Source organism: Coffea eugenioides, chromosome 2 (genome assembly GCF_003713205.1).
Source record: "Coffea eugenioides isolate CCC68of chromosome 2, Ceug_1.0, whole genome shotgun sequence".
Classification (NCBI taxonomy): domain Eukaryota; kingdom Viridiplantae; phylum Streptophyta; class Magnoliopsida; order Gentianales; family Rubiaceae; genus Coffea; species Coffea eugenioides.
The window spans coordinates 17,957,115-18,084,117 of record NC_040036.1 but is presented as its reverse complement, the minus strand read 5'-3'; the positions used below and the strand labels follow the sequence as shown (position 1 = coordinate 18,084,117).

The window sequence follows — 127,003 nt, the reverse complement described above, 5'->3', positions numbered from 1 at the left end:
AACGAAAAGGGAAATATGGCTGGTTTGTTAATGAGTATGAAAAAGCAGTTGCTATGTTGTTGCTACCATCACCAATTAGTGCAGCCACGTTAATATAGTCCTTTTTTATTCTTGAACTTTCAACTACCAAAAAGTAGGACCGAATTTATTGGAGGAGAAGGGCAGCTGAATAAGTACTTTCTGATCTATATGTATATGGGAGACATATGAGTTTTCTCATTCTGATCCTTTTCAGTTTTCAAGAGTAGCGTTCTAGCTAAGCCAAAAGTATATGAACTAGCCATGGAGAACGCTTTTCCGAAAGGTTTGGTGTGCTGAACTTGAAGATGCTTTCCTGACGAATTAAAACTATAACAACAATCAGTTCATAGAAGTATCACCAAAGCAAATTGAACCCAATGACGGCCAAGATGATCAATCGTCAAGTGGTGCAAGAGCAAACAACAATAGTAAATGCATGCCCCCTTATTCATATGTGTGTTGAAAGTTGGAAACTCATTGCCCACTTGTGGCCAGACTACTTCAATTGAATGTGTCAAATTGTGACAAATAAGGGATCATTGATGACAGAAAGTTGGAATACATACTATTATTGATTATAAAAATTCCATACCTATTGCTGAACCCATCAATGGGTATCTAGATCCTATTTTGCAAGACTTTTCTTGGAATAGTTTATAACAGGCACTGAAAATCACTGCAACTAATACTCCTTAGTCAAGGAAGCATGTGCTTGTAGCACACCTTTTCTGAATTTTCTATGCTCCCCACTTTATAGTTACCGTATTACTGAAAAGATAAAGACGTAAAGCAAATATAATCGCTAATGAAAAACATAGAGGAGAAGTAACTAAAATGCACTAGTGAATCGTGGACAAATAAATTCTGAGCCACTTCAAGCACGAGAAATCAAATTGTAGGGTTTGTATCACCTGTCACTTGTGAATAATGTATGTTCCACGCTTCTTGCTACAATTATTTTTAAGTGACATTAATATTGAGTATTGACAGCTTTGTAAAGCAAGTCCTCATGGATAGCCTCTATGCCATTAGACAGTGGGCTTTGCTAGAAGTTGACTTGGTCGCTATAAATAGCGCAACAGGCTCAATTATAAGTTACAAACTAGCAAAAGAAACATATGTGTTAGAAGCAAATTTCTGATAGCTGATTGAGTAGATGGCTGCAGATGCTGGAAATGTATACGTTAACATGGAAGAAGAAAGCCATGCTGCCGGAAATAGAATACAACCTATGTCTATTGCTCCCGCGTAAGTATCTCATAACTTCACCACCACTGCTACTTGCACTTAAATAATTTGTCTGTTCTCCATTTTTAGTCTTTGTCAGTTTTATTGAAAATCTCCTGACTTCTTGCACGAATTTGCAACATACTTTTTTGCAGACCAGCACAGTGGACTGCTGATGAAAAGAAACAATCATCTTTCAGCATAAGCGAAAGGCTAGGCTTGGACGAGTTTCTCTCCTTAAATGTTAGTGATAATCTTTCAACGGACTGACCCGTTTTGCAGTTCAAGCTGCGTTCATTCGGATTGGAATTGTGTAACACAAGGCTTTATTTCTTTTGCTCGTATCTTGATCAAATTTCACGTTGGGTTGATATATAACTTTGATGCAGGTCTGGAGAGCATCTGTAGGGGAACTTCTTGGCTCAGCCGTTTTGGTCTTCATGATTGACACCATAGTCATATCAACCATCGAGACAGATGTGAAAATGCCAAACCTGATTTTGTCAATTCTCGTGGCCATTATCATCGCGATTCTTCTACTAGCCGTGCATCCAGTTTCTGGAGGCCACATAAACCCCATCATCTCATTCTCCGCGGCATTAGTCGGGCTTATCTCAATGTCGCGCGCCATAATCTACATCATCGCTCAATGTGCGGGCGGCGTGCTAGGGGCACTAGCACTTAAAGCGGTGGTTAGCAGTAACATCGAAAGAACCTTCTCACTGGGAGGTTGCACCCTCACCGTAATAGCGCCGGGTCCCCAAGGGCCAGTGATAATAGGCCTGGAGACTGCCCAGGCGTTTTGGCTCGAGGTCTTTTGTAGCTTCGTGTTCTTGTTCGCTTCAGTCTGGATGGCATACGACCATCGTCAGAGAAACTCCATTGGCCTGATTCCTGTTTTCTCAATCATCGGAATCGTGCTGGGTCTTCTGGTGTTTGTATCGACGACAGTCACTGCTACTAAGGGTTATGCGGGCGCGGGGATGAACCCTGCTAGGTGTTTCGGCGCAGCAGTTGTTAGAGGAGGCCACCTGTGGGAGGAGCACTGGATATTCTGGGCAGGGCCTGCTGTAGCTTGTTTTGCATTCTACGTTTACACGCTGATCATTCCTAATAATCATTTTCATGCAGAAGGGTTCAAGCATGATTTCTTTGGCATCCTAAGGACTATTAGCAGGCTGGAACGTTAAACATGGTAGAAATTTACCAGGATGGAGTTGTTGCCTTAGCCTATAGCTAAAAAGGGGAAGACGATGTATGATACTTTCCTATATATATGTGATTGTGATCGGTGATCATATTCGTACTAACAAGCTAAACTTTCTGTATTTCGATGGAGAATTTCTTCTATGATAGTAAACCCTTGTATGGTATTTACTTCCAATCGTGTCAAGTGTAAACGGATGCTGTTCCCAAGGGAACAGATTATGAATGTCAAACTTCCTATGGTGTCGGGTGTAAACTGATGCTGTTCCCAAGAGATTGAGCTGTGGATGTAAATGGTGCCATGCCATGTCCCAACTAAAAAGATATTTTGCCTGCCGAAATTGTTGAGCATTAAGTTCAAAATTTTTAATACGCGACCGCTGGCGCCTCAATAATTAGTTGCATGTCTGATGTCTAAATTTCATCTTCTTGTTAACGATCGCCCTTGCATTTTGCCTTCACCTTTTTCGTCTTTCGGGTTGAGAAGAAAGAAATCAGTAAGGTTCCAAGGCCCACAAGAATAGAATACAATATCACAGATCTTCTGCATGCAAATGAGAATAGGCCGTCTGAATAATCGGACCGACTCATTCATCAACACTTCCAAGTGGCCTTTTTGACGTGCAAGTCAATTTGGGAATTTATATATATTCAACAATCGCATTTATGAGTTTACCAATTAGGAAAATCAGAAATACAAAGTTTATCGTATTTGGAAATTGAGAATTTCAACTTGCATGAGTTTATCCTTTCAAAAAATTTCAAAATTTAACACGTACTAATTTTCGTTAAATGTTACGAAACCCAACCCCTTTAATAACCGGGACATTAACCAAATAGCTTTAAGATCCCCGATTTAACAAACCAATACATTTAATATATATATGATAAAAAGGTGATTGAAAAATATATTTACGAAAAATATAAAAAAAAATTTTGGATAAAAATTACATTCCAAATAAGGTCCAGCGTTGCGGTTGGCGTCTGCTCTAGCTCACCATCCATCACCATAATTGCAGGGGGCCCGGAGGGCCTTTCGGGTTGAAAGTTGAAACACTTTTGAGGTCCTTTATATCGTTAACTCCTTGTCGATATTGCTTCGTGTTTAAGCTGCGTCTTACCCTCGTCTAGGGGAATCCCAAAGTGCCAAGTCATTAATTGATTGCTTAATCATCAATTATTCAGCTGTGCTATGCGTCCTTGTATTTGTATCAACCACAGTCGACTCACAATCACAATCGAAAGGCGCAACGGATCTTGTATATTACTCAGTTAATAATTATTGAATTTTTAAAAAAATAAAAAATTAAATTATGATATTTATAAAGGAGAAATAACGATATAATAAAAAATGAGATAGAAAATGGCACAATGAGTGGGACAGAATATCTATTGTGATAAAAAAGAGAAGGGGGTATACAATAAGTGGGAGGTATTTATAAGTTTAGGAACTTAAATGTCCCATTTTGAAGTTTAGGGACTGAAGTGGGTAATCGTCCAAAGTTTGGGGGGACAAAGTGGTATTAACCCTTGATTTTTCTCAAAAGAATTCTATGCCCTGAAACAAACATCCAAAGGAATAAAAGAAAAAGGGAAAAAAATAAATGATTCCAAAATCAATCAAAATTATAATAAGCATTATCCCTTTTATTTATTATACATCGATTAAACTCTTTTCTCAAAAAAAATAAAATTGATGACCTCTGCAAATGAATATTGTAAACAAATTATAGTCTCTCATATTTGGGTTGTAATTTGCTCAATAAAATTACTTAATTAACTCATAAAATAATATTTTTTGTATGCATATAAAAATGAAAAATAAAAAAAAATATATATGCAAGGCACGTCCAGTGCCCAAGCTTTAACCTGTGGATTCTTGAACCTTTGGCCTAATGGTTCTATATATAAGCTTATAACAGCATTCCGATCCTCTTTTGATTCGGTCAAAAGATTATCCTAATCTTTAGAAATGGATTGGTATGGAGTCCACTATCAATGGGTTGACAGATTTTTTGCCCACTTCTAGTAAATATAGTGTAATAACGGCATACCCTAACCTAATCGGTAAAATTGGTTTAATAACACCATAAGAGCCCATTCAACCGTTCTAAAGTTCAAAGTCTTTCAACACACACACACACACACACACACACAAAAAGGCCTGCGCACACAAAACAAGAATAAATAGCATGACAATGACCCAACCAAAAAATGGAAAAGAGGAATGAAATGAAATGCTCTTCAAATTTTCTAAATTCTTTCTTATTGGATAATGAGCCGTTACTAGAATATTTCTTCTCATGACGATCGAATATTTCAATTCTGGTCATAGGGTCGGACTAGAACATCAAATCTCTGAAGAGAAAGATTGTCATATTGTAGTAGGCCTGGAAACAAGAACAACTTGTTTTGGCTTTGTAAATTTGCACCTCATCCATATTCTGTATCCAGAACGAAATCATCTACGTAGCTTAAAAGTCATCTGTGTTCAATTTTAGTCGTTAAAAGTTACAAGGCCTAATATTCCTGCTTTCTTCATAATTCAACGGGTCATATTTGTCAACAGCATTATGAAGAAGGAGCTTCCAAAAGCGTGGAGGAGGACGCAAGCGGCACATGCACGGCAGAGTTTGTGGTCCTTTTGGTGGAAACAGATATTGGATTGCCTTCCAGTTGCAGCATGGTACTCCCAAGTATTTCAGTCAGAAGCTTCTTAAACTCATCTTCTTTAACCAACTTCCTGTCATCCGCATCTAACTTCTTGAAAGCTTCATTTATGATTTTGTCGATCTGCAGAGATTAGCTAAAGCGTTTGGTAAGATGAGCTTAAGACCGGAGAGCCTCTAATCAGCCTGAAAAGTACCCAGTTGGAGGTGAAACTGCACCAAGCTTGAAGACTGTTCCTTTTACACATTAAGCCAAACACAGATTCTATAAATAGGTCAAAAAGCTAATCGATTAACTTGTACATAGCTATTTCTTCAATTATCCCTTACTATGATTTCCCAATTGGAACGGCAAATCTCATCTCATAATAAGTAGTAAAAATGAGCTAACCTCGAAGAGAAATTTCTAAAATTATGATGAATTTTAAAAAAATTCTACAAAGGGGGCATTTTGAGTGTGGGGTTCTGTCCAAGGGATCTTCGCATTCAGCAAATGCGAGCTCCTCAACTCGCATTTGCTGAATGCGAAGTCTCTTGAATTTTCCTCCAACGAAATCCAAAAAAAAAAAAGAAAAAAGAAAACCAGACCTCGCATTTATGAAATGCGAGGTCAGTTACCTCGCATCTCTTAAATGCGAGGTCACTGTGCTCAGACCGCAGACCGCAGAATGCGATCTCATCTCAAAGCTCAGACCGCAGAATTCTGGCGTGATGCCAGGAATACCGGAGATGGCACGGGCGTGTTACTAGTGCTGCTTACACCTCCCATGTCCTTGGTCTTGTGGAGAAGGAATGTTCCAGACAGGATAGTCACAAAGCCACATACTTCAGAGACAATTTGAGATGCACAGCCACGAATTTGAAAGCCATTTGCGAAGGGAAAAGAAAATGTGCAGCGCAAAGGGTCACAAAATTGGTTGGGGATGACTGCTGAGGCAGAAATGGCAGCTGGTTGGGGTGCAAATGGCGTCTGGTGGAAGCTCAACAATGGCGGACAACAACCGACGAGAAAGAAAGAGATTGAGGGAGTTTGGGCAATTTTCTCTTGGAAGCTTGGACTGCTGTCTAGTTACGCAAAAGACGAGAGAGTGAGCTGGGTGTGCAAAGTTTCGTTCCAATTTCTGCCCCTCTGCTTATGGATTTGAATGCCGAATGTTTGACGTAAAGAACGGAGCTCTGTTTTTGGGTTTAGGTGAAAGAGACAGAGAAATGCGAGGTACCTTTTTTTTTTTTTTTTTTAAATGTATCCTAGCTCGCATTTGCCGAATGCGAGCTAAGTAAGTTCGCATTCAACAAATGCGAACAACCTCATTTTAGAAACGCCTCCACCAATAGCCTTACTTGTAGAAACTCTTTTTTTTTCATCATAATTCAAGAATTTACTCTAACCTCGAAAGACTGATCGATTACCTGATCAACAGCACCCAGTGGGCCTAAGCCAGATGATGGGACCAGAACATCCAGAGCAACACGCAGATATTGTTTTGACAATTTTGCACTGCGATCTCTTGGAATCAAGGGCTTGCCATATCGGCTGCAACAACTTGGCCGAGTCATAACGGGTTAACAATATGATACCGTTACCCGCATCGCCTCTGAAACCAAGTCGGACACATATCGCCGAGAACTCTCCGATATGCAATAATATGATACAGAATCGTCGAATAGTGGCGAGAACTTGGCGATATCTACTGTTATGAATCGGAAACAAGAGAAAGGAAAATTTCAAGACACAAACCTATAGCTAAATACTAAAGCTTTCCCACCCCTGTGACATGAAACAAAACAAAATGAAATGTCACGCAAAAGGACGTTCATAGAGCTTCTGGAAAGTTTTTATTCCTGCAACTTCAGCCGATGAATGCATCACATTTCACGTACATATCAATCAAGGAAGTCCCTAAATGTATATGAAAATCTAAACCAGTTCTGGTGCTCATCCGATGAACGCACTTTCCCAGCCAAAACATGATAACTCTGCATGCACAAGACTAAGAAAAGAAAACAAACAGTATCCAAAGCAAATTTGATAGGTATGTAAAAAGAATAAAAATATGTTCTTACTATATTTGATAGAATTCAAAAGTTATACATAATTTATGAATTTTAATATTTTCGTGACATTTATTATTGTTGTTTTTTTATTTTAGAAAATTGAGATCAATCACCTAGGCACTTCTGTTGATCAATGTAGGTGAAAATGCTTATTGAGAATATGGTGAAAATGCTTGCTTCTTTATGTCTTTATATTTTATAACATTATTTGATAGGTATTTGTTTCTTTTGCTCGATTGAAGTAAACACTGCTACTTTCTTTATGTATTGGGATTCCTATTGTGTTATTTAAGATATGATGATTTTACTCTTATATTTAATTTTTGATGTCATATAAAATAGGATTAGAAGACACACTTGATGCTAAAATCTTTTACTACTAATGCTATAGGTTTATGGTAATGGCAGCATTACTTTATTTAAATAATTAGTAACTATATATGATAATGTAGATATTTAGTAAACTTAATTTGATAATTGTGTTTGTTATCCTAGTTTCTATTTTTAGTAATTTTTTTCAGAGTTTTTTAAAACTTTTATATACTATAATTGGCATATCACTCATACGCTGCGACGAATGTGAAACAATCACGACCGCGAGGTGATCATGATGGGCGACAGGGAACCATGCTTGGAATAGTTTGTAAAGAAGTATCCAGAGCCTGTTGAGGAACAAATTGGTGCACCTCAATGTCCAAGCACAATGTATGAAATCATTTCAACACTTTCAAAAGACTTGCCATATAATTTATTTCTTCTTAGATAAGTTGGACAAACTTGAGACGAAGATGATAAAGATACCAATATTTGCACGGGCCCATAGCTAAATTAGAATCCACTAGAAAAGAGTTATCACTAATAACGTGCACAGAAGACAACATAAGTTGGATGCCACTGTTCTTAATTTACCACCAGCAGAAATTATTGGTGTGTTTGGGCAAGAGATTATTTGTCCAAATATATTTATTTACATTATTATTACAATTTTCAATACACATTTTTATCTCACATACATCACATCACAAAAAGTGCTGCAGTAAAAATATCTCAATATTAATATTAATGTTACTTTACCAACCTTATCCAGCTCAAATTTGTTGGATAGCAATCTTCTTATTCCGCTCCTATCAAATGTATTCTCAGTATGTGCAACAATTACGGACTGCTCTTTCAGAAGTTTTGCAACAGTCCCTGCGACATTCTTGAACTCACCAAGAATGTAGTCAAATGAGACAGAAAACACCTAGATGAGCTATATCACCGAGGTACCGGATTTTCTATAAATGCTGTCTAGATAAGTCCATCACTTGATCTCATCCTTTACGTAACTCTAATTTTTCTATTGGGTACTCAACGGCACTCGTTAGAAGGATCCATCGTTTAAAATGGAAAATAGCCCCTCTGTGACGAGTACCCATTACAAACAGGCAAAGTAATGTCAAGTTAAATTCCATACCATCAACGTAGATTCCCTCTGTGACGAGACTTCCCACGAAGTGGCATAAGACTAAAGTATGGAGGATGTCACCAGCAGAAGACTTTACATAATTCTAGTATTAGAGTACGCTATACTCTTGGTGCTGTTACTTGTACTATTTTTTTTTTCAACAATGCTTGAAAATCAACTCACTGAAAGGGAGACTCACTAAACTCCACTATTCAGGCAATTGCTGACTAGAAGGGAGCCCAGAGGACTTTAAGGGGGGAATCTCTCACACTCTTGAACCGATGTGGGAAAGGGGAGAGGGAAACACTGAGAAACTGACGCCTAGCTATTAACCCTCGCCGTCATTCTTGTATTTTTTTCAACAATGCTTGAAAATCAACTCTCTGAAAGGGAGACCCACTAAATTTCACTATCCAGGCAATTGCTGACAGTAAGAGAGCGCAGAGGTGCTATTACTTGTACTAGGTGAGAAAAATTAGTCAAAAGTTGAAACTGTTTCTTCTTTAAACATCGTTTGAATTTTTAAGCTGTACACAGGAAGTATGTATGACAAGACTTTTTTTACTCAAACGTATCTTGAATCTTGATTTTTTGTTTCTGTTAGGAAATTGGCTTAATTTCTTTTAGTTAAGATTCTTATTTGGTGTGGGAAGTAACTAGTTTCCTAATTGGATTTAGTTACTTGAAGTAGTAGTCAAGTAAAATCCTATTTAGCAGGAATTAGATGCTATTTCCTACTTTATATGAGTTTAGGAAATAATATTGATTTTCAATTGTTATTGGATTTTTTGGCGGTAATGTTCTTTATAAATAGGTAGGTTGGCATACTACAAAGACACACAAGAAAGGAGTGAGAGAGTTCTTAGTGGGTGAGAGGGTTATACAAAAGTTGGGGTTTGGGAATCAAGTTGTAATCTTGTGGTATTTTTCCTCTCATAGTAAGAACAAATTTTTTCTCTTCGTGGACGTAGGTTTGGTGATTAAGCCGAACCACGTTAATTCTTGTGCGTTGCTCATCGTTCGTGCTAGATATTATTTTCTATTAAATTGTTGGTCTTTTTCTTTTCAAATAATTGGCCTGATACCCTAACAAGTGGTATCATAGCCAGGTTGGGGTTTTGGTTAATTATTTGAAATTGAGTGGGTGGTTGTATACCATGGGGTTTAGAATTATATAGTTTCCAATTCAACCGTTTAATGGAACTACAATTTCACTCTTTGGGAAAGAAGAATGAAGGATGTTCTAGTTCAACAAGGTTTGGCAAAAGTGTTGAATGGAAAGAACAAGAAGCCAGAGAGCATGAATGATGATGAGTTTGAGGAGTTGGACGCAAGATGTGCGAGCACGATTCGGCTCTATGTGGCAGACAACATCATAAATAATGTGATAGATGAGGAAGATTCTGCAGTAGACTTCTGGAAAAAATTGGAAAAGCTTTATCTGGTTAAAAGCTTATCCAATAAGTTGCATCTAAAGCGGCAACTTTATGCACTAAAGATGGTGGAAGGTGGCAGTCTCATGGATCACATGAATACGTTCAACGGAATTTTGGATCAACTCCAAAAGGTTGGCGTGGATATTGAGGAAGAAGATAAGACCCTTTTACTTCTTACCTCAGTCTCTGATTCTTACAAAAGTGTCGTAACGACCCTGTTATATGGGAAGGACACTTTGGAGTTCGAGAATGTGCAGTCTTCTTTGTTGGATCATAAAAAACAAAGGAAGACAAACCAAGATATGACACAAGAAGCTGCTTTAATTGCTCGAGGTGAGAATAAAAGAGAAAAATAATTTGACGGTAAATTTAAGACAGGTGGTTCAAAGGCCAAGAGAAAGGGTGGAATCCAGTGTTTTGGTTGTCATGAGTTTGGCCATATCAAAAGATATTGCCCTCATCGAAAGAAAAATGATGAGAATGACTATAATAATGTTATTGGATATGCATCGGGTGGAGATATTCTCACAATCTCCAAAGGTAATAATACTTCTTCTCGTGATGATTGGATTTTAGATTCTGGATGTGTTTCACATGTTTGTTCCAAGTTAGACTATTTTGATACTCTCCAAAGAATGAATGCAGGTTTTATATCCTTAGATGATGGATCTACTTGTCAAATCAAAGGTGTTGGAGTGGTGAAAATCAAAATGTTGAATGGAGAGATTCGTTCTTTGGGTGGTGTGGCTTATGTCCCAAAGTTACGAAAGAATCTAATTTCTTTGAGCCAGTTAGACTCCGAGAGTTACTATTTTTCCGCTGTAGGTGGAGTCTTGAAAATCACACATGACGAGACGGTTTTGTTGATGGGGAAGAAGTATGGTAATTTGCACCATTTGAATAACTCAATGGATTGGGTGCGGAAGGAGATCCAGGAATGCTCTCAAATTACAAATGGTTGTGAGAGAAAAATTCTGCTATGGGAGAGGGTGAATTGAGGCCCCTCTCGCGAGTCAACTAGATGTTGGACTCGGTTAGCTACACACGTTCATTTGCCGATTGAATCAATTGAAAATAAAACCGTATTGATTCGAGTGTGTAGTTAGGCACCAAAGTACTTGGTGGGAAAAGACAAATGGAGTTTTTTGGATGATTTGCTGTGTTTGCTAAAAGAAATATTCGCCAAGGTGGAGATTTGTTAGGAAATTGGCTTAATTTCTTTTAGTTATGATTCTTATTTGGTGTGGGAAGTAACTAGTTTCCTAATTGGATTTAGTTATTTGAAGTAGTAGTCAAGTAAAGCCCTATTTAGCAGGAATTAAATGCTATTTCCTACTCTATATGAGTTTATGAAATAATATTGATTGGAGTGTTTGGATAGGCCATTTTTTGGGTTATTTCAAATAATGGTACATAAAAGTGTTTGGATACTACTTCAAATAATGCAAATAATTGAGGTTCTCTCGCATGACTTCTGCGCACACGTGGAGTCCTCTTTTCAACGCTGGTGCTGAAGTGCATCTACGTGGAAATTCCTTGGGCCCCCTGGCTGGCCCACGCACGTGGTCTTCAGTATGCAAAAGACGGGAATTCTGAGAACACTGTGCATTTTTTACCGTTGGTGCTATTGAAGGAGAAGAGTAAAGGTAAAGCTGCGATTAAAGCTTCCAAACCTGCACAGAATTTATTCTCTTAGCTTTGCTCCTCCATTTCATAGCTCACTGTCTTCTCCCTTCCAATAGTTATCAGATAGGACTGCCTTTATCTTTTCCCACGGCCAGATAGCTCGCAAATTCATCACTTGGATTCGATTCGCAAGCTGACAATCTATACTGAAAGTGGGCAAGTAACTTTCTGAATCACGGGTTTGAAAGCTCGCTAACACGATACAGTAGCTCTGTGTAAACGTACTTTTCTTACGAAGACCGAGCTGCAGCTACCGTGTTGGTACAATAAAGCTGGTGCCGGGTTGCGGCTTGCAAATCACCTCAATCTTCAGCAATTTTTCCGGATCATCAGCGGCATTCGACCCTGAGCACATAGTGTACATGAAGTCCTGTTTGGAAAGGAGCTGTGAGAAATTGAATTCGGTAAGAACGCATCCTCCTTACCGAGTGCAATTTCTGTTTGAGGTGTCTTTCTATTTGGAAGTCTGGACAGGTTATTGCATGTTGTAATTAAAATTTTTCTGTTGATGGAGCTCGTTTCTGATGAATTTTAATTCGACTGTTCTAGGGTTTTGTCGATTTGTTCGTTGGTGCATTTCCTTGAAATTATCTTCTGGGTCGCATATTTTTCAAGTTCAGTGACTGATTATAAGCACCCCTACTCGTTTGCCTTGTTCAATATTCTTGCAATTAGTCCTCCCTATACCCACTAAGCAAATATTCCTGCAAATGCCTTGAAGGTGTTAGGCTTTGTGAGGTGGCTTGCGTGGCCTGATACTCGTCTTCAAAAATATAATGTGCATGTTGTTCAATAAATTGTTGTTTTGCCTCTTCATTTGTTCAATACAGAATGGTTTGATCTATGAGAATGTTGCATTGTGAAGTCTTTCCTCACCTGATTGTGCTCTAGATATAGACCAGTCAACTGTAGACAATCCAGTATAACTGTAAATACTGCAGGATATAATTTTAGCATAAACTGGCTTTTTGATGAAATACCTTGCCATACAATAAGATGTTAAAATAAACACGTTTTTCGCATCCTTGTGAACGAGCTTACTGTTATCGTGGTTGCCCAAAAATTAAAGGCTGCCAAAATAATCCTTCACCCCATCGAGGCTTTGTTTGTATCTGGTAGTTGGAGGAATCCATTGAAGGCTCTTATCCAAGTAGGAGAGTGCTTTATTCCAGTGTAGGCATTTCTTCAGTCATTAGGTTTAAGAATGTACACCTGATATATCGAGTTTCCTTGCTTGTACTTTCATCTCGCCAAGCTGTTTTCTTATATATTGATAGGCTCTGAGACTTTGATTTCTTTGAGTTTTGTCAAAGCAGCTGTCTTGTCTTCAAGTGGTTTTATGGGTACTAAACTGGAGGTTGCTAAAGTTGCGTTTACTCTTTCTTGATTTTATCATAGATGCCCCATTCATGTGATTCTTTTCAATAAAAAGCTGAAAATGGTTGGAAGAACTCAACCTAGAATTGAATTGGACAAGTCAGCACTTCTGGGTTAAAAGGATCCTCTGTGTGGCCTACAGATTTGTATGGTAACCAAACTTTGTGGCCTTTCAATATGGGTAAGAGCTAAAGGGTAGAGTTATCAAGTGATTCATGGCATTGAAATTTTACCAGATACATAACAAGTGGTATTGAGTTGTCTTCTATCCAATGTCCAGGAAGCAAAATGTACATCCATGTTGTATCAGATGTTCAGCTTGAAAGTAAAGTGGTATAAAATCCAGTCCATTCTTTAGGATTTAAAAGCCAATTCTGAAGGCCATGCATTCTATGCATTCTTTGGTGTTCAAGTGGTTTTTTTTCAACATATTCAGATTCAATAACACAATACATAACTATATGTTGTATCGATGAACATTCATTACTTATATATAAGGTGTAAAAGTATACGAAAAAAACTGGATGACTTTGCACTCCTTTGGTGATGAGGTTCCGGATTAGTGGGTTGGGCGTCTTAACTTTATATAACTACAACAGGTTCCCAGGAAATTTGAACAACTATAACATAGACCTTACTGTATAGAATTGATTAATTGCTTGTTTTCAATTATAAACCTTAGTTCAGCACTAGAATCCCAGAAAATTGTTTGATCTACTGTTCCTGTTTGTTCTGCCTTGAGATCATGTTCTATTCTTGTTTGACCATCTTCACGTGTTTCTGTCAGGCAGCTTGCTTATTTTCCTTCGAATTATGATATATGTCACAATTTTTTCAGAGCTGAAACTACAAAGGTAGTGGAAATTCAACTCAAACGGACGTGTTAATGCCAACTGTAAAAAGGATAAAATTAAGTTCAAGTCCAGGTAAGCCATGCATTGTGACTTAACCATCCTTAACTGTATTTATCTTCCGTTTAGAAGCTCTGTAGTTAACTCTTCTTAAATGCTTGTTCCGTTCCTTATTTCCCTAGAATCCCTCTCAAGTTTGACTAGTTCGGTCAGTGCACAGTCTTGTTGCGACTCAAACGACTTTGAAGAAAGCCTAATCAACTATTTTGAGGTATGCCCATAAATTCTCGCCTGCCCTGAATACTGAAAATAACAGCTACGTTGTTGTTTCCTCTTTATTTTGCATCGAAACCTGCTATTGAGTTTCCTTTTCTTGTTTTTAATCATAGATGTCTGAAAAGAAGCACTGGAAAGACTGGGAAACTGAGCTATACATCCGAACGTATGTTGAATGGCATAAGGATGGAAGGTGGGAGGCAACTCGGACTACTTTCGCAAACCACACTGCAATGGCTGCCTATTTGACTCAAGAAGTGGGGGTTATTTGCACTGGAGCTCAATCCCAGTCCAAGTTCTATCGTGTGGTCGATAAGTGGAGACTTTTCACACACCTACGAGGTGATTCTGCCAAGCCAGAGACCGGGATAGGATGGGATGAGGAACGCAGATGCTTTTTAGCCGGAAAAGAGCAATGGGCATATTTGTACAACGTATGTTGTTCGAGCTCTAGATTCCACTATATTTGCTGCTTAAATTTGTTCCTTTATGCTTTGAAAGAGCTGAAATGCCTTACTTGCATACACACAAAATCCAGTTGAAGTGTTAAACAGTTCGTGATTTTGTTCATATCAGATTAAGGTTGCTGGTCCTGTCTTAATGGTTCTTGTGTCATTAACACTGAGCAATTGTGGAGAGTGTGTATGTGGTTCGAAATACTACGCCGTTTGTCGTACTATGGTCTTATCCTTCGAGTGATCTGTCATACTATGGGCTTTTCTACAATCCTCTGTGCTTGGGAACCACTACATAGTTTAATTTCCTTTAGGTGTTTGTGGACTGCTGTTTGCTTATGTTAAGAGTGCAGTGTGTGAAGGCATTCTAATAAACTGTCTTTTCTTTCTTGTGTGCCTAATAGCTGGACAAAAGCTATACAGACTTCCAGCACCCAAATAGTGCTGATTTGATGATTCTATGGGATGAGGTGATGGACGGCAAACATGCCACAGGCACCCGTGCTCAATCTTCGGCCCAACACCCACCCCAATTTGTGCCTCCTCGTGCCCGTAGACGTAGGGGTGATTCGATCCTCAAAGGCAAAGGAGTTGCTTCTAGTTCTGTCATTAACCCAGCAGATTCTAAGGGAACTTCGGATGATGATGGCAGCCCAAGTATGAGAAATCCCGGCAAGCGACCGTTGGGCAGTGCTCCACACAGTTCGGACTCAAAAGAGGGCTCAAGAGGAACCAAGTCCCGAAGGTCGGGTGCGGAGAACTACCAAGAGGCATTGAGCAACTTCAATAGATATTCCTCAATTGTTTGTAGCGAGAGAGAAGCGCAGGAGCAGTATTCAATTGAGGTTGCCAAACAAGCAGTTCTCGCGCTGAAGTTGGAGAAAACTGTACGCATGTATCTCTTGAAAGAATTGTTGGACAAGGAATTTCGGGCTTTATTTCTTAGCTTGGATGAGAGTGAGCAGATGGCATGGATTGAGTTGTTCATCGTACCAAATATCGTCGTGAAGGAGGGGACCTCAAGGGCCTAACTGTTACTCTGATTTAGTGCTGTTGTTTCTCTGTAATTGCTAATTCCGGATAGCTTGTTTCCCTGTGTAATTTGATTATATGTTGCTGTAACAAGTGGTGAAATTTTTATGCTCATCTTTTACCACCAGAATATTTAAGTGGCCATTTGTGTCATTTCGATTGACTGCTCCCAGGTGTTGTACCTTAAGTACTTGTCTTATATTCAGGATGTATGAGATGCCCCTTTTTCTTAACTGTTGTTAGCAGCTTAAAATCAATCATAATACATACACATCCAATCATCATGCATATGGAGGTTATGGGGAAGAGGGTTAACAGGCTAAGGCATGGCATCTTCTCTGTAGGGTCTGAATTTTTTATTAAATGGGGTGATTTCCTTTTACTGCATTTGAAAATCGAGGCAGTTTGAAAGGTGAATACGACAGGCCCTTGTTTGTTTCTTTGATCAAGGAAATTTGATTTGCTTGTTCCATTTGGCCGTTTTTAACAAAGGAAAATCAATTTGAAAAAGAGTTAAACAAAGCAAAGAAAAAGAGGTTGCTTCATGCAAGGACACCAGATCATGCTTGGGTACTAAAGTCACGCGTGCTATCTCAACATCTATACACACAAAATCCAAAATAAAAAAAGTAGATGCCTTGGGTCCTACTACACACATAGTCCTACGTTTGTCGAATTATAAAATAGCATGAGAGGTTCTCACGTCCGTTGGCCATTCGATATTAGGATGATTTTACCTCATGCATGTATATGCAGTAATAAAGACAACCGTTGTCTCAAATCACAGAAATGTAGCGAATCCCACTAACATGCCTGAAATGATTTTCGCAGAAGGAAATAGTTAGAGCAAATATACAGGGGAATCCAAGAAAGGCACATGCATGAACAGCTTAGGCATCTCTTTCTCTAGGACAACGTCACAGCACCGTGAAAAGTGGATGCAGGCATCCTATAAAATTCCTCAACGTCAGCTAACTCAACCCTATATATATAACCTAACACTAGCCCATATATTTTGTACATGCATGAACAGATTAAGTATCTTTTTCTCTGTTCGACATGTGAAACTAGTACAACGTTACGGCACCGTTTTAGTGGATTAAACCAATTCATTCCAAATTCCCCAACATCAGCTAACTCAACCCCATATATATATATAGCCTACTAGTCCATATATTCACGCCACCTTTAGTTCTCAACATCAACGGCAAAACCTTGGGAATTTGTCTTCTTTGTTATTTTCTACCTTTTCTTCATAAATGCAGAAGCATTGACGACCACCGGCACCGAAACCACATAAGGATTGGCTCCATCAGCTTTTGCCTTCCCCATCAAACTTCCAACTTCTGCTACTACAGCTACCATAAAGCTTTGTCCTGGAGAGACGCTCCCCCTCCCACCGTCCGCCCCTTGGTTTCATCTTTCATTCATATGCTCTAGCACCACAGTCCTGCTACTTTTAAGACTTCACTCTCCATTTAATTAACAATTACTTTATTTTACCATTGCAGGCTTCTAGCTATTTCCCATTCATGGCAAACTTCAATCCGTACTTCGCTTCCTCCTCTTCTGCCTCACGCTCTGAAGAAGATGAAGAGATTATTCTCAATGCTGTAGCGATGCTTCTTTTTTCACCGGAAGCAGAACGTTACGATGGGTCTCTAATAAAAATACCTTGCCGCAATTCTGACATGCCTGGTTGGAAGTGGGTTCAAGAACTAATAACAGGTCACCCACTACGTATTTTGGAGAATTGCCGAATCACTGTAGATAATTTTTTGCGGCTTTGTGAAGTTCTAGTAGGCAATAACTACGTACCTCAGAATCCACACAAGCATGTCTCGATCGAGGAATCGCTAGCCATGACTTTAGTTATGCTAAGCGATAGCACGCGAACTCGTGTTGTAGCCGAAAGATTTCAACGGAAACCATCCATAGAAATGTAGCAGAAGTGCTGTTGGGGTTATGTCGTTTTGCACAAAGAATTATTAAACCAAAACAAAATGACGAAGTGCATCCAAAAATAAGATATAGCACCAAGTATTATCCTTGGTTCAAGGTAGGGAAATTTTTTTCTTGTCGTATAACTTTTTTTCTTGTCGAAAGCAAAGGATATTTTTGGAAATATCCAACGTCATTTTTAGGGCAAATGCTAAGTCTGGAAAAAGAGTCTTGCAAATTTCAAGTAAATTCATCATTCAAACCCATGTTTCAGCATTTTCCATTGATTGAGGTAAAGCGAGGACTCAAAAGAAGAAACTCCCATTAGTTCCTCTTGGTGCAACCCCACATCAGATGCTATGATGATTCAAGGCATCTTCTTAATAGTGGTGTCCCAACTAATTTATTGGTTACCTCTTTTGGAACCTACTGGATTTAACATTCATTTGATGAAACTTTGACATTTCATTGCAGGATTGTATAGGTGCTTTGGACGGCACACATATCCCAGCTACAGTTCCGGCACACGAGCAGATGGCCTACACAAATAGGCATGGGACTCAAAGCCAGAACGTGTTAGCTGTATGTGACCATGATATGCGGTTCATTTATGTCTATGCCGGATGGGAAGGCAGCGCACATGATGCACGGGTGTTAGAACATGCAATGAGAATGCACACCGATTTTCCATTTCCCTCCCAAGGTTATTCATAATTTGGCTATTAAAAATAAGATGGCAAAATTCAACATATATAATCGGGTTTGACTCCCTAAGTGACAAACATTTTTTTTTTAAGCGGAGAATTATTTGCTCAATAGTTGGGTACTAAACTTCTTTTCTTGAACATAGGCAAGTTCTATCTCGTTGACGCAGCTTATAAGATGGTGCCGGATTTTTTAGCACCGTTCAAGGGAGGACGTAACGTAAGAGTTGGACAAGGACGTGGTCGAGGACAAGGGCCGAAAGAGCTATTTAATACTCGTCACTCCCAACTTCGTAATGTAATTGAACGATCCTTTGGTGTCCTGAAACAACGATTTGCCTATTTAAGGGGTCCGGTTCCATATTCATATATGCAAACGCAAATCAATGTCGTTATTGCATGTTGTGCACTTCACAATTTTCTTAGGGAAACTCAGCCTTCGGATGATCACTTCATGATGTACGAGCAAGAGGACATGCAATTCGAAGGCGAATGTGGAGCTCTTCCGTATCCACAAATTCAACCATTGAGGTCCCCGCAAGAAATAGAAGAATGGAAGGGAATGAGAGATGAAATGGCTAATCAAATGCATGCCGCATCACGAAGGCGGAGACATTAGGTGAGTGAGAATAAAAAAATCTAATACCCACAGTGGTATTAGACGATGTGAGGGTACGTCTGTATGGAAAACTTCAATAACAAGGCCCTCTGTGGAAATAAACTATTGAATGCGTGCTACTTTTAACTCTTTGTAATCACATGGTGATAATTAGTACAAGTACTATGCAAGTCTTCCTATCTCTTGTGAAGCTCCTCTTTGCAATTAATGAAATTTTCAGTTGAGAATTGAGGACTTAAATTGGCATTTATAAACACATTCATTTGGAATAAAGCTCCTGTTTACAGAACTTAAATTGCAATAAAGCTCCTGTTTACAAAACATATAAACTAAAATGAAGCTTCTGGAATAAAGCTCCTGTTCGGACAACTTAAATAGGCAATTATAAGCAAATTCCAGAAGTCATGTGCAATAACAGATAGCCATGTTCAGCTTGCAAATTTGGAGACATCTCAGATTACTTTATGGTACAATCCCACGTTAGTGTTTATTTCTCCCTGCAGGACTATTCGGTAAGAACGCAAATTTTAGGAATCCCAGCCTTTATAAACGATACAATCGAAGTTCACAGCGGGTTGCTTCACGAGAGAATAGCTGAAAGTTCATTCGGGTCATCTCACGTGGCAGCCGGAATTCCTCCCTAGTCGTGAGCAAAATGTCCTCGTCAGCAATTCTCACCTGGCCCACGCTGAATAGGATTATTTCATGGTCCAAACAATTATTTCAGCTATGTCTCCTAATTTGACAGAAAGGCCAATATTATTTGAAATATTATTCCAAATATCACCTATCACCTATGATTTACAATTGTTATTTGATTTTTTGACAGTAATGTTCTTTATAAATAGGTAGGTTGACATACTACAAAGATACACAAGAAAGGAGTGAGAGAGTTCTTAGTGGGTGAGAGGATTATACAAGAGTTGGGGTTTGGGAATCAAGTTGTGATCTTGTAGTGTTTTTCCTCTCATAGTAAGAACAAGTTTTTTCTCTCCGTGGACGTAGGCTTGGTGATTAAGCCGAACCACGTTAATTCTTGTGTGTTGCTCATCGTTCGTACTAGATATTATTTTCTATTAAATTGTTGGTCTTTTTCTTTTCAAATAATTGGCCTGATACCCTAACAGTTTCACGGCTTCTGAAATATCCTATAATGAAAAGGAATCCCCCTAAGAATATTTCTCGGAATCAAAAGATTAGAAAAAAAAATTGTAGAACGCTGGCAAACGAATTTAAAATCAGACAAGTTCATTCTTTCTATCAAGATTGGTAATTACGTAGTTACATGAATAAGCCAAAACCATATGCTGCCTCTAGGCATTTCGCCTGTTCCCGAACTGGGATCAATCAGTTTTTGAGGTCGCAAATTAATCATGATTTTTACTTAGAAGTCAAAAAAAAATTACACGAGTTAAATAATGTAGTTTACGTGAAGGGTGAAATGCATCGAAAAAGATTAGCATTTTAATAATCGAAGGTAAGGTTGCAAATGTAAGCCAGTTTTTTGACATTAATCAATTATGATTCACTTATAGTCTCTCGTGAATCATGATGAGTAAGAAAAATCGTAGAAGAACCACAATTTGATTTCTATATCATTGAGTTCATAGCCAGGAAATTCGTAATTCATCAATTGCGCAGTTATATCCCTCCTCCAGGAGAATACGAAAAGAAAAAGAAGAAAAATATTTGTTCCCCTGCTAATTTCTTATACAACAGGGTATCTTTCAGGTTTAAAAAAAATTGTTACCTTCAAAATCTTTTTCTCTAATGCGATCCTAGATAGATAATTTAGAAAGATGCAGTTGTCTGAAAGCTTAATTTTGTCATGTTAGAGACAGCACTTAGATGTAATTAATAATCTGCAGCTCCATTGACATGAAAACACAACGAAACTGAAATTGAGGAAAATCCCAAGACGTTGGTTAGGTACTTAGTTTTAATTTTCTTACACTTTCCCCATCTCATTCGGGATAATTAAAGCTTGAAACGCATATTTTGACTCACTCTTTTTTCGTATTATTGAAATTTCACATTCACTTCTTTTTCCTCCTCCTCCTCTGCCTCTTCCTCTTCTTCTTATTCTTTCTCTTCTCCTTCTCTCTATCTCTCTTTTTTTCTACTCCCTTCCCAAAACAGCAGCATGTGTTATATAACTTGAACCAAATATACACTCAGTTGACAATTGCCATAATTTCATTCTGTACCTTCGATTCAAGTCACAAAAGGAGAGTATTCTTGACCTAATGGCGCTATGCATGTTAGTGATAAATCTTGCCAAGTTACCCTAACATCATCCCCCTTGCTTCTAGTAAAAAAGGTGAGGTCCTTGTATCCTCATGCGAAATGTCCAATAGTTAACATTTCTTGACCGTGTAATTAAACGTACTCTTCATATGTGTGGTTAAATCGAACTGATTTATGCTGGCGAAGTAAAAGTAGTGACATCCTGCATTAGCAATATTTACAATAAAACTGTCACTAATGTTTGAGACCTCAATCGTCACGCATGCACCTCCCCCCTAGGAAAAACTAGCAAGCACAAAGTACCAAAGAAGAATAGAAGATAGAAGAAAAGGCAAAAACTATTAGCAGTTCTACCATTGCATATCATCACAAGCTATTTAATTCTGACGATCTGGCTCCACTTTTTGAGATTAATCATCCCCATTCATACTTATTTACAGTTGGGAAGGAGACGGATCTACAACAACATATTAATTACATATCCTCTACTTATCGCTACAGTTGTGGTCTGTCAAGTTGACACTTTTTTCACTTTTATTAAGGAGTAGCTTTTAACTCATTACTTATTCTTTTTCAATTGAGTTCTTATTAACGCTAAAACTGAGTGATATTGGAGATAAACACTAGCATACCAATACATTTTTCTTTGAAAAAAGAATGAATCAAGTTAGTAAATGCAACCAAGCTTGAGTACTATTTCGCAGTGATTGGCAAAAGATTAACACTCAACTTCAAAAATGTCCTAATACTGTCTTTTTAATTCTAGATTTGGTCTCACGCTATTTCTTTTAGGTATATACACTCATCCCTTGCCTCAGCCACCAAAAAGTAGGATCGAATTTATTGGAGGAGAAGGGCCACTGAATCTGTGTTTTAAACTCAGACCGGACTGACCAGTCGAACTGGTAACCTGCCAAGTGTCCAGTCCGAGTTACTCTAAAAAATCGGGTGTATAAAAACTCGGTCAAACCTGGCAAAAAATCGGGTTTGACTGGCAAACCGGATGAACCGGTTTGATGTCAAGCTTTTTTTTTTTTGAAAAGCTCAAAGCATTTCAATATTATGTTTTGCCTCCTAGGTTGTTAGAAATTATTAGTATATCTCAAATATTTCATACTTTATAAATGTTGTCCTAAAGTTTGGTGTTATTTTTCAATCAAATCCATAATTTTAATTCTAAACTTGTTAATGTCCATTTAATAATATAAATTGCTACTTGATCATTCTAATTTCTTTGTATTTTCTTATTATATATATTTGAAACATTAAATATCTATGAATATACATTTATTAATATTAAAATGCTCTTAAGTATTTTACATATAATATTTTAATTTTTAAATAATTTTTATTTATGACGTCATCCGGTTCAACCCCGATCGAACCCAATCGACCCCATTGACCCCTGACTCCTGACCCTTGAGCTTGACCGAGTTGATGCTCGGTCCGAGTATGAAAACGTAGCACTGAATAAGTGCTTTCAGTGCCATGGTTGTAAAACCCGGCCCGACTCAGCCACAGATGTGGTTGGGCTGCTAATTAAATCAGTTGAGTAACAAATTCGTTGACCAATCAATGATCCAACAGTTCAATTAATAAATAAAAAAAATCGCCGGTTAAACCACTAACTTAAACATTTTACTATTTTTATAATTTAAAATATATTATTATATTATATAATATAATTATTGTGCAACCTACGATTGAACCAATGATTTGATCACCTCTTCAAATTGAGATTGGGATTGGGTTTAATGACTATGTTCAGATCTATATATTTATATGGGAGACATATGAGTTTTCTCATTCCGATTCCTTTCAGCTTTCAAGAGTAGCGTTCTAGCTAAGCCAAAAGTATGTGAACTAGCACTAGACATTACTTTTCCGAAAGGTTTGGTATGCTGAACTTGAACATGCACCCTGACGAATTACAACTATAACAACAGTTAGCTCATGAAAGTATCAGCAAAGCAGATTGAACCCAATGGCGGTCAAGATGATCAATCGTCAGTTGGTGCAAGAGCAAACAAACGGTAAAGGCGTGCCCCCTTATTCTTATGTGTGTTGAAAGTTGAAATCATTGCCCACTTGTGGCCAAATTACTTCATGTGTCAAATATTTGCAATTAGGGAATCATAGACAACAGAAAGTTGGAATACATATTATTGTTGACTATAGAAATTCCATACCTATTGCTGGACCACTCAATGGGTATCTTGATCCGATTATGCAAGACTTTTCTTGGAATTATAACAAGCACTGAAAATTACAACTAATACTCCTTAGTCAAGGAGCATGCATGCAGCATACCTTTTCTGAATTTTCTATGCTCCCCACTTAATGGTTACTGATGTATTACTGAAAAGATAAAGACGTACAACAAATATAAATATTAATGAAAAACATAGAGACGTAATTAAACTGCACTAAAAAAAAACTGCACTAATGAATCGTGGACAAATAAATTCTGAGCCACTCAAGCACGAGAAATCAAATTGTAGGGTTTGGATTACCTGTCACTTGTGAATAATGTATGTTCCACGATTCTGTGCTAGTACAATTATTTTTAACTAACATCATTGTTGAGTATTGACAGCTTTGTAAATTTAAGCAAGTCCTCATGGATAACCTCTATGCCACTAGACAGTGGACTTGGTTGTTATAAATAGCGCAACAAGCTCAATTATAAGTTACCAACTAGCAAATGAAACATATATGCTAGTAGCAAATTTCTGATAGCTGATTGAGTAGATGGCTGCAGATGCTGGAAATGTATACGTTAACATGGAAGAAGAAAGCCAAGCTGCTGGAAATAGAATGCAACCTATGTCTACTACTCCCGTGTAAGTATCTCTTAACTTCCACTTCTACTACCACTTGCACTTAATTAATTTGTCTGGTCTCCATGTTTAGTCTTTATCAGTTTTAATCAAAAACTTCCTGGCTGGCTTCTTGCACGAATTTGCGTCATATTTTTTGCAGACCAGCACAGTGGACTGCTGATGAAAAGAAGCAAACAGCTTTCAGCCTGAGTGAAAGGCTAGGCTTGGACGAGTTTCTATCCTTAAATGTTAGTGATACTCTTTCAACGGACTGACCCGTTTTTCAGTTCAAGACTACAAGCTCTGTTCTGTTTCTTCACGAGAATAAGGATTGGAATTGTATGCTACGGAGGAAACATAACTCAAATGCTATGGCATACAATTCCAGTTCTCTCATAAAGAACCAAACACAAGACATTATTATTTCTTTTGCTGGTGTGATCGATCAAATTTCACGTTGGGTTGATATATAACTTGGTGCAGGTCTGGAGAGCAGCTCTAGGGGAACTTCTTGGCACAGCAGTTTTGGTCTTCATGTTTGACACCATTGTCATATCAACCCTCGAGACCGATGTGAAAATGCCAAACCTGATTTTGTCAATTCTCCTGGCCATTATCATCGCAATTCTTCTACTAGCCGTGGATCCAGTCTCTGGAGGCCACATAAACCCCATCGTCTCATTCTCTGCGGCATTGATCGGTCTTATCTCAATGTCGCGCGCCATAATCTATATCATCGCTCAATGTGCGGGCGGGGTGCTGGGAGCACTAGCACTGAAAGCGGTGGTTAGCAGTAACATCGAAAGAACCTTCTCACTGGCAGGTTGCACCCTTACCGTAATTGCACCAGGACCCCAAGGGCCAGTCACAAAAGGCCTGGAGGCCGCCCAGGCGTTTTGGCTGGAGGCCTTTTGTAGCTTCGTGTTCTTGTTCGCTTCAATCTGGATTTTATTCGACCGTCGTCAGAGAAACTCCATTGGCATGATTCGTGTTTTCTCAATCATCGGAATCGTGCTGGGTCTTCTGGTGTTTGTATCGACGACGGTCACTGCCACTAAGGGTTATGCGGGCGCGGGGATGAACCCTGCCAGGTGTTTTGGTGCAGCAGTTGTTAGAGGAGGCCACCTGTGGGAAGGGCACTGGATATTCTGGGCAGGGCCTGCCGTAGCTTGTCTTGCGTTCTACGTTTACACGCTAATCATTCCTGATGACCATTTTCATGCAGAAGGGTACAAACATGATTTCTTTGGCATCCTAAGGACCATTAGCGGACTGGAAAGTTAAACATAGGAGCAATTTACAAGGATAGAGTTGTTGCCTATCTAATAAGGGGATGACGATGTATGATAGTGTCATATGTAATATATAATATAAGTGGACTTTCTTTTTCTGATCGGAGAATTTCTTCTATGGAGTATACCCTTGCATGGTATCTGCTTCCTGTCGTGTCGGGTGTAAACTGATGTTGTTTCCATGAGAACAGGTTATAAATATCAACTATTGAGGTTTGGATGTAAAGGGTTCCATGCCATGTCCCAAATAAAAAGATATTTTGCCTGCCGAAATTGTTGATCATTAAGTTCATAATTTGTAGTTGCATATCTAATGTCTAAATTTCTTCTTGTTGCTAACGATCGCCCTTGCATTTTTTCCTTCAACTTTTCGTCTTTCGGGTTGAGAACAAATCAGGAAGGTTCCAAGGCCCACAAGAATAGAATATCACGAATCTTCAACATGGAAATGAGAATATACCTTACAATTGGTAAAAGCCGCCGACCCACTCATTCATCAGCACTTTTAAGCTGGAGAAATCATTCCACACTTCCTTTATCATATTTTGTCAAATGAATTTTTTTTTTCACTTTTAAAATAATAAATTTACGTCCGTTGTAAAATCAAGTTGATAAATTTTAGTCCCAACTTGGATTTTCTATCATTTTTTACCTTAAATTCATCACATGACCTATATATAGTTTTTTTTTTAACCACAAAAATGTTAGATTCCATTTGTAGTTAAATATATGATCTAATCTATATTCACTTCTATCTCTAAAAAGTAGGATTTGGTCTGAGTCAAATTTATTTTTTCTCCTAAAAAGTTGGGAGCTAAACTAATCTATGTTCATTTTTGCCACAGGATCACATATTTTTGTATACTAAAAATAACTGCACCTTTTTGTGTTCTAAAAATAAATGCATGTGGGTCACGTTGTAATTTTAGATTAAAAAGTGGTAGAAAACTTAGATTGTGACCGAATTTTATTAATTAAAATTTTTAAGAGTCTTAAAATTAACATTTTAAAAGTGACGAATGAAAAAAATTCATTTAATGAAATGATATGGATGTTTTCACAAATTTCCCTTTAAGTGGCCTTTTTGTGTGCAAGTCAATTTGGAAATTTATAAATTCAACAATCACATCGTGAGTTTATTAATTTGGAAAATCAGGAATTCAACAAGTGTAAGTTTATTATATTGGAAATTGAGAAATTCAACACGTATGGTATGAGTTTATCTTCTCGAAAATTCAGAAATTTAACATGTATGGATTTTTCACTATATGTGTTAAAACCCAAATCATTTAACTGTAGCATTAACCAAGTAACCATGAAAGTCCTGATTTAACTTTCAACCCTTCGACTTTTCTCCGGCCCCACCACCGGCCCCCATTTCCCTGCTCCTTCTTCCCCGGGGTTTGAATCTCCATCAGGAAAAAGTTCGAAACAACGGGGACCACTTACCAAGGTTCGTCGCAGTTGACGTCTGGCTCACCATCACCGTAACTGCACCTGGCCCACAGGGACCACTTACCATGACTCTTGAAACAAGCCAGGACCTCCGGCTCGAAACATTTTGAGGTCCTGAATCGTTACAAATTCCCTGTCGGTTGTTTCGCGTTTAGGTTGCATATAAACGTCGTCTAAAGAAATCCCCAAAGCCTTTTCTTTCTTTCTTTTTTTTTTATTCAAAAGGTCATCATTTTATGTATTGAGTAAGTAGCTTCAAAAATATTTACTTATTGCTGGCAAATGTCAAACAATCACTTTGAACTTCTCTCATAAGCCACACAGGAAAGCATGACTTTCACCTGGTACCATCAATGAGGTTAATGGTAAATTTCGTCAAACCATGACTAGTGCGATTACGTTCCCTCGCAACAAAAGCACTTACTCAAGTGTAGAATATCATCTACCAAGACATCAGTCATGCGATTACGTTCCCTCGCAATAAAAGCACTTACTCAAGTGTAGAATATCCTCTACCAAGACATCTAACCGAGAGATTTCTTTGTATCCCATAGTATTGATTCTGTCCACTAGCAAATTTTTACGATCAGAGTGAATTAAGATTTGTCCAGTGCTCTTCCAATGCCTTCATCAGTGCAGTCCTTATTGCCCCTGCTTTTAGGATAGCAACTTCTTTTTTGCGCCTTGTTGGAATAGCCCACGAAGTGACAAGGCTACCATTCTCATCTTTGACCGCAATACCTACTCCCCTCTGTCCCTGGTCCAATCCATGGCTGCATCAGCGAAAATGAAGGTGGCATGTTGGTTCTGGAATTCTTTGACTCTTGCATTCATTGCCACTAAGGCTGAAAACGAACCGAGCCGAGTCGAGTTTTTAGCTAATCGAGCGAGTCTCGACTGAATTTTACCAAGCTCGAGCTCTCGAGCTCGAAAAAAATAAAAAATAATTATTTTATTTTTTAAAAAATTAATAAAATAATATTTTTTTCTTAATAAATAATAAAATATTAAGGATATATACGTAATTTTACTATGAAAAAAAAATAAAAAAAATATATATAATATACGTAATTTTATTATTAAATAAAAATAAAAATAAAAAATATATACGAGCTTAATATTCTGAGCTCGAGTTCGAGTTCGAGTTTGACTCGAGCCGGCTCGAGCTCGACTCGAGCGGCTCGATTCGTTTGCAACCCTAATTGCCACCCGTGACTCCTTGCTTTCCTTGCATCCCCAAAGTCAAGACATCGGTTTCTCGATTATTCAGTTGTGCTAATGGCTATGCGCCCCTGCACTTGTATCCACCACAGTCGCAGCCACAATGGAACATTCGGGTATTTGGATTATACACTCATCCTTAATTACAATAAATCAAAATACTCACCTTAATTTTATGGATTAATCTTTCCTACACTTAAAGTGTATACACTATCAGCGTTGGATGAATGATAACTATGTAAAATTTGAATTTGAAATTCAATTTTTACACATGTGTCATGAATCCAATAGTGATAATGTATGCACTATCAGTGTATATAAGATTTACTCTAATTTTATTACCCAAAAAAAGGAGAGAGAGAGAGAGAGAGAGAGAGAAAGAGAGAGAGAGAGAGAAGAAAAGAAAAGAAGTGATCATCTTAATTATATTGGACAACTAAGCTTTGTTTGTCCTACCAGGGTAGAAATATTAAGACAATTTTATCACAAGCTGTTTTAATTTTTGAGATTTATTGATATTCAAAACATATATGAATAGACTGTTTCAAAAGAAAAAAAAGAAGGTAAATATTTTATGCATTAACAGTATACATATTAGCGGGTTTAAATGTATGTTACATATATAAAATTTGATATTTAAATTCAAATTTAGATAATGTATCATTTATTATCCCGTCAACGTATTAACAGTGTAGGAAAGATTAGTTAAAAAAAAACACGAATAGACAATCAATGGTCAGGATCGTCTCACTGTTCTACCAAGTCCGACCAAGTAGACCGGTGCATTAACTGGATTTCCTATGGATTCAGGAGCCCATCCATCCAACCCACCGTCCATAGACGGATCTGTCGGCTGTTTAAACATTAGGAGTAATGGCAACTAGACGGGCCTGGGAAAAATGTGTTCCGTCATACAAATTGATCTTATTTTACACGTCCCCTTATAATCACATCTCAATTTTTTTTGAGGGTTCACTATTTTGTATTCAAATATGGCATGACTGTCTCAAGGCCCAGCTTAATTGGTAAAATTAGTTATTAAGACCTGGCACAATTGGTAAATAAATTGGGGTGAGAACAGGGCAAGTAACTGTGCCGCCAGTGACTAAATTGTACTTTCCGAGTGAGTCATTTTTTTAATCATTACTCACCTTGCATATTAGCATACTGAAGGAGATCGCAAACTCGTCCCGGTCCCGCCCCTTTCATCATTTTTTAAATAATTTATATTAATTTATTTTTGTATTTCACATGTTTATTTTAAATTCAACATAGATTTTACCCCCAAAAAATTTCATGCCCAGAAACAAACATCTGAAGAGAATGGAAGAAAAGGGCAAAAAAAATAAATGAATAAAAATTGTAATAATCATTACTCCTTTTTGTAATTAAATATCAATTAATCTCTTTTCCTAAAAAAAAATCTCGATCTCTATAAATGAATGTTGTAAATATATTATAATCTCTCATATCTGAGTTGTAATTTGGTCAATAAAATTACTCAGTCAGCTCTAAAATAATATTTTCTATACATATTAAAAATTATATATGTATATATATATATATATGCGCCGCCCACGTCGAGTAATCGCGAGTTTTTAAAAATTGACCGAATTCACTTTGTATATAAACAAATACCCAACGCTCTTATGATCCGAATAGAAAACGCTCAATCAGTATCGCAATATTTCTTCTCATCACAATCAAATACTTTCAATTCTGGTCATAGGGTCGGACTAGAACGTCAAATCTGTGAGAGGAAGATTGTCATATCGTAGCAGGCCTGGAAACACGGAAGTACCACTTTGTTTCAGCAGTGTAAATTTGCACCTCATCCATATTCTGTATCCAGAACGAAATCACGTACGCAGCATAAAAGTCATCTGTGTTCGAGTGTATAAGCACTCCAACAGCACCACCAAGAGAACTGGATATCAGTGTAACTTTCTTGCCAGTATTGTTTTATAGTCGTCAAAATTTACAAGACCTATTATTCCTGCTTTCTTCATAATTCAGCAGGTCATATTTGTCAACAGCATTACGAAGGAGGAGCATCCAAAAGCGTGGAGGAGGAGGCAAGTGGCTCATGCACGACAGAGTTTGTGGAAACAGATATTGGATTGCCCTCCAGTTGCAGCATGATACTCCCAAGTATTTCGGTCAGAAGCTTCTTAAACTCATCTTCTTTAACCAACTTCCCGTCATCCGCATCTAACATCTTGAAAGCTTCATTTATGATATTGTCGATCTGCAGAGATTAGATAAAGCGTTTGGTAAGATGAGCTTAAGACCGGAGAACCTCTAATCAGCCTGAGAAGTACCCAGTTCGAGGTGAAACTGCACCAAGCTTGAAGACTGTTCCTTTTACACATTAAGCCAAATACAGATTCTATAAATAGGTCAAAAAGCTAATCGATTAACTTGTACATAGCTATTTCTTCAACTATCCCTTACTCTGAATTCCCAATTGGAAAGGCAAATCTCATGTCATAATTAGTAGTAAAAATGACCTAACCTCGAAAGACTGATTACCTTTTCAACACCACCCACTGGAGGTAAGCCAGATGATGGGGCCAGAATATCAAGAGCAACACGCAGATATTGTTTTGACAATTTTCCACTGCGATCTCTTGGAATACTTTGTAAAGAAGTATCCAGAGCCTGTAGAAGGATACCATATGTCGAGTTAATATGCAGAACACCAAAGCTATAGCCTGAACTATGATTTTGAAGAACAAATTGATGCACATCAATGTCCATGCACAATGTCTGAAATCATGCACATCAAAGTCCAAGCACTATGTCTGAAATCATTTCAACACTTTCAAAAGGCTTGCTGTATAATTTATCTTTTCTTAAATCAGTTGGACGAACTCGAGATGAAAATGATGAAGATACCAATATTTGCACAGGCCTATAGCTAAACTAGAATCCACTAGAAAAGAGATATCACTAATAAAGTGCTCAGAAGACAACATAAGTTGGATGCAACTGCTCTTAATTTACCACCAGCAGAAATTATGTCACTTTACCAACCTTATCCAGCTCAAATTTGTTGGATAGCAATCTTCTTATACCACTTCCATCAAATGTATTCTCAGTATGCGCAACAATCACAGGCTGGTCTTTCAGAAGTTTTGCAACAGTCCCTGCAACATTCTTGAGCTCACCAAGAAATGTGTCTTGTGAAACAGGGTGATCAGGGACACCACCATAAGATTGCAGCGCTGGTTCTATGATGTTGCTTCTAACCTACAGAAGTAAAGACCTCTGTTAATCTGATAAATAACATAGTTACAGGTTCCAACTTGGAGGCAGTTAACTTGAACAATCGACTATATTAAAACCATCATGAGATAGTAACCATCACATTGCAAGAAACTGAAAAAGGTAACTTTGAGATTGGCTATGTGTCGCACATCACAATGCTCACAAATGTTTTGCATGGTGTACAGCAGTAGAAATGGTCAAGATACTTAAAAGAAGAAGAATTAACACTGGCTAGGCATGGTTCCTTTAATACAGGAAATTCATAAGGAAAAACTATAACAGGACTAGATTGACTTCTTACCCAGGAATCTGAAGCAGGTGGCACTCCTTGTTCAACTGTAAGTTTCTCAAGAGCCTTAATGATGTAATCTTGGACAGATGCATTAGGTAGTTCTATCTCAGAGAAAATGGAAAGGACCTCTGACTCAAAACTGGGGCTCTTAAGAAACTCAAGGAGGTCTTCACCATCGATACGAAGAATTACAATAGGATCTCGTTTTAAGCCAGCTGCCATCCCTAGTAAAATGTCCGAAAGAACCTCTTTAAAATCTTTCTTGCTTACTTTCTCTTGTTTTCCGTGGGTGAACTCATTAAGAACCTAGATCAAAATAAACAAGTTAATTAAAGCAACCTATGAGACAATAACGAAGCAAATAACAGAGAGCATGAAGTAATAGGTGCCATATACTATATTCCCCTGAAATAAGATCTATAACCTTCCAAGGTGGCATCAACATTCCTCTTTTAAAATATTATGCTTTATTTGTCGTACATGGCAACGTGATTCAAGGAATGACACAATATTCCCGTCTAAATAGACTTCCGATGAAAGATTAAGAAGCTATCTTCATCCCTAATCTCAATTGACTAAAAAACATTTACTCCTGCTTGAAGAAAATAAATTCAACCAAACTGAATGCATGAGATTGCCAAACAAGCATTAAACATAGTAAAATCCAGTATTTTCAATGTCTAGGAAACTCTTACAAGACGGGATGCACATGTTAAAACGGTGCAAGTTTACCACACAGGCTGCCAAGTGGCGCTGCAGTTTTTGAAGCACGTCCCGCATGCATTAATATTTTGAGCATCCTAAAAGGAACCAGATAAATCGATGTACAGTGTAAGGTTTGATATCCAGTCCATTAGATCCTCAACAACGTTCAACCATCAGGCTTTAGTTCAACTTGCAATTAAAGAAAACAGTAAGCCCAAGATAATATAGGATGCCCTAGTCCAAGTGCAACCGTAGTACCACAAAGGTCCTGTATTCTATCTACAGGCAAGTAAACAGTGCTGCTTCCTCATGTCTCGTGTATAAAAGTTCAGAAAAAATCCAGTAAAAGAGACTTTTTGCGCAAGACATCTAAACAAAAGGTTGGATTCGTGTGTGCAAGGTCACATCATTAGCAAACGGCTCCACCAGTGAACCATGCTCAAGTTATCTTAATTCTAGATATTACAAGTTACAATATAATAATACTCCTAATTCCGATTTCTTCAACAAGACACTTAGATGAACAGAAAAGGCCAAAAATTGACAGGATTTTTTTTTTTTTTGGGGGAAAGAAAAGAAGGGGGGGGGGGGGGGGAGGGGGAGTCTAATGAAATTGACTAACAGTGCTGTGTCACTCAGTTACACTATTCTCCAGCTACAAAGAATTGGATAGCCTCTATCCCCATATTTTAAGGACAAAAACAATAAAGGACATGCGATCCACATTTTGGCACACTATTCGCCCCAAAAAAGAACGAAATTAAATCAAGAAATAAAGAAAACAAGTCATGAAGTCGTATACCATACAATCATATCATTTTACATAAACTCATAATCAAGGATAATGCAAATCATTAATCTCGAAATGTAATAAGGATAATCTACTAGAGGGTTCCAAAGAGTACTAAAGGAACTAAGTTTATACACGTAATTTGAGAGCGCCCACTCTAGACGCTTCAACCATAATTTAATTAAGTGATGAAACTTGACAATACAAATTAGACCACACAAAACAAAGCAGAAGAGAGAAATGCCAGTTGACCTTGTTTGTTGGAAAATATTAGTCATAATAAGGCGTCCAAGAAATGTACTAAATTTTCTGCCCTAAATCCATATATGTCGCATAAAAACAAGAGCTACAGCTTTCGGAATATAGAAGTGTGCAAAAACAAGTAGCAAAGAGTTAACCAGAAAGTGACAGACAAGATTGTGCCACCAGCCGAAATACATACATATATATATATATATATATATAAAAGAACCCAACAGGGGACCCAAAAAAACCCAACAAAACAGGAAAAAAGAAGAGTTTATCTTCAACAGAAGCCATACCATTTTTCTATAGGGGAGAGGGCTACTCCTTAAACAGCTTTAAACGGAACTGGAAAACCCCAAGGGAAAAAAAAAAGAAGATAAAATGAAAAAAAAAAAAAGAAGACAAGACTTATGAAATGAAAAAGAAGAGTTTATCTTCAACAGAAGCCATACCATTTTTCTATAGGGGAGAGGGCTACTCCTTAAACAGCTTTAAACGGAACTGGAAAACCCCAAGGGAAAAAAAAAAGAAGATAAAATGAAAAAAAAAAAAAGAAGACAAGACTTATGCTGGCAAGAAATCGCGAACCCTCAGCAAATTCTTGACCCTGTTGAGCCCAAAATCTTGAATGTTGATGAGTGAATTAAAAAGTTAAGGGAGATGCAGTCTTGGCATACAAAAGATAGCTTAGTAAAAAAGTAACTCTAGTTGAAAATGGCGAAAGAAAGAGAGAAAGAAGAGAAAAAAAGGGGGTAGAGAAACCTCGGAATAAATGTGATCAGAGTCAGGAGAAGATCCCCGAGCGGGTAATCCAAGGGCAGCACCTATGTCAGCCACAGCCGGTTGCAACTCTTTGACAGAAAGTTTACCGTCACAATCCTTGTCCAGTTCTTGAAACTTATGATCCACAAAGTTACTAAAAACCTGCTCATTTCCAACCAACTCCATTATATCTGAACCGTCCATTACCTCCTGACTCCCACTTTTCTTCTTCATCACATTATCGCAGATTTCCTCCATCATCCTCCGTCCTACTTTTGATTAACACCACACCACTAAAGCCCCTAGCCACTCCTTTTCTCTTTTTCTGCTGCCTTTATTTTTTTTTTTCTGTTTATCTTTTTGGTGCGACTCCCGTGAGCCTCCTCTTCTTGGTTCTGTCAGCTTAAATACTAGTGGTAGCAGAAATAGTACTACTTGTTGCGGCACATACAACTGGACTCTGATTGCGCTTCTTCTCCAATTGCACCACCCGCAGGAGTTACCAGTAGAAACCTACCTCCTTTTTGGCTTTCTTTACTTTTTCTTTTTGCTTTTTCAAGTTAAGTTTGTGGTATGGACACCTGGGGCGGTTGTCGAAGGAAGGAAGAATATCAATACTGGAAAAGTCGTACTAGTGCTTTTTGGCCTTTTCTGGGGTACTCTGCTGACGCGTGTCCAAAGGACGCTGATTTTCTTGGGTTTCGTATGATGCACGAGACTGGGTACGTGGCAGAAGGTGATGAAAAGGAGAGGCCGTGTCAAATTGTATGGGCTGGGTGGAATGGTGGGCTGTCTTTAGCCTGACGATTGGTCAGAAGTTGACTTTGAATGGTAGGTGTTTCTTGGGGCCTTTTGTTGGGCTATGGGCCGTCGGGCTCACGATGATTGCCTCTGCTAATTGTTTGTTGTCTTCCTTTCTACTACTACCACCTAACTTTTTGGCCGCTAGGCAAATTCTTGTTTTCTACGTATCCCTCGGCATGGAATCTTCGGTCTCGTGTCACTCATAAAATCATCAGTGTAATATCTAATTTTAACCGGACACTTGACATTGTATAAAAGAGTGATACTAAGTTATGACTGATTAAGCGGCACAAGGACATGATTTGCTTCCCGACTTCCTGCCTTAAGTCTTGGTTGCGTTTTGTGCTTGTACGAGTATATTTTCATTTGCGTTTCAAATTGGCGGAGTATCAAATACCAATTGTCAACAAGCTGCACGCAAGCAGGGAATAATTATACGATGCTCCATACATCAAAAACAGCTGGCTGCTAATATCCTATGTTGTCAGAGATTAATTGAATACAAGCGCAACGTCCCAAGTCAGTGTAACATATCTACTTTGTGAACAAATTCGTTTAGCATCCAATCTAGGTTTGTAGTAAAAGAATTCGGTCTGTTACTGAATATAGGAAGGCAAATTAAGTCCTGAATTACAAATAAATATACACATCTAACAAGTTCCGATTAGTTTTCCTTCCCCCTGGAATTATGAGCGGTATGTGGTCGAGACCTTGACCCTGGCTGAGAAGAAGCAAACTGCAAAATCTCAAAGAATTTAGTCTGTCCATAACACGCAGCCTTCTGCCAAAGCAACATCCCTAGCATCATCAACCTATTTTTCATGCGTAGCAGATTGCTATCAATCTCCTTCTCATGCTTGGCGATACATGGCTTGAGAAAACAACTGTACACATTTGTTGTTCCCTGAAACAATTCGAGATTAAAATGAAATGCAGCTAATTGTTAGTAACATGAAATGTGTAAACTTAAAAAGAGATTTGAGTCAAATTAGTGCGTACTCTTGTTCCAGGATACCACAGGTAGACGCACAATGCAAACTTAGCTTCACCATACAGGGGTAACCTTCAACAACAAATCCATCATCAACAATAAAATTAATGATTAAAAACAAAAAAGCCCCCTCTCCGGTGATTTCAAAATATACAAAACGATACCTCATATTTTGAACTAAATTATAAACTAACAGAATTCATTAAACTTAACGAAAATGACGGTCTCGGCTGTTAAACTTACCGTATTCTGTTAAGTTTATCGTTAATTTTACCGGATTCTGTTAAATTTTTTGTTAAATTTATCGGATTCCGTTAAGTTTAACGAATTCTGTTAGTTTACAATTTAGTTCAAAACATGAGATGTCATTTTGTATGTTTTGAAATCATTAGGGGCTTTTTTTGTGTATTAGGCATACCATAGAGAGTTTTTTTGTTTTTAACCCTAAAATTAATGAGGTTTAAGTATGTTACTATTATTATTGTTTTCTCCTCGTAAATGGTTTACACCAAGAAAAAATAGCGGGAATTCTTACCATGACATAAACAGGTCTCCAACTCTTTCAAATACTGTGAGGGCTGCAAGTAAAATCCTAAGGGGAAAAGCGAAAAAATAAAAATAAAAATAAAAAAACAAAGGGATTTCATTAGCATATTATAGTATTATACTAGGAGTACTTGCTAACATGTAGAAGAAAAATGCAAGAGTAGATGGACTAGCAATTCATATACCAGTATTGACACCAAAACAGAAGCTGATCGATGTCTGGCTCATCTTTTTCCAGCGTCTTAAAGCATTCATATGCTGGATAAACATATCCGAAAACCATCCTGTACAGTTCAAAACTTGGCTATTTAAGTATTTCCTTGAACGACTTAAAAAAAAAAGTTAGCACGAGTACTGAAAGAGTGACTAAAGCGTACAATAGTGGTCTCGTAAGCAAAGAACCCATCATCTTTAATCTCTCGTTCTTGAATCTCAGATGTCAACCCTGTTCATTCGATTTAGATTCAAAACAAAAGGCACTAGTAATTCAATCAAATTAAGTAGTAACAGGATAACGCATGGTGAGATTAATTATGTACAAGTCTTGAACCGTTCTTTTTATCTATATCTTGATGCTCGGTCACTCTACGTTACATCAATGTTCTAAAAAGTTTTTAGAGAAAAAACAAAAAAAAAAGAGAATGAATAGGTATACTTGCTGATTGTTTGGGCTTCAATTTGTTTCGAATTAGGTAAGTGGAACGACGTTGCAAGTGAACAGGAGGCAATTGATATTCTAACTCTCATACGGGTATAAATGATTATGTGTTTTATTGAGTATGCATAAAAAAAATACAAAATCAACATGTAATGCAGGACTGAGCAAATCATTATTTAGGAATAAAAGTAACAGTGCAAACTACAAGGCAAAAGAAACACAGACAGAGACAGTATATATGATCATCTAAGCAAAGAGGCAAAACTGGATTAACCGAAAATGAAAATCACTCACATACTTCGACTCCCAAAGCCAAGAATCCACCGCAGAAATTGAATTTCACTCTTTTTCTTGAGCGAGGGAGAGGAGTGAGTTTGGATTACTGCAGTTAATCAAATCGTCGCGTATTCTTGGTTGGAAAAGATTTTTGAGACGGCAGCGGTGAAGCGTCACTACTCTCGGGATGGCTGGGGCCTTTAAGCTTGAACAATCCTCTGGGACTTTGCAAAGACGCCGGGAGTCCGGGGCAGGACTCGCCTCGCATTGGTCGAGTCGGCAACTTGACACCAATTGCCAAGTAAGCGTCCTTTCGCAAGAGTCGTTGGTGCATGGGCTTCTTGCTCCTGGTCACCGGAACCGGATATTCATCTTTGCCGTTTCCATCCATGCGCTATTTTTCCTCTTGCGCAGGCCATATATATCTTATGAATTAATATTTTCAACACTGTCCACTTATATAATGACGGGTTGAATGTATATCACATCATTTTAATTTAAATTTGAATATCAAATTATATATATATGACATATATCTATACTTATTAATGTATACAGTGTCTGTTTATTATGTCTGTTTAAATTTGAATATCAAATTATATATATATGACATATATCTATACTTATTAATGTATACAGTGTCTATTTATTATGTCTGTTCACTTTTCTGAGAATCCCGTCTTAAAATCTTTTCTTTTTTTTATGTGTCATATCAATAGTATTAGTAAGTGGAATTACGTTGTTTTGCATTGAACAGAAAAGTGGACAGACATAATGGACAGAGGATCTCGTCTATACTTTATTGGCTTCCATGATTTATGACATGGTTCATGAATGTCGTGGAACTAGGGGATATAGAATTTGTTTTGCTCCACGGATACGAGTGGATTGGACTTGATTTCCCAGCCTATCGTACATTAAAAATAATTGGGTATACTTCATTTCATACACCAACGCATTTTAAATGCGTAAGATACAAATATTAATCCATGTAGCACAACTAATAAGTTCCTCTACGGTGAAGCCTGACGGGCTCTAAATTTTTTGTTACGTCAACATGGAGATTAGTGAATAGAGATCAAATTGTGCTTAAAAATTCAAAAATTTTAATTTACAAGGGATAAATAGGTAATAGAAAATAGTGAAAATTGGGGGATTATAAAGGAGCTAGAAACACATTTCCGTGCCATCCGTTTGATTCCAGTTCAAGAATCAAGAGTTGTGAGCAAGGAGAAAGTAGGCTTGGTCCCAAATTACCAGCAGCCTCGCTTCACAGCTGCCAGCCAGACCAATGCTATGACCGTCGGGCCACAACTCACAAGCTCACGCTGAAAAAGCTTGGCGGATACTCCTTCTTTTTTTTTTTTCCTTTTATAAAAGGAAAATTTTATTACTCAGGAAATTGTTCGACACAATTTGCGTCACAAAAATAAAAAGAGAATTTCAGAGAGATTCAGTAAAATCAGAAGATTTGGCAATGAACGCCAGCTCATGTGCGACTTTGCTTGACACGTGTATTGGCAGACACTTGGTAATTTTTGATTGCAAGGAAAAATGTGAGAAAGTGTAATAAGCATGCACAAAAGAAAACATAAAGGAAAAAAAAAGACATTTATCCTCTTTCACAAGTTATTGTAGTAAAATACTCATTATGCATATTGCCTATCAAAAATTTTTACATTGGAAACTTGGGTAACGTACATTGCCCTTAATAAGAGGGGATGCCATTTAGATAAAATCACTTGTTTTGAGACCACAAATAATATTTGAAGACCAAAATAAGAAAAGCTAAAAGAGCATAAGATATTTGAGTATGAGATGACAAAACTAAATAAAGTGCTATGTATATCACTACAAATAGGTTAAAAATTTTTCATCTCCGTCTAGTTCCTAAACTTTATGAACTGAACGAGTTGCCACATTTTTACACATATGTTTCAGTAATATCTTCGATGATTAATATTATAATTAAAAAATTTTACATATTGATCTGATATAAGTCAATTAAATCATCAACCAAAAGTTCATCCGATTCACTCACCGTTTGAAATCTCCCCTTTTTTTTTTTTAAGAAAGTCAATTTTCATGTGGACTTCATTATTTTTTTAAAGAAAAGAAGGTACATTTGACATTAAATGCATTCTAAAAAATTGAATCTTTATAACTAAAAATTAAAAAATCAAATGGGCCTTAGATGGAGAAGAGAGGCCTAATATCACATGCTCGTAGAGCCAAGAATGTTTCCCATGGAAGGCCGTGGATCGATCCAAAAGGGAAAAGCCGAAAGGAGAGAGGGATAATCTTCAAGGCTAAAGAGAAAGTCACGCCACGTCAGCGCACCCCCCGGCAGGGGGTGGTGGGGAATTTGCACCTCACCCCTCCTGTATTTTGCGCTCGTCTTATCCACAACAACGAAACTTTATTCGCTGGAGCAACAGGTTAACACTCCCATTTACTTGATCGTTTCCAATCAGTCTATCACTCCTCTCCTTCAAGTTTTAAATGAATCTTTTCGTTCCCAAATCGATGTTGCCGCAGCCGCAGTATCAATAATGGAACTGAGCTTGTCGTCCTCGATCTCCTCTTGGACTCCATTCTCTTCGTTCCGCTCCCCTCGCTGCCACTGTGCTCCATTGCTTCGCAAGGAGTTCCTCGGCAGTGGCCACAATCTGAGGCCTCCAGGCCTCCGCTTTCGACGACAATGCAGGAAGCTAGGGTTTCGATTTCATTTCCACTCCAGGAATTTTCTACTGAGAGCTTCACTCGACTCGCACTCCGTCGTTCTTGTCGTCGCTGTCACCGCGGTGGCTGTCTCTGCCTTCATCCTTGTCTTTCACAATTATTCCAAAAGAAGGAATAATGCTCAGGACAAACAGGTACTTTCCGGCTCTTACAAGCTTCACTGCAGTGTGTGGTCTTGCACTCTGTTTCATTCTTCGTGTATCATGGTTTTGCTGAAAATGATCTTCCATTTGTGATACGATGTTGTTCTGTCATTTAGTTTTTGATGAATGTTGATGCGCTCAAGAATGCATCCTTTAGTAGGTGTTCTAGCCTTAGGATATTCTCATTAATTTTGTGCATGCGAGTTTTTTAAATTATATCGTGCACAGTGTGAGTAACATTAGGATTTCTATGACACGCATAGCAAGTTTACTTGAATTCTAGTTTGAACATTTTCGAGGATGTTCGTCTGCCATCACTGGAAGTCTGGAACTCTTTTTTTTTTTTCTTTTGAGTTATATTATTTTATTTGCTTGTAGCTCCTTCCCTCTCCACTCTCACAGCAGGGCTGGCAGGCTGATAAAGTTAAAAAGGGAAAGAAATAAAAAGAACCGTTCCTTCCCATTTTGATACTTGTCCGCACATGTGATATACTCTTTCTTTGCTTGTGGCTCCTGGATTCTATGTTCACTCTGTAGGGTAAATGGTTCTGAGAAGTTTAGCTCCTTGTGTCAGTCATTTCAGTGGTTTAGTATTTTTAGATGGATTTAGTGAAATTAGCATCTGATGGATAATTTGATTCGAGATTATTTGTCACTAACTGATCATAGATACAGGTTTCCTAATTTTGCATTCTGGTCATAGATGGAGATCATAAGAAACCTTGCTCCCCGACTCGGTCTCACCTGTTTTTGTGTTGTACAATGAGTTAAGATTTCTCTTAAGTCCTTTCTACTGCCTTGCTGATAGTGATGAAATTTATTCTTTTGAACATGGTTGTGCTTTTGGTGAACCTGTGCAAGTCAATTTTGAATTTGCTTTAGTTCTATTCTGGCCTAGCTTTCTTATTCATTTTGAAACTTTTCAGATGTCAGGGAGGCTGACACATCCCCTATTTCAACATATCAAAAGTAGGATGGACAGCTTGTCTATGGAAGAGTTTATACTTCTAAATAGGAACATTCCTATTGATAAAAAAGTAGACCTACCAATTGAAATGAGCAACAATACTTTTCATCATGACGACGTTGTGGCTGAGATGCATCTTGATGAAATCAATGTGATGAATGGAGCTACTATTGCTACAAACACATCTGAGTTGTCTATTTGTGAAATGACTGCTTCTGTTGTCAATGATTCTCTGCACACAAGAGAATCTGAAGGTTTGTCTGTATCCTCTCTCCCATTATTGCCATCAGAACCAGAAGTCGCAGGATCTACTCTTAATATAGAGCCAAGTGAAATGCAATTGGAGAGGTGTGAACATGAAAGTGGAAGTGACAGTAAAGAGACCAAGCTACTTCTTGAAAAAAAGCCACATATTGCTTCATTTTTTCCAGTTAATGTACAAAGTGGAGTTACTCAATTTGGAAGACTAGACCATGAAATTTTGACAGAAGGTCAACAAATAAAGCCTGACCTTAGTCACCGTGAAGACCTCTACACATTTTATGAGGCACCTATGGCTAAATTGAATGGTCTTGGAGCACTATCCTCTGGTATTTCTCTGCACAAGAATGGTAACTCATCACTCTTCAAGGCTTCCGTTGTAGACGGAGAACAATTTCTTAGACGACAGCTCTCTCACCGCGCAGGTTATGCCCTGGCGCTTCTTCCCTAAACCAGCATGATTTTCATGGCTTGTTCTTTTCACAAGTTGCTGAAAATTTAATTGTCTGAACTAGTCTGAGTTGAAGTATGCTTATTCTTTCAGAGGAAACTGAAGGCCATGAAAAAAGACACGTTTCATATTATAACAATGGCTCATCCCATTGGAAAGAAGACATGGGAAAGAGAAAAGAGTCTCCTGCTTATAAGGACAATGCAAAACTTCACGAGAATAGATCGAAGAGTTTGTCTCCAACCCATAATTTGAAAGGGAAGCACGTGCATGACAGAAATCGTTCACCACAGCTGTTCGGTGGTTACAGTAAACTTTTAAGAGATGGACGGTAACCATTTTGTTTCATATTTTTTCTCAAGAGTTTCATGCCTGAGATATTTGCTTCACAGAAAATGAAAGTCTAATTGGGCATTTCAATACGTAACCATCCTGTTTGTTCGCTTCTTGGCTTGTTGCTTCTTAATTTTTAAATTCTCTAGGTGTCCTGTTCTAATTGGAGGGACACATTTTCACTTGTAAACCAGATTTCCTTATTTTCACACTAGAGAAGTTTTAACAAATAAAGAAATAAGAGATACATAGCTGATGTAGAAGCTGCCAAAACGGCTAGTCAATATCTGAAAATAAACAAACTGAAACAGAGCATCAATTGTGATCTTTTTGCATTGTCTTAAGGCACTTTCCTCTGTTGCTGTCTCTTTTAGGTTAAATGATTGCATTGAGATGCTTGAAGACATGGAAAGCAAGGGTTTGTTGGATATGGATAAAGTACGACTTTTCTGAGCATTTTTCCACGTTCTATTTTAGTGCACATTCCTCTGTGCTGATATCCAATAAATACTGTTTGTCTCAGGTTTATCATGCAGGGTTTTTTAAAGCCTGCAAAACTCAAAAGGCTGTCAAGGAAGCTTTTCATTTCACAAAGCTTATCCCAAATCCAACTCTAAGCACATTCAATATGCTTATGTCTGTCTGTGCAAGCGCTCAAGATTCAGAGGGTAAAACGCTCTCATGTTTCCCCCTGCTTGGTGATCTCAAGTTTATGAATTACCTCAGTATCGTAATGTAATTTTACTGTCACAACTTAAGTTCCTAATTTTATAGTCAATAAATGTAGGAGCTTTTGAAGTGTTGCAACTTGTCCAGGAGGCCAGATTGAAAGCAGACTGCAAACTGTACACTACCCTCATTTCTACTTGTGCTAGAGCTGGGAAAGTTGATACAATGTTCAAGGTGCTTCCTGTTGCTGTCAGTCCTTGTAGTTTGCTACTCAGACCTCCTTGCTAGTGTCTTCATCTTTGACTTCTTTTTATCACCTCTAGTAAAGTAATTGCTTCAATTTTTTGTCTGATTCTTCGAAAGTTATTATTATGCATTGCCACTCTATGCATCTAGTTCATTCAAAATAATAACACTGAAATTTGCAGTAGCTTTTGCTTTTCCTCTTTTTGTAATATGAGAAAAATGCTATTTGCAGGAGAAATAAGTAGGCAGTTTTTAGATACTCTTGTCATAGGTCTTTTTCGTGATCAGATGTTATTTCTCCCGATAGACTTCTATTGATGTAAATATGTATCTTGGGATTCTGTTGGTATGGATGTTTTTGAGGTGCCCATTCACTTACTACAAGTATGCGTCAATGTCGTTTATGAGGTATATCAAACTATATTGGATATTTACACTCTGGGGACTGCTAACCAAGTGGATAAAGGCGGTGAATAGCCAATCCACATGGAAGCGTTAAGGTCTTTCTATATTCATCCCTATGGTTTAGTATTCTGTCTGTCCAAGAATGTATCCACACAAATGGCAAGCTGCCAGTATCAGATAGTATTTCAGGAAAATAGTCCATAACTATGTGATGGTTTTCTATCATATGGTACTTGACTTGTGAACAAAAAATGCTGTCTCTTATCCACACTGTAATTAGATTGTAACTAAAGTGAGTTTGCATACTTGAAATGTATTTCATAATTATGTTGCTTAATAATGGTGGAGGCTCACTGTGAATGGAAAGTGCTTTTGATATTATTTTTTAATGAAAGTGGTTCCCAAAGCAATTGGATGTTTCTTTAAGCTGTCTATCACAGTTTATATTATAATTTTATTTGGACTTTTCTTTGGTTTTAATTTTCGGCCCTGAGGTGTTCACCTGAAGTGTAAGCTGTTTTTCTTCTAACTTTAGGATCCTAGTACAAAATGCCATTTTTGGTGTGGTCAGCTTGTTAGCAAGCAAACTTAATCCTGAATTTTGTTGCATCATTCAGATGATGATACAGGGAAGATAGTAGAATATAGACATACAACTGACAACAAATAATTTCTGTGAATTAGTGGCTGAATGTCACCTTGATTGTTGGTTATATTCTTTTGGCATAAGTAGATATTGGTGAATGCATTCCTAGAACATGTTGAATGCTACAATTTCTGATTATTAAGTATTGGATTCTGTTTCTTTTTGTACTCTTTATTTGTTCTCCTATGGTTATTATGTAGTCATTGAAATTGCGCAACATTCTAGGTTTTCCATGAAATGGTCAATGCTGGAGTGGAACCAAATGTTCATACATATGGTGCACTTATTGATGGTTGTGCCAAAGCTGGGCAAGTTGCAAAGGCCTTTGGTGCTTATGGAATTATGCAGTCAAAGGTATGATTGCTGTTGCTTATTGGAGTTTTATGAATAGCATATGGTGACTCTTAAATATGCTTTCCAGTTACTTTTGTTAGTTGTTGCTTCCATTTGATTCATTTTCAGTTTTTATCAAATATAGTTGACTCTCAAGAAGTCTTCATATGTATTGCACTTTGTATGCAGTAGAATGTCAAGCCAGACCGGGTTGTCTTCAATGCACTTATCACTGCATGTGGCGAATCAGGAGCAGTGGATCGTGCATTTGATGTCTTGGCAGAAATGAGGTCAGAGATACGCCCCATAGACCCTGATCACATTACTGTTGGTGCCTTGATAAAAGCATGCATTAGATCTGGTCAGGTAAGGAGGTCTGTCAGTCTATTCTGGAAAGAACTTACCGAATTTATGATTGTAGAGTTATTTTATGGTCCAACCTCTTCACTGGTTCCGTGATTCATCTAGGTCAATGAATTCCTTTAGATTTGGTTCCTTTGATTAATTTATAGATTGATCGGGCGCGAGAGGTGTACAAAATGCTTGATGAATATAATATCAAGGGAACTCCGGAGGTTTACACCATTGCTGTTAATAGCCAAAATGGTGATTGGGAGTTTGCTTGTGCTGTCTATAGTGACATGACAATAAGAGGTGTTGCCCCTGATGAGGTACTGTTTTTAAATTCACAGCATTTAAATATGGTGCATGCTGTTGTTTCTCTTTTTATGACTTTCTGGTGATGTTTTACTTGAATCTGTTTCTTCTATTCCCTCAGAGAGTGCTTATTGCCTGAATCAGAGTTGAGAGAATGGAGACCTATATTGTCATTGTGGTCGGCATTCTTTTACTTGCCTGTATTATCATTGCAAGTTTCTTAGAGATCTCTGACATTGCCATCAAGATGGTAATTGGTGGCATAGAGGATCATTTATTGACTAGAATATGGTTATCATCCATTTTGATAAAGGGATAATTTCAGAAACCTCCCCTGAGGTTTTTAACTATTTCACTTAGTTCCTTTGAAGTTTAAAAAATTACACTTACCTCCCTTGATTTGACACTTTGGTAACAAACCTTAAAATAGGGTAAAAAATTTAATGAATACCCTAAAATGCTCTTATCTTATAAAGTTTAATTTGTTCTTCCAAACAATTGTAAAGTAATTTGGCACAATTATAAAAGAAAAAGAATCTCAAGTTTTTCATGCCAATATTTGTTATTTGATAATCAACTATAACAATAAATCTTTTGCTATAATAGGCTATTTTTTAATGTGCTTTATTGGGGATATAGATTCTTTTTAAGATAGAGAAGAAAGTGCTATCTTGTTTTTTCTTTTAAAGTTTATGGACTATTTTTTTTAATAAAAGTTTATGGACTAGTTTAGTGATGGAACTACCATAGTTTGGTAGTGATTTTCGGACCATTTGTTTTTAATTATTGTTGATTTATTCTTGATTTTGATACCAAGACAAAAAGAGCTAAAAAAATTGTATGATATTAAAAGTTATCAAAAAAATATTACTACTTTAACATTTGATTTGGATAGATACGAGGGATAACATTGATAGTTCTTTTATACTTCTAATGAAATATTAGAGAAATGAATGAGAAGGAGAAAGGAAAAAAATTAAAATCCATCCTTTGTATAAACATGGCAACAAGGGAGTTTTATTAAAATATTAAAGTCAGTATTGTCATTTTAAATAGGCAGGGGAGGTAGTTGTAATTTTTGAAACTTTAAGGGAGCCAAGTGAAATTATCAGAAACCCCTGGGGAGATTTCTGAAATTATCCCTATTTAGTATTGGTTTCCCACTATGAGATTCAATTGTGAGAGTTCTCTAACATAAAAAAAGAAATGATGAATTGTAGAACAATTAATGAAATGCTTCTGTTTAAGAATGATGATTTGGTTTTACGGTTGTCAAATGCCTAGAGATCGATGAAGTGAAAGAGAAATGAGTGCTTGGAAAATATGACAGCCTTTTATTATCCTTCTGATTAAGGAAAGATCAAGTCCTATGTCAATGTGGTTATGAATGATGGTATTGCTACATCATTCATTGGGTATATTTTGTTGTTGAAGTATGACTGGCTTCTAAGTTGTCATGTTGAGGCTGCAATCTTGGAGCTTACTAATTAAACTTTCTGGTTTCATGATTTTTTTAAAAAAAAATTTTACCTATCATTTTGTTTGTAATCATAAAAAGCTATATGTCTCTATCTTGCTTTGAATTCATGGATTGCCAGGTATATGCCACAACATCTAACCTTAAAGATGGAGCCTTATTAAGTAATCATCTTTTGTTTATAACTACTGGTATATTTACTGCATAACTTGAACTCTCAAAGGAAACGTGTGGAATTGGTAAGGACACTACAACAACATAGTTGTTCCATGGTGTGCTTTTTTCATGTTTTAGTCTTGCAGCTAGATAGAGAGCTTACCTTTGTAAAGTAGTCAATCTAAAGGTTTCCCCAGTCTGTTGGAAGTCACATGACTTGATCATTTCACTTAATTCAGTTTTCTTTTTGGTAGATGTTTATCAGTGCATTGATAGATGTTGCCGGACATGCTGGAAATCTGGATGCTGCATTTGAAATTCTAAAGGTAGCAAGAGCTAACGGAATACCTTCTGGAAGCATATCATATAGCTCATTGATGGGAGCCTGCAGCAATGTATGTATAGTCAAGTGATTTAGCAAAATATAGTCTTCTTGGTGCTGTTACATATGAGCCCAATTTGAGTATGATATTAAAATACCAGATTCATGTGTTTTGCTAGAGGGGTTAGGTGTAAGTACCTATATTCTTCAATGTATTAAGAATTTTTCATGCAAAAAGAGGTCACAACTATGGCAAGAAAACTTGGCTGAATTTCAACAACATTAAGATGTTCAATATCATCTTTCAGAGTCCTTTCTTTATGTAAAGAGGAAATTTTTGCATGACATGTTTTTATTTGGTATAGGCTAATGCACTAAGAATAAGATGCATTGCAGGATTGAGAATCTATAATGAGTATAAATTGACAGTCTCATGACCAAAGGATAGAAAAGATGTAAAATCTTAGGTGTCAGGATTGCTTCCTATTTCTGTCTGTTGAAGTTTTATGAAGCATAAATTTAGCCATGTCAAGTTTAAATAGTCATTCTTTGAGTTTAGTTCTTGACAGCAAAACAATGAACTTGTGGATGCACATATATCCCTCTGCTGCTTTTAGGGTTCTCTGTGTTTTGATTTTAGTTTAAAAGTTAGACCATTTAATGCATTAGAATAACCTGCTTTTCATGAAGGTGCTTCCCCTTCCCAAATATCAATCGTCAAAATGTGTCAATTGTGAAGGGAATATGTCACTTGGATAAAAATAATTGCTCTAGACAAAGAAATCTAACAAGAAAAAAAAGAAAAAGAAAACCTCCCTTTTAACCTTTTTTTCCCCACAAATCTTGTCATTTTCATGATGAAATTCTCACTACATGATGTGAAGAAGACCAGGACAGGAGAAAATGCATTTAAGGCAATTTTAGCAAAGAGATTTTTACATCAATTTTAATCACTGCTTTAGATGGGCTTATGAGCATAGAGAAACCCTAACCTGCAAGTGCACTATCATCGTGATGTTACTGGTTTATGCAAGCCAGTTTATCCTTCTTAAGTGGATGGTGATTTTGGTTCACAATAATGTTCAACATCTTTAACATTCATATGCTTGTTTAACATTTCTCTGGTAACAACGTGCTTGTTCAATACATCTTTAGGCAAAAGACTGGCAGAAGGCACTGCAGCTATATGAAGATATTAAGGACATCAACTTGAAACCAACAGTTTCCATGATGAATGCCCTGGTGACTGCCTTATGTAAGTCTATTTGCTTCCTCAGGTCATCTCAGTTTAGACAAAATAAATTCAATTTCACTTTGATATATTCAAGCATTGCGGTTTCCAGTCACTTGAATTACTTCGCTAGGCGATATATAATCCATCCACTCATAGATGCAGAATTAGACAACTAAAACAGGTTATAGTTTTCTTCAAGCATGTAAGAGATGGTTGGTCTTTCCAATCAGAGTCAATTTCATTCTACCTGGTTACTAGTTTATAAGGTTCATTCTCCAAGAATATGCACTTGCTTACTGAAAAGCCTCAGAATTGTTGTGATACTGACCACACAGCACCAAAAAAAAAAGAAGAAGAAGAAGAAGGAAACCAAAAAAAGATCGTTAGGTTGAAAGGGAGAAAAACAACAAAATCTAACCATTAGGAGGTTGGTTATTGCATAGCTGTCAAAATTTGGATGCAAAGCTATTCTATCACATGGTTGGGTGAAATAAATAGCTTCTAAATGTTAAAAGGAAAATACTTTGGCTCGGGTTTTAGCCTTCTTGGCCTATTTTAATACGACTCTTTGTTAGTAAATGATATTTATTTTAGTTGGCTAGGTTTTAAAATGTTTCATCTCTTGGTTCATACTTTTTTAAAAGCTATATCATCAGAAACATTTTCTTTCAGTTGGTGCTCTTCGAGCTCTTTGGAAAAGCTGCTATTAAAATTGGAGGGAATAAAGAAAGAAAAATGATACTATGTAGGATTCAGGCTAGATGTCTAACCGGTTTACTGCTGTCATCTACTTAACTCTTCCTCCACCCTCAACACCTGCACCAAAAGAAAAGGTGTTGTTCCAACCTTCATTTATCTTTCTCTGCTCTCAGCTTTTCAACGAGATACTTGAGTAACAGAAACAACCTCATTTTCCTTCTGATGGGATGCATGGTTTCTTATAGCTTCAGAATCTTATTTTTTGATTTATTTGGGACTCGTGTATAAGATCAAACTATCTTACAGGTGAAGCAGATCAACTACAGAAGGCTACAGAAGTCCTATTTGAAATGAAGATGCGGGGTTTATGCCCAAACACCATAACATACTCGATTTTACTAGTTGCAAGTGAAAAGTAAGAGCTCTCGTCTTGAATAGTCTTTTTACTACCACTGAAAAATCAAGGATTTCCTGGTGAAATCTGCAGCTGTATAATTTATATGGTATGATCTTATTGTAGAAAGGATGACCTGGAAGTTGGCCTAATGCTCTTTTCTCAAGCCAAGAAGGATGGTGTTGCCCCTAACCTTGTTATGTGCAGGTGTCTAATTGGTATGATCAAGGGTTGCTATCAGATCTTTCTGACAATTTTCCTTAAAAATTTCAGAAAATGATTCTTGTGGTTATTTTCTCTAGTTTTGATTTGTGTCCGCAAGTATGTTAAATTTGTTATATTGGGTGCTAAAAGTTTAAGAGTCATAAAAGTGGCACCGTATTCTGACAACTTTTGAATCTCAATCACGTTTTGCTGTCTTTTAGTATCTGGGAGTATTGCTTCTTCATACGACGAAGTCAAGTTATTTGTCATTGTTGTCTAATCAATTGTAAGGTTTCAGTTAGCAACTTTTCTCATACTAGAAAATAATTCTATTTCTCTGGAAACTTGAAGTTTGTAAAAGTTTTTGAATGGAAGTAAAGCTAAATGTAGACCTTTGAAGCATGCTTCCTCGTTCAAACTTCTTGAGAAAGATGCTACTGAACTGATGGAAAACTCTTGCATTTTTGTGGAAGTGGTTAAATTGATAACTAATTCTATTTTTCCACAGAACATGTGTGATTCAGTAAACTGATGGTTCTGTACTGTCATCCTGCCTTATTATGAGATGTCATTGAACTTTGTGATTTACTTGTTTTTGGCACCTAATACTGTTTGCAAATTAGATAGTTGGTTCCTTTCATGGCACTTATTGATCTATTGTCAGGAAATTAAGAGTTGGCAGATTGGGCTTTGTTATTGGGCCCATTCCTGTGTTAGGCTCTTCATTTTGCACAAGAAAATTCGTGTCCATGGGACTCCTATCCCCAAGTATGAGTAACATAGGACCTTGGCGCAACAATCTGATTAGTGTCAGCCCTGATAAAATAGTACTGTTGTCACCTTGATTTTTTTTCCTTTTGTGTGGCATATATATGTGTCATGCATGTTAGCACAAGATTCAAAATGCTGACATTTACGGAAAACTCTTTCATAAATTAATTCTGCAATTTTTTTAAAATTATTTAAGCCTCATAATTATTTAGTTGATTTGTTTTCTTGAAGGTATGTGCTTAAGGAGATTCCAGCAAGCTTGTGCACTTGGTGAGCCGGTCTTTTCCCTTAAGTCTGGCTATCTACAGCTTGACAGTAAATGGTTGGTTCCTGTTCTTTCCTAATTAGCTTATCTGTCTCAGAAGCTTTGTTCAAGTATTAAAAATTGTAAGAAACATGAAGTGGTCAGTTTGGGAGTCATTTCGTATGGCACTTTTTTTTTGGTGTTAAGTTTTTGAAGCGAGTATCCTTTCTTTGGATTTTTATAGGGAACAAGTTGGCTCCAGTACTAGGTTATTAACTTGTCCAGGCACCATGACACTGGAAGTATTCGTTTCTTTATGAAAGAATAGTTGATCAGCTGACGAATTATGTTTTGACCCCATCTTAGAATGTTCTTTTTGTAATTAATTGGATTTTCCTTCAAGACTTGCTTGAGATAAATGTTATAGGCAATTGCTTTCACTTTTTGATGGAGGTTCCAGTAACTTTTAGGTTTTCTAGGCAACTCAGTATTAAGTTTTTGGAGTCTGGTATATTTGTCCAATATCAGAGAGATGGTCTGAGACCTCAAATATGCTGACCTGAATCTATTTATGATTGATATTTTGATTTGCATGTTTTACCAGAGACTTAACTTTAAGCATGTATGTGGTGTGGTCATAAGCATCTTTGCCTTTCGTTTTCCTGGAGATACTCTCTGCTTGGTTGAAACTTTAGCTCATTGTTTCCACATTTGATACGTCACTAAGACCTTTATCCTCTGCCTGCAGTATGCGAGTTGTTGATATATGTTTCTTTTTTGTGTTGTTCTGCTGTGTGTATAAGGGTATGAATTTACCCAGTTTACTGTTGCAACAACTTATATTGGTCCACGGTTCTTGGAACCAGCAAAGGTCAAGCTGACACTGTTGATATTTTCTGATTGTTACCTCTATAAATGCCACCTAATACTCCGTATATTATACTTGTCCACTCAACCTGATAAAAAGAATAAAGATTTTCTGAATTAATTGGGCTGTTGGCATGACATTGCTGTCCAAAGAGACAGCAGAGAAGAACATGGTCGTTAATAAAAAATAAATTCTCTGCAGGACATCACTGGCCTTAATGGTTTACAGAGAAGCAGTTGTAGCTGGTGTGGCTCCTACTGTGGATGAACTTTCACAAGTTTTGGGATGCTTGCAACTTCCTCATGATGTATCCCTTAGGAACAGACTCATTGAGAATCTGGGTGTTAGTACTGATACATCGAAAGGCTCAAAACTCTTCTCATTGGTTGATGGATTTGGGGAATATGATCCACGTGCATTTTCACTTGTTGAGGTTTGTGAAAAGATAATAATGTTTCTTCACTTTAACCTGAGGTCACATTTCCTGAAACCTTTTCTGTGTTGGAAGGAGGCTGCTTCACTTGGGATTGTACCTGCTGTCTCTTTAAAACGAAGCCCGATTATTGTCGATGTGAGGAATTTGCCTATCCATGCAGCTGAGGTGAGCATGTTTCTTAATTGCTTTCTGGTAGTCCTGCAACTGGAATAAGGTTAAACTTCTCTTTGTTTCCTAGTGTTAAGCATCTTTCCCTTCCTCAAGTTGTTTCTTCAAATTTGTATTCCCCTCTTTTCATATGCATGAAACATTTTCATGGGATGAAGCTTATTTTCTTTTGCCTTTTCATTTAGGTGTTGGGCAAGATGGGTGGGTTGTTTGACATGCTTCTTCAGTTAAATTCACATATAACACTTGTTTCTACTTACCCAAATGAAAAAATAAGAGTATTTTGTGAAATTTGATCAGGTATATATCTTGACGGTACTGAAGGGTCTCAAGCACCGTCTCGCAGCTGGTACCACAACACATTTTTTTGCTATTACTGCTTCTGCTTAGACTATTTAGAGTTGAGTCCAAAGATTATGATCAAATTCTTTGATGCGTGTGTGTGCGTCTGTGTATGTCTATTTGTTTCCTAGTATCTGATTGCAGCACTTTAGAGATTAAACTGGTTTTGAACATATCAAAAGCCACAAGCATCAAAGAAGTTCTTAAAAAAAAAAAAATTAAAGTAACTGTAACTTCAATTGGAAATAGTGATAACTTGATTCCTGTATGAACAAATATCATCACAGTAAGTATAATGGATTTCCAAAACACCTCCAAATTCAATGCCCTAAGACAGAAACAAGGTAACCTCAAGTGATTCATGGATTCTTAGTACTTGACGAAGATGAAAATATCGGAGATTAGAACTTTGTACAAATTTGAAGTATCGCTAAAAAGGGAAATGAAAGGCACTAAACAAGAATACAAAAGAATAACCATAATATCCTTCATTACATAAGCTGCCCCATATATCCCACTCTTATAAGGCAGATAGAATTGGAGATGAAGAATACTTGTCCATGTAAAACTTGGCAGCCATGTAGCTGCTCCTTAATGCGACAAAAAATGCAGTCCTACTGCAACAGCCAACAATTGAAGCTTATAGCCAGCATTACCAGATTATCTATTTGATGGAGCATGGTTTAAGCAAAAGAGCTAATAAGTCTTATAAAGTCCAAGTTTGTATGTTGCCAAATTACGACTTTTTCTTTGGGCGTCAAGTTTTACCTTCTCTTGTTGTATATCTCAAATCTTAAAATTTTCTCGTTTGAATCATTTACTCTATGTAAATCGTAATATGGCTTGTGTTTGGGAAAAAAACGTTGAAGGTACAAGGAGAAAATTGAAGGAAATGTCAAGTGCAAAGTGAAATTAATTTATATGCTAGCTTAAGCAACTGTTGCTTTTGTATCCTTTACGTGCACTCATTCTTGTAGGTGTAAAGTTGCCGAACTTGTCTATTCTACTGCCACTGGAGAAGACACAAATTCAAACTCCATCAGGGGAGAAAACTATTAAAGTTGCTGGAAGGTATCGGTTCTCTTTTATGGGAAATTTCTGACTTTTGTGTTTATTTACTTCATGATACTTTTGCATATTCATACTTTTAAAGCAGTTATAGGATTAGTGCTGCGCATGCAGATTGCTTTATTTTGGTGCAGTAAATATTACGTCATGTTGCATTATGTATCTTAATTTGGTGTCTTAATTTGCTTCAACCATACTGGTTTATACTTTTTATTACTTGCGTAAAGGGCATGGCATCTTCAATCTAAATTAGAAAAACAATTTCCTCTTTTTGTTTTTATTGTTTTGGTTTGAAAATTCACTTAAAAAGCATTTAATCTCCTCTAAAAATTTCAAAATACTGAACTTCTTTTAAGTATGAAATATCAGATATGGGTGTTGTACTATGGTGCTGTAAAGATAATTGTTGAAGGAACTAAAGACATTATGACATGAAATGAACTGCTGCATCTGACTTCCCATTGGCGGGTCTGTAGACCAGCATGGATGAGTTGTTTCTGATTAAGGTTTTATTAGCTCAAATATGTTAAATTATTCTCACTGAATCAAATATAAAAGTTGGAAGGAAGATGGTGTTCCCAATTCTCATTGAGTACTTATGTCATGGCCAACTGCTAAATACCACCAATAGGCATCTATTCCATGTATTTTTGGCTAGTTCATCTTTTTCCCTTTTTCTTCTGTGTGGAGAAATGGTGCAAACCTGATTCTATGATGTGTAAAAACTATATGTAATGCACTATTTTGGTTGACAGGATTAGCCAAGCAGTTGCAGCATTGCTGAGGAGGCTTGGACTACATTTTGTAGGGAATGAATCCCATGGGAAAGTAAGAATTAATGGTGGTGCTGTGAAAAAATGGTTCCAGCCAAAGCTTGATTCTCCTTTTAGTGGAAAGCCTACGGATCGGAGCTCATTCCAAAGGCGTTTGGGTAAAGGAATCATGTATCAACAGAGAAACATTAGAACAGGTGATTTGTCTTTAGACTAGTCAGTCTGTGTATGGTCCAAGGCAATGCATGAGGCTTAGCTTATTCACTGCCCTGTTAGTTAGCATTGCCGGGCAGTTGGAGTGGAAAGGTTTATGGGATGATCACTTCTAACTACTTTTTACTGTAAGTTCAAGCAAGGTTAAGATGTTATTATCAGGAAAATAGTAGAGATAGTCCTTGGTTTTAGCATCGTAACATCTCCTAAACGAGTTGAGATGCGTGTAGCCTCTTAAAAATAGTATATATGCTCCTTGGACGTTATGAAGACACGAAGTCTTCAGAGAATTTTGTATAAACTTAAGAAGGAGATATATTATTCATTTATTGTTAGTATAGGTTGTAGAAATTCGTCTACTGTCTGTCAATATAGTTATACATAAATATTTACTTTAGGCTGTATTACTAGTTGATTTCCAGGCATCTCAGAGCGTACGGAGTTACATTGAAGACAAAGGAACAAACACATTGAAGAACAAGGCAGGTAAAAGGCTGAAGTTTTAATTCATGTATCAGGCGTCAGTTATGTCAAAGGCAAGTTATGCACGGCACCTGATGCTGTTGCCACAAATTGGGCTGCTTTTTTTTTTGTTGGGAGTTTTGGTTAACATACTTAATTCTACACCTAAGTTTTCATATTAATGCACACACTCACATTTATTATACTATTTGCATTTAGATACCTTTTCAAATTAACTGTTCTTTTGCAACAAAATTAAACACCTCAAGAGTCTTTTAACAAGGGCACTTGTTAGCCCTTTTTCTTTTTTCTTTTTTTTTTAAAAAAAATTTTGGGACTTGGCATTTCAAGCTAAATTGAATCAATTGCTCGAAGTGGATTGTGAAATTCCTTTTTAAGGTCACGTATTACCTATTTGTGTGCTCTCCCTTAAGGAATGGATTTTCAGAATGTGCATTTAAGTATTTAGGAAGGTTCCTTAAAAAAAAAAAAAAGTTATTTAGGAAGGTATCATTATGTCAAATATAAGTAACAGGATGAATAGTAAGCAAGCCGTCGAATTTAACAGGATGACAAGTATTTAACTATTACTCAGGTGCCGGAAGGATTGAAGAAAGATCCAAATTTCTACTTGTCCCAGAAAATAATCGACATAACACAATTTTTTTTTTGTGTTAAAAAAAGCTAAAAATGCTGATGATTGGCCAAAATCTTTCGCCGCCTTCTTTACGTGCTGATGAACTGCTCCAGTGCTTTTTAAAGGAAATTGCGGACTCAAAATGAGTAATTGAAATGATATAATAATTCATGGATCCAAGCTTATAAACTAAACTTCCGTTACTTTCCGAACGCATGTAGACCTTGGAATGTCAGGGATTAGGATCTTTTCCATTGAATTTCTTTTCATAGTTTCCTCCATTTATTCGCATCTATTATTTTATCTCTATAAATCATCTAATTGTGTTATTATTTTTCTTTTAATTTTTAGATCAACATACTAAAAATTGATATTCTTTTAAGAATATTTTGACATTTAATTTACACGAAACATTTAAACGGTGGAAAATGAGTCAAAGTAATGATTAATCAGAGGGTAAAATTTAGTCAATTATATATGAAATTTTGTGTATAGCTAACACAACTGATGAAATATACTATGAATAGTGTTAATTTTCAAACATATTTTTTAAATTAATTTTATTGGGTGTAAGGTGGAGAAATCCTTTCCAATGCGACGAAGAGAAGCTTTGGTACGGAATAAGAGCTGAAGCTGTGATCCTTAAATGCTCCGAGTACTAACAGAGGATGTGTGAGAGACAACTGGACATGGTTACCCTCCTCGTTGACTGCGTATATGTAGACATAGTCCAAATGTTGAAAAACCTAAAAGATTGAATTTTTGTCTGGTGCCTGATTGCAGTAGAGTTCCAGCAACTAAATCGGCGAAATTGCTCTGATCGACAATGATCACAAACTGTCACAAGGCTTTGCTTGTGAAACTCTAGCAAATTTTTGAAGCATCAATAACAGCCCCGTAGTTGATTCCTTCTACTTGTTTGTTGGATTTCTTGTCTGCAATTAGCGAAGGTGTTGTAGGAAAGCCATTGGATTAGGACCTACTTCATTACTGATCAGATGGTTCTGCTAATGAACCTATCATTCCACCTTGTTTCATTCACCTCACTAACCTATGGTGCTTTGACCCCACATGTTCCTTGTCCTTGTCCATATGATTGCTTACTGTCTTCTGTTGCAGCGAGTGCATTAATATTTGGATACTAACTATACAAGTTGAGGATAAATCAATGCTTCTACTTTATTTTGCTAGATGAAAAAGGGTGGAGATTTTCACCAGTAAATTAAAGGGAAAATATACGTTTAAGATCGTCACTTGACTTGGTTAAATACTTGCATCCCAGCCAGACGGTAAATGTGTTTGCCAGAAAAAGAGAAGGCCCCGGAGGGAGAGGAGGGGGTAGATAGGAAGTAGACTCCTGCAATCTTTCGTCTATAATGCGTGCTTCATATCCTCATTATCGTTGGCAATTCTTGGGTTCAAAAAATTTGTAGTCCATCCTCCATTATCACTTAGTATGCGTCAGGTTCGTCATATGAACCTTTGCAAGCACTTGATCATCTGATTGACCATCTGCGAGGCAGATTACACATTGTTGATTAAAAGACGGGTACCATGGTTCTTTTCTTGTTGGAAGGTTGCAGAGAGCTTTCTTTATTGAAGATTTGAACCTTCTGGGCATTGTATCTTGGTGGCCCTGGAGTGGGAAGGCTAGTTTAGGCAGCTTAGCAGACTGCTGACTCCCAAAACAGATCGTATAGGTTCTTAAACCACAGCTGTCTCATTAGTTTACTCTTTTCCAACATTAGAAATCTGGATTTTAAACTCGACGGCCCTTCAAGATTGACCATCTGGAAGGTAGCTAAGAGTTTGTTCATATGTTATTGCCTTGCCTTGTGATTCAATATCCACTCTGAGCTCGTCCATTGGATTTATCTTCATTGACGCCTACTATTTTCAAACTCTATGTATGATCGTCTACAAGAATTTATTTAGACGAGAACGATTGCTGAGGCCTGAGTGGAAAGTTATAATTCATAGTCCACCATATATATGTTGGTTTAGAAACCACAGGTGGACATACCAACTCTGCTTTTCAGATGAGCTGAATCCATAGAAACCAAAAAATGGATAAATTTGATTTAACTTGTATAATTGTTTTGTAGCCTCTGAATTTCGCTAAATGTAGATTTTTACATGGACTATTCAGTCCTGATCTCTTCTAGGTAAAAAAATATATAAAAAAAATTTAAAAAAAAAGAAGAAGAAAGATAAAGATAGTAAAGCTCTCTTGTCAAAACTGCAGACTCTTTTTGGTCTAACTAAGCCTTTACTGGGAGTTGAGTCGAGAAGTGAGATCAACAAAGGCATCCTCGTTGCAGGGAATTGTTAGACCCCCCATAGGATGATCATAGCCAAACTCTTCCTCTGCTTTGCGTAACAAATCCTGAAACGTAGGATGATTCAAGTATGATATGGGAAGCACAAATCGCTTCTTTTCCATCTCTCCTACGTACACCGCAAAATGGCCTTTAGGAACATCTGATTGACGATTTCTTTGCAGAAGAGATTGCAGTTTGTAGAACTGCCTAGCATTGGCAATCATAGATGGCAAACGGATCCCCATGAGAACGAGTAATTACTTCTTCTTCTTGTTGTTTTTTCTAGTTAGAAAGGGAATCTTGAAAGTTGAAGCTTGATTTGTAAAAGAAGTGGATCGAGTGGTTCTTGGTATGGTAAGTTGGAGGGTTTGTGGATTGTCATGTATTTATAGCCTCCTTTGCTATCTGCTCTATGTTACTGGTACTTTTGCCTTTTCCGTAAAATAATACGGGACTGCAACTGTTGTGGAAAGATGACGCGGTATCAAACTATCAAAAGGGTTGATGATCATGAATCATGATGGAGAGGGGCCTCAGCCTCAATTATTGAAGCCTCACATGGCTCTGCTCAAGACTCCAATTTTCCATGCATCATCCATCAGAACGTACCCCACTTGCCCCAGCTGAAGTAATTTTATTTTTCTGAACTGAAGAAAGCATTCCGGGCCGCAATTGCTGCTAATGCCTCCAAAACCAAAACCGGCGATCGTACAACGGAAAGCTTTGACAACATATAATTCATTATTCATGTGGGTTGGTTCTGATTTTTATAAGCCAAGTTGCCTGCGGAAGGAATGCAAACTAATTTGTAGCCGACAACCGAGCGCCATGTGCTGCTTTCAGGACATTTATCAAACTCTCTGATTGCTAATACTACTCGATCACACTGGATATATCATATATATAATAGTCGGAGTGGATTCATGAATTACTATGTGTTTTTGGTTAACTTCCTCTTGAAAAATATCCAATAATTTTTGTCTGAGGGAGCTGTTCTTTCGTTTCGTTCCATGAATTACTTTGCTTGTTCTGTGGATCTCTCCCAAATGAGTAGAGTACAGTAATGTCAATCCTCACAGTTGGCGGATTGAGATTCCTCGAGGGTATATGGAGCTTAATGAGACCTTTGCATAATTCATTTTAGTTGTTTATTCGGAATGCCAGAAGCAAAAATCAGCTTCTCATATTGAGTATTCCCATCCCCAAATGCAGTTGCCACCTGCCCACCATTCTCCACGTTCTGCAGATCAATCATTAACTGACTCAATGAGCAGTGACTTCCAAAATCAAAGAAAAGAAATCAGCTAATAAGATTCGTTTTCTTTTCAAGTGCTCACACAGATTTTCGACTATCAAATCGTCCAATCCAATATTGGATTGAAATAAGGGCGTCCATATATACCTGCCCCACCAACCATTAAAAAGAGATAATAATTGGATCATATTCATGAGTTTAGTCCTCCTGATGAGCACCATCTCCTCCATTCTCCGTCACAAATGCACACGTCCTTCCAAGTACATGCGATATATATATATTTTTTTGTAATCATTACCCAATTATCCAAGTACTATTTGATGCAATTTGCTGCTATGGGGACTTTGAAATCCAGGTCCTTCCTTCCTATCCGGAATGCCAGCTAATTTTTTTTTTCCCTTTTTCCGACGGCTTTTTCGTTACTGCAGTATTTAATGGTGTTGTGACAAACTTCAATTTATCATTCACTTCATCACATAGGTTTTAATGCATGATGATACATAACTTCTGTTCAAAATTTAAATTCCTTTTTCACATATAGGTCATGCATCCAAATCCGTTACTACGATAGAAATTACCCCAAAAATACTAGTATATATCATGCAAGCATTTCAGGAATTATGAACTTAAAAATATTGTCTAGGTATAGAGCTACACACACAATGGGGCACCTGAAGCACATCCCCTGTTGCCCCAAAAATATATTCTTCTAGTAACCATAAATAAATTTCATCTCCGAATGCACTTGGGATCCTCGGTGACATGCATGTCAGCCTCACAAAAAAGTAGAATCAACCTATATGCATGGTATAGCAGTATCGAGCAATCCCTTAATCGTTATTGTGTAGGAGAAAAGATAAATATGGAATTGCAACAGAAATATGATAATTGGAACATTTTGTTTTTCCTCCTTATAATTATTTCTTTTCTCGGCCATAATACTGCGTATGCCATCGCAGCTTCCAACATGCTGGGCGCAGAAAATTATTTGCTACTAACAAAAATGATGCAAATTTTCCGCCAGAAAAACCCAAGTTTCAATAGATGGACTGGCCTGGGGCTGCAATATGCATTGTAACAGTAAAATTCCCAACAATGAAATAAGAGTAGCAGTCTTATGTGTGTCATATTAATTAAAATAAAAATAAGATCCCTATTTAATTTCTGCTTTTCCTCGTTAGCTCAGCAGTCATTCAAGCGAGACGCCATATCAAGAAAGGCATTTCTGCTGCATGGGATGGTGAGGCCTCCCATGGGATGATCAAATCCGTTTTCTTCCTCTGCACGCCTCAATAGATCCAGGAACAAAGGATGCTTCAAGTAGGACAGAGGAACCACAAAGCGGTACTTATAAGACACTCCAACGTAAACTGCCAAGTGACCCTTTGGGACATCTGCATTGCTGGATACAGCAGTTGGTGATGCATGGCCGCCATGCACACCAGCTCTCGACCTAAATACTTGCTTTGCATGAACCATGGCAGCTATCAAGCGAATTCCCATAGCCCAATTCTCTAGATTGAAGAGAAGGATATGTATATATGGGGACTTTGATGTATAGGTTGAAGAAGAATTAATACTTGGGGGGTTGCTGTATATTTTTCTGCAACTGAGTTCTTGTTTATAGGGAATAATGGTGGTTGAGTAGCATAAAAAATAAATAATGGAAGTCCTATGAGACTACAAAGGCCTCTGGAGTTAGCCATGCAACAGACGTGTCCGCAGCAAATTGAACCCCATGCCCAATATCGTGGGACCAAGTTACGCCCTAACCAACAAGACTAAAGACTGTGCTTCTTGCATTATTGAGGCAGGGAGCCAGGGAGGAAGAGCTCATCCTCACAACGCTACTCCCTTCTTCCCCAACTTGTATGTGTGAGGAAATTCCTCTTCTTAATTTATTGCTTTAATTGTTTAGTGTTTTCTAGCCGCGGTTTTGAGGGGTGAACCGCGACCGCGGCTGGTAACGCATTTCCTGTGTTCCTGATCATCAAATTATATATATCCTTAATGTGTTGCTGATATCAAAAGCATTCTACGTTTGTACGTACGGGCCCTATTATGTTCCCTGCCAATCTACGTACATTTCTTCCTTTACCACCAAATTAAGCCATTTGCATTGTTGTGTCTCACCATCGTGAGGACCCTGATTAGACGAGTGGCAAAATTATTGTTGTGCATTAATTCTGTCTATCTAATCAGTAAGGTGATAAGAATTGATGCATATATGTTAAGTCAGCTTCGATGGAGGTGGGTTCATCCTGACCTGGAGCTTGAGGTCCAAAACTGAAGCATGTACGGCATTTGGATCAACCCATCAGCTGGTTGATTACCAACTGAAAAGAACATCAATTCATGGGTTCAGGTCAAAGGATCGAATCTCTTAACTCGCATTCTTATCCAAGATATTTTGAAAATTTCACTGACGGACGGATGCAAAAACACCTGTTTCGTCCGGTGAGATTCAGTTTTTTCTAAGTTTCTCATTAACCCTCTTAGGTTTACCCTTCCTCTTAGTGCAAAGTAGAAATAGGTGTAGAATAGATATTATTGTATCCAAAAAAAAAAAGAAGATATTTTCAGACATGAAACTGATCTCTTCATGGTGCAATTTAGCGTTGCTTCTCAAATTAAGCGAGAAATGTGACACTGGTGCAATGTACGTGTGCACTTTGACCATTATAGCATCCACAATGCTATTACACTTTGTGGAGTGTAATCCATATGCCACGTCAGCATTCCACTTTCTCCTCTTTTATTACACTTTCACTCACAATGGATTACACTCCACAAGGTGTAATAGCATGGGTCCACAATTAATCAAATATTTATTTTAATAATGCATAACTCATATCCCATAAATAAATAAAGTAATTTTTAAAACTAATTTTGTTATTTTTAAAAAATAAAGTACTAACTTTCGTTAAATTTTGTACATTTTGAATTTTTTTATTTTCTAAAAATGATATTATTAATTTTTAAGTTTGAATAATATATCTTTTTCTATGTTTCAAAAATAATATATTGTTATTTTTTTAAAAATAATTATGTAGGAAATTAAACAAATATTTGATACTTCAAATGCGAAGATATCATAATAATCCATACTTAATTAATAATTCGAAATGTAATTAGTTGAACTCCATAACATAATATTACATAAGTTAAATCAAATAAAATACAAATAATAACAAAATGAATACTAATTTTCATTGTCATTGCCTTCGAATCGTTCCCAAATATGCTCGACCAAGTCTGATCGAAGTTGATCGAAGTCTGATCCCAAATATGCTTTGTGCTGGAATTTTACCGTTGCCATAGGGCCCACATTCAATGGATTACACGCATCATACATGTGATGCGTGTAATCTCCATGACACGGCTCCAATGGGGAGCCGTGTCATGGAGCGGTGTAATGGCTCCCCATTACACCCCCATTGGAGCTGCCCGAGCAAGCAATTTAAGTGAGGTCTCTGACTCAAATTCCGAAAGCTACCTAAACAAATATTAGGTGCCATCCTTCGCGTGTGGGATGAAGAACCCAAACTAGCTAGCTAGATCAATATTCAAGTTGCCAGCTAACTACTGAAAAATCAGGTTTCGGGACTTTATTGGAGGCAAAAATCTTCACTGCAAAATTCTAAGATATGATAAATGTAATGAAGAAGAAGCCGACAGATGATACATTCATTTATTTTAACGTAAGGGGCGTCAACAGATAAAGGCGACGAAGATGCCAGTCGAACAATTAATGTCGTCGGATAAATTCTCTCTAAGTCTGTGGCGGAGATGAGGCGCATCTCCGGGAGTTGGGACGCACGTATTTGCCTACTATTTGCGTGGGCCTAACATTTTTTGGTTCAAATACAATTTATACATCTAGGAAAAGCTTTCCTCCTATACGAAGTTTGTAACTATAAAAATTAGTACAAATGTGAAGCTGCTCTACCTTGGTTTCCATTTCACTGTAGGAGGATCCCATTGAGCGTTGTTGTGAAGCCTGATTTCTGCCCTGGTTCTCAGCCCCTGTCAAGTCTATTCCCAAACAAAGTCGTTAAGTGAAAAAAACCAAAAAAAAAAAAGGAGAAAGATTAGTTTGTGAGAGAAAACGAAAAAAATGAAAAGAAAGGAATTTTTAAAATTATTTTTTCTGAAGTTGACAAAAGAAAAGTCATTTATTGCATTCTACTTCTTTGAGATTTTATACGTAATTTCTTGTTGTAGAAGACTTCTCTCGGTTTTTAGTGGTTTTCACCATTTCTTCCCATTTTGCAGTAAAAATTTTTGGGCTAGAGTTTCTCTTCTTTTATTTCCATTTATTCGGGGAAAATTAGCAAAGCGGAACTGTCATGTCAAAGTAGTGGGTTCGATTCTCATTAATCTATTTCCTTATGAGCTGCAATACCAAAAATCTCCCGAATAGTAGAAAATTGGACTCTTTTTTTTTAATCTTAAATTGCTATTGCAATATGTTTCAAATGAAGCCTAACTTGCATCCATAATAAATTCTCAACATTTTCAACTTTTAACTCTTTATTTTTTTTTTGAAAGAAAAGAAGAAGAAGAAGAAAAGATCAATAATTTATGTATTAAACTATTTTCTCGTTTTACAAAATTTTCGTGTTTATCTTCCAAGGGTACACATTCAGGCTATTCAGCTCAAAAAATTGGAGGGTCTTAAAGCAGAAATTTTAGCAATATGCAACACTTGTATTGTACAATGTGGATGACACAATCGGTTGCATTCCCAATCTGTATACAAAATTGAAGAGACTCAATTAGAGGTCTCTATTGTTAAAATTAGCTCAAAAGACGTACAAATCAATGAAATCCTAACACTAATGAACATGTAATGTACCAACGGATAGGTTAAAGCTAGCCTCCATGCAAGGGGCACATTAAAGAATTCAACACAGAAGTGAGATTGATGAAATAATCTTCAGAGCATGGAATGGTGAGACCTCCCATGGGATGGCTGTACCCAAACTCTTCCTCAGCCCAGTGCAACAAGTCTTGGAACAAAGGGTGGTTCAAGTAAGAAATTGGTATCACAAATCGCCTGTATGTTTCCCCAACATAAACTGCAAAATGGCCTTTAGGAACGTCATTAGTTTTCGAAATGCTTCCCTTTTTTGGTGAGATAGTCTGGCGAAGCTTTTCTTTAGCTTGAGCAATTCCGGCTAATTGGACGCCCATTTGTGGAATAGATTAAACGGTAAGGAATGGAGAAAGCTTAATTAGGTGATGAAGACTCTGAAGTACCTTGAAATGTGGATGACAGCTAAAGAAAGCGAGTTAATTGATGAAATGTCATCTTAGACGCCTCAACATATATAGCATCTGGAAATGGTAGAAAGAGGGAGCACTTGGGGAGTGTAAGCTAGTTGAATTATGAGAGTTGGCAAGCACATCGGGTGAGGAAATTGGCAAGGGATCACATGGTTCTGCCTAATCTATTTTGACACACATTGCCCTACCACTTTGAGCTTGAGGAACCACAAGCAGTAATGCAACTTGATAGGACTACTTTTTTCGCTAATAGCTCCACATCTGTTGCACTAGGAAAGCATTCTCTAACCTTTGAAGATTTGTTTGTTTTTTTGACACCAAACACCACTTCTTGATATCACAAACAATATTCTCCAGTTCCAAAACACATTGAACCTAGACTTTTATATTCAGGTGGTATGTCTATGCCAATTATGTCGAGGACTCGTGGGGCTTGTCTAATGTGCAAGACTCAATATTACATCTGTTTGGAATCTGATTGCACAGAGAAGTACCTAGATGATTTGGACTCGTCAAGATTGACAAAGGCAGACAAAGTATAACCACAATTTCAGAAAACTACCAAAGCCAGATTAAATACTTTTTATAAAGAAAAAGTTCATCCCTTCACTCAATTTGGTATAGTGATCAGTGGTAACCATTACTATGCTTGTCGCCAACGGTCCTAAAATTGTAATTTGAGCTGGCTGGCTAGTAAACCTATTACAGTAAAATTGCTAATTATTCTGCTAGTGCTGATGGAAATTGCTCAAGAGTAAATTGAAAAATCCACAGAAGTAACGAGTTTCAGTTGTAAAATATGGTAAAATGAACTCAAAAGTATGTGGCGCCTTAAAAAAATATGAGTTAGTCCTAAAAGGAAAGGGGCGTTTGCCGATTGATGTTAGATCAGTTGACTGCTCCTGTGCAGGCAATATTGTGCCCGGCATCATTCCGTGATTTGACTCCGAATTTCAGATTTTAGCCCTCTCTTTGGTTCACGCTAGGATTACAATCAATACTCAGTTATATGGCTGGTTGTGGAGTGGGAACATGAACATGAAAGACAAGTGGTTCAGAAAATAGCGTAAATTAATCAGGACATAAGAACCAGAAAAGGCAATCAGCTTATGACTTGTTCAACTCGTTATATCTCTGGATAAGATCAATCTTATATGATAAAGAACATACTTAGTGTTGATATATGCCAATTTTTCTACAAATTTTATTAGGTAATGTTTGATATCAAAATAATTTAGTTAGTAGAAAAATAAGTCTTATTAGGATATTTGTTAACAAAAAAATATATATTAGTATGTTAAGTGTTAACGAATATTTTACCTATGATTTATCAGGTAGAAAATCATGTTATCAAGTAATTTTTTGTTGAGACTTTTCAGAGAATTGTTAGTTGAATTGTGTTGATTTGTTTCCTTATAAACACTATCAATCGGGTGTCTATGACTGAAGAAACAAACTTATTTTCCAATTTCATACAAGTCTTTTTATAAGTCATTTTTGCAACACTAAGATGTTGTTACTAAGTTTATGCCCCAAAAAATCAATAAAGTGGTATCAAGAGCCTATATCTTAAGGATTTTAGTCTTTTTCTGAGAGTGAGTGAATCTGGTAAGAATCACTTTTCTTATTATAAAATTATACACTCAAGCTTTCAACATAAAAAAATGTTAGGAAACAACTTCTTATCCAATCCTTCAAATTTTATTGGTGACAACTACCAAATTTGGGTTGTCAAAATGAAATCCTATTTGGTGGCGGGTGATATTTGGGATATGGTGGAAACAAATTCAGTTCTTGAATTGTCAGAATATCCAACTATTGCAGAGATAAGAGTTTATAGGGATGCAGTAAAAAAGAGATAAAAAATCATGACGTGCATTCATTCAGCAGTTTTTAATACAGTATTCATAAAAATTATGACTTGTGAAACTGCAAAAGAAGCTTAGGATACTCTCAAGGTGACTTTTCAAGATAATGACAGAACAGAACAGAACAGATGCAAGTCTTGAATCTTAGGAGAGAATTTGAACTCTTTAGGATGAAAGGCACAGAAAACATTAAAAAGTACTCTGACAGACTCTTAAATATTGTGAACAAAATCAGATTGATTGGAGAACAACTTTCGGATAATAGAGTTATGGAGAAAGTCTTGGTGAGTTTACTAGAAATATTTGAAGTCAAGATTTCTTCTGTTGAAGATACAAGGGATCTCTCTCAAATGACCTTATTAGAATTGATCAATGCTTTAGAAGCATCAGAACAAAGACGAGTCATAAGAATTGAAGAAGTCATTAAAGGTGCTTTTCAAGCAATAAATAAGGATCAAATTCGACAAAGTGACAGAAACAATCAAGAGAAAAATAGCAAAGATAAAAAGAAAATTGGCAAAAGTCCTCCGTATTCACACTGTAAGAAAATCTCACATCTTTCAATATATTGTTGGTTTAAACCTAACCTTTAAATGAGACATATGAAGAGAGTATGCAATAATTAAGGAAAAATATGACATCAAGGCCAGATGATTGATGAAGATGCGGAGCAACTTTTCATGGCCACTTGTTTGCAAGCAATAATTTCAGTATTGAAACTTGACTAATAGACAGTGATTGCACTCATCACATGGCATATGATGAATTTATATTTAGAAAATTTGACAAATCGCAAATCTCCAAAGTCAAAATTGGAAATGGAGGTTATATTGAGGTGAAAGGCAAACACAGTGTTGCTGTTGATTATGGTTCTGGTACTAAAATTATTTCTCACGTTTTGTATGTACCTGAAATTAATCAAAATCTGTAAAGTGTTAAACAGCTATTGGAGAAGAATTATTCTATCATCTTCAAAAATAGGACTTGTGTTATATATGATCCCGTTGGGAATGAGTTTTTCTCAATGAAACTAAAAGACAAAAAATTTTCTTTGAATTTGTCAGAAATTGGCAATTCTACGGTGCAGTATCGTGAACTAAAAAATTTAGATGTTGCTAAAATTCAGGAGGAAATCATTGATGAGGCAATTGAAGGAGCTTACGTTGTGAAGGTTCATGAAAAGCTATCCAAAGATAATGGGGGTGACAAAGTTGATAAAAAACCATACAAAAATTTGAAAAATTGTTTTATATCTGTAATAACAATCATTTTTTGTATTGTGAATTTCTTCTTCACGCTCGTCTATTATGTATAGGAGTTTCACTTTCAAGTTGTAAAGAAATCATTTGGATATATCAGAAAATTTGGTGTTGAAAAACATTGCAAGATTGATGATCAGATTGCAGACATTTTTATGGAAGTCTTGCCCAAAACAAGATTCAAAAATTTGAGAAGCCAATTCAAAATTTGCAACAAAAGTGACAAGAAGGAGTGTTAATATTAGATTATGTTTGATATCAAAATAATTTAGTTAGTAGAAGAATAAGTCTTGTTAAGATATTTGTTCAAATATATATATATATATATATATATATATATTGGTTTGTTAATAAATATTTTACCTATGATTTATTAGGTAAAATATCATGTTATCAAATAGTTTTTGGTTGGTGTTTTTGTTAAGATTTTTTAGAGAATTATTTGCTGAATTGTATTGATTTATTTCCTTGTAAACACTATAAATAGGTGTTTATGAATGAAGAAACAAGTTTATTTTTTAACTTCATACAAATCTTTTATAAGCCATTTTTGTAACATTAAGGTGTTGTTACTAATTTATGCCTCAAAAAGCCAACACTTTGTCAACTGGTTTTATACCTTCCAGATTAACGACATATTTCTATTATTTTCTCTTGCATGTGTCAACAAACCTTTCCGCTATTAGTAAGTGCTATCAGCATGTTGAGATCACCCTGTTATGTCTTTGTAAACTGGATGCCAGAACAAATTAACAGTACTACGTAGTATGCATGATATTTAGACACCGACATCTGCGTTCGTTCAGCATATGAGGGCCACCAGTTTTGGCCCTTGTAGCATCATAAATCCTAATGCACAAATCGATGGGTCTAACAACCGTTCTTATAGTTCATTTACAGTTTTCCCTCCTGGGTGTGAAATTACAGAGACAGTAGGAATCACTAGTGTTACTTTAATCTTAAAGGACTTGATTCAACTTCCTTTGCTCTCCGGGGGAACCATAGCACCTTTTGACCAGAAATTTGCCTCTGATAGATGAGCATCCAAGTCGATCAATAGGGGAAACATTGTAACAAATGCGAAATCCAACAGCAACGATTGCGGTTCCTGTTGGGCTAAATTCATCACTATTGTCTGAACAAGTGAATGGTTGCCTTTTTTTTTCTTTATTTTTTTCATTAATGATGAAATGAACCAGGCCTATAGGATGATCAAATATATCATTCTCTTATACTCGCTTTCTTCTCCTGAAATCATTCTGTTTCAGATAGGGTGGTAGCAGGGAATCCTTTAGGGCTCCAATTTGTAGTACAAAATTTGCAGAAATTTTAGTTGTTCAATATAGATTTTCAGCACAGTGGATGCTATTAGTGCTGTTACCTTTACCAGCACTAATAATGCATTGCAATAATTACACGTCACTGTGAGTTCTAACGTCGACAAATACCCTTAATTTAGGTTTTGTCTAACGTCACTGTTGAATTCTGCTCTGAAATGCGTATGAAACATGATTTAGCGAGGTTTTCAGCATGGAGATTAGTTGGTATTATTCAAAAACAGTAAAATCTAGATTAACTAAGAAAGATTATTACTGTATTATTTCATCGCCGAATGCTTGCCAAACTATAAAGTACTTTTAAGGATGAAATCTGGACTTGGGACGCTTCAAAATCTTTTAGCTTATGCAGTCAATGAAAGCGGCCACCCGGGCTTAATATCTTCAATTTCAAAGGAGGTCCTCTGTCTCTATTCTCTATGTTCAAGGAAGTGGTAGACCCTGTACTCTTTGACCAATTTACATGGTTCTGAATTCTTGATCATGAGCTGGGAGACAAAACCATGTGACACCCTGCCTGCTATTATCTAGATCTTTCGGGCATCCATCAGTGACTTTCCTGCTCAACATAAAGCATCTGATACCAACTACAAAGTTGTCATTCTTCCATATATATACCCTCGTAAACTTGTTTCATAAGCACAGAAAAGTGTTAAAATCATAAACTTAATTTTTTCTTTGTCCAGTAAATCTTCTTTTTCCTTATCTTATACAAGAAATAATCCAGCCTGAAGAATGGCCATCCGTCTTCCTCGAATTGTTCAAGCTAAGCAACTTTTTAGGCAGTATTCATTCACAAAATGTAATGCTGCTGCCAGTGCCACAGCTTGCCTAGATGTCCCAAAGGGATATTTTGCTGTATATGTTGGAGAAAATGAAAGGAAACGATTTGTGATTCCCATTGCTTACCTGAACGAGCCCTCATTCCAAGACCTGTTGAATCGAGCTGAGGAAGAATTTGGGTTTGACCATCCTATAGGAGGTCTGACAATCCCCTGCAGAGAAGACACTTTCATTGATATCACTGCTCGCTTGACTAGGAGCATGAGTTAGCCAAGCCAGACGTAGAACTTCGGCACTGCTTAAGCTAGCAAATTTAGGCACATTTTTGTAGCTTGATGCAAGCCAATTTTTGTTGTACAGCCTTTTTTTCAATCTTCGCAATAGAAGATTGTGGACAACACAATACCATCTCAACAGTCAGAAAACTATTTGCTCATTTTCCTGAAGCCGCGTGATGGAATATTAAATTTGTATGCATTCTATTCCATATTGAAAATTGACGGTAGAACATGAATGATTAGCATTATTTTGCTTCCAATAAACATTGTTGGAGTTCCAATGATACTGCAGTTAGTGAACTAATCCCCTTGGAAACCTCAAGGCTTTACGCTGAAAGTTTTTGTCAAACAACAAAAAGGCGTGGTCTTCTACTGACCAGGAATAGTGGGCTTCCCGCTAGATTTGAGTGAAGGCGTGTCTTCCTGAGCTGGATGAACATCACGCCTCGTTAGATGGCTTGCAAAAAAAGTACATGAATTTCAAATTTTCGTTAAATTTACACCTCTTTTGTTTCTTCGGAGTACCCGGTAAACCTTCTACTCGGCCACTGTAAACTTGACTGATTCTTCCTTCATTTTAACATCTATACTGTGGAAAGCCAGTGAAGGCTGATGTTTTAATTTGGAGAATAGATCCTCCTGTAAACCAACTTCTTCCAAGACCTATTGCATGATCCTTTCTTTAAATAGCAAAAAAAAGATACAATTTTGGATTGACTCCTTCAGAATCAATTCTTCTTTATCGACCACATTGTTTTCTCAGCCTTGCCATTCATCGTTCTGTAATATTCTTTGAAGAGGTAATAGTATACTTTACTTTGCAGGGAATCCCCAACGTTGAAATTGAATGTTGATTAATAGTCTTTGTGATGGTTCAAAACTTATAATGCGGTTCATCTCCACAGTGGCTGTGTTATTTTTAATTTCTGTGTGTGCTTAGTCATAGCCTTAAAAAGCATGTACTTTGTTGAAGCTGTCGTCAGATGAAGTCTTTTGAAGCATGTAATCTTTGTCCTAAAGTTAATTTGTGACACAGTCTCATTTGGAGATGATATTCATTGTGCTAGAGTGCTCACTAAGCTCTGGAGGAATTCATCTTCAATACAGATTTGATTGTTTTTTTTTTGGCCCCTTCTGTATTGGTATCTTGCCTTGGGAAGACCAAGATCAAATGGAAGCTATCTCATTTTTTTTCAATTATTTGTTGTGCAGGTAAAGAGTTTATATTTTTCCAACTTAATTTTCATATGCTTTGATCTTTTGACTAATATGGCTCATTATTGATGTACCATAGGACTTAATATAGACCTTCCTATCTTAGGGTTGCAGTTAAAGCGTCATCGTCTCTGTAGAAGTAAACCAATTATCACCACAAGAGAAGATAGGAAATTCAGATGTCTTCTCCTGTCTTAGTTAATTTACTAGGACTTAGGATGCGTTTGATAAAACTGAAGTCTGAAGTCTGAAATCTGAATCCATTAAATTCTTGAATTGTTAAGTATTAAATTTAATACATTTGAGTGCATATTACATTTAGTGATAAGTGAATAGCTTATCACTTAATTTTAGAAGCAAATTTTGCTTAGAAAATTCAGTGTCAGTTAATTAATTCAGATATTTAATTTTTGGTTATCAAACAATCTGAATATGTTAAGATTTAAATTCATTAAATTTAAATGCTAAATTGGGTTATCAAATAGGCCTTAGCTAAAACATCACCTGCATCAAGTTTATAGGTATGTGCCAAGGGATACGTGTGGCATAGAACATATCATGGTTTCATTTTCGTTTGGAGGCACTGTCATGGGATACCTAGTCATTAGTCATATATGTGTTCAAAGTGGCCAAACTTTGCTGCAAGTTCTTTTGTTGCAATTTGTAAGCTTGGAGACATCAAACACCGCTAAAACTTCTGTTGCAGCACAATGGTTAAGCTGGCTATCAGGATGCCTTAAATTGTTCAAGCTATGCGAATTCTGGGGCATGTTTTTTCTATACTAGTAGCTTCTTATGTACCAATAGGCCTCTTTGCTTTCTATGCTGGAGAAACCAAGAAACAGTTTGTGATACTCTAATCTTATCCAAATGCTCCTTGATTCCAGAATTTGCTAAGCTGAAAGAAGAGTTTGGATTTGTGTATAATACCGAGAAGAAGAAGAGGGCGAAGGCGGTTGGGGGGGGGATTGTTTACTATGCCATGGAGGGAAAAAGTCTTCATTGGTCTTACTTCCTAGTTACACTGTCACAATTGAAAATGTGCATTTGGTTTATGAGGATGGTCATTCCGGCTCCGCTTAGTCTGGCCGAACCCCATTCCCCGTCAGTCTAATAACGGTCACCTAGGCCCTGACCAATCGAGCCGAGGCTTTCACTACTCGGGGATGTCTACCCGTCCTAGTCACCTCGGATATACTCCGCCCACGAATGACTGAGGTGGTCGCACCCAATATCTGGAAGTGGTGCTATGTTTGACATGACAACTTAGGTCCTGTCCAGTGTCCTGACACCTGCAGAGTGAACAGGACCTCTGTCACACTCTGTCCACTGCCCAGAGTTGTCCAGTCAGATTGATATGCTGTCTCAATTGAATTTATGGGAACTTGGACCCCACTGTCCTTTCCCTCCACACTGTCCCATATAAATATCAACATGTCCCACTAAGAAGGGGGTAAGAAAAACTTATTACCTTTCTAAGAACACTACTCCACTTTCGATTGTAAAAAAAACTAACTAGATCATCGGAGAAAAACCGGGGAACTTAGCCCCGTCTCTGGTAAACTGAGCAGGTGATATCCGTGCCGCTGCACCTCAATTAGGAGATTACCCCAGTCATCCGGTGCAGCTCTCCAAGTCAGAAATCAGCTCTTCAGTTTATATAGGAGTTGTAGATCTGATGCAAGATACTTGCTTTTCGGGTATGAAACTTTTTGGTCCATTTTCTTCCTTTTCGCCTCAGTTCATCTGTCTCACAATACTTACTCCAGTTGCAAGCGAAAAATTTGAAGAGAATAAATGTGACATGATGCAGTGTATAGACTTTTCACCAGGGAAGTGATAGCAAAAATTATATATAATGCGACACCTCTATGCTACAGAGGCAAAAAATTATATATAATGCGACACCTCTATGCTACAGAGGCAAAAAATTATATATAATGCGACACCTCTATGCTACAGAGGCAGCTATGGGTACTCGAGGGGATATTTGGGGCACCAGCACCACGGGTTTTTCCATGTTTGATTTTTTACATACTTGAGGAATAGAATTTTGTGCTATTCATCAAAGAAAACTCGTAGAGTGGAGGCAGAAGCCCCACGTTTGGAAAGTCAAATCCTGTTGAAATGGTACCTTTTGAGTGAAAGAGTTTCACAACTCTGATTCAAAAGCAACTGTACAAAACAATCTGCTTGCTCTACAGTGAAAAAATTGTGTTTTGCTATACCAGCTAACAACTAGGATTGTTTAATACTGCGTGCCGTCTCGGCTAACTCATATTTCTACCCAGGCGAGAAGTGAGATCAATGAAAATGTCTTCTCGGCAGGGGATTGTCAATCCCCCCATCGGATGATCAAAACCAAATTCTTCCTCAGCTTGGGTTAGTAATTCTTGGAATTCAGGCTCATTCAAGTAAGCAACGGGAATCACAAATCGCTTCTTTTTGCTTTCTCCAACGTAAACCGCTAAATAGCCTCTTGGAACATCTACAGAAGCTGAAATGGCAGCATTAGATGTCAACAGAGAGCGCTTAAGAATTTGCTTAGCTTGAATAATACGGGGCAAACGGATAGCCATTGTTCTACAAGATGCTTCCTTGTATTAAATCAAACGAACAAAAATAGAAGGATTTAAAGGAAAAAGAAAGCTTGTATGATGTTTTATGAAGAGCTGTGTTAATCAAGAAAGTTATGAGCGTATATATAGAAGCATGACCATTTTGTTTATGTGGTAAAGACTAAAGAGGCTTTCTTTGGACATCAAAGACAGGAGTAATGAGATTGAGCCATCAACATTATCACATGGTTTTGCCGCTCAACTAATGATCAAGATTTTAGAACCACGTATCCTTTTGAAGTGTAGCAGGGCCGACAACTTTCTTTAACATACAGCAAGGAGGACCCCTTTTGAACTTGAAGTGTCAAGATTGAGAGGTTCAATGATTGCACACCAGAATTTATTAGGCTAAAAAACCTTTTTACCAGCTAATTCTTACTGTAATCTCAAGGTAATTTACAAATTTGGCAAACGTTAGAGGATGAAATTTAGTACCTAATGGAATCTGTGCTTATTCACTATTCGTCCTTATAGTTATTTTGAGACTGTATCAAACAGATATACAGGGCATTACAGCGTTCTTTTGGACACAATGTACTTCCTCACATAACTGGTTTTTTTTTCCCCTATTCCTGATTCCGTTTGGCCGCCTACAGTTGCCTTAAACAGAAAGAATTGTTTGGTCAAGGACTCAAGATGACGAAGGATTTGTGATGCAGAGGTCAGTGGAGGCCTGCTTATCTAAGGTCTGGAAGCTACAAAGAAAGCGGAGAAGTAACTTCGAAGAACCAGAGATGAAAAGGATTTGTGTATTTCTTAGTAACCGAGAGATTATAGGGAAAAAAAGAATGAAAGCTATGAAAAGACAAGTGAAAGGCTATGACAAGTTTTCTATATCCCCCCTTGCCTGGCTCTAACTTTTCTATTTATAACATTCTATGCCAGTCAGCTAAGAGCGGCTATCAACTGCTGCTGACGTCAAAAGATTCCTTACTAACAAACTTATTAACAAACTACAACTGCATGGAAAAAATATCGTCTGCATAGCCGTAACTAACGTCTCTGCATGGCCATAACTACTCCAGCTAGCTGTATTTTCCCACTGCATTTCCGTTGCTGCATTCGGCATCATGTGGGCTAACCAAGTGCGTGTATCAATACCCTCCCCTTACAAGGTCCTTGTCCTCAAGGACTGAAATTGGGAAACTGCAATTGAAGATCCTGTAAGTATTCCCATGTTGCATCCTCTGGAAAGCTGTTGCTCCATTGGACTAGCACTTGCGTAGCCGCGGCCCTTCCACGTTTGGCCAAGCGCCTGTCCAATATTGCTATAGGCTCCAACAGAAGTTAACCCTGCTGTGAGACCCCAGCTGGGATGCGAGCCTGAACGTCCCCTGAACCCACCTTCCTTTTGAGCATAGAAACATGAAAGGTATTGTGAATACGAATGTGTGCGGGCAGTGCCAACCTGTAGGCCACTGTGCCAACTCTTGCTGTCACCTGAAATGGACCAAAGTAGCGTGGAGATAGTTTCTGTCAGTGATGACTCCTCAATGAGTGTTGTCTATAAGGTTGAAGCTTGACGTAAACCCAATCACCAACGCTGAATTCTCTTTCTGTTTTATGTTGATCAGCCAATTGTTTCATTCTGTGTTGTGCCTTAGTCAGGTTGTGGCGTAGAGAATGAATGACCCTCTCCCTAGCATGTAAACTTCTGTCAACTGATTCTACTGATGTAGCTTCCGGTAAGTAAGGGACATGAAGAGGTGGAGGTTGGCCATAGACTATCTCATAAGGAGTGAACTTAGCAGATGAGTGATAATTGGTATTGTACCAGTATTCTGCTAGTGGTAGCCATAAGCTCCATTCCTTAGGATGATCACTGGCCATACATCTCAGATAGTTTTCCAAGCATCTGTTAACCACTTCCGTCTGACCGTCACTCTGAGGATGGTAAGCAGTAGACATGTTCAACTTGACATGTTGTAACCTGAAAAACTCTTGCCAGAAGGAGCTCAAAAAAGTGGGGTCCCTATCACTTACAATCGTCTGAGGTAAACCATGCAACCTGTAAACCGTATCCATGAATAGCTGAGCAATTGAAATGGCTGTGTAAGGATGGGCCGCTGCCATAAAGTGCGCATATTTGCTGAGCCTATCAACCACCACCAGAATCACCTTCTTGCCATGTGAGGGAGGCAAACCTTCAACAAAATCCATAGAGATGTCTGTCCAGATCCTATGAGGTATAGGCAACGGTTGCAGCAACCCCGGATAAGCTGCATTATCTGATTTATGCCTCTGACATACATCACAAGAGGCTACATGCTGAGCCACATCCTTAATCATGTGTTGCCAATATAAGACCTGTTTAAGTCTCCTGTAGGTCACCTCTACTCCTGAATGCCCTCCCTGTGAACTGGAATGCCACAAGGAAATCAGCTTGTTTCTCAACGCCTGATCGTTGCCTACCACCAGTCTGCCTTTCCTTTTTAGTAATCCTTGCTGCCAGGAGTAGCTACCAGGGAGGTGTTCATTGTGAGCTACCTTTTGAATCAGCTCCTGAATGTGTCTATCTTGCTGCCAACTGTGTTGTATATCTTTGATCAGTGAAGATGTGATAGTGACCAAAGCATACATTGATCCTTCCTCGAGTGGTCTTCTGGAAAGTGCATCTGTAACAATATTATCGCATCCCTTTTTGTATTGCACCTCATAGTCAAACCCCATTAGTTTGGCTATCCATTTCTGTTGCAAAGGTGTGTGTATTCGCTGCTCCATTATGTACTTCAGACTCTGATGATCCGTTTTGATAGTAAAGTGCCTGCCCACCAAATAAGCTCTCCATTTCAAGACTGCAGTCACTATTGCCAACATTTCCTTTTCATACACAGATAGAGCCTGATGCTTGGGACCCAAGGCCTTGCTGAAGAATGCCAGAGGTTGCCTCCTTTGCATCAGCACTGCTCCAATTCCATTTCCAGAAGCATCAGTCTCCAGTATGAACTCCTGAGTGAAGTCTGGTAGAGTTAGGACAGGAGGCTTACTCATGACTTCCTGCAAGTGCTTAAAAGCAAGAGTGGCCCCCTCCCGCCACTTGAACTGGTTCTTTTTAAGCAAATCTGTTAATGGTTTGGCAATTTTTCCATAGTTTCTTATGAATCTCCGGTAGTATCCAGTGAGCCCCAAAAATTCTCTTAATTCTTTGATGGTTCGAGGTATAGGCCAATTCATGATTGCAGAGATCTTCTGTGGATCGGCCTGAACTCCGTTGGCATCAATAACATGTCCCAAATAGTCAATCTGTTGCTGAGCAAAAGCACACTTGCTTTCCTTTACCTTCAAAGAATGCTGCCTTAACAATCCAAATACGATGTTAAGGTGTTGTAGATGTTCCTCCCACTCCACACTATATATCAGGATGTCATCAAAAAAGACCAGAATGAATTTTCTTAGGAATGGCCTGAAGATATCATTCATCAAGCTCTGAAAGGTTGAGGGAGCATTGGTTAGCCCAAAGGGCATAACCAGAAATTCATAATGACCATCGTGAGTTCTGACAGCTGTCTTCTCCACATCTTCAGCCTTCATCCTGATCTGGTGATACCCAGACCTTAGATCCAACTTGGTGAAAAACTTTGCCCCATACAATTCATCCAGCAACTCCTCTATCAAAGGAATAGGGAACTTATCCTTTATCGTGGCATTATTCAATTGTCTGTAATCAACACACATCCTCCACGAACCATCTTTCTTTTTTACTAACACTACTGGAGAAGAAAAAGGACTAGAGCTGGTTCTGATAATGCCACACGCCAGCATCTCCGTCACTAGCCTTTCGATCTCACACTTCTGGAAGACAGGATATCTATAGGGCCTCACATTGATAGGTGCAGTTCCCTCTTCAGAGTAATTTTATGGTCATGAGACCTTTCTGGTGGCAGATTGTTAGATTCATGAAACAAATCGCTGTACTCATCCAACAAGTGTTCAAGTTCTACTGAATGGCGTACCTGATGTTCACTTATGTCGGTGGAGATGGTGCGGAGAGATAGTGGTTCTGAGGTAGGGTCCTGAACTACTCTGATCAGGCATAACTGTGCCTCAGCAATCTGCTCAGGCTTTTGAAGGAGCTTTTGCATCTTCTTCTGCCGGATTAGCTGCAATCCTTGCTGTTTGATTCCTCTTAGGACCACTTTGAAACCAGCTTGCATAAATTCCATCCGCAGTTCTCCAAAATTCCACTTTACATCACCGAGGGTAGTCAGCCATTGCATGCCCAGAACTAGCTCACAACCACCTACTGGTAACATAAGTAAGTCTGCCTTGAACTCTTGTTTTTGCATTTTCCAAGTGAAGTCCTTGCAAAGGTCCTGAGTGGTCAACTTATTCCCATCAGCTACTTCTACCACCAAGGGATCAACCCTCTGTGTAGTCAAACCCAGCTTCTGCACTATCTTAGGGTGAATGAAATTATGAGAGCTACCACAATCAATAAAAATGTTCACAGGCTGCCTTCCCACATGACCAGTGACTCTCATAGTTCTAAAATTAGGAACACTCATGTTGGTCATAGCATTAAGAGAAATGTGTGCCAGTTGACCTTCATCCAGTGTGTCTTCTTCACTACCTGATTCATTCTCCTCCTCCCCTGACATATCATCCCAAACCTCCAGCCTGTGGAATTGTTTATTACCACATCTGTGTCCAGCTGTGAACCTCTCATCACACCAAAAGCATAACCCCCTAGCTCTCTTCTCATCCATTTCTGCTCTACTCAACCTCTTGAAAGGTTTCTTAACGACTAACTCCTTCTGCTTCTCATTACTAGGTAGTGCTGGAAAGGTAGGTAGGGGTAGGAGTGGCTTAGAATCTACCTTCCATTTGTGACCAGATGGATTGGCGTGGAAGGAACCGGAATTACTGGTATGACCTGGATAACTTGTGAAAGGTTTGGATAACCCCTTCCCTTTCTGCTGCACAAGCACCTTAGCTTCTTCAATCTTGGCCAGGGTCCTAGCATGCTGCACATTTTTAGGCATGAACATCCTTACAGACAGCTGGATTTCTGGTTTCAACCCACTCACGAAACAGCTTGTGGCGTAGTCCTCAGGAAGCTCCACCCTGTTGAGCAGCTCCTCAAACAGGTCGTGATACTCCTGTACTGTCCCAGATTGTTTCAAGCTTTTAAGTTCCCCCATTGGATCGTCATACAAGGAATCTCCAAACCTGGAGGACAATTCTCTTATATACTCCTCCCAAGCCGGAATCTCCCGTGTGAGTCTGGATCGCATGAAAATTTGGTGCCACTGGAAAGCTTTTCCCTCCAGATTCATTGCAGCTATTTTGACCTTCACCGAGCTTGGCGTCTCATCTATTTCGAAAAACTGCTCACACTTGTACAACCATCCCCTAAAATCCTCCCCATGAAATTTTGGGAAATCAATCCGGGATAAGCGAGAGGGAACATGGTAATTCCCTCGGTTGCTGTTTGAAGAATCCGAATTATGAGGGGAGTCATTGCCTCCTACTGGACCCTTCTGTGTATGTAATTCAATCACCAAGTTCCTTAGAGCTTCCATCTCCCTCTCGAACTGTTCCTGTTGTTCCTTCAGCATGGCGCGAACATGTTCCTCCATCTTTCTGACGTCTTGAGACCTAGTGCCCTCTGCCATTGGTGAACTAAGCTGGTTCAACCTAGCTCTGATACCACTGATGCAGAGGTCAGTGGAGGCCTGCTTATCTAAGGTCTGGAAGCTACAAAGAAAGCGGAGAAGTAACTTCGAAGAACCAGAGATGAAAAGGATTTGTATATTTCTTAGTAACCGAGAGATTATAGGGAAAGAAAGAATGAAAGCTATGAAAAGACAAGTGAAAGGCTATGACAAGTTTTCTATATCCCCCCTTGCCTGGCTCTAACTTTTCTATTTATAACATTCTATGCCAGTCAGCTAAGAGCGGCTATCAACTGCTGCTGACGTCAAAAGATTCCTTACTAACAAACTTATTAACAAACTACAACTGCATGGAAAAAATATCGTCTGCATGGCCGTAACTAACGTCTCTGCATGGCCATAACTACTCCAGCTAGCTGTATTTCCCCACTGCATTTCCGTTGCTGCATTCGGCATCATGTGGGCTAACCAAGTGCGTGTATCAATTTGGCTTTGAAACGGCGAGGCTTTCCGGAGACCCTTCAAATTCTTTACAGTTGATCTGAGAAGCTTCGAGTCATGAGCTTGAGAGCGCAGACGCACATTCTTCTCTTAAAACTCTTCACCATCTAAATGTAAAGAACCCAGAAACAATATGCTCATGAATTCTCGCGAGCAAAAAATTGGTCTCAAAGGGAAATATTCGAGTTGGTTCATTGGTCGTTTTACGAGTCTCTTGCTGAAAACCTTGAAGACTGACAACTGTTTGATGTTATTCCCATAATAAACATTGTGCCAGTAAATAATTCATTACTGCCTTTGTAATGACTCTGTGTTAATATGAATTGCAAACTAGAAGTTTGATGTTTACGATGCCTACACGAGCATGTACGACTGCTGGAGTGGCCTGGAATGTCGTGGCATGATCCCATAAAAGGTTTCAACTTCAAAGTTTCAACATTTTTGTCGAGTTGTCATGTAGGCTTGCTACCATATTATGGAATGAAGGAAGGTTAGTAATTCATATCAGCCACTTCATTCATGCTCATACTTGTGCTTGCAGTTCTTGTCCTTTTGACATTTTTTTCCCATTGGATTCCTTGGATGGGGAATATGTCTTCCATCACTGCATTTTGCCTATTTTCTACAGCATGTTTTTGGTAGGATTCTGGAAGCCTTGTTATCTACTAATGACTTCATAATTTGAAAAGGAGATACTTCTCTGATGCATTTATTGAGTCTAGAGTTCTTTTGACATTGGGAGTCATCAATCTGGATACGTTATGAAAATTTGAAGACCTTGAATTTTAATTTTTTGTAAAGACATATTAGGCCAGTGGCAGATGATGGCTGGGTTCAATCAGTACATTGCCCAACTTGCCACGCGAACAATTTGGCTTACTGTGTCGAACCATCAACAGACATGATATGCCTTACTTGTCTCTGCCAACGAAATGATAATTCCATCACCTCTCTATTTTTATGTCAAGAACACACTAATGCAAAATATTTTGCGTAAGAAATTTTGCTTACTATATGTTGAACAACCAATGAACATGGCATGCCTCCTCGTTTGTCTCTTGCAGAACTGTGTGATGCTCAACTGCTCATTATCTAACTAATTCAGGTTAGAATAGATTGAAACCCATTTTGCAAGGTAACCTGCTTTGCTTAATATGTAGAGCCATGAACCAACATGATATGCCTTCCTTGTCTCAGCATAAGTAGTGATGCTAGTCTTTTCACTAGTTTATATCCAAAGAACATTTTCATGTGATTTGCCTACTACCCTAACCTTCTCTGCTTGTAAGTAGTTGTAACAAATTATAAAACTTTTGATCTATGTGGCTACTTGGTCATTGCAATCAAACAAAACAAAATAATTAAACAACTGGAGAAGTTAATGCAAATAGCATCTGGCACCTAGGTCATCAATTATCTATTACCACCATCAAGGTCTGATGTCTATTTCAGCAAGGCACAGCCATGTTAGACCCAATAATATACGTTATTGCCTGGACCACCATGTCGAATTTTTTTCACCACTCCCTGATATCTAAAGATTGATTTTCTCATAGTGTATATATATCTACTCTAACACAAGCCAAAGCTAACTTAGAAAAACCTCTTGTTTTCAAACAGCAAGTATCAACCGAGAGTTGGAGTCTTAGTATTTTACCAAGGATAATGGGCATCCAGGCGCCACGAATTTTTCATGCTAAGCAGATCCTTAATAGAATTCTTGAAAATCCCCAAGGTACAGATAGACCAAAAGGCCACTGTGCAGTTTATGTTGGTGAAACCAGTTGGAAGATATACGTGAAACCACTATCCTATCTTAACCACCCATCATTTTGCCACTTGCTACACCAGGTTGAAGAAGAGTTTGGCTTCTGCCATCCAATGGGAGCACTCACAATTCCATGCAATGAAGAAATCTTCATCAATCTTTGTAACTTATGTTCACTATAAGCAAGAAGAGAAACTGATATGGATTACCAATAGGAGGCGTATGTCTTAGCACATTTGACTAGAATCTGTTTAATCCGATTTTGTACAAGGAGAAACTAATCTTTTTTTTTCTCTTTTGGGCAATGGCCGCGTAAATATTACTTGATGGAATATATTGACTTCTATATTAGCACTTTTCCCTTTCTTCGTTTGTTAATTAGTATCTGCAGTCAAACAGGAAGCAGCAAATACAGGGGTGCACATTTTCAAAAGTGGTTGTGATCAAGCAACCACTTGAAAGTAGAATGTGGATCTTCTCTCAAAAAAAATTGTTGTGTAAATTTCTCTCTGTTGCAAAAAGCATGTGCCCGTATTATCTACTTAATATGTGGTTGACACATCTTAATTGGTTTCGCCACCATCTAGTTGGTGTTTCAGTCAATATGATGCTCAATATCTGTAGTTTTAAGAGTTACTCAAACTACTGATCTTTAGGTTGCAGTTCCTCTCATCACTGGAATTGTTTCTTGCTAAAATCATGCAAAAAGTCAGAAAAAGTCACCTTGTAAATATCTAAATGAAAATTCGATAGGGAGACAGACTTTACTACCTCAGAAAATTCAGAAAAAGGTTTTTACTGGCGCTTCAACAATGTTCATGTTCAGTGCAGACATTACATGACATTCTCATTTTAACTTTGCTTTCTGTTTGAAATGAATATAGAAGTTAATTGTGTTAAATTTGATTTTAAGTTCTACTGACCAATGATTTTGCATATTAAATTTGATTTTAATTGTGTTATTGTACATTCTTTGTCATTTCAAGAACTCCAAAACATATCACTATTCCCCAATGCCTGATAGCATCCATTTTAACCGGGGAAGGAAAAGCACGGGTTTTCTGTCTGAAAATTTAAAAGGGAAAAGAAATTGATAGCCTTATAGACGTGCTGATAATGGAATCAGATTCCGACAACCATTTAATGTTTTTGTTAAGTTTGAATATTGTGGTAAAACGAGAAAGCATGGTTTTTTAAGTTTCATACAAACTTCTCTTTCATAGATTATATATATATACCTGCTCCAACGCTAGCCTAACCAGAGCAGAGAAGCATCTTATCCGCAATTCACAAGTAGTGTCGTCAATCAAGTTAGAACTTCAGTAGTTTACGAAGAATAATGGGTGTTGCGGTGCCTCGAATTTTTCCTGCTAAGCAGATCCTAAACAGAATTCTTGCAAATCCAGGAGGTACTTTCTGCTAAGCAGATCCTAAACAGAATTCTTGCAAATCCAGGAGGTACTACGAAAGTACCGAAAGGCCACTTTGCTGTTTATGTAGGGGAAACTAGTTGGAAGAGATATGTGCTGCCATTATCCTACCTTAACCATCCTTCATCCCAGCACTTACTAAGCCAGGCTGAGGAAGAGTTTGGATACCACCATCCTATGGGAGCTCTGACAATTCCATGCAAGGAAGAAACCTTCATCAATCTCACCTGTAACTTGTGTAGCCCTTAAGCAAGAAGAGAAGCTTATATAGCTTACTGATGGGAGACTCGCATCTTAGCATTGCTAACCAGAATCCTGTTCAACCCAATTTTGCACAAAGGAGAACTGGATTCTTTTTCTGCACTACTGCTGACTGCTGTAGATATTACCTATTATCAAGTAGATGAAAATATTTAAATCATCTTGCTTCGACAATTTTCTATCGCTTTCTTCTTTTGCTTACTTGCATTTAGACTGTAAATTGGCTTAAAGGTTTTTGTTAAAAAAAAAAAAAAAAAACACTAAGTACATAGCTTTGCAAGTTAACCTAGTAAAAGTGACCAAGCAACCTCTTTAAAATAGACAGTAAAGCTTCCCAGTAGTAAATCATCGATAATCTCCTGTCTCTTGGCAGAGAGAGCAGGTTTTATGCTTATTATTTGTTCCTGCTCCATCCTACTTTTCTTTTCCGTGCGTTCTTTCATTACTTGCTCAGTTACTCCAATCTTAAAACTTTATAGGCCGACCAATTTTATCTGTGCAAGTATGTCTCTCAAATACTAGAATGATACGCACGGTGTAAGTATATTTCTACCCTATTTGTTTAACTTAGTCACTGCCATTTGGATTAGCTGTTTTTGAGGTGTTTTTAAAAAATTTTACTGTAACATAGTTTTTATAGTATATTTTGGAATATTTTTAGAAAATATTTTGGGATATTTAAGAGTAGAAGAGTTTTTAGAATATTTTTTAGAATATTTTTTAAATATTAAAAAAATTTAGATTACTTTTTAGAGTACCTTTTAGAGTATTTTTTAAAATAGTTTTAAGACAAATTTTGACCTAATATATCTGTTTTGCCCCTCAAACCTTAATAAAACTACCATGGCTTTTCTTCAATTTCGCTCCAAACTTGTGAAACTGATGATTTTTATTTATATTATTAGTGAATGAAACTAATGAATCAAAAACTGTTTGTTTTAGGCTATTTTTTACTTATATTATTAGGATATTTTTGTCATTTCATTCGAAACCATTTATTTGAACAATGGAACCTATGAAATACCGACACGTATGATTTGAAACCACGGTGAGGGGCTTTGTGTAGAATAGCTACATCATAGGGGGTTTTTTGTTTCTTACCCTAAAATATAAGACTATCCGCACAAACGGCCGGGAAGCCACATGTCCAGCCTATACTACTACTCTGATGAACTTTCTACCCATCACTCAATTCTTAAACCACTGCTCTCAAACAAGAAATCTGAAGGCCCTTAAGAAATTTCATGCACATTTGCTCAGAACAGGTATACTTTTTTTCTCACCCAATCTTCAGACCAAGGTCATCTTCACATACACTTCGTGCCTTAACACAAACAGCACTCAAACATTAACCAACTTGTTCAAGTTCCTTAACCCCAGAAACCCATTGCCCTTTAATTCAATTGTCTCCCATTTCTCTCAAAATGGGTGCCATTCTCTTGCTCTCCATGCCTTCTCTTTCATGCATTTTAATGGCGTTCATGTAGACTCGTATGCCTTGTGCAGCGCTTTAAAGTCATCTTCTTGTGATAATAATCTGAGGTTTGGTAAAAATATTCACGCCCATGTTAAAAAATCAGGGTGGTTTTGTAGCGTCTTTGTGGCCAGTGCTTTGATTGATCTATACGGGAAAATGTTGTTCACTGTCGATGCGGCAATGGTGTTTGATGAAATTCGTGTGAAGAATACTGTTTGTGTGAATGCACTTTTATCAGGTTATGCTGAAGCTAAGATGTGGAGTGAGGGAGTCGAATTGGTTAGGCAAATGCCAGCGTTCTACTTAGATTGTGACAATTTCACATTTTCTGCTGCTTTGCGGGCTTGTGCAGGGCTATCTGCGACGGGATTGGGCAGGCAGATTCATGCAAGTGTTATACGTAAGGTTTTAAATGTTGGGGATGACGTCTTTCTGCAGAGTTTGTTAATTGAAATGTATGGCAAGTGTGGGCTAGTAGAGAAGGCTAAACGCATATTTAGTATGGCAGGATTCAGACAAGAAGGGAAGAGAAAGAGAGATGTTGTGTTGTGGACTTCACTGCTAGGAGTTTACGGAAAACATGGCCATTACAAAGAAGTGATTATGTTGTTCAGAGACATGTTGATCAACGGAATTAGGCCCGATGGAGTGGCCTTCTTAGCTGTCATTTCCGCTTGTGGTCATACAGGTCAAGTGGATCTTGCGTTCAAATATTTTGCATCCATGGCTCGCGACTTTGGATTAAAACAAAGCCCAGAGCATTATAGCTGTTTGGTTGATGCGCTGTGTCGGGCTGGTGAGCTGGAGAAGGCATGGAAGTTGATAAATGGGATGCCTTGCGAAGGAAATAGCAGATACACGGTTTCAATGTGGGGGACCTTGCTAAATGCCTGCAGTGAGTGTGGGAATGTTGATTTGGGTAAATTGGCTGGTCAAAGGGCACTTGAGTTGGAGCCTCATAATACTGGAATCTATGTCTTACTATCTAACATGTATGCCAGCAATGGTATGTGGGACGAAATTGGACAGTTGAGGGAGTCGATGAAAGGGAGAAAACTAAAGAAAGATATTGGATGCAGTTGGATAGATGTTGGTAGATGACTTGGGGATAAATCAGGTCTGAATACTAATTCACTTAAAATTTCTCAGTCACATGGAATGTTGCTGAAGAAAGTACCAGACTACAAACTGGGAGGATGCATTGTTGCAGATGATCAAATGACTGTGACCAAGTTACTTACAGGAAAGCTTTTGGAGATCAATCTCTTGCTCAGCATTTCGTAAGCACACTCCTCTCGCAATTGACCAAAGGTTGCCACTAAATTCAACTGCAAGCATTGATGTATTGGTTGTTGAAAATCCTTGTGTAATTACCAAAATAAAATACAGGAGATGTAGTGGTGGAATTTGGAATGGTCATATGATTATTTGCTTCTTCAGAAAAGTGTTTATTTCCTATTTGACATAAGACTTCATTGAACTCATCATCAGTAAAGTTCCTGTGAAAAGTTTGGATTGTGAACTCAGTTCCAAGTTTTTCTAATTCCCCGAGTTCAAGGATTTCTTTCAAGATAGTGAACTTTTCAGAATGAGTAAGTTCTAGGTCTGATTATTTACATACATTTTTAGGGGCAGTCCGGGGTCAAGCAGGACTTTTTATGATCGACGACAAATAGAGAACTACTTATTTCTTTTCAAAAGTTAGGAGACAGTTGTAGCTTTGACTGTTAAAAAAAAATGTTTCAGTTGAAAGCTGTATAAGACAGAGACAGAAATATAGAGCCAAAAATTAGCATGGGATGTTAGTACTAGAGAACCATGGGAGCTACAATCTTTAATTAATGGATTGACTGCGCTTCAAGTTCCAATCAAATTTCAAGCAAATGAAAATTTTCTCTTATTCACAAGTGCAGGGTTTACAGCACAAAACGTCGACGTTTCGATTTCAAACATGCCCCGATGCCCTGCACGACCTTTTTCAACGGTAATGGTGGGGGAGGGGAATCCTGTCTAACTCGGATGTTTTACAACAAAAAACCTGGAAGAGCATCAGCTTGCCACGTCAATATTTTTCAGATTCGTTGGCGCGAGTTCTATTCAAAATGACCAAAAAGCCCCTAAGGCCTAAACAAGGTCGAACCCTTGCCTCTCCTGTCAAATCAATCGTACACCTGGGCGTAGCCGATTTTTTATTCTGACCCTAGCCCTTCTCCAATTCGCCCAGACCGGATTAAAAGCCTTGAAGAACAGCGTAGAAAGAATGCCTCAGAGCTCATCATCATCGAAGAAACACGGGACCGATCAGCCGGACATTGGTGGGCCCGCCTCCAAATCACAGAGGACCAAAATGGTCAAATCTTCCGATGATACTGAAAAAAAGGTTTAATGTTTTGAATTCCCAGTATTTTAAACTGAAGCATTAAAAATCTCAATTTGCGGCATTCTTTGTTTCAAGGGCTTTCTCACCGTATCCGTCTTAATGTCGTTATTGGGATGTGTGCAGAACTTAGCTAAGAAGCTCAAAGAGCTGGAAATAAGTGTGCCTATTGTGTATGGTAATATTGCATTTTGGCTCGGTAAGAAGGCTAGCGAGTGAGTATTGATAAAGTCGTTGTTTTATTGTTGTCTGCTGAACGTTTGATGAAATGCCTGAGTAAATAATAAAGTTTTATTTAGGTACCAATCTCACAAGTGGACTGTTTATGTTCGAGGAGGAACGAATGAGGATATCAGTGTGGTAGTGAAGCGTGTTGTTTTTCAATTGCATTCCAGCTTTAATAATCCCACAAGGGTTGTTGACGGCCCACCTTTCGAGCTGTCTGAATCAGGGTGGGGTGAATTTGAAATTGTCATAACCCTTCATTTCCATAATGATGTTTGCGAGAAGCCGTTGCACTTGTGAGTTTCTCCCCTTGATCATCTTTCTGTGTTGTATATTGGACACTCTGGAAATCTTAAATTCAGGTAGCTAATGCAGGGTTGTAGATCCTGTTTATATAGTTAAAAACTTCATAAAACCATAAGAATTATATGTTCTTTCTCCTAATCTTTTCAACATTCTTGTTCTCTGTGATTTTTGTTGTACTTAATCGAAATATTGTTTTGGTTTGTCCATGTTAAAAGGCTGAGATGCTGATGTTAGTCTCCTAACAGATACCATCATTTGAAGTTGTATCCAGAGGACGATTCTGGTCCAATGTCCACCAAAAAACCAGTCGTCGTGGAATCCTATGATGAAATTGTATTTACTGAGCCTTCAGAAGGTTTTTTCTCTCGCGTGCAGAATCACCCAGCTGTTGTTGTGCCTAGACTGCCCGCTGGTTTTGCTTTGCCTCCTCCTGGTGCTTTTTCCCTCTCTGTCGCACAATATGTGGACTTTTTCTTTTCACTGTCCTTTTAGGTACTGAGTTTCTCCCTGTTCACCTGCAGTGCCATTGGAGGATGCAGATAAAAGGAGAAGAGGCGACACTAAAGATCACACCTTAAGTCAGTGGTTCTCAAATTTCTCAGAGGCTGATGAACTGTTAAAACTTGCAGCAGCTCGTCAGCAGGTCAGTTTGATTTCTTTTTAGGTCTGGTAATTCCTCCTGCTTGTCTAAACTATAAACATTCTCAAAAATATTAAACTTTCTTTCTGCTGAATGACAAAGTGCACCAGTTTGTTTCGTGCAAGTGTATTAGTTTTGCTTGAAATCATTGAGAATATCACATGCCTGTCTCCTTCAAATCTTATTGTTTGATATGCATCTTATTGGTTGAGCATGCACGATAATATGGTGATAGTTTAGTTCTTTAGCTCATCAAATATTAAAGGATTAGTAGTGAACAATAATAAGTCAAAACATAATTATGCATTGGTTTAATGAAAACAAATTTAAAGTAGGGCAATGAGAACTAAATTACCAAATTCACATCTAGGATCTCTTTCATTTTGACAAAAGCAGGGAGTTCTTATCAACTTCCAAAACCAGTTTGCCATTAGAAGCAGAAAACTTCACAAGAGTGTTTTGTCTTGGGGAATTAACTTGAGGACATAGCTTTCTGATTAGTAAAGATAGTGAAATTGGTAACTAATTGCAAATCTGTTTGCAGCAATTATGATCTTCTATTGACTAACAGAGGAAGATTAATGTGAATTTCAGTTTAGAGTTCCTAGTTCTTCTGTTGGGTTATAGGACTTGTTCACCGGTCAAGTTTTTTTCAAGCCCTTGAGTGCCTATGCACATCAACTCGTTTTATTACCTGTCAATTACGTGAAGGCAATATCTTCGTAGCATGACTTGAAGTACTAGTTCAAGTTTCTAATTAGTTCTAGTAGAAGCTTAATAGTGTATTAGTTGATGAATTCCCATGATAAGGCTTGAATGCTGAAAAAGCCATGTGTCTAAATTAATTGATGGTATAGTATGTAGACGCTGTAGACAATGATAATGAAGTTCCAGATGTAAAATCAAAGATACTATCACGACTACATACTCAATATTTGTGGATGATGTAGACTAATGTGAAGAATTATGATGGGTGTGCCCATCTGTATTTTTCGCTTGGCAAAATTTGAACAAGAAGGGCATAATTTCTGCTCTATCAAAATTCAATGTCATGGCTAGAGATCTGATTTGGATGTGCTTCCAAGATCAATCTCCTTGTTTGCTTACTAGGGTTCACTGTTGCACAAGGTTTTTCATATTCTTCGGTGTGAGGGGGTTAAGATCAATGTTGCACAACCACTTGTGCCTTCAATGTATACAGCTTGGGAAATCTGCAAGCGTTAGATGCTAGAATTTCCAGCACTAAAATTAGCTAAACAATAAAGAGAGGTGGGATTTGGGCTCTTTTTTTTAATTGGATAAGGTGATTCTACCTATGAGCTTTTTTCTTTTTCTTGGAGTGCTGTTCTTGTTGTTTCTTTCTTATGTATGCCATAGCTTCATGCCTTGGTTATGAGGCTTCTTCTTTTTAAAGAGTAATCTACTTTTATGACTGGGGGTGGACAAAGGATGAAGACGGATCAAATAGTCTCTGCAGTTAAGGCATGTATCTCCAATTTTTCATTATCATAGAAGTTGTGTCGTCCCAGAATTCATTCAGAATTTCACTTTGGTTAATTAGTCCTGCTGTATTTTAATTTTTAAAATTTAGTATCTTTTATTGTGTGATATAGATTTAATTCATGTTTTATGGATATATTTATTTTTTTCTGAATATGTTAATCATGGTATAAGGTGTTTGTATAGTAAAAGTCCTTGCCAAGTATTACCAGGATTAGGAACCTGATACAGGAGAGCCCGTAGTGTAGCTTAACATGTGATACAACTCTGGTCTTTTTTCATACTGGTGCACATTTTGAAAATGAACTGGATTATGATTTATACCGGACAAAACTTATGTTTAATGCCTGGTGACATCTGGTAGTTGATGACATGCTTTAGCTATAGTAGTGAATACCAGGTGGACATGGATTTTAGTCCCATTTGAGTGTCACGACTACGTTCAGTGGAGTGGTTGGAAGACAAGATACTCATAGTTCCTTTGAGAAGCTGAGTTCTGAACTTTGACGACGGGGTTATAAGAACCGCATAAACTTTGACGACACCATTATAAGACCTGCATTTCACTGAATAGTTACTGATGCATAGACACTTTTTTGTGCTTCTTTATCAACAAACTGACCAACTTCCTTCTTGCATTGATCAAGAAACATAGATTTGAAACTGTGATCTAGTTTATATGCATTCTGTACAGTAAATATCAGTGCAGGTTTTAGTGCTCAATTAGTCAAGCATTTGGGAACCTTTTTGAATGCATTTTTTTCTTGTCCATATCTGCCATTGAAGTATTTTGTTATCAATTGCTTGGCTGGTATGTGGTTTCTTTATATCTGTATGATAAGATCAATGTTGTCAAATGCTCTTTTGACTGCAATAGGTACAAGCTCATATTGCAACACTCAGAAGGCAATTGAGTTTGATAGATGGGCAGCACCAACAGCTGAAATCTGCCTCTGACATGTAAACCTATGCCACACTTCTCATAATTGTAATTTTTGCCATTATGAAAATTTGATATTTTGTGATAATATGAATAATGCTATGTTTATAAATTTTTTCATAGATGGGAAATTCATGCTTTCTCTTCCCTTTTTCCATTTGTATTCTCTTTTTTGCACTCTTTCAGTCTTGTTCATCTGCGTTGATAAATGCTGCATCCTCATTGTGACGCAAGGCATTTGACTAATAATAGATGGAATGTGAATCCCTTGATTTATTCTTTGATCTACTTGGACAATAGAAGTTTTTTCTTTTTCTTTTTCTTTTTTTTTTTGAGCATCAATAGGAATTGTTACTCAGTATTCTTCAATCTTGACCTTAAAAATAAATGATTTAGATTCAGACAGTATATCATCTGAGAGTTGCCTTTATTCACTTATGGCCTCTCGATTGTTAGATTAACTACGTTAATGGAGAGCTGTGTGCACTACTTGTGCATACCTTTTGTCCCATTTTAAGAACTGCAACAATTCAACAATAGCAAGTGCATTTTAGTAGAGATCTGGATGATGCTCTCTCTCTCCCTGTTTTGGAGTTAATGATCGAATAATTTTGGCAACCAGAAGAAATACTTATTTCATCCAATATTCCATATGTGACAATCATTACAGAGTAAAACCTAAAAATGCTTGAAGGTATTGCTGACTGTCATGTGCTAGGATCTTCAAAACTAAGGGAAGCTAGTGCACCTAAAATCATCCTTACTGCTGGGCGTGATGTAGATGAAACCATGACATTTTCTAGCAAGTTGATGTACCCCAATCCCTGATCTTCTTGTTACGCCTAAAGAGTTGGAGGATAGTTGTTGCTGTCTTGGCTTGATAAGGTTGCTTTTAATGATTATAATTCTGTCCGTATCTTTGAAGAATGTATAGAGACACAGATGAAGGAAGAAAAAGGAAGTTACTCTGAGATGCTGATATATTTACTACTCGTATAGCCAGGTCTAAAATAGGCGGGAGGTGCTCGAGTTCAACAGGAAAAGTTGCCTTCACAAGTGAAACTGGAGAATAGAACTCGCATAACCATGGTGATATGATTGGATGACCACTTGATTGAGTTGGGCTATTAGGATGTGGAAAGAAATTGACTTTGATTCAAATGCACATGTAGATTCAGAGAAAGTTGCCAATATATCGTTGATGCTGGTCAAGTTGTTGGTTAAAGTCCCCGATATCTCTCCCTCCCACACAAGACGTCCCATGTTAAAGACTGCTAAAACATTTGAATGCCGTGTTTCTCGCATGAAACTTTTATATCTTTTCCTTTTTATTACTTTTCTTTCACCACACAAGACATGCTGTGGCAAACACCAACAGCATAACTTGCCAAAAGAAGGCCTAAAACTACGTGAGGTGACACTTTAATGAGACTCTCATCATGTTCTCTGTAATTTGATCAAATCAGAATCTCTTTCAACATTCAAGATTGCCGCAAGTGTTTATGCTGGTATGAAAGTGGAAATGCTGGTATGAATATGGAAAAACATCAAATAGGGTTGGTGTAAAAACTTGAGGGATATAAATTTGTAAAGAAGAAATGAAAATTTGGCTTCTTATTCCCAATTTAGATTCACTCTCCTCTCCTTGAGGCTAAACTTGCGCTCTATAAAGTGGAAGACTCTGTATTTGTAAAGCTTTTACAGAACTTGTAATGCTTGTAAAACTAGTACAGGATTTATATCTTTCTAATGTTAGAAGTAGTTGGTATTTCCATTCAGAGAGCGATTATTGAAGGATTATATATCACTTTTAGATTGAGTGAAAAATCACAAAAATTTCTTCTATATCGTAGAGGCTAAGCCAGGGAGTTTGGGGCAGTAGGAACCTATTTTATTTCACTGCGAGCGAGTGAGTGAATACGTTGATTCTATGTAAACCTTGGGTGGGGCGGGGCGGGGGGCCAAGAGTAACATGGCTTTCATGTGCAATAGGGGGCTCCAACTCGAAAATGCTAAATAGAGCCGCGGTTGATGATCAATTCATGTGGATACGGATCACCGCATTTTTTGTTGAGACATGGGGGGACCACCTCAAACTTCTCTTTAGTCTCATATGCCGCCTATCGTACTTCATCTCTGTCCGTATGTATAATGTACCTTTGTTTGTTAAGGACAGATAGATAAAATTGGCATTTTGATATTTTTCTGTTTATCATGAAATTGTAATGCCCCTGGATGGTGGAAAGGCTATTTCGGGGAACGGATTGACAAATGTTGAAGTGGGATGAGAAATTATCCTGTTATAATCTCAATAATGCTTGTCGTTCTGTGTGCTGTAGTATCGTCGCTCAGGCGAGAAAGAATTCGTCTTGGGATAACGTGACGCTTTTTCTGCGGATTATTATTATGAATTGGTGCAAGAAATCAGGCCTTAAATTAAATGGCTTCCCCGATCTCCGGGTATCTCGAAACTTGAAAGAGGTTCGTAATTGAAATTGTGGGATATAATTGTTTTTTTTCTTTTTTTTTTTCGTTTGGGTGGGCGGGCTATAATTGACTTGGGACTTGGGAGTAAAAAGATAGTACTAGTAAAATAAAGCAGAAAACAAAAAGAAGGCAGAGGGGGTAATTATTATCCCTGTCCCTGGCTTCAAGTTATGAGCCTCAGAACATGGGGATGCAACTTTTTATCATTCATATTGTAGATCGCTATCTGATTCTTACTACTATTCTATTTGGTGGTGGTGGCGGTGGTGCTGCTGCTGCTGCTGCTGTAGCTAGTTCAGTACAAGGACCACAGCACATGGTAATAGATCCCCAACCCCAAAGCAGTAAATCCTCCGTTATAGGAAATACATACGTTGAAGGTCAAGCGTTATCTAATGTTGGCTCTTGGTCCATTCATTCAATTCAACGGATCACAGTGGTGGTCTTTTTCCTAGTAGAAAACCTTATAGTCTAGAGAGAGAGAGAGAGAGAGATTCAGTTTTGGAAGTTGTAATGTGGCTTCCAACGCCCATTCAGAATTCAGCAATTTGCCTGTCTGGGGATCACTGTGACCGAAGCAAATAGCTGCTTTGTCATACTGTATTTTTCTTCCAGTCAATTTGATCACAACTCAACTTAGAACGTGGTCTGATGGTTCACTACATCAAACAGGAGGCATAGACTGAAATAGAAAGGGGCAGCAAAATTCAAGGGTAATTAATTGTCCTTGCTGAAAGTTTCCATTTAAAATAAAGGCACCTAATTATTTTACAAAATTCGATGTCCATCCACCACGCAAAACAAGTACCGAAAGAGACCATTCCACACAAATTAAATTGTTGCATGTGGCATGCATTCATGTTCAAGTTGAAACAAAAAAAAATGACAGAAGTCCAGATTCATTCATAGAAGCATTGATGGATTAATAAATGAATTTAGTCATTAATTTTCTCTTCAGATCAGATGCCACCATCATGATTGCCTCCAATTTTTCTGGCTTCAGTTCTGTATGAACTAAACTAAATTCCTTCTTCTTCTTTTTTTTCATTAAAGCAGCAGAATGAATGGGCAATTATTTATTAGTCTTTGTTTTGCTACGCACTAGTCAAACCTGCAAAAGATCTCGATTCGCCACATGAATTTCTGCAAAAAATCTACTATTTGTTTGTTGAATCGCTCCCTCACAAGAAGAGAGCAGTTTAGTTTAGTTTAGTTTAGTTTAGTTGTCTCTCTTTCCCCTTATTCTGACAGTTAGTGGAAGAATCACAAGCCCAACAATCACAAAACACCAAAACCGCTGAACACCAGTTGTTCGTACTTCGTACTCCGCAGTACAGTACAGTTATCTATCTATGGTCCGTGATTTCTGACTCTCTCTCTCTCTCTCCCCGCCCCCACCGGTCCCTCGTAAAGTAGCCCTGCAACTACCCCAGTAAATGTGCTACAAATGCAATGCGGATCAAAGGCTTATGTTATCATTAATTCCAATTGTACGATGCATGCAATTTGGATACTAACGTAATAAATCTATACGCTAACATAACGATAAATAATACTCCCTCCCTTTTTTTTATAATTGACGTTTAAGAAATTTGCTCTAGTGTATTTTTATTTGTCGTTTTATTATCCCCATACAGTATTAATTATTTTTTCACAATTTTACCCTTTTATCTCTCTTTTCCAATACAGGGTTCTTAATTACTACTCCTAGTAATTATTGCATTGCTTTTGGCCTAGGAAAACAGCACCATTTAGTACTCTAGTGATAGAAAATATGGGTGAATTGGACAATTAATGAGGGTATAAAAGGAAAGTAGTGTACAGATTTAAGCAATGAAAAACTTTTCTTAATTGGTGTGCAAAACCTTAAACGTCAGTTATAAAAAAAAGGGAGGGAGTAACTATAAGTGTTTTTGGCACATTCCATTCTGTGTGCGTGCTTATTTCAAAAATATATAATTAATCTTTTTTTTTTACCGTAAGTTATTATATGTAGAATCGTGTTAGAGCATGTATGTTTCTTTCCCGAAAAACTGTTCTTTTTTTTTTTATTTAGGAAGTTATTATACTTAAATATATTATAGGAAAAAAGAGGGAATGTGGGTAGCTGTACTTATGAGTTAAATCATATTGTTTTTAAAAAAAAAAAAGATGGAATTTGAGTAGTTTAAAAACTAATAACTTTAGATGATGTTATTGGTACAACATCAAATTGTTTACATCAAAGGGGATCTCTCCGATTATATATAGTATAGATATAGTAAAGTTTGGCACTGCTTGAAAAATTGTGTGGCACTCATAACCCATCCCATTGAAATTGATCGTACCCTACAATTGAAAAAGTAATTGCAGGAGCCCCAAACCCTACAAAATGAATGCTTCGACGAGCGGAGCTCTTTCTCTATATATATATATATATATATATATATATATATAGATATATATAGACATTATTGATCAATAATTTACCAGACTTCCGTTGTTTATTAAGTAATTTAATACTAATTCCTTCGAATATTTCAGTACTCCCATTTAAGACAAGTGCAAGTGGCAGCCACTCGAATAGAGATGTGGTCATCAAATTGAAAGTCTCAGTAGTAGTAAATGTTGATGCCAATAGTGCAGAGTAGAGACGAGACACAATGTTGGAAATAGAAGCAGATGTAGTAGTCTGATGAAATGTCTTGTATCCGTGTTGAAGATTTGGTACCAAATTCCAACAGTGAAAGCTACGTTAATGGCTAGAATGAACAGCACCGGCAATTTTGCTCATCAAATCAAAACTGCACCATAAACCAAATATACCCAAGCAAAGCAACAACACTCCTCGACGAAATAAAAAAAAAAAATCAGAGGATCGACTCTTGCAGAGCCTAAAATGAATGAAAAGGGCCTGGCACTAACTTATTCCTGCTGGCTGCTGCTATTTATTACTACTAGCTAGCTCCAAGTCTCCAACTAAAAATTTTGGATGGAGAGAAAGAATTTATGAATCCCTCCTGTCAATAGCAAGAAAGAAATTTGAAAGGGGGTCCGTATTGTTGTACCAGGGACCAACAGAACAACGGACGCCCGACGGGCTTCTTGTCCCACGCCCCACTGTCCTTTTTTTCTCACATTCACACACATAATAATCCCCAAAACCGCACCCGTGGTCTGTCCCATTGCTCCTACGCATCCGCAGGACCCCATGACCCCCTGACGCATGACCCCATTGCTCTCTTCATATATACCTCTCCATTTCAGTCACCATTCCTCAATCCTCTTCCCCCACTATCATCACCAGCATTCATCTCTCTAGCAAAGTGTAGTGCATTCCTCCCCACTCTTCACTAGCGAGAGTTGCTACCAACCAAATTCTTCAAATCATAAGCATGGCCATCAGAAAATCAAGCAGCAAGCTCCCACAAGCAGCCGTGATAAAGCAAATCCTGAAAAGATGCTCGAGTTTGGGAAAGAAACACGGGTACGATGAAGATGGGCTGCCGCTTGACGTGCCTAAAGGGCACTTTGCCGTTTATGTAGGCGAAAACAGGAGCAGATACATTGTGCCCATTTCATTTTTGACTCATCCAGAGTTCCAGTGCCTTCTTCGACGCGCCGAGGAGGAGTTTGGGTTTGATCATGACATGGGCCTCACCATTCCTTGCGAAGAAGTTGTTTTCCGATCTCTAACATCAATGCTCCGGTGAAATTAAGAGAGAGCTTGCTTATAATATAATAGTAGGCTAGTAGTATAATCAAGTGATTAACCGGTGATCTGTTTGGTGAATGAGGAGAGATGGCACAAGACGAAGCTAGCAGCAGTAGTAGCTAGTCTCAGCTTCTCTTTTTTTAGCATCTCTTCTCATCATCTATGGCATTGTTGGATTTTTTTTTTTTTTTTGGGGGAACCCATTCTGGGGTTCTTGATTTAGTGTTTCTTGATTTAGTGAAGCTAACACCATACCCAAGAATTTATTTTCTGGGTTAAAATTGTACTATAAATTAATTTGTTATGAAACTTTTCCTCGCAGAGGCGTTTTTTCAACACCCTGCGAGAGAATTCTTGTGGAAATTAAAGGCCAAATTAGCAATTTCTTTTCAGCCCAGTACGGATCAAAATTTAGAGTTTCAATTTTCAATTGCTACACGTCCATTGGAATTATAGGAATTTAACAGCACTCGTTTAAACCTGAACTGTTGTAACTTTTTTTTAACAAATAATTTATTTTATTTTATTAACACGAAAAAGAAAATAAAAATCAGTAGGGAAAAGATGCTTTAAACAGAATTTGGGGGAAATTATTACTCAAGATCCATTATCACTTGGGAAAAATATTATTATTAAAGATCCATTAAACAAACATCGGCTTGCCTTTCTTTCTTTCTCTCTCAGTCTCTCTCCTGTGTGTGTGTGTGGGGGCAAACAGGCATGCAAAAAAGAGAAAAAGCTAATATTAATATGCTCGCAAACTTTATCTTTTTTCTTTTTTGAGAGGTCATGACTCATGACTCATGACTAGCCTACCCAACCTCTTCAATAGATTTGAGTATTAAAAGTTCAAACTATTTGATGCTTTACCAGCATTGTGAGTATTAAAAGCCAAACGCGTTCGGTTTATTCTAGACCGTGAATCACGGTTGGCTAGCAGCCCACCCGAATCCCGAATATGGAAAGAAAACCTATGACAAATGATCATTTCTTGGCTATCTCTTTTAGTTAATTATGTAATACTTCTACTGGATTTCCGCAGCTTGTTCATTCATTTTGAAATTAAAGGTGAAACCCAATTCCAGATCGTGATATATATATTCAGTTGTCCATAAAATCTACTACACAAAAGTGGATGGTCTAATATTCCTTTTCTCTGAATGGATGAGAATCGATCGGATTATGTAGATCGTTTGATTCATTTCCTTTCCACGCAATCGCATGCATGATTATGTCCTTGAATTTGCAACGCCCGCCCACATTCCGTAACAAAATAAGTACGAAGGACCCCACAACTTGGGGTGATTGAATTTGGGACATTCTGTTCATCGGAAAAATAAAATAAAATTTTTGGGACATCCTGGACCAGCACCAGCTAGTTCTTGTTGTGAGTAATTTATAAAGGGTCCTGCTATCTTTCACGTCTGACATCTTTAGAAGAGTAGTTATGGACGTAAGCCCGCTGAAAGGGCAATTTTCCAGTTGGCTGCATGTTACTTTCTGCTGCATTTTGCATCAGATGTCCTTTCATCGTCCCCTTTTCTTCTAAACGCGTAATTAAGGGGTCGGCAATTGCAAGAATTCAGCTGGTAGAGATTGATTCACGGAGATCGCGGCATGCGATATGAGAGATGACAATACTGTGATAATACACTGCTTAGTTCATTTGAAAGTGAGGAACAAACCTTTTTCAGGGGATCAGGTTTGCATTTTCAGCTTTACAAGTTAAAAATTGAGAAAACATATAGTATATAGTAGAGTATTATTCAATTTTTGAGGTTTCAGTTCGTTTATTGGATAATGACGTGTTTGCATGGTCATGTTGAGAACTTAACCACCTGTATCCTGCGAAGTGTGAACTACGTCTATAATACAGATCTCTGTATATATATCTGCATTTGCTTTTTTTTTTCCCCCCTTGTTTCAGGTACCATAAATGTTTCATGAGAGATGTTTCCTTGTTTTTTTTTTATCTTGTCCTATAAATATTTCATTTCTGTCTCATGTAATAGAATTCAGGAATAACTTATTTAAATGCTACTTCGCTCTCAAATGAATCCTGTGGTAGGATGTGATGATGTGGGGAAGACATGTTTTTATTCGTCACTCTCATTTGTTATGCTTATGCAGAGTTAGTACTACACATTCCAGCCCATGAGAGATGTTTGTTTGGCAAATTTGTCTGACATTCTCTACATTAAATGACCTGACCCAACCTGCGTTCTTGTAAAATCATGTCGTCCATTCCAACTTTGAGAGATTAGTGCATTTGCTGGCCTTGAATCAATGGAAACTTTGGAATGCAAAGGTAGCAAGTACTTTGATGCGGATGGATGTTATGTAACTCTAAACTAATGTGACAAAAAAGCGACATATATCATCGATCTATGGCACTTAAAATCCTAGCTATAGTGTAAAAAGTTCAGATAAAAGGGGTACGAAACCTGTACGGGATGGATGTGTTGGTTCTCCGGCAGTTGCAAATGCATATAATTATTGTCAGAGAGATCAGAATATTTTGGCCACCATTTATCCAAGTAAGTTCCAGCGCATTCCCTAATGGAATTGGAATGGAATCCCCAATTGCATATCCATCCATATTCTCCTTTTCGGTAGAAAAGCAAGCATGGAGGAATCTTCCCCCCATTAAACACACCCTGTGATCTTTGTGGGGAGCCGGTGAATATCTTTGTTGGATCCCACCTCCTTCCCCTTGTACTACGATACTTTGGTACTATTTGTGGGGGGAGGATGGTTGTCACTTGTCATGTGAGCCTAAACCCCACAGTTCTTTAGTCCATTTTCATGCAACTTGCGGGAACATGGTTGTGCAGTCTCTCACATGGACATGGCCTGGCCAAGTCTCCCTCTCTTAATTACTACAACTGCCCCAGTGCATTTGTGTTTCCAAGGTGCATATCCAGGCAATCGAGCCCTGGGAAAATACATTCCATAAATCGAAACTTAATCAGCGCCTGTGAAGAGATGTCTTTGCCGATTTACACCATAGTGGGAACGCTGATGGAATGGAGTACTACTACCTTCTCTCTCCAATCTAATCCATAGGTAACGATGGTCTTCCAGGCCGGACAAGTTGGTCCTCCAATGTACAATTGAATTGCATGGGCATCGTAGATTTGGCCCATCTTCAACTAAATTAGTCAATATTTTGGACCACTTTACTTGATGCTAATTAAGCGCAGTTTCTCTAACACGGTATCAAATCTGAACTGCGGCACAGCCCATCCACACATGATTTAGGATAGGTTTGATAAAACTGAAATCTTAAGCAAGCCGAAGTACCATTTTCAAATTAAGCATTTAACTAGTTTTTCCAATAATAGCTTCTTTCCTTTGCTATACTAACACACACGACGGTGTTGTGTCATGCGTACAATGCATTGGAAGATTGTAGCCGCTAGGGGTAGGCGCATCTGTCACGTCCACCATTTGACTGATCAGACTCATATCCTGCGAATTAATTATCTTCTGATCCTTACCTGCCTCGCATACCAGCGAATATCCGATTATAAGGTATCCACTGAGATAGGGTCAGGTCAACAGGTACCCGCTCCACCTTACTTATCATTTAATTTTTTTAAAAAATGATTTATACTAACTTAATTTTGTATTTTACACACTCGTTTAAAATTTAATAAAGATTTTTTTCTCAAAAAAAAGTCTCGCACTAAGAAACAAACATGCGAAGAGAATAAAAAAAAAGAAAAAATTAAAAGAATTCAAAATCAATAAAATTTTGAAATAAGTAGCACATTTTTTTAAATATATATTCCACATTAATTAAACTCTTTTCTATAAAACATAAGATCATGATCTCTACAAATGAATCTTGTAAATAAATGATAGTCTATTATATTTGTAATGCAATTTGTTCAATAAAATTGTTTATTTAGCTCTAAAAATATTATTTTATAGTATATGTATAAAAAAATAAAAATATATATATGCAGGACGGATTGGGTACCCACAGGTTTTTAATTGTGTGACCCTAATCCACAGTATTGAAAAAAAAAAAACTAAATCGGACCGTACATCGTTTGGTAGGTCGTCATCCAGCTCCTTCCTCGTAATGTAAACGCAATGCTCCCTGCGTTCCAAGTTCTCATGAATTGACCCCTCATAATTTCTTCGGAAACGATCGATCGAACCCGGTGCCAGCGCACTCCATGTGAATTCTAGTGTGGAATTTTCCCAGTACGAGGCCAGCACTTTGGGTCCAGTCAATAGACTCCGGACTGTGGTGGATGACAGGCCTGATAGGACTAGGAAGGGCCCTCTCCCTCCTGTGCTTGGAAGTCCAAACCCAATCCTGTCACTTGGAAAAATCACGTCCAAGTCATAAAACCAATTTTTCTTCTTTCGCCCCACAAAAGGATTGCAGTTAACAAAATGACTGATCAGAGGCCACATCAAACGCGGAAAAGAATGCAAATCCAACTTAGCAAACAAGTTAGTAATGCCAATGGTCTGGATTGATGGAATTTCTACCCATGGTCTGGTAACACAAATGCCAATTCTGACATAAGTACTAGAATTAATCACGAGTCAACACGTACTAAAATTTCAACACTAGGCCAAATCAGTGAGGAAGATCCTAACCATCGTAGCACGAAATATCCTTCCCGATCAGCCCTTTCGCCTTCATGTGGTCAACCGTTTGATCCTCCAAAATATTTGAGAAAGCTACTAATTTTGGGAGCACACGCACATAGTTGCACTTCGACTCTAGCTTAGAGTTATGAAGGAATCTCAAAAAGTCCAGCATACTATCGTATTCCTGTACACTTACAAAAATTTCATTTTCATTGGGCTCTTGTCCTTCGTTCTCACTTGAGAAAGATTGGGCTATCATTGATACCATTTTTTCCTTCTTTTTTTTTTTGGTTGGAAGGAATTTTTTTTTTTTTTGGTTGGAAGGATTCATTAATTAGATGTTTAAACGCCTATATTTGAGGCAACACGATTTTTTCAAGCTGTTAGGGGCTGAATTTTTTTCCCCCAGAGCGATAGGAGATTTTATATCATTAAAAAAAATTATACAGTATAGGAGCAAAGGCCCCAATCTTTACAAAAAAAAAGTGCAACTTAACACACTGGAGTATTATACGATCACTCTACATCACAGAAATTTAGCAAAGCAATTTTGCTCACATAGGCTATCATCAGTTCCCTGATCTAACCTATCAAAAGAGCACATTCGAAACTAGGACACCATTTTTTTATGTCCTCCGTTATAGTTGCTATCTCACTATCCGCCAATTTCCTAGCTTGGATTTGAGTCAGCAGCTTTCTATTATGTTGAGCTCGAGCGTGAAAGAAATCCCTCAGCAGTCGGTTCTATATATGAAAAAAATTCAGACTATCGTTCAAATGTTTTGGGCTCTATGGAACTCTTCAAATGCGACAGCACAATTGCCATAGTAAAGCTTTGCGACTAATTAGAAGCCATATCAAATTAGGAAAAGGCAAAGCAAACATAACAAATTAAGAAATTATTAGTATTGCATTTTTGCTTCCCATTGATGGAATTTCTGTCTTTCTAGTAGTGGTCTAGTAACACAAATGCCAATTCTTCAAGGCATCGATCACTGGTCAACACTTAGCGGTAACACAAATTGACTCAATTAATAAGAATGTGATCACTTTCTTACGAAAGATTGTGTATGCAATTACTGTTACCAATATGAGGGCTATGTTGATGGATTCAAATCCTGCTATTGATGTGAAGACCGTATGCTAAGTTAAAATTCTGTTCTCAATGTAAGTATTGTATTAATGAACAATTTGTAAGAACTTATGTAAGCGTTCTATGGTTTCAAAGGTACATTCTGACTTGCGGTGGTGATCAAAACTAAATCCATCCAAACTTTTATTTACAAAAGAAAAAAAAGAAAAAAAAGGGGTCAACACAAAATTGGTAATTGGGGCAAAGGGTTGATGATGCTTTTGTGTGTATAGAAAGGAAGAGATTTTCCTTACCACTCCAAGCACGTAAATTCCATCCCGACGAGCCCTTTCACCTTCATGTGATTCAACGTCTATTCCTCCGGAGAAATTGAGAAAGCCACTGACTTGGAGCACACGGAGATGCAAACACTTGGGACTCTAGCGCAAGAGTTGTGAGCCAGCCTCAAAGCGTCTGGCACGCTATCATCATATCATGCTCCAATACAAGATTCTAAATTTCATTTTGAAATGACTGGGCTTATGTCCTCCGTTCTCTATTGAGAAAGACTGGGCTATCATTGATAGAGATATTCTTTTCTTTCTTTCTTTCTTCCTTTTTTTTTTTTGAAAGATGCAATTAATAGGATACTTAAACGTCTCTATTTGAGGCAAGTAGGCAGCACGATGGTTTTAAACTTTTACGGGCTGAAGTTATGGTAAATTGGAAAATGAAAGATATTTCTGAGCATGAAGAATTCTAGCTTTGAACGGTCTCTTAGAGATTCTAACTCCATAAATCAATTGACACTTACCCAAAAAAAAAAAAAAAAATGAGAGCAAATCTTACAAATTTTCAATACATTATGATTGTGAAGATCAGGAGCTGCTGAGGTTTGCGAATACTCTCTATTATTTAAATCACAATAGGTATCCTCCTAATTTCCCATCCCCATGTAATGTTGTCACATAGTATGAAATTATCTTTCTTGATTTTAATTTCATTTTGAATTACCAAATTGGTGATAAGCTAATATCAGAAACACGTGTTTGTAGTTCAAATGCGGATGCTAATACTTACTATCGGAGATACTAATTGATACCGAATGATCTGAATATCCAAAGATAACCCGAACACTCCTGTGTCGACAAAAAAAAAAAATTATCCAAAGATAAAATTGGACTTTTAAGCATCACCACTCCTCCAGTGATGAGTGAGTCCATCCCATCCTCTTTTGCTTGCACAGTTATATATGAGTAATAATAATAATCACATAAAGTCACGCCACATTCTTGATTCTTTCCAGCTTGGATGCAACAATCAATAAAATGTTTTTGATCGCAACAAAAGATCTGCGATTCGACTGAAGTGCAATCAATCTTTTACAGCCTCTTTGTTACGAACGAATTAGTAGTAGTATTAAACAAATCGTTGTTTTAAGGAGAAAGAAACGAAATGATTGCAATTAGTAGCGACGCCATAATGTCTGTCTGCAGGAAAATAACGACCTTGGATACCTTACTCGAACCAACGCATGCATGATATATTAGATAATTAATACCTTATTCCACCATGGACTCGGATGATTGGAATTCGTAAATAATTCTTTGAACCGATATTAATCTGACAAAAAATTTCTCAACCAAAAAAAAAATCCCCTAATTCTCCTGATCTAGAAAAAATGGAAAAGGGATAGTCAAAGGAAAACAAACATAAGTATTAATCTTAAAGAATTGGAGCAAAAAAGAGTAGTAAATTATTGCAACAAAATTACCAAACACACTCGGACTATTACTGTAATCCTAATCGGATTTCTCGGTGATTGAGAGTCATTAATCAAAAACTGACGTTACAAGTAAATCCAGTTAGATAATAAATCTCTGTTTTTTTTCAAGTCCAAAATTCACAAGAGATTCAGTTTAGGCCGCGAATAAAGTTGGGACGATCGGTTGAGTTACAAAACACCTCTCATCATCCCCCATTTGCCCAACAGAAAAACAAGCAAAAACAAAAAAGAGAGTACTATAAGGCCGCTAGTTGCCTATTTCACCCTAAACCCTTAAAGAAAAAAAAAAAGAATTCGGGCAACTCGTCCGAGTCAAATCGCATGATCATGGCGCCTCCGTGTGCGCTTCTATGTTGAGTCGTTATAAAAAATATATATAGACTAACCGGCAAACCCGCCAAGTAAGGGTCGAGATTGGACGAGATGATTAAATCGCTGAAAATCCTCATAACAAATGCAGTGGCCTGAGTCGCCCAACTCGCCGCCTCGCGAAACGAATTCAAGAATTTGTTCGAAAACAAACTCATTACAAGGTATAGTAAGCGGACCCTGGTTGACGAAGCCATACTCTTCCTCGGCTTGCACCAATAGCTTCTTAAAAATGGGGTGGTTCAGGTACGTTGCCCTCACCACGAATCTTCTGAAACTACTTCCGACGCGGATTGCCACGTGTCCAGCAGGCACGTCCGAGGACGTCGCTGCCTTTTTACGCCACCGGCGGAGCATCTGGAGGATTCGGACAATGTGGCTGATTTTGTTGCAGTTTCCGGTTGAACGGGACATCAGATGCTAGCGAGAAAGGGGAGAGGGAGGCTAAAGCTCCTCTTGTACTAGATTGCTAGGGCGAGAGAGAGAGAGAGTCAACCGTGGGAGATAGAGTCGTAGAGAGGAGGGAGTGGGGGAATATCTACGTTTGATTTCTTGAAAATTCTCTATTTATGGAATTTGTGAAAATGTCAGATGACAAAAAACACCTTTGGAATGTAATAGATTTACCACGTTGTACTTTGGATTTTTTTTCCCCTTGATAGAAAGTACAGTAGATTTACATAATACTGCTGTAGTCCGATAACTGATATGTTGCCACAAGTAGAAGATACTTTTGATACAATTCGTGGACTTCTTGCATTTACTCCCTTAATTATATAGTATCCTAGTGTACACTATCACCGTTAAATGGATGATGCATGAATAAATTTTAAATTTTAAATTTAAATTTTACACATATGTTATATATTTAACGATGATAATGTATTTACTGAAAATGTATATAAGATTAATCCAATTATATATGTATGAGTGTATTAATATATTGATTTGTTATGTACGAACAAAATTTATATATAAAAGAGTAATCTTCTATATGTTTAACACAATTACGCATGTCAATGGTATAATCTGAATTGAATCCTTTTATCTTGATCCAGACTCATTAAAATTTGGTCTACTGCCCCAAAATTCCTCCATTGTCCGAGAGCCATCCACATACTGAGGCAAACCGGCAGTTTTTTTCTCAGAGGAGGACATCCAGCAACTTTCCCAGCCTTTCTGCTTTGCACTGGTCGGGAAGTTCTCCAGGGGGAGACCAAGCATGGAGGAGCTGTGAAAAGCATTCCACTCAATTGGGTTCCATGGGAACTTCTCGCTGGGATTGCTAGAACACCGCCACGTGCTCATTCGCTTTGAACTAGAAGAAGACTATTTGTGGTGTTAGTTGCGGGGAGTTTGGTCTGTCCATGGTTTCACCATGCGCGTCTTTAAGTGGACGCCGTCCTTCACAGCCGAGTCCAAATCTCCATTGACACCAGTGTGGGTTTCTCTACCACGGCTTCCCATTTACCTCTTTAGCAAAGGGCCTCTTTTCTCGATTGCTAGGCTTATTGGTGAGCCGCTAAAGGTGGATGTCTCCACCATAACCCTCAATCGTCCCAGCGTAGCCAGATTCTGCGTCGAAGTGGACCTACGGCAACCCCTCCCAGACAAGCTTTGGATTGAAAACGGTTCCACGGGGTTCTGGCTAGGGGTGGCAATCGGGTCGGGTTCAGGTTGAGGCTTAAGTATAACAAAGAACCTGCTGACCCGAACCCGACCCGTCAACCCGAAACGGGTCAGAGTGCCTGACACGAACCAGAAAATTTCGGGTTGGCGGGTCGACCCGAAATGACCCGAAACTTAATTTTAATTTATTAATTTATCACTGTAATTTCTAATAAAATCAATTTTTCACAGAATTAATTACATCATCAAGTAATAAAAATTTAAATAAATAATTTCAAACCAAATCTAAAATAAATTAAACACCATAAAAGTGTTTTATCCCAAACCAAATATAAAATAAATTAAAACAGCATAAAAATAAAAAATAACATAATATATTATTTGTCCAAATATAATAATTTTAACTTCACACGAGTTAAATAAATTCATTTAGGATTAAGTAATTAATGCCTTTGGAAAAAAAATGATTTAGTTTAGATAGATAAAATAATTTTTATGTTTATTAAATTAGTTTTAATTCGTAAACGGGTCACATCGGGTCATATCAGGTCACCACGGGTTGACCCGAAATTGACCTGTTTTCTTTTCGGGTTCATCGGGTTCGACCCGATTCTGACCCAAACTCTCGAAACCTTAACCCAAACCCATTAATTTCGTGTTAGGTTCGTGTCGTGTTTTCGGGTCGTGTCAGGAATTGTCACCCCTAGTTCTGGCAATCTGTCGACTATGACAATCTGCCTCAATATTGCTCTTGCTGTCAAAGGATAGGCCATGCCTCGGACTCCTGCAGTAGGCTGGGGAAACAAGGCGAACTCAACCGCAGCGAGATACGACAGCAGGATCCCTTGGTTCGAGAGGAGGAAGCGTGGGTTGTCAAAAGGAGGCCCCAGGCGCCACCCCAGGTGTCACAAGCAGTTCACCCGCATTGCTCTGGGCTCTCGCTGGAACAAAAGCAGCAGGAAAGTTTAACACAGCAACAGCAGGGACAACAGCATCAGACCCACCATTGCGGCTCAGCGCAACCCGCTCTGGTTCCTCTTGCTGCGTCGACGGCTTCAACGGCAGAGTAGACCCTTGGCGACCCAACTACACAGCAGGCGCGAGATACCAACTCCTTTGTCAGCGGAGACTCAGCTCCTGGGATTGGATGCACCACACAGCCACTTGCTCTTCCTTTTCTTGACGATAATAGGCTGCACTACCCCCTGAGGCGATTAAGAAAGCACATGCAGGCCAAGGTGTCAGCACCATTTGACTGTGCTTTGCATATGGATGAACCCCACTCTCCGGTGAACCAACTTGCAACCCTCCAAATGTTCAAAGATCAGATGGACGCTCGACTTGGTCCAGCAAGGAAACCCCACCATTTTCAGGAAACAAAGGCATGGAAAAAGCGTTACCTGCGACTGCCTAAGCCGATGCTCACTCGCCAAGCTACTAAAGCCTCCCAAGCTCAACTTTCCTCCTTGTTTAATGATTAAGTCCCTCATGCACGAGTTGCGAATCGAGCAACTTCTCGCTGACTCAGAAAACTAATCAGGCTTCACTTTGTTACCTTCTTAGTAATACTAGAATCAATGGTCGACATCTCTGCATTGTCCGGTTTATGGCAAAGTTTGGGTTTCACCTGGGACTGTCCAATACCTCCAACAAAATCTGGGTTTGTTGGTCACGCTCGTTCGCGGCAAATGTTCTCAACAGCGGCGACCAATTCCTTCATATGGCGGTTACCCACAAGTCCATCACACCTGTTTTTCACTGCACTTTTGTTTATGCGAAGTGCACAAGACGCGAGTGCCAAGAACTTTGGTCAACTTTATCAGGGATACACGTGGCCTCTGGGCACCATTCATGGCTTTTGGGAGGCGACTTCAATGTCATTGCCTCTTTGGAGGAGTACTCGGGCTCCTCTCCCCAAGACTTAGGTACGATGACAGATTTCAATGCCTTTATCCATAGCAGTCAACTGAAACATGCACAAGTGATTGGGAGCACTTACACTTGGTCGGGGATTCGTAATGGGCGGCGAATTTGGAAGAAATTGGATCGAGTATTGTTTAATGAGAAATGGGACCAGCGCTTCCCATAGCTCTGTGTCCATCATCTCAATCGCACCTCCTCAGACCATTCCCCCCTACTTTGTCTGTTGGATGATTCCCCTCGGCCATCTCCGGCATCATTCAAATTCCAGCACATGTGGATTAAACATCCCACTTTCAGAGATGTAGTTCACCAGAACTGGAGCTTGTCGTTTGAGGGTTATGGAATGTATGCTCTGGCAGGCAAATTGAAACGCTTGAAGAAGTGCTTGCAAGCTTGGAACAAAACTACCTTTGGTAATGTCTTCGATAGGGTGGCACAGGCAGAGGAACTAGCTCATCAGAAAGAGCAGCGCATGGAGCAGGAGAATACAGAGGCATCTCACCTGGAATGGAGCCAAGCCCAGGCGAACTTCCTCCAGGCTCTGGCAAATGAGGAGTTTTTTTGGAAACAAAAGGCACGGATAAAATGGTTGCAAGAAGGCGACTCCAATACCAAGTTCTTTCATTCGTATGTACAGGACAAGAGGGCAAGATTGCGCATAAGCCGCATCAAGAGCTCCATGGGGGATTGGATTGAGGATTTGGACGCCATTGCCGCCGAGGGGGTTAGTTTCTTTCAGAAGCTACTGTCCAGAGACCACATAGGCCTCGCGAAGGCCCTTGCGGAGGAGCGGGCGACACAACAACTATTGCTGAATATCTCTTCGCTGGTCATTTCGCAACAAAATGTCGATCTCATCCGAATGGTGACTATGGGGGAGGTCAAGGAGGCGGTGTTTGGGTTAGATGGCGACAGTGCAGCTGGTGCAGATGGGTTCTCAGGTTTGTTTTTTCGGTACTGTTAGGAGATTCTGACAAACGACGTTTTCAATGCTTTTCAAGAATTCCTGATTGGTATTCCTATCCCTAAGGCCATTTCTAGTACACTCATACTTCTTATCCCGAAAAAGAAAACTTGCTGCTCTTTTGAAGACTTCAGGCCAATAAGCCTGTTCAACTTGGCAAACAAAATTTTCAGCAAAGTGCTTTGCAATCGCTTGAAACCATTGTTGCCATCCCTAGTCTCGCCGGAGCAGTCGGGCTTTGTTCAAGGACGGGAAATTGCTGATAACATTCTGTTGGCCCAGGAGTTGGTTGGCTCCTTGGACAAGAAGGTACGTGGCAATAATGTCATCTTTAAGCTAGACATAACGAAGGTCTTCGACAGGGTCTCTTGATCGTTTTTATCTCAATTGTTGCAGGCATTTGGCTTTCATCATCACTTTATCACCCTGATCTTAAGTAATTTGGCTGCTAGTCGATTCTCATTATTGATCAACGGGAAACCCTGTGGTTTCTTCCAGGCCACGCGGGGGTTTAAACAAGGGGACCCGTTGTCACCATACCTGTTTATCCTAGGGGCAGAAGCACTGAGTAGATGCCTTAATGATATAGTGGCGAATGGGACTATCTCTAGATATGGGTTGTCGCGTGGGTGTCCATCCATTTTCCACTTGAGTTTGCTGACGACATTATGATTTTTGGTCGGGCGGATCGAAAATCGCTACGGGGCTTGAGGACTTTCTTTCTTTGTACGAATGCGGGTCGGGTCAAAAGGTTAACACGATGAAAAGCTTCTTTGTTCTACCTCGTCGGTGCTCCACAGCTCACTCGCACCTAGTGTCCTCCATTATGGGAATGCACTGCAAACAACTCCCAATAGATTATTTGGGATGCAAGCTTTTCCAAGGTAGGACACAGTCATCTTACTTCCAACCTCTAGTCGATAAGCTCAATAAGCAACTGGCGGGGTGGAAGGGAAAACTTCTGACTGCGGGAGGCAGATTGATTCTTATCAAGCATGTGCTAGCCGCTATCCCTCTGTACACACTGGCAGTGCTCGACCCTCTAAAACTGGTGTTAACACAGATAGAGCAGTTAATGTTCGAATTCGTTTGGAAGGCCTCAAATGAAACATCCAAACGGCGATGGCTCTCTTGGGACAAGCTATGCTACTCGGTAGAGGAGAATGGGCTTGGGTTTCGGAGACTGGCGGATGTTCAGCATGCATTTGCGTGCAAGCTTTGGTGGAAATTCCGCACGGGCTCCTTCCTCTGGGCTGATTTCATAGGCGCAAAATATACAAGGGATATTGCTCATGCCTCCTTGAGTACCGTCAGGCAGTCTGATTCGCGGATATAGCGACGTATGTTGCGAGCGAAGAACACAGTGATAGGGAACACCCGCCTGCTAGTTTGTGATGGGTCATCCTCCTTTTTGGTTTGAAAACTGGCTCGGCGAGGGGCCGCTGGGGAATGATTTAGCGGGGGTTCCAACACCGGAGGCTCGGATCTCCGATTTCTATAGCGCCAGAGCTTGGCGTTTGGAGACGTTACCCCCCTTTGTTTCTGCTGGCCAGCGCGCTGCTATACGGCAATTTATGTTGTCTACTGAGGCGCAGGATGAGCTTGTGTGGTGTCCAGCAGCATCTGGCGGCTTCTCCGTTTCATCTGCTGTCGGCATCACCCGCCAATGCCGCCCAACAATGATTTCCAGGAGATATATTTGGAGTTCCCGCATTCCGCTGCGGATATCAGTCTTCATGTGGCGACTACTGAATCAGGCTATCCCCTTGACGGATGTTTTGGAAGGATTGGGTTTTAATATGCCCTCTAAATGCTCATTCTGCAGCAGCTGCGAAGCCATAGATCATTTGTTCTCCCAGTGCCCGCGGGTAGAGGAGGTCTGGGGGTTTTTTGGATGTTTGCTGGATATCCCGAGTGGGCGTCACACTGATGTTTTGACCCGGCTCCAAGGTTTTTGGGCCCACACTGCCGTCTCTTCAGCAACTGGCTGTCTCCTGTACATCTTACCCTCCATAGTTTGTTGGGAAATATGGAAAGCACGGAACCTCCAATTCTTTGAGGGAGTTGTTCTATCTGCTTCCCAGGTCTGTCGTCGCATTCTTGCTGAAGTCCGTGCCATTTTCATTGCTAGGCCCTTTGCATATAGGACGACAGCCGACGCGAAACTCCTTTCAGCGGGAGTGGTTCCTTTTCTTCTTTTGAGGGTACCATCGAAGGTTACCACCCTAACCTGAGAGGCTCCAGTGCTTCCCCTCATCAAGCTAAACGTGGACGGTTCCTCACTGGGAAACCTTGGGCCCTCCGGGATCATTGGAGCTTCGTGATCGCAGCATTTTCCACGTACTATGGCCATTGCACCAGTCTGGAAGCCGAGGCACGAGCTTTATTGGAAGGTCTCAAGACTTGCGTTGCGCTTGGCCATACCATGGTGATGGTTGAAATGGACTCTAGACCCCTGCTCGACGTGATCCACATACATGCTCATTGTCCATGGCGTATTGATACCTTTGTCCTACAAGTCTGGAATACGGTTCAAGGAGGACAATTTTACCTATTCGTATCCCACAATTATCGGGAGGTCAATGCGGCAGCAGATGCCCTAGCCCGTCAGGCCAGTGCGAATCAAGAATCTAATATTTATTGCGCTCACTCTCTGCCCGACCGAGTTAAAGGCTTGGTCAACCTAGATCGGTTGAGCTTTCCTTACATGAGAATTTCATAGCTCTGTAATCTTCTGTTTACAGTTAATAAAATTCTTTTTAAAAAAAAAATAGAAAATTTCGATCCATACTCTCATGGGTTTGAGTATCCGACGGATTTCTATAGGTATTTTTCTCAACATATAGTGGAGAACTAAAGAAAAAAAATACTAAATATTATAGCACTTTTTTTTACATAATATACGAAAAATAAAAAGGTGGTTGAGAAATATGTTAATAATACAATCAAATAAATTTTGACAAATAAAACACTATCCAAACAAATCCATGAGTACTGGATCCAATTTTATTTTCAAATAATAAAATTAACATTCAAAAAACTAAGTTGAATGTAATATTACGAAGCCAAAGAAAGAACCACTACAAACTACTTATATACGGTGTTCACCCACGTAGGAGCGTCTGTGGTATATTGCGAAATGTATGCAGTTTTCGGTCCATAAGGGAGAGAAAAAAGAATTCGATCTAAATTCGTGAAAAACCTTGTTCATATGGATTTTTCATTATGGATTCTTATGACAAAATTGTGGGCGGAAGTATCAACACGGTCTTCTAAATTCTCAATTACAATCTTGAATATTAAACTTCTATCAACAGTGATCTATCGTGCTCATGCAAATTTGTCCCATGTGCTCCACCTGCAGCTTCCCAAGGTAGTTAAAAGCCCCCTGAATTGTAGTTTTTCATTCGTTGACGTCAAGAAAACCCCTAGTCAAAGTACTTGCGTTGCAATAATATTTGACATTTTGGGTCTCCATGAGCAACTCAAAAAGGAATAAAGAAAGGCAGCTAGGTGTTATAATTCAATTCCAAGGACAGCCTGGCCTAAACTCCCTATTTTGATATTCCAACTGCTTTTTTACTTTGTGACGGAATCAAGACAAAATCTTTCTTAGTGCGTCATCATCCACATACATTATTCTTGCTTCCTTAATTGTCATTATTGAAATTGTGCACTTTAAAACTTGAAAAAATAGAATAGAGTTTCAACATGATTAGGCTTGTCAACTGGTCGGATTTGGATCAAAATTAAAAATTTTAAACCCAAACTCATTTTAATGTACTAGACCTGGACCCGACCCGTATACCCGATGTATCTTGTGCTTAAAATTCCCGAATCGGATCCGACGGGTTCCAGGTCTACCCAGAAAGAAAAGACTTAACATGTATCATTCATTTTTTTTTTATCCATGTTAACCAAAAAATCCCAACATGATCCCAAGATATATGGTAAAAAGCACTTATATGCAACATGTGATGAATGTATATGTGATCAAACAAGTTTGCCTCTTCCAAATCCTAATTTCTTAGATGCTTCATTTGGGATACGGGTAATCTAATTAATTTGGTAAAAAAATACTTTTATTAATTTAGTAAAAGAATGTATTTAGAAATATTTATATTTTGTAATTATTAATATATTGTTCCGATTCGAATCGAATACCAATCAGAATCCTATATTCCCTATCCAATCTGCTTTTTTGTTAGAGTAAACAGGTACGGGTCCGAGTACCGGAATTATTTCTCAACCCATACCTGAAAAAAATTTCCAGATTCGGGTCCAAACCCGACCCATTAACAAGCCATAAACATGATTGCCGTGATAATATGTTGCACCATCTTCTTACATGGAAAAATAGAAATGTTACAAATTTCTATAAAAATTTCAACGTTACGTTGGACTGACGAACAAGTTATACATATAGTCAATAGAGAGAAAGCAAAAATAAAATTGATTTATGAGAAAACAACTGTTTGGATAAAAAATTATTTAGATTTATTTTAGAATAACACTATAGTATTATTGATATGATATATGTAAAATAAAATGATGATTGGTAATATAAAAATGTGATGAAAAATTATTATTTTGAATTACACTTGACGAGAAGATGCCATTTTCTTTCATCATGCTCTTTTTATCTATCTTAAAAATGATTATTCTTGAAAAAAAAAGGTCATTTCCAGTCCGCCTCTTCAGATATTATATTGACAACTTAAAACAATTTCTCCTTTGCCATAACTTTCTATTGTCAACGTCAAGACCAATTCAAGCACAAAGTACCAAACTCAAATTTTGAGAATCAGATTCATCGCCCTTTGACCACCAACCTTTGGGCTGATAGCATTTAAGGCTTGGTATGATGGGAGGACAAGGTTTCAAATCTTGTTTCTCACCAATTGTCACAATAAGTGGCTCCTTTAAAAAATCTATACGGAGCAAATTTCACCAAGGAAAGTTGCCATTTCAAAAGGCCCAAATAGATCTAGTTTGGAGCAGGGTTGTTATTGAGCCAAATTGAGTCTAAGTAGCACACCACTCAAACTCTACTCAAATAAAAATACTTGAATTTGAACTCATCAAGTCCTTCAAGTTGAGTTGGAATTCAAGTTCAACCTTATTTTATCTTTACTTGAACACGACCAAATTGAGTTCAATCGAGTTTTCAAACTCAATTTTTTAGTAAATTTCATAAGTTTGTAATAAATAATTAAAAATTATATAATAAATACACTAATTGATAAAAGTTCGACGAGTACTTAAATTTTGATTTTTTTTATTCGAACTCGACTCGATTACCTTATTAAGTAATTTGAATTCGAGTACTCGACTCCAATTGGATCAATTCGAGTCCAACCTTTGATTGAATTATCTTTGAGTCCGAGATGCAGTAGTTAGTTTTATTTACACCCCTAATTTCGGGGGGAGAACACTTGCAATCTGGCCCAATCAACAAGCGGAGCCCAACTTGGTTTCACATCCTCAAATTTTCCCATCTAGAAAGTTCATCAATTTACGAAAATACCCTCTCCCAAGAAACGGATATTCTGATCTGTTCCCTCCTTTCTTCGCGACTCCACACTCCTCATTTTCTGTTTGTAATAATTCTCCAGTCGCAAATTTAATACTTTAATTGAAAGAAAAGGAAAAATCTGTAATGCAGCATCTGCTGATTCAGAAACCTCCAACAATCACAACATGTTCAACAACAACCGCTTCAAGCGGAAGATTCACGCCGTCGATTTTGTCGCCGATGTCCACCACGAAACTACCACGGCCGCAGCAGATAACACCTGTGAGCTGTCGGAGATGTAGGATAAAGTGTATGGCAAACCCGAGGAGATTGAAAATGGTGGCAAACCAGATAAGGAGAGAGATTTCAGACATGCTAATCACTGACAAGGTTTTGCAGTGTGCCGTCCTACCGGAAGCTGCTCTCGGCGCCGATCGTTATCTATCGTCGCTCACTACTGTCAGCGACGTCGAAGTCTCCGCCGACTTGCAGGTACCTTGTTCTTTGTTCTTTTGGGATGAATTATTGCATCCTAGATAAGAGTATACTTAGCTATCTTGCTGATTAAATGTACAATACCTGTGGCCACTGGTTCAACTGTCGTCAGTGTAACCGGACTGCTTGTCTTACTACCTAATAGCTATAGGGTAAATTGTGAAACACGGAGTCATTTTGGAGTATTTTCTCTGACGTAGTAGTCAAAGGCGCCACAAGAGAATTGAACAAGGTATTCGCGCTTAATATATGCTCCGTATAAACGGTGTATTAGCAACTCATGTGCATGTTATGATAATACTTAGTGTTGAATAAATTGAGAACCTTAAGTTTTTCAGACTGTTGAAGCTAACCCTTAACCAGGATTGAAATTTAGAATACCAGGCTTGTGATGAATGAGTAGTATCTAAGTATTCTAGCAGTGACATCTGATGCGTTCAGGTGAACATGTATCTAAGTATTCTAGCAGTAAAGAATGGCAGCGTCAACAGGCTCATTATTTGATTTGTGTATGTGCTCAAGTGGACAAATAGTTGATAGTCATGTCGGATGATGATGAACGACAATTTCTTGTGATCTGTAGCACAATATGCAGTCAGATGACTAGTGCAGGTGATCCTTGATAACATGCTAGTTGAAAGGGCAGCCTTGTCATTGTTGCTTCAAGAACTTGTGGGCTTGTCTTTTAAGGCTTCCTGCACTTTTTGTAGGTTGTAAAAGTTTATGTATCTGTATTTGGTGATGAAAGAGGAAAGGAAGTAGCACTTACAGGGCTGAAGTCCAAAGCAAAATATGTTCGGAGCGAGCTAGGGAGGCGCATGAAATTAAGGCTGACTCCTGAGATTCGCTTTATTGAGGATGAGTCTCTAGAACAAGGGAGCAGGGTAAGAAGTTACTATTCTTCGTCTGATGCAACAAAATCACATTTGATCCTGCTTTTTAGGTTATCATCTGCTTTTTCTGATGCTTATCCAAGAGATAAAAACAAAATATTTACACTGCTGCAAAAACTCAGCAGCTTTGGCTTTGAGCACTTCTGTTTACCTTTATTAATTCCCTATCAAGATCTCTACTTGCACAATGTTGGTAGCTTCCAATTCCTAATTCCCTTGTCTGGTTTAATTGGCTATCATTTACTTTTAGTTTATGTGATGCTTCTATTTTGATGAAAATGAGAAAAACAAGAAGAAATAGAGAGAGCTACTTTCAGTTGTCAAGAAAAAAACCTGTAGGAGCTCGTGCTGAAGGTTTATCAGATAACTCTGTGATTAGTTTCTTAGCTGTTTACTGGTATGAGCAAGAGACAAGTAGACATTTTAAATATGCAGTGGCCAGTAGACCTTGTGATTGTAACAACCTGTCTGAGCACGCTATCAAGTTCATTTTCACTCGTAATTTCCTGAGCATATTCAAAAATTCAACTACTTCGCTAATACAATCTCTAATTTAGAAAAAGAGCATGTAATTACTTGAAATGCATTTTTGGATTTATCATACCTCAATTTTCAAGACAAATGTGGCATGTGATGTTGACTGAAAAACTTGCAGTTGATCATAATGCAGTCCTTAAAAGGCTTTGAATTTCGTGAGTTTGTAGAATATGTACATGTGGGTGTGTGGTTGTGTGTGTGTGTAAACATACACACACATATATTTATACAGATATATGTGATGAACTGCATTTTAGTTTTGTACCAATGTATCCTATGCCTAAGCTTAAAAGCTTCATGATTTGGTGGTTTTCATTCTATGTGCGCTTTACTGCTTGCTTAACCATAGATCCTTTTTCAGGTTATTGCTATATTGGACAGAATAAAGAAAGAGAATGAGGAAAAGGAGGCAAACGGTCAAGGGGATGATAAGTGCGAGTCATCTAATCAAACTGAAGAAGATGAGGAGTGGGAGGGTGATGATGACGAAGGAATTATTTATGTCAAGTAGTTCCTTTGAATGGGGGGTGTGAGTAGGGACTTCAGAGTTGAGCATGCTTTGCTTCTTAAATGGTTATTATTCCATTGACTCGGTGAATTAATCATTTTCAACAACACAAAATTTAGCAACATTTCATAGTTTGCAGGACTGATTTTTTCATAGTTTGCATGCAACAAGTTGAGCAATCTGTAAATACTTCATTATCGAAGAACTTTGTCTTGGTCCCGATTCAACTACATCCGCTATAGCATTAAAAATAAGTGGTTATTTACTAACTTAACCTTCAAGTGTTGATAGTGAGAAAGTGAACAATAAGAAGTATTCAGCTTTTGTCAAGACATGCTCTAACTTCGCTTTATCCCTACAGATTAGTGCGCTGACTTCCTGAAGTTATAGAACAGAAAGGTGAAGAATGTTACTTGTGGACAATATGCATCTTGATGAAAGGACCTGGCCGTAAAACCTTCTTTCTTTGCTCATCTTTGGTGCAGCAATAGAGTAAACCGTCTCATTTTAGGTTAATATGTTATCGCTGAGTTGTCATGCTCTTAATGTCCCGTTCTGAGGTAGGAGTTCTATGTATAAACCTAAGACTAGATCTATAAAAAATGTATAAACCATGGATTAACGCAAGGGAGCATCTATATTGTTACAGAAGAAAGGCCACTGATCTTCGGAAGTTACAGTCGCTTCAGACTACGCATGAATATCGCTTGAATACCCAGGGAAACTGGAAGAGATGTTACAGCGATTGCTAAACCGTGGAAAAGAAAAGATTGGCAGCCCCGCAAGTCACACTACACGGTGGCAAAACTATTTCTGAAAGCCACTGCCGTCGAGAGCAAGGAAATTCCCCAAATTACGATGATAATTTTTTGAAAGACCGCCCAAATAGTGAATTTTTTTTTTTTGGAAAAAAAAACGTACTTAACAAATAAAATTTCCGAACAATGCATTTATTGATTGCATTTCATAAATAAATGCCTAAGTAAATCAAGGAAAGTATTGGCTAATCTTATCATGAAACATCGCAATCACCAAATGCCCTGTTAACCATTTGAGAAGATGTTTGAAAAATATAACCTTTTCGGAAATATCACCTTTCGGGAATTTTTTTCTTTTTAATTAAAAAGTCCCACTTGAATATACTCCGTCGAGAGCAGTGACATTGACCATCCGCCTTTAACCCCACAGCTACCAACATCCGTGACATGCTTTTGATTTCAACATCACTCCTCAAGGCGGATGGGAAGGAAACTATACTGTTAGACCCTGTGCCACTTCGGTGGAGATCCCATTGGCCTTGTTTCACCACTAAAGACACTAAGCCTCTACACCCAGCCACCACCATGATGAACCTCATATGATTCTACGGACAGGCTCCAAATGCTGCATGTGACGCGACGGAAATAAAAATTTTCACTTCAATACTAATTGGCAGACAGGTTCGAGAGGCCAAGTGGCCAACCTGCAGATACATGCCCAAATTCTAGTATTGAACATGAGTGTGTCAGAATTTAGGGCATTATACCAGTGATGGAAAGATGATCAAATCGAATTATGCAGCATCACCTTGCCCATTAAAAGTAATAACCAATTATTTTTTCGTAAACTCTTAAGCATCCCATCTGTTGTCATGGAGAAGATTTAACCACGGTCATGATGGTTAAAGCCATGATCAAACGACAACTCTTAAGGGAAAAAAAAACAATTGAAGAGTAAGTAGAAAATGATGGTCCTATTAACCAGGCCGAAGTGAACTTTCATCACTATATTATTGCTGTCCGCAGGCAAAACCAGCAATCTTCCAAATCAGTGATGTGCCTTGGCTTCAGCCTTCTTCAGAGAATTGGCCTTCACCTGGGATACAAAACAACGCAGTAAATCAGCATAAATCAGAAAAAGGCAGTACTGTATCCTGAAACATCGATATCTTGAAATATGGAAACTACTGGCAGAATATGTACTCGCAAGAAAAAAAAGATTAACAGTTTGAACAGGAACAAATGAGCAAAATTACTTAAATAATACTCAGAAGTATCTTGAAGATACAATCAGCAAAGTAAATAGAACACAAGATAAGACGGCAAACAACTAAAATTCCATATAAACAAGTTATTTGTAACCTAAATTTACAGATTAAGAGTAAATATTTTGTCTAGGGAATAACCTTAAAGCGTGCCTGCAAATTTGTTCCTGCTTTCAGGGTGGAAAAGAAGCAAACAGCAGCAAAAACCATAAACATAAATCAATCCAAAACCATCACCAAAAACAGAAATGCCCTGGGAATATAAATTGTACAAGAGGGACTTTATGTTCCCCCACAAACCAACCCCAACTCTTGAAAGAACTCCGCAACGCCACATTACTTGAAGGCCAGATTCATTTGAGCTATAGTACATCAGAGATAAAAATTACAATTAAACCAAGCTATATACAAATGCCAAGTAGATAGAATCTACCTCTTGATAAAGTGATCAATAAACCTACCGAAATTTTCCTAAGTACAGAAGACACCTAGCACAATCCTGTCATCTACAGATATTAAGACTACAACCGAGCAATGCCAGCCCAAGAGTAAAGGATATCCAAGACCTAGATGATTAACTGAATAAGCTCATTTCAGCCATAACAAAAGGTAATTAAAAACCACCTACCCAATACTTGTCACCAATTTAGGTTAAAACCTCAACATGCACCTAAGAAGCAAGCATCTACTATCATTCTCACCACTTGGTATAAACTTATTTTGACACATAGTACCACTCTCGCCCCATCTTTGCAATTAAAGGAAACTAGAGAAGGGCAAAAGGTACACAATCTTTAAAAGTAAAGGATAGTCAAAAAGTTCTATCCTACATCTTTGCGGTTTAGTTCTACATTTGCACACTTTCTCAGAAATTGTAAACTATCATATATTCTTTAATTTTCATTTTCCATTGTAATCATAGTGAGCGTAACAATTAAATTATCGATCTTTTTTTCCCTTTTTTTTGGAAGGGGGGGATTTATTATTGATCTTATCTTCATTTATAAATTTAAAGAAGTTAAATCCATCATCTACTGGGTCTTTATTTACTTTAGCCTCTAAAACCACCCTCTACACTCAGTTTAAAAAACAACAAAATGCTACAGTCCTTTTTGTGTACGATACCCCCATGATTTTAATCCACTTACATCTTGCCACATCAATTAGTGATTTAAACTTTTGAAATAATGTAAGGGCTGATAACTCTTGTTTTATATCCAACAGTGAATTTAATCTCATCCATACATTACCCTAAAGGGACTGTAAAACTCCCCAAAAAATAACAAATCTACATACACCATACATGTTCATTTCTGACTATGTAAACCCAAATCACCAACTGACACAAAATAATTACACAAAAAGAACTCAAAATCAGACAAAAGTAAACAAAAGGAAAACTTCAAAAAATTAGAGAAAAATAGAAAAATAATAGAGAATAATACATTAAGATACTTAAGCTTCAGGTTTCCATAGACGACTCCAAACGTTAAGACTGAAGCACGAGCCACCTGCCACCAGTTAAACGCAAACGAAAAAAATCCAAATTAAATCACACATCAATGAAATTGTGGGAAATTAAAGCTGGCGGCAGAGCTAGGAAGAGGGGAAAATCCGGCGGGGGGGAGATTTACCAAGGCGAGAGTGCTGGTGCCGGAGTAGGGTCCAGGAGGAGGCGACATTTGCTGCTGATCGCTGAAATCAAAGAAAGAAGAAGTGCAGATGCTGCGAATACCGCCCCAAATCTAAGGTCTCTCTCAGACTCAAAGCCCTAATTTTCGTCGGACACCAGTTTGGAAATTAGAAATGTTGGGGAGATGGGGTTTTGCGGTTTTACGAGTGTGCCGGCTGTGACCTAGTGCGATCGGGTCCACTGTTATTTGGCTATTGTATATGCTCCTACGCTCTCATGTCCCAAACGACAGCGTTTAGATGCTAAACTTTCCGTAATTGCTGTTTTAGTAGTTTCATAGCCCACAAGGTTTCAAAAATATGGTAAATCGTCTCTTAAGAATTTTAAATTGATAACCAGGCGCCAGCCCCGGCACAATTTATCATACCATTATGACCCCACAAGTACTACTATTGTTTATTAGGGCCTGCCAATAGAAAAATATACTCGGTTTTATACAAAAAATTTTTGTTGTTTACATAAATCAAATTCATATAAAAAAATCAAATTAATATAATTTTTTTTATTAAAGAATTTTGGTTTATAATGCTATATGTTATCTGATACTTAGATTGGGCTGATTATATGTAGTTATAAATAAAGGTAAACTGTGATTGGATAATGAGGGTAAAAGTTATTCATTTTTTACAACGGTGAAGTTGGAAGTTCAAAAAATGACTAAAATTATTTACCCTAACTCATATTCCTCTGGTTTTATATGCTGTATAGATATGAGGGCAAATGGAAGAGATTAGCTGCTTAAACCCGAGATTGGATTGTTGAAATTCAAAGGGAATTTAATTACCTTTTGTTTTAAATAAGCAAGGCTTAGGGCTCAAGGCCCTCAACTCAAATCATTCCTTTAGAATGATATTAGAAGCTGCTGTAGTATTTGACCTTCTTTGCTGTAAGAAAAGCTGGGCATGAAATTGCAAATCAGAATATTTCTAAAGCTTGCATCATCAGGGAAGCCTGGATTCTGATGCTTCTTTTTTTTTTTCAACCACTTCATGTATTATGAGCTGGGCCTGTTGAGACTTGACGATGCAATTAACACTACACTAACATTTGTGTTTCGGCTTTCAGATAGTTTGTGGCCGTCTTTTTTTCTCATGATCAAGCTCTCCTTCTCGAGGGATATTTCTGCGTTCAATGCTGTGATATTGTACTTGACATTTTAACGCGGTAGCCACTCAGTATCGTAGAAACCTTTCCAGATTGATCTTACTAGTAGTTGGTTCCTCATTTTTGTCCCTATCATGTAATATACTGGGCTTGGGGCTGTAGCTTCACCAAACAACTGATAGCTTGCTCTGTGTGACTGGGGAAACATTATCAAAGAAAATGAAAAAATACTGGGCATTCTCAATCCTGAAACATATCATTCTCAAATGGAGAAGCAACCTAAAATGGCTTGAATCATTTGTTCTACCTTCTTTTGAGGGCTGTCAACATGTAATACTGAAAACATCTTGATCTTTTAATATTTGCTACAATTAAGTCCAATACATGTCCTGATACTGTTGTGCTTATTGAGCACCATCTGTTTTGTTGATCTCTTCATCTGTGGTTTAAAAGATACAATGAGCACCAGAGTAATGGTAATGGAGCTTAACATGGACAAACTTAAAAAAACCCAACTGAACGAGCAGGTACTGACACACATAAACAACCAAGCAGGAAATCAGCTCCAAACTGTTATCTGGTAAGGGGTAATATTGCTCCAAACTGCAACCTGCAGAACCCAATGAAATTATTGGTTACAGAAATGCCGCTCATCGTTGACGGATACTGCACCTGGAGTTTTTTTGCCTTTTATTTGAAATGGATGATTTAGCTGCAGCTGTATTTCAGAAAGTTCGAAGCACTGACCTGGTTTTTTTCCCCTTTCAAATTATCCTGCTAGATGTGTTCTAAGGTTGCATCTTGATGCGACACTTTTTCAGATTTTAACAATATGCCTTTTGTAGGCGTAATTCAACGGTTGCTTCTAGTGTGGAAAGTAGAGTGAACTCTCCACCGTGGGCAGATGAAGTATTAACAAGGCAACTCAGCGTGGACATCTTTCACGTGTCAATTGGGGCCCAATTGAAATAAGGCAACCGGCTGTAGGGTTGGCTTAACAAACCTGGCCTTGATGATGGATGGAACCCGGAAATCCTGAGTGACTTTCTTGCGTCAAAACCTGAGTTTTGTTATTACTGACAAAGTGCTTAACATACCGGTTGGGTTTTCAGAATTACGGTCCCAAGCTTAACATGCCATGTTGGTACCAATTGGGTTATGGTTATGAAATTGGTTTCTTGATAATTATTATTACAAGAAATATTTATTATCGGAAAAGATTCAATTCTTGCATACTGAATAAAAAATATTTTTAGAAAAAATCGTTTAAAATGTCTTTCATATTTCATTAAATAAATTTTTTCATCTTTTACTTTTAAAATATTAACTTTATATATCTTACAACTTCAAATTCACAATTTTTGGTCCCAACCTAAGTTTCAACCACTTTTTAGTCTAAATTATTAGATGACTCATATGTAATAATTTTTATATACAAAAATGTCAAATTTTACTTTTTTAGCAACAAAAATAAATATAAATTGACAAAAATGAATATGGTATCAAGTTAGATCTTGCTTGTTTAAGTGCAAAAAATGAATATGAATTTGATCATTTGTTTAATTAAAAATGGGATATAACTTTTTTGCCTATAAAAAAATGAACTTTTCTTTTTGCCATGATAAAAACTACTTGTACTTTAACTATCTATAACTACCCATGACTATTTTTACTTTTAACTATTTAAGTATATGTTTTCAACATAACTACCCGTAAATATCATAACTACTAATATAAAATTATTTTATGAAAAATATTTAAAAGATTAAAATGTGTTTTTATAATAAAAAAATTATTTAAAATATATGATCATAAATATTATTTATTTTTTGATTGCACACACATTGGATGTGCATGAGCACTAGTTATAATTGAATTCCAAATCTCACTCCTAGTGAAAATGCAATTGTTTCAAATAGTGAATATCTCCCCTACTAAATAATTAGATTGTACTAAACTAGGTCCTAAGTCTGTCATTAGTTGTAATGAACATGACCGACTACAAATCACAAATTTGACAAGTGCAATATCAAATTTCGAGTCTTTTTAACTATTAATATTTTCCACTAGTTATAATGAATATGATGGATTATAAAACACAAACTTGATGAGTACACTAAATTTAAGGCATTTTAACTATTAACTCGGAAGCAACGATGTTTAGATGTCAAGTTATGCTCCCATGTTCAATTTAACGTATTTAGATAAGGGTTTAAAGTATATATGATGATCATTTTGATTTGAAATTTTTCAAGCACCCAATGACTTATTGTCACCTAGGTTTCTTTAAGTGCTCCATCTTAATAATAGTGTGCTATATTTACACAATCTTCACATTTGCTATTTCTTTTTTTTTTGTTTAAAGTAATTTATCCAACTTTTATCATTTAACATTTTTCCCTTTCTTTATTTGTTCAAAAGCAAATATTTTGTTCATTGCACTTACCTTCTTTTAATTATGTTTTTCTTTTGTTTTATGTAATGTAGCCAAACTTTTTCTCTTTTTGTTTTAACCAAAAAAAAAACGCCATTATTATCTTAGAACCATAGAGAAACTCAAGAAACAAGATGAAATAATGGTTAAGCTACAAAAAAAAAATGAACGCAATTAACATCTCAAATTTGAGAGATTTGAATGATGGGTATAATAGTAAAATTATAAGATCATATGCTTCCATACTGTAACTTTCATCTATGCATTTGGGATTTTCAAGAAGTGTACAAACCTTTGAATTGTCAAGATTTCTTGATTATTTGTGATTATTTTATGATAGAATAATTCACTAATGTAATTACTCAATTGAAAATTTTCATATACATACCTTTGCGTAATCATCGATAGTTGAGATAGTCACCACATTTACAAATTATAAGAATAGTACTTTTCTTAAAGGAAAAAGAAAATTTTGGTTAAATTATATTAAAAAGAATTAAAAAGGAAAAATGCTTTTGAACCAATAAATAGAATTAAAAAATTAAATGACAAAAATTGTATAAATTACTTTAAACAAAATAGCAAATACACCACTTTAAAATGTCTTTCAACTTTGCAAAGAGATAAAGACGCCATTTTAAAATAATTGGAAATGTTGCATTAAGTCAAAAAAATCTCACGGATGCTTGAACTGAAGACACGAAAGCGGCATCTTTATTCCTTCACGAAAACAGGCTTTATCTTAAGGAAGTGCCAAAATTAAACTATGGCCCCCTTGTTCATTACCGGTTCTAGCCTGTCTTCGGTTGCAAATTTTATTTTTGTCTATAATCTGGCCCACCTAACTGTGTTGTCGTATTCCTATTACTTCTTCCCACTATACAAAGATGACTCAGCTTTCCACCACAGAAGCAACCGTAATTCAACTGCTCTTCTTGTGATACAGGCCTTGCTAAAGGAAGCTTAACGTTACCATATGTAATAGCTTTTGCTCTTTTAACTTCTTTGTATACTGGACCTTGTTCTCTCATACAAACATGAGAATTAATACAGATTAATTTTTTTTTGCAATTTTTCCCTGTTGACGTACGAAATATCTTGCATACCTCGAGATCGAGGAATGATGGTCCAGGTATCTTGGAGGTGGGAGCCAGAGATGCGAATGTGAGAGCTGTCCTTCACTTCATCCATAAGTTTGTTACCCTTTTCCATTGGCTCAGAAGAGATTTTTTGTAGCCTGCCTTCTACTCTTATCACTTCTATGCTCCTCCTGGCTGTCTTCATCAGTGTTTCCAGATAGGCGTGGAGATTGAATAGACTCCTGAGCCCCTTGACCAGTGAATGTACTTCTAATCCAGTCGTCTTGCGTTGTGACTCCTGTCCCGCTTTGGCGTCCAATTACAATTTACTACAACTTCATGCTCTGCTTTTTCCTCATTTCACTGAATACACAAGACATAAATTAGTGGGCCACCATCAAGGCTTCAAGGCTAGGCTTGGTTGGTGGGAGACAAAGGTTCAAAACTTGTATTCCGCTAATTGTTATCGGCGTAACTTTTTAAATTCAGGCGAGTGTGTAGTACATTTGTCTGATTCGATAGTAGTTCAGTTCTTGTCGGTCTCTTCATGGATCTTGTTGAATCCTCTCCTTGAATAAAATAGAGTAGGAGTAGTAATAGATCTAAAATAAACAAATATCGAGCATCGAAAAAAAAATTAGTCAAACAACAATTATTGAAAGGGCGACGGTATTGGGCGCTCCAACTTTTGGCCCATGCACCTGATGTTATTTCAGCTTGAAAAATCAAGAACTCTAATGGGCAACATTGGCATCTTGAGAAGGCTGTAAATGAACGGATATCTTAACGAATAAATAATTCAAGCTCGATTTGATTTGTTAAAAGCTCTCGAGTTCAAACTTGTATATATCCGGCTAGTTAAGGCTAGAATAATTTATAATACTTTTATTTAAAATATATAATAATAATAATAATCTATGTAGAGTTATACATTTATTATTTTATTATATAGATATTATATATATATTTGTGATAATCCAGTATGAAAACTAAATAATTAAGTACATTTTCAAGCTTAAGCCCATCAAATATTAAAATGACTGAATCAAGTACGAGTCCAAAAAAACGGAATGAAGTTGACAATTTGAAAGTTGAATTCAATTTGATTCGCTGACCAACGCCAAACTTGAGCAGTGCGCTTCATTGAAGAAGTCTATTAATTATTAGAAATCAATTAAGTAATACAGCAGAAATGATGATGTAAGTATTGAATATGTAGAA

At 37.8% G+C, this 127,003-nt stretch overlaps 18 protein-coding genes and 1 long non-coding RNA gene across 20 annotated transcripts; 9 read left to right on the top strand and 10 right to left on the bottom strand.

The window, feature by feature from the left end:
* The first annotated feature begins 1,115 nt into the window (after nt 1-1,115).
* On the top strand, nt 1,116-2,795 carry LOC113760579 (aquaporin AQPAn.G-like). The gene is made up of 3 exons (XM_027303217.1): nt 1,116-1,269; nt 1,404-1,491; nt 1,638-2,795. Exons 1-3 carry the CDS (start codon nt 1,178-1,180, stop codon nt 2,436-2,438), a joined length of 981 nt encoding a protein of 326 aa, XP_027159018.1. The 5' UTR covers nt 1,116-1,177; the 3' UTR covers nt 2,439-2,795.
* A 2,230-nt stretch (nt 2,796-5,025) lies between these two features.
* LOC113758504 lies at nt 5,026-8,596 on the bottom strand. Its single transcript, XM_027301327.1, has 6 exons — nt 8,593-8,596; nt 8,257-8,369; nt 7,805-7,840; nt 7,048-7,100; nt 6,534-6,657; nt 5,026-5,247 (listed from the first exon to the last, which is right to left on the bottom strand). The coding sequence occupies exons 1-6, from the start codon at nt 8,594-8,596 to the stop codon at nt 5,026-5,028; spliced, it is 552 nt and encodes a 183-aa protein (XP_027157128.1).
* A 15,340-nt stretch (nt 8,597-23,936) lies between these two features.
* Nucleotides 23,937-25,636, top strand: LOC113763547 (aquaporin-like). The gene is made up of 3 exons (XM_027307381.1): nt 23,937-24,092; nt 24,232-24,319; nt 24,555-25,636. Exons 1-3 carry the CDS (start codon nt 24,001-24,003, stop codon nt 25,353-25,355), a joined length of 981 nt encoding a protein of 326 aa, XP_027163182.1. The 5' UTR covers nt 23,937-24,000; the 3' UTR covers nt 25,356-25,636.
* Nucleotides 25,637-29,619: 3,983 nt separating this feature from the next.
* Nucleotides 29,620-34,691, bottom strand: LOC113763546. Its single transcript, XM_027307379.1, has 5 exons — nt 34,105-34,691; nt 31,611-31,907; nt 31,076-31,291; nt 30,572-30,700; nt 29,620-30,287 (listed from the first exon to the last, which is right to left on the bottom strand). The coding sequence occupies exons 1-5, from the start codon at nt 34,363-34,365 to the stop codon at nt 30,078-30,080; spliced, it is 1,113 nt and encodes a 370-aa protein (XP_027163180.1). The 5' UTR covers nt 34,366-34,691; the 3' UTR covers nt 29,620-30,077.
* Nucleotides 34,692-35,572: 881 nt separating this feature from the next.
* On the bottom strand, nt 35,573-36,854 carry LOC113758489 (putative HVA22-like protein g). The gene is made up of 5 exons (XM_027301323.1): nt 36,823-36,854; nt 36,631-36,729; nt 36,435-36,491; nt 35,908-35,971; nt 35,573-35,812 (listed from the first exon to the last, which is right to left on the bottom strand). Exons 1-5 carry the CDS (start codon nt 36,852-36,854, stop codon nt 35,573-35,575), a joined length of 492 nt encoding a protein of 163 aa, XP_027157124.1.
* Nucleotides 36,855-39,809: 2,955 nt separating this feature from the next.
* On the top strand, nt 39,810-54,954 carry LOC113761266 (pentatricopeptide repeat-containing protein MRL1, chloroplastic). Its single transcript, XM_027304169.1, has 19 exons — nt 39,810-40,255; nt 41,191-41,917; nt 42,037-42,274; nt 42,651-42,714; nt 42,800-42,944; nt 43,064-43,179; nt 44,468-44,596; nt 44,768-44,941; nt 45,088-45,246; nt 47,120-47,260; nt 48,343-48,442; nt 49,427-49,535; nt 49,641-49,732; nt 50,721-50,811; nt 51,803-52,034; nt 52,110-52,202; nt 52,506-52,554; nt 53,525-53,618; nt 54,371-54,954. Exons 1-19 carry the CDS (start codon nt 39,932-39,934, stop codon nt 54,603-54,605), a joined length of 3,312 nt encoding a protein of 1,103 aa, XP_027159970.1. The 5' UTR covers nt 39,810-39,931; the 3' UTR covers nt 54,606-54,954.
* A 2,799-nt stretch (nt 54,955-57,753) lies between these two features.
* LOC113760123 (auxin-induced protein 15A-like) lies at nt 57,754-58,386 on the bottom strand. Its single transcript, XM_027302694.1, has one exon. The coding sequence runs from the start codon at nt 58,264-58,266 to the stop codon at nt 57,970-57,972; it is 297 nt and encodes a 98-aa protein (XP_027158495.1). The 5' UTR covers nt 58,267-58,386; the 3' UTR covers nt 57,754-57,969.
* Nucleotides 58,387-60,458: 2,072 nt separating this feature from the next.
* LOC113758477 (auxin-induced protein 15A-like) lies at nt 60,459-60,779 on the bottom strand. Its single transcript, XM_027301320.1, has one exon. It carries the CDS (start codon nt 60,777-60,779, stop codon nt 60,459-60,461), a length of 321 nt encoding a protein of 106 aa, XP_027157121.1.
* Nucleotides 60,780-63,929: 3,150 nt separating this feature from the next.
* On the bottom strand, nt 63,930-64,544 carry LOC113762792 (auxin-induced protein 15A-like). Its single transcript, XM_027306389.1, has one exon. The coding sequence runs from the start codon at nt 64,470-64,472 to the stop codon at nt 64,152-64,154; it is 321 nt and encodes a 106-aa protein (XP_027162190.1). The 5' UTR covers nt 64,473-64,544; the 3' UTR covers nt 63,930-64,151.
* A 5,156-nt stretch (nt 64,545-69,700) lies between these two features.
* LOC113762835 (auxin-responsive protein SAUR23-like) lies at nt 69,701-70,248 on the top strand. Its single transcript, XM_027306452.1, has one exon. The coding sequence runs from the start codon at nt 69,765-69,767 to the stop codon at nt 70,080-70,082; it is 318 nt and encodes a 105-aa protein (XP_027162253.1). The 5' UTR covers nt 69,701-69,764; the 3' UTR covers nt 70,083-70,248.
* A 2,304-nt stretch (nt 70,249-72,552) lies between these two features.
* Nucleotides 72,553-73,884, bottom strand: LOC113758465 (auxin-induced protein X10A-like). The gene is made up of 3 exons (XM_027301312.1): nt 73,593-73,884; nt 73,440-73,503; nt 72,553-72,718 (listed from the first exon to the last, which is right to left on the bottom strand). Exons 1-3 carry the CDS (start codon nt 73,882-73,884, stop codon nt 72,553-72,555), a joined length of 522 nt encoding a protein of 173 aa, XP_027157113.1.
* Nucleotides 73,885-83,146: 9,262 nt separating this feature from the next.
* Nucleotides 83,147-83,486, top strand: LOC113758444 (auxin-responsive protein SAUR21-like). The gene is made up of 2 exons (XM_027301302.1): nt 83,147-83,216; nt 83,263-83,486. Exons 1-2 carry the CDS (start codon nt 83,147-83,149, stop codon nt 83,484-83,486), a joined length of 294 nt encoding a protein of 97 aa, XP_027157103.1.
* Nucleotides 83,487-84,659: 1,173 nt separating this feature from the next.
* On the top strand, nt 84,660-86,956 carry LOC113762830 (putative pentatricopeptide repeat-containing protein At3g23330). The gene is made up of 2 exons (XM_027306448.1): nt 84,660-86,286; nt 86,889-86,956. Exon 1 carries the CDS (start codon nt 84,667-84,669, stop codon nt 86,074-86,076), a length of 1,410 nt encoding a protein of 469 aa, XP_027162249.1. The 5' UTR covers nt 84,660-84,666; the 3' UTR covers nt 86,077-86,286; nt 86,889-86,956.
* Nucleotides 86,957-87,104: 148 nt separating this feature from the next.
* Nucleotides 87,105-91,078, top strand: LOC113762831 (transcription initiation factor TFIID subunit 14b-like). The gene is made up of 6 exons (XM_027306449.1): nt 87,105-87,355; nt 87,479-87,567; nt 87,652-87,873; nt 88,129-88,316; nt 88,405-88,526; nt 90,901-91,078. Exons 1-6 carry the CDS (start codon nt 87,236-87,238, stop codon nt 90,985-90,987), a joined length of 828 nt encoding a protein of 275 aa, XP_027162250.1. The 5' UTR covers nt 87,105-87,235; the 3' UTR covers nt 90,988-91,078.
* A 5,632-nt stretch (nt 91,079-96,710) lies between these two features.
* Nucleotides 96,711-97,526, top strand: LOC113762834 (auxin-responsive protein SAUR50-like). The gene has a single exon (XM_027306451.1). It carries the CDS (start codon nt 96,825-96,827, stop codon nt 97,140-97,142), a length of 318 nt encoding a protein of 105 aa, XP_027162252.1. The 5' UTR covers nt 96,711-96,824; the 3' UTR covers nt 97,143-97,526.
* Nucleotides 97,527-104,695: 7,169 nt separating this feature from the next.
* LOC113762832 (auxin-induced protein X15) lies at nt 104,696-105,504 on the bottom strand. The gene has a single exon (XM_027306450.1). It carries the CDS (start codon nt 105,397-105,399, stop codon nt 104,998-105,000), a length of 402 nt encoding a protein of 133 aa, XP_027162251.1. The 5' UTR covers nt 105,400-105,504; the 3' UTR covers nt 104,696-104,997.
* A 9,552-nt stretch (nt 105,505-115,056) lies between these two features.
* On the top strand, nt 115,057-118,097 carry LOC113762060 (probable ribosome-binding factor A, chloroplastic). Of its 2 annotated transcripts, XR_003467172.1 has the most exons (4): nt 115,057-115,508; nt 116,222-116,395; nt 117,303-117,514; nt 117,811-118,097. XR_003467172.1 is itself a non-coding variant. In XM_027305308.1 (3 exons), the coding sequence occupies exons 1-3, from the start codon at nt 115,161-115,163 to the stop codon at nt 117,450-117,452; spliced, it is 672 nt and encodes a 223-aa protein (XP_027161109.1). In that variant the 5' UTR covers nt 115,057-115,160; the 3' UTR covers nt 117,453-117,679. The 2 variants fall into 2 exon arrangements, 1 of the variants encoding a protein (XP_027161109.1); XM_027305308.1 differs by lacking the exon at nt 117,811-118,097 and having other exon boundaries at nt 117,303-117,679.
* An 880-nt stretch (nt 118,098-118,977) lies between these two features.
* Nucleotides 118,978-121,340, bottom strand: LOC113761360. Its single transcript, XM_027304319.1, has 3 exons — nt 121,107-121,340; nt 120,918-120,983; nt 118,978-119,303 (listed from the first exon to the last, which is right to left on the bottom strand). Exons 1-3 carry the CDS (start codon nt 121,152-121,154, stop codon nt 119,256-119,258), a joined length of 162 nt encoding a protein of 53 aa, XP_027160120.1. The 5' UTR covers nt 121,155-121,340; the 3' UTR covers nt 118,978-119,255.
* A 1,149-nt stretch (nt 121,341-122,489) lies between these two features.
* LOC113760566 lies at nt 122,490-123,102 on the bottom strand. Its single transcript, XR_003467072.1, has 2 exons — nt 123,017-123,102; nt 122,490-122,879 (listed from the first exon to the last, which is right to left on the bottom strand). It is a non-coding gene; the product is annotated as an uncharacterized LOC113760566 (long non-coding RNA).
* Nucleotides 123,103-127,003: the final 3,901 nt, after the last annotated feature.

What these genes read in the sequence shown, in the direction of transcription:
- LOC113760579 (XM_027303217.1), top strand. Translation starts at nt 1,178, where the DNA reads ATGGCTGCAGATGCTGGAAATGTATACGTTAACATGGAAGAAGAAAGC. An exon ending in CCTATGTCTATTGCTCCCGC is followed by an intron (nt 1,270 to 1,403) that starts GTAAGTATCTCA and finishes ACTTTTTTGCAG; the next exon opens with ACCAGCACAGTGGACTGCTG. An exon ending in ACGAGTTTCTCTCCTTAAAT is followed by an intron (nt 1,492 to 1,637) that starts GTTAGTGATAAT and finishes ACTTTGATGCAG; the next exon opens with GTCTGGAGAGCATCTGTAGG.
- LOC113758504 (XM_027301327.1), bottom strand. An exon ending in ACAAATTTGAGCTGGATAAG is followed by an intron (nt 7,841 to 8,256) that starts GTTGGTAAAGTA and finishes GTTCCTCAACAG; the next exon opens with GCTCTGGATACTTCTTTACA. An exon ending in TACAAACTATTCCAAGCATG is followed by an intron (nt 7,101 to 7,804) that starts GTTCCCTGTCGC and finishes TTGTGCATGCAG; the next exon opens with AGTTATCATGTTTTGGCTGG.
- LOC113763547 (XM_027307381.1), top strand. Translation starts at nt 24,001, where the DNA reads ATGGCTGCAGATGCTGGAAATGTATACGTTAACATGGAAGAAGAAAGC. An exon ending in CCTATGTCTACTACTCCCGT is followed by an intron (nt 24,093 to 24,231) that starts GTAAGTATCTCT and finishes TATTTTTTGCAG; the next exon opens with ACCAGCACAGTGGACTGCTG. An exon ending in ACGAGTTTCTATCCTTAAAT is followed by an intron (nt 24,320 to 24,554) that starts GTTAGTGATACT and finishes AACTTGGTGCAG; the next exon opens with GTCTGGAGAGCAGCTCTAGG.
- LOC113763546 (XM_027307379.1), bottom strand. Translation starts at nt 34,365, where the DNA reads ATGATGGAGGAAATCTGCGATAATGTGATGAAGAAGAAAAGTGGGAGT. An exon ending in CTGATCACATTTATTCCGAG is followed by an intron (nt 31,908 to 34,104) that starts GTTTCTCTACCC and finishes ATTTTGATCTAG; the next exon opens with GTTCTTAATGAGTTCACCCA. An exon ending in ACAAATTTGAGCTGGATAAG is followed by an intron (nt 30,701 to 31,075) that starts GTTGGTAAAGTG and finishes ATCCTTCTACAG; the next exon opens with GCTCTGGATACTTCTTTACA.
- LOC113758489 (XM_027301323.1), bottom strand. Translation starts at nt 36,854, where the DNA reads ATGATGGGTTCTTTGCTTACGAGACCACTATT. An exon ending in CTGTTTTGGTGTCAATACTG is followed by an intron (nt 36,492 to 36,630) that starts GTATATGAATTG and finishes TTTTCCCCTTAG; the next exon opens with GATTTTACTTGCAGCCCTCA. An exon ending in GGAGACCTGTTTATGTCATG is followed by an intron (nt 35,972 to 36,434) that starts GTAAGAATTCCC and finishes TTGTTGTTGAAG; the next exon opens with GTTACCCCTGTATGGTGAAG.
- LOC113761266 (XM_027304169.1), top strand. Translation starts at nt 39,932, where the DNA reads ATGGAACTGAGCTTGTCGTCCTCGATCTCCTCTTGGACTCCATTCTCT. An exon ending in AAGTTGATACAATGTTCAAG is followed by an intron (nt 43,180 to 44,467) that starts GTGCTTCCTGTT and finishes GCAACATTCTAG; the next exon opens with GTTTTCCATGAAATGGTCAA. An exon ending in TATGTGCAGGTGTCTAATTG is followed by an intron (nt 49,733 to 50,720) that starts GTATGATCAAGG and finishes GTTTTCTTGAAG; the next exon opens with GTATGTGCTTAAGGAGATTC.
- LOC113760123 (XM_027302694.1), bottom strand. Translation starts at nt 58,266, where the DNA reads ATGGGGATCCGTTTGCCATCTATGATTGCCAATGCTAGGCAGTTCTAC.
- LOC113758477 (XM_027301320.1), bottom strand. Translation starts at nt 60,779, where the DNA reads ATGGGAATTCGCTTGATAGCTGCCATGGTTCATGCAAAGCAAGTATTT.
- LOC113762792 (XM_027306389.1), bottom strand. Translation starts at nt 64,472, where the DNA reads ATGGGCGTCCAATTAGCCGGAATTGCTCAAGCTAAAGAAAAGCTTCGC.
- LOC113762835 (XM_027306452.1), top strand. Translation starts at nt 69,765, where the DNA reads ATGGCCATCCGTCTTCCTCGAATTGTTCAAGCTAAGCAACTTTTTAGG.
- LOC113758465 (XM_027301312.1), bottom strand. Translation starts at nt 73,884, where the DNA reads ATGGCTATCCGTTTGCCCCGTATTATTCAAGCTAAGCAAATTCTTAAG. An exon ending in TGATCTCACTTCTCGCCTGG is followed by an intron (nt 73,504 to 73,592) that starts GTAGAAATATGA and finishes TTTTCACTGTAG; the next exon opens with AGCAAGCAGATTGTTTTGTA. An exon ending in GAAACTCTTTCACTCAAAAG is followed by an intron (nt 72,719 to 73,439) that starts GTACCATTTCAA and finishes TATATGGGACAG; the next exon opens with TGTGGAGGGAAAGGACAGTG.
- LOC113758444 (XM_027301302.1), top strand. Translation starts at nt 83,147, where the DNA reads ATGGGTGTTGCGGTGCCTCGAATTTTTCCTGCTAAGCAGATCCTAAAC. An exon ending in AATTCTTGCAAATCCAGGAG is followed by an intron (nt 83,217 to 83,262) that starts GTACTTTCTGCT and finishes TTGCAAATCCAG; the next exon opens with GAGGTACTACGAAAGTACCG.
- LOC113762830 (XM_027306448.1), top strand. Translation starts at nt 84,667, where the DNA reads ATGAACTTTCTACCCATCACTCAATTCTTAAACCACTGCTCTCAAACA.
- LOC113762831 (XM_027306449.1), top strand. Translation starts at nt 87,236, where the DNA reads ATGCCTCAGAGCTCATCATCATCGAAGAAACACGGGACCGATCAGCCG. An exon ending in CCGATGATACTGAAAAAAAG is followed by an intron (nt 87,356 to 87,478) that starts GTTTAATGTTTT and finishes GGATGTGTGCAG; the next exon opens with AACTTAGCTAAGAAGCTCAA. An exon ending in TTGCAGCAGCTCGTCAGCAG is followed by an intron (nt 88,527 to 90,900) that starts GTCAGTTTGATT and finishes TGACTGCAATAG; the next exon opens with GTACAAGCTCATATTGCAAC.
- LOC113762834 (XM_027306451.1), top strand. Translation starts at nt 96,825, where the DNA reads ATGGCCATCAGAAAATCAAGCAGCAAGCTCCCACAAGCAGCCGTGATA.
- LOC113762832 (XM_027306450.1), bottom strand. Translation starts at nt 105,399, where the DNA reads ATGTCCCGTTCAACCGGAAACTGCAACAAAATCAGCCACATTGTCCGA.
- LOC113762060 (XM_027305308.1), top strand. Translation starts at nt 115,161, where the DNA reads ATGCAGCATCTGCTGATTCAGAAACCTCCAACAATCACAACATGTTCA. An exon ending in AAGTCTCCGCCGACTTGCAG is followed by an intron (nt 115,509 to 116,221) that starts GTACCTTGTTCT and finishes CACTTTTTGTAG; the next exon opens with GTTGTAAAAGTTTATGTATC. An exon ending in CTCTAGAACAAGGGAGCAGG is followed by an intron (nt 116,396 to 117,302) that starts GTAAGAAGTTAC and finishes ATCCTTTTTCAG; the next exon opens with GTTATTGCTATATTGGACAG.
- LOC113761360 (XM_027304319.1), bottom strand. Translation starts at nt 121,154, where the DNA reads ATGTCGCCTCCTCCTGGACCCTACTCCGGCACCAGCACTCTCGCCTTG. An exon ending in GCACCAGCACTCTCGCCTTG is followed by an intron (nt 120,984 to 121,106) that starts GTAAATCTCCCC and finishes AACTGGTGGCAG; the next exon opens with GTGGCTCGTGCTTCAGTCTT. An exon ending in TGAAGCTTAAGTATCTTAAT is followed by an intron (nt 119,304 to 120,917) that starts GTATTATTCTCT and finishes TTTGTATCCCAG; the next exon opens with GTGAAGGCCAATTCTCTGAA.